This window comes from Lacerta agilis, chromosome 3 (assembly GCF_009819535.1).
Source record: "Lacerta agilis isolate rLacAgi1 chromosome 3, rLacAgi1.pri, whole genome shotgun sequence".
Classification (NCBI taxonomy): domain Eukaryota; kingdom Metazoa; phylum Chordata; class Lepidosauria; order Squamata; family Lacertidae; genus Lacerta; species Lacerta agilis.
Genome location: NC_046314.1, coordinates 74,226,556 through 74,370,734, shown reverse-complemented (window position 1 = coordinate 74,370,734; position 144,179 = coordinate 74,226,556). Strand labels below are relative to the sequence as shown.

The window sequence follows — 144,179 nt, the reverse complement described above, 5'->3', positions numbered from 1 at the left end:
AGAAAATCAAACCATCCTAAGGATTTATTTTCATATATTTTCCATTATTACCAAAATAGTTTGTATTACATGAATTAGAGGCAAGTGATTCTGGGAAATATTGTTTTGTTTTATGAAACACCATAACTAGTTTGACAACTTGAACTTTGTGTTTGTACCTTAGAAAAGGTTGAATGCTGATCTCACTATAATTAACAGAGTTTTCTATTGAGCTGACAGCAATATCAGCACCTGAAACTGTTCCCAGCTAATTAGTATAAAGCTCTGCTGAGTTTCAGTCTTGGGCATAATGCAATTATATAGCAATTTAAACAGTTGCGTGATTGAAGAGTTATTAAAAATATTCTAGTCATTTGTCATAAAGGCACTCTAGAGCTTTCACTTGGAAAAAGCACCAAATCCTTTATAACAGAAATATATCAACCCTCATCCTATCCTCCACATTTGATTGCAATGCAATTCAGAGCCAAATATATTTTAAAAAATCCACATGGGAGAGCTCCTGAAATTGTACCACTTGATTCTTGGTGCACAATTATTCAGTCTGACTAATATTTACTGACTAGCAGCACAATCCTGTGCATACTGTTGTGAGTTTTTGCAGGGAGAGGTAGGAGGCTATATGCCTGAGTCCCTTCTAAATCCTGGATCCAACAAGAATTCCTTTGCTGGAACAGCCAGGCAAGTTTCTTGGTAATGGCCAAGAATAGGTTGTTAAGGTAACAAAGGAAGAGGCCAAATGGGTGGTCCCCTCCCTCCCTCAACTATCAGGTAGGTAGTTAGAAATACAAAGTTGAGCTAGAAACTGAAAGCAGGCTGGGCAGCTGAGAGACAGAGTCATGCTTGATTTCTACTCAAATCCAAACAAAATAGGAAATTCTTTCCAGTAGCACCTTAGAGACCAACTGAGTTAGTTCTTGGTATGAGCTTTCGTGTGCATGCACACTTCTTCAGATACTCAAATCCAAGGCTGCGACTATGGGAGTAACAATACCTTTTTGGGGTGTTAATGCCATGAGCCCCTCTATTGTAGGCTCAGGTTGTAGATATGTGTCATTAAACCATATATCATAAAGACACCACAGTCTCCACTGTCTTTCATTCTGAGGAAGCAAACCCTGAGTAAGCAGCTGGATTCTTGCACCGCTCAGATTGGGGTGGCATGCAGCAGTATATATATACAGAAGGCACTTCAGTAGGGTTCCACAGCAAGAGCTACAAGAAGATTCAGCAACTGTCAGACTCCAAGCATACACAGAGACTGCACAATACAAAGGAAAGGGAGGGCAGATATTTCAATATAGCACCTAAAGAGAAGACCAGTGAACATGGATTCAAGATTACCCCAGATAAGGAAAGAGAAGAACTAGGACAGGCAATAAGGGAAACCACATATAACTTCTTACAGGAGCACCTAGACACAGCGTTAGGAAACAGGAGGTCAGTTTAAGCCCCACCACGGGAAATAACAAGGCACAACTTGCTTATTGTAAGATAAGGATGGTTAAGTCTAGTCAAAGGCGACTATAGGGTGTAGCGCTCATCTCGCTTTTCAGGTGGGGAGGCGGCGTTTGTCCACAGACAGCTTTCCGGGTCATGTGGCTAGCATGACTAAACTGCTTCTGGCGCAGCAGGACACCATGACAAGTACCAGAGTACTTGGAAATGCCGTTTACCTTCTTGCCGCAGCGGTCCCTACTTATCTACTTGCACTGGTATGCTTTCGAACTGTTAGGTTGGCAGAAGCTGGGACAGAGCAACAGGAGCTCACCCTGTCACACAGATTCAAACTGCCAGCCTTCCAATCAGCAAGCCCAAGAGGCTCAGTGGTTCAGACCACAGAGCCACCCATGTCCCCTACAACTTGCTTTTTGTATGCCTAGAGAAAGCAATAATCATACCAAGGCAAAAGAGAGTGCTGTAATGGCACAAATCTACACTGTATGTTCCACATAGTAGCTCACTACACAGCTAACCAATCATTTTAAATTATTGTAATTTAATCAGATTTTTTTAAAAAATAAAGCTTTATAATATTTCTTCAGTATTTCATATCTGTAAGTCAGAAATAGTGGTTTAGCCTCACACGTCTATGATGTTTTAGATCTAAACTCTCAAAGGGCTTAAACAAACAGTCATTATTTGGGCCACACCTGTGAAGTGTGTAATTGAGATTGTCCTATAGTTATAGAAGTAACACAGGGAAGGAACATTGAATAAAACTGCATACTTGAGGGAATTTTCAATGTAATGAGTTAGGCATCAGGGACTGCAACTGTTTTGGATAACAAGGAGATGCAGATAACTGAAGCTTATATACAGATGGTATACCAGAATATACTGCTTCATAATGAAAGCTTCAGGTCCAGAGCAACTGACCACCACTATAAATATTTAGAGAAAGAATGTAGTACAGTGGTACCTCAGGTTAAGAACTTAATTTGTTCTGGAGGTCCGTTCTTAACCTGAAAATGTTCTTAACCTGAAGCACCACTTTAGCTAATGGGACCTCCCGCTGCGCCGCCAGAGCACAATTTCTGTTCTTATCCTGAAGCAAAGTTCTTAACCTGAAGCATTATTTCTGGGTTAGTGGAGTTTGTAACCTGAAGCGTATGTAACCTGATGTACCACTGTATTGCAAACAGGTAAGGATCAGTCCCATCACCAGTCCCAGACCCTTACAGACTCATCACAGGAAAACATCCAAGTCTGAACAAAACTATAATTTCCCCCAGATCTTTAATCTGTTAGAATAATTATCATAACATACCCACAAATGTGGCATTTATGGAACCTTAACATTCTTTTTCAGTTTTGCAACTATTGGACTCCTATGCCATTTAGATGAAGCTACAGGTGCATGCCTGCATGCCTTGCCTTTCTGCCATGTAGGCACCAGAATCAGAAATGGGCAAAAACCACAGAACTGGAACACGACCACAAATAGAGAAACACAGCAGTATTTTTTATTTCTTCCTGCTGTGTAAAAATGAAGGAACAACATATTACTAATTTGGACAGTACAATGGAGACGTGTGCATTTTTGTATGGCTGCAAAATGAGGTATTCCATCATAAAGTTAATCTTTAGAAGAAGGAAACATAGTGACCTATCAGTTCAAGCAGCACAAAAGCTACAATTTCTATTTGCTTCAGGCAAAGTTAAGAAAGGTTTCTAAACAGATCAGAGTCACAGTTTGTTTCATTCTTGTCAGCCTTTAGCAAAACACTAAAATTAAGTATATGATCCCATTTTTCTCTGTGACAGATGATCCATCATCATCAACAATTTCAGCATGTTTTACTGCAAATAAATTTTGAATCCTCTTGCTGTAAGTTGAATCTTGAAATAAACTTGCATTTTGGCTCCCGGTGATCTATAGGGCACATCTCTATATACATCAGTATTCACTGAGAGCTTTCTAGGAGCCTTATGATAAATGGCTTGGACTTACAAGGTGAAAAACATCATACCTAAAGTGCCTGGTTATGCCTTTGTGAAGATTTTAGTAATAACTATTATGCTTTCCCAGTAGGGCTTGCTGATCAGAAGGTCGGCAGTTCAAATCCCTGCGATGGGGTGAGCTCCCGTTGCTCGGTCCCAGCTCCTACCCACCTAGCAGTTTGAAAGCATGTCAAAGTGCAGCTGGAAGGTAAACGACATTTCCGTGCGCTGCTCTGGTTCGCCAGAAGCGGCTTTGTTATGCTGGCCACATGACCCGGAAGCTGTACGCTGGCTCCCTCGGCCAGTAACGCGAGATGAGCACTGCAACCCCAGAGTCGGACACAACTGGACCTAATGGTCAGGGGTTTTACCTTTACCCAGCAGATGTAACTTCTATCCTTTCCCAGTCTCCTCCTGATAAAAAGGAACATTACTGAAAGAACCTACTGTTGTGTATTAAGCAATAACACAGTCTAGATGTTAGCATAATGTATTGTGTTGTATTACAGTCTTTATTTGAATGTACTAGTTACAGCGGGAACAGCAACCATTTGCTGAGGCAGGGAGCAGAATTTGGATCCTCTGTTGGATTGGTTCCCACAGGAGGGAAGCCATGCCATTGGCTCCCGCCAAAATGTATCGCTCTCCACTAGATAACTGTTTCTATATAAACCCCAGTTTTCCCCATTCCCCTGAGTTCTTCCAGCACCTGAAATAAAGAAATGTTGTACCTACTTCTTGCCTCCAGTCATTGACGACACCACATTCTGGCGACGAGGATGGGATCCGGCTTGCCGTAAATGGAGGACAGTGATCGGCATCCGGAGTCAGCAGAAGAGGAGGAAGAAGTCGTAAACGCTCCTGATCACGCCATGACAGGAAGTAAGATAATTGAGCCGTTCAAACCGGGAGCCGCGGAGGCTTGGGATTCCTATCTCCAACGTTTTGGTTTTGCTGCTGCCGCGCAAGGAATCACCAACAGCGACAGGAAGAAGGCTGTTTTTCTGAGTTGCTGCGGTGCCGAAGTTTTCGAGTTGGCCCGAGGGTTGGTGGCTCCTCTCACGCTAGAAACAGCGACGCTGGCGCAGATAACAGACCAACTTACGAGGCACCTGGCCCCAGCAGCAACTAAGACAACACGCCGCATAGAGTTCCATAATAGGAGGCAGAAGGATGGCGAATCGGTCTCCATGTTCCTTGCTGAGCTGAAGGTCCTGGCGAGGCAATGTCAGTTCGTGGCTCTTGAGGAGGCGCTGCTTGACCAGTTCATTGGCGGCCTGAGCAGTAGTAAGGCCCGCCGTCGAATCGCTGCAAAGGAAGAGGTGGATCTAGCAACGGCAGTGCGCGAGGCCTTAGCCACGGAGACCGCAGAGGGGGAAAAGCAGAAAACCCCACAACGAAGCACCAGGCCGGCAGCAGAAACAGCCCACGCTATGTGCAGCCAGGAGTCCAGCCCGTCCCAGAGTCCATCCCGCGCCGTTGGATCCCTGGGGGCTGGTTCATCGGGAACAAAGGGAAGAAAACTAGAATGCCCCGGTTGTGGGGGTGCGCACGAACGTCGGAAGTGCCGGTTCCGGAATGCCACGTGCCGCATTTGCGGAAAAATGGGCCACATTGCTCGGGTATGCAGGTCGGCTACCGGGGGAACATCAGGATCCCCGCGATCGTCCCGGCGACAGGAAAACTCATCGGCACACGTTGTGGACGACTGCAACTACCTCACCGAGATTGAGGGCAAGACTGTTCAGTTTCCTGCTCAGGGGAAGGCATGAATCCAGGTCAGCATTGAGGGCCACCCTTGCCAGATGGAGGTAGATTCTGGGTCAGGATTCACAATTGTCTCCGACAAAACAGCGAGGTCGTTTTTTTTAGGGGGTAAGCTTCCTCCATTGGAGCCATTCCCCGCCACATTACAATCGTACTCGGCCTGCCGGATACACATCCTTGGAATGTGTTCCGTCAATGTAAGTTTTAAAAACAAAAGGGCTGTGCTTAAGCTGGTGATTGCCAAGGGAAAGCGCACTAGCCTATTGGGAACAGACTGGTTTCCTGCTTTAGGGCTGGGCATATCTGGGTTGAACGCCATAACAATAGCCCCAAACACATTCGAGAAGCTTTATGAGGAGTTCACACCATTATTTGATGGCAGTCTGGGGTGCTATAAAGGGCCCCCCATTAATTTTGAGTTGGACCAAGGGGTGACTCCAGTCCGCCTTAAACCAAGACGAGTACCATTTGCCTTGCAGCCCAAGATAGAGGCAGAACTCGACAAACTAGTCCAGCAAAAGGTATTGGAACCAGTTGACTCAGCGCGGTGGGAAACCCCAATAGTGACCCCGCTAAAGGCAAACGGGGAAGTGCGTATCTGCGCAGACTATAAATGCACAATAAATAAGGCAATTCGGGGAAATTCCTACCCCATTCCAGTGGTGTCGCAACTGCTAGCAAAGTTGGCGGGAGGCAAGGTATTTGCAAAAATTGATCTTGCCCAGGCGTACCAGCAGTTACCTGTAACACCACAGACCGCAGAGGCTCAGACTATTGTAACCCACAAAGGAACATTTAAGGTAAACCGATTGCAATTTGGAGTAAGTGTAGCTCCGGGAATATTCCAGGGCATTATGGAAAGGTTATTAAGGGAAGTACCGGGCACACTCGTGTATTTTGATGATGTCCTAATATCGGGAAGGAACCCCCACGAGCTGGAAAGCCGCATCAGACAGGTGCTTTACAAGTTCCAGGAAGCTGGACTCCATCTAAAAAAGGAGAAATGTATTTTTGGAGTTCCTACGGTGGATTTCCTCGGTTACACCATTGATGCTGAGGGAGTGCACCCCATGGAAAGCAAGGTTAGGGCCATCGCTAATGCACCCAAACCCAGCAACAAAACGGAACTCCAATCATTTTTGGGTCTGATAAACTTTTACCATGCGTTTTTACCGCACAAAGCAGCGGTGGCAGAGCCCTTGCACAGGCTTCTGCAGAAGAAGAGCGTCTGGCATTGGGGAAAGCCGCAGCAAAAGGCTTTCGAAACCATAAGGGGAATGTTGTCTGCTGAGAGCGTTTTGGCACATTATGACGAAACGAAGCCCCTCGTACTTGCTTGTGATGCATCGCAATATGGGTTGGGAGCTGTGCTCAGCCACAGAGAGGCGGATGGGTCAGACAGACCCATCTCATTCTATTCAAGGACTCTTACTTCCACCGAGAGGAACTACGCGCAGATTGACAGAGAGGCATTGGCTGTGGTAGCGGGGGTTAAGAAATTCTATGACTATGTGTATGGGCGATCGTTCCTAATCGAAACGGACCACAAGCCATTACTAGGCCTGTTTAACCCCAACAAACAAACTCCTCAAATCCTGTCTCCTAGAATGCTCAGGTGCTCAATCTTTTTAAATGGGTTCCAATATAAAATATGTCATGTGAAAGGGAAATTGCTCTGTCACGCAGACGCCCTCAGCCGGCTGCCACTCCAGGGAACTGGTGATTGTGATCCAGCACCAGCGGAACAGGTCACGATGTTGGAAACTCTGCCAGGCGCTCCTGTGACCGCGGAAGAAGTGGCGGCCAGGACGCGAAAGGACCCCACACTCTCCCGAGTCCTCGCCTGGGTAGGGAGGGGGTGGCCCAGTGGGGGCCAAGAAGAAAAATTCCGCCCATTCGTAATGCGGCAGCATGAGTTGTCACTTCATAAGGGGTGCATACTGTGGGGGGACAGGGTGGTCATTCCGAACCCACTGAGGAATCGCATTCTAGAGACCTTGCACATGGGGCACCCGGGAATGGTCAGAATGAAATCCCTGGCACGTTGTTATGTGTGGTGGCCAGGGATGGATAAGGAAATAGAAATGTGGGTAAACACGTGCAAAACATGCCAAGAGGTTCGACCTGAGGTTCCCGGGGCACCTATTCATTGGTGGGAACAGTCAAAGGCGCCATGGAACCGTCTTCACATAGATTTCGCGGGCCCCTTTCAAGGGAAAACATTTTTGGTTGTGGTCGACGCATACTCGAAATGGTTGGAGGTAGCCTTAGTTTCCAGTCCCACATCAGCAGCCGTTATCAAAGTTTTAAGGCGCTTGTTTGCCACGCATGGTCTGCCAGGAACAGTGGTGTCAGACAATGGGGCAGCATTCGTGTCAAATGAGTTCAGAGGGTTCCTTGCTGACAATTTCATACGAGGAGTAACCTCTGCCCCTTTTCACCCCTCCTCTAATGGTCAAGCAGAACGAATGGTGCGAACCGCAAAAGGGGCTATTTCACGTCTAATGGAGGGTGACTGGGCAGCCCGAATAGCTCGTATGCTATTCTTGCAGCACGCCACACCCTGCACAGCCACTGGAAAATCACCAGCTGAGCTGCTGTTAGGCCGAAGGTTGGTGACAGTCCTGGACTTTGTGCATCCAGATAGGATGCCCTCGCGTCCAGCACGGGAGCCACCCCCACCTGAAGGGGATAGAACGAGACACTTTAATCCGGAGGATCTCGTGTGGGTGAGAAATTATGCCAGAGGTCCGATTTGGGTTCCGGGAGTCATTTCACGGGCCACCGGTCCCGTGTCATATCATGTCACGTTATCACAAGGTCAGGTCTGGCGCAGGCATGTGGATCAGCTGAGACGCAGGATACCCAGCCGGAGTGATGCCGAGGAACCTAACGCCTCTGCATTAAATGGGGAGTCGCCATCCCCGAGCCAGGTAGAGACACCTGCACTGGTTAATGCCCCGCCAGGGCAGACAGTCGGTGCACTACCCGCTGAAAACACAGAGTTGGCGGAAGAAAATGAGCTGGGGGAACCATTAGCAGGGACAGGGGTAGCCAATACACCCGAGGAGATCCCTCAGCCGCCAATGCCTCAGGTCACAACACCAGAGGTGAGACGATCGGGTAGAGATCGCAGGAAGCCACAGTTCCTGAAAGACTACGTGTGTCATTCCCGCTAAGCGTGGGGGGGTGTTGTGTATTAAGCAATAACACAGTCTAGATGTTAGCATAATGTATTGTGTTGTATTACAGTCTTTATTTGAATGTACTAGTTACAGCGGGAACAGCAACCATTTGCTGAGGCAGGGAGCAGAATTTGGATCCTCTGTTGGATTGGTTCCCACAGGAGGGAAGCCATGCCATTGGCTCCCGCCAAAATGTATCGCTCTCCACTAGATAACTGTTTCTATATAAACCCCAGTTTTCCCCATTCCCCTGAGTTCTTCCAGCACCTGAAATAAAGAAATGTTGTACCTACTTCTTGCCTCCAGTCATTGACGACACCACACCTACTGCAGACAAATGGGTTAAAATTAAACACACACACACACAAGCTGCCATCTGCTCTGTGATAAAGCATTTAGCCTGGTTACATGAGTAGAGCCAATAATCTCCACATAGCAATATATTATTTATCAAGTGCACACATGGCAAATTCCTCTGAAATATAATATGGCAGGTGAACTTTTTCCCAGACGTGAGGCCCTATTACCTATTCAGGGAGGCAAAACTGAGAAACTGATTCCTAAGTAGCTCATTTATTTGGGAGAGCAGTCACTCACATACCTTCTCTCATATGGAACCCTGCACAAGTCACCTCCACTTGGATGCCATAAATTAATTCATCGAAGGCCAAATTACATATACTTCTGATACCAGTGCTGTGTACCAGCATTCAAGTCCAGCTTGCAGGCATCCCATAGACATTGCTTCCCATGGGCCACTGGGAGAACAGGATGCTGGACTAAGTGGGACTTTGGTCTGATCCAGCAAGACTCTTATTAGGAGAGCTATATGCAATTCTGGTTGATCTGAGTGCTAAGGTGCATAACTGCCCCTGTCACTGTGTAGAAATCCAATTTTAAAAGCAAAGGGGTGAGTTGATGAAGCTTGCAGAGCAACTTACTTCACTGCAATCGGTGGGCACTGGTTTCAGAAATTTGGCTGAGAAAATGGCTTGAGCTTCCATGGGTCTCTCTCACACACAAACACATACAATGCAAGGCAGCAAGGAAGATTAATGATATATTGTGATTGGAAGGGTTTCCTTAAGCGCAATGAGGAAGGAAACAGGAACACCCTTGTCATGGCCCTCACAAAAACCTGAACATTGCCTTTGCAAGAAATGTACTGATTTCATTACATTCCTTCCGAGAGAAATTCAGTTTCCTAACAAAACTGTGGCGTCCCCTTTCTTTTTGGAGTGCTACAATTTCCTTTAATTATCTAATAAAAATATTCCTCTTCCCCAACATGACACATCAGCTCATTGTCAAAGGGCCTGGGTTCTTAAAGCTACAAAGTGAAAGAAATCCCTCCTCCCGCTTTTTCAGGAGGCGCATGTGCATACACACAGAGACAAAAATTACATAAAATGCTGCTTCAGGGAATTTGAGCGTGACGGGGGTTTGCAAAGCAGGAGGGGGCAAGCAACACACCTCTACATATTAACGCTAAGTGCAGCTGTGGGAGCAAAATGGAGTTGTGAGGCCATTGCTCCCTCCCACCCTTTTTTTTAACGCCTTGCCCCTTTCTCCCCTCGCTGCACGCGGGCGCCACACAGCAGCCCCTCGAGCGCCAACCCCCGCCCCGCGGGACCTTCCCCTCCTCGTGACAGTTACAAACTGCCTCCTCTTGTTTTGAAGGGGCGCGTGGTCCTTCTTTATTGGCTGCGGCTTTCGTCCCTCCCCTTTCGCCGCCCGCGTCTGAGGCGAGAGAAATGCAGCAGGCGAAGGGTGACGGCGTCGTACTACACTTCCCGAAACCCTTTGCGCGGCAGCCGAGAGGGCAGGCTCCGCTGTCGCTCCTTCTCCTGCTGTGGTAAAAGGAAAAGTGTCTAGCTGGGGCGTGCGCTCTCCCTCCCTCCCTCCTTTCCCGTGCACAACAAGAGCGGCGTGTGGGCTGCGAGGAATAGGAGAAGGAAGAGCAGCAGCGCCAGAAGAGCGAGCGTTGAGGAGGCTGAGCGTTGAGGTGCCCGCCCGGCACGCTCCTCTTTCCCGGCGCCGGTGGCAACCTCGGGGAGGAGGGAGGCATCCCTCGGTGATTCCGGCGCCCGCCCGGTGCTCCGGGCTGCCCTGAGGCGGCGGTGGTGAGGGGCGCCCTCCGCCCCGGGGCGAGCGGGGAGAGGGTTCTGCAGCATGAGCATCAGCAGAGTTGCCCGGAGAACTGCAGCGGAGGCGGCGGCGCAGCTCCTGCTGGCGGCGGCCACCGTGGGCTGCCTCTGGTGCGCGGCAGAGGCCCAGGTGAGAAGGGCTGGCATCATGGCAGGGGTGCGAGAGGCGGCGACGGATGGGAGGGTGGGCTTGTCAGCTAACGCCTTCCGTGCCTCTACAGCAGGGGTTGCCAACGTGTTGCCCTCCAGATGTGGCCGGACTACAACTCCCACCGTCCCTCCTGACGGTTGGCCATGCTGGCTAGAGCCGACGGAGGGCACACATTCGGAGGGCACCATGTTGGCTACCCCTGATCGACCGCATCTGGGACGGCAGAGCTGAAGGGATGCTCTCTCTGGCCCCGAAACCTAGGGCCACTCGAGGGCTGCACCTCATCCCCACCTCTCAGGAAGATTGCCAGGGCAAGGGGGAGGTCAGCTTGGCCCAATCCTTAGGTTTTCCAGGGCTTGCTTTTTTCTTCCCTCCTTCCTGTTGTCTAATAGACTGTGACCCTGGAGGCAAGGTTTGTGCTCTTTTTACAGCGCTGAGAAAATTTCGGGTGCTTTATGAAGCGTTTATTAATATGTCCAACTCTCTGGACGGCCTTCCAGCAGGTGTGGGCCTGATCCTTCCTGTTCAGTGGCTCCTCTTTTTAGCTGTGAGAGTAGAGATGCAAGCAGCTTTAGTGAATCGGAGACAACAGCAGCATGTTTAATAAGGGTTTCCAAATCCTTCCTTTCCTCAGTAAGATATAGTTGAGGTCTTCCTTGGGGAGATGCGATTAGTTGTGTTTGCTCTGCCTTGGCTTGGCAGATGTTTGATGCTAATTTGTAATTGAGCCAAGAGTGTGTCAAATGGGATTATATTATATCAGGGGAAAGAACATGTGTATAGAGATATTTTTGTTAGCAGGAAGAAGCTATGTGGTCTTTATAGTGTATTTCAAGGTAAGTAAGATGGAAAATTTGCCTAGCATGAGAAGGAATGATTTGCATACCCGGCATCTTTTTATCCTTACTGTTAAGAGTTACATGCAAGCTCTAGGTTGATTTGTCATGGGAAACAATATTTCAGTTTGGTTTTCTTTGAAATTATACAAAAGGGTGAATGGTATCAATTGTGTAGAGTATACCTGCACTAGAAGATCAGAAGCAAACAACTGTTAAAAAATTGTGCATTTGGTCTACTCTTCAGATTTGGGTATGAAAGTAATACTTGCTTCTTGCTGATTATGATGTTTGCTGTTATTACAACTTTTGATGTTTCATAACCATGTTGTTGTTGTTTAGTCGTGTCCGACTCTTCGTGACCCCATGGACCAGAGCACGCCAGGCATAACCATACTCTGTAGTATTTCAGACCGCAACGTTTAACTTAAATGTTTTCAACCCATTTTCTCTCCACCCCCTCCCTGTAAAACATCATTCTATAGCTGAAGTGTCCTTTTGCTTTTCCTTGTAATAGTTAAGTGCCACTTAGTGTTTTGAAGATGTGCACTGCTCCTTTTTATCGGTTGCCCTTCTAGATGATCCTTAAATTGTACCTCAGATTGTCCACAAAATGAGCAGGTCTGGGAAAAAGAAATATTCCAGGAGCCAATTTTAAGTTATGTGCTGCCTGTTCACAAAGTGGCATGGATTTGAAGTTCTTGGGCAGCGACACGTACTCCTAACTTCTAGATGTCCAGTCATTCAGGTTCCTGATACGGATCCCAAAGGAAGTTGCACTGGAAATGGAAAACTTTTATTATAGAACATAGTCTCACTTTCCCCCCAAACATTATTCATGTGGTTAGTGGAGATGATGATAATTCTTTTTCAGTGTTCTCATGGGAGATACTATTTTCGTGTAACTTGCTCACGTCCTGGGATTTCCAAATAACTATTGTACTGAATATTTTGCATGCCTAAGTACAAGAGCAGGATAATTTTTCCACATGACTTTCTTTGTTATTTTGCTGTTTACCTGATATAACATTTGATTGAATTATTTTATTATACTTTGTATTATAATATTACTAATAAGGATCACCAGTGTTAGGTCACCAGTATTTTAAATGAGCTTGATTAATTTTTTAAAAAAATACAAGACTTAAAACTGGACTTCATTCCATGCATCTCTAATATAGTTCTTTGAGGGGGAAAAGTAAAGTGGATTTTTAATGTATAATTTAAAAAAGAAAGTTCTATTTTGAAATACTTATTCTCATCTTAAAAGCATTATAAAAAGCATGAATAATGGTTGACTTCCTTATAGAATCCTCTTTTATAGATTTAAGCTTTATAGGCTAGGACGGGGGTCTGCAACCCGCGGCTCCGGAGCCGCATGCGGCTCTTTTGCAACTTTGCCGCGGCTCCGGGCAGGGCCAGTGCGTTTAGCGCCGAAATGTAGGGGGTGCTGCGCCGCGCTGCTGGCCCGCCTGCGCCCACCCACTTCTCTACCTTGCCAGTGGCTGTGCTGCTCATGCATGCCTCGTTTCGTGCCAGCGCAGGCGCAGCAGCAGACCGCAGCAGCTTCCCTCCTTGGCGCCTGTCCCGGCGCTTGTGTTTGGCTGCTGCTGGTGGAGCTGCTGGCTGCTGCGACTCGACGAGGTAAGGAGGCAGCTGCGGGCTGGGCCAGGGGCAGCAGGCGAGGGGGAAGCCCTCTTTTAAAAAAATGGAAGGGCCCGGCTCCAGGACACGTGGCAGTCTGGGAAGGAAAAGGAAGCCCGGCTGTACAGCTAAGGGCGGCCCAACGGGATGAGATGGGAGCGGGAAAAAGCTCAGGGGACGACCGGTCCCGGGCTCTGTTTCGGGGGCACGCAGGAGACTACCCTTAAGCAGCGTGGCGAAAGGGGCCCGAGCATGGGCGTACCGACGGGGGGGGGCAGGAGGGGGCAGCGCCCCCCCAGAAGCCCCCTGCCCCCCAGAAGCGGGAGTCCCATGGACTGAAAGAAGGGTTTTATCCATTCTGAAGGAATGTTTTCCCGCGCCTGCAGGGGGAACGTGATCAGCCCCCTGCTTCAGCCCCTCTTAGCTGCCTTGCCCAGCCCCTCTGCTGGCCAATAGTGATTGGGGCAGTGTGCATGCTGTGTGCTTTTGCATAAGTTTACTAAACTTTTAGGGTTGCATTTGTGCTGTTCATGGGGCGGTTGGATTTCCCCTTCTAGATTTGCCCCTGCAGCGTCAGGCGTTCGGACGGTTCCTTTAATACAGTGCTTGTTGTTTGGCTGGGGGGGGGAGCGTTTCGTGATATTTTGCCATTTTGCCTTCATTTCCTGCTCTTCATTACCTGTCTAAATTGAGCTATGAGCTTCTGGGTGTTTATATTTTTGTGGGCCGCAATGGTTTTGCGGCTCCCAGTTTTTTCTCTCTCTTCAGAAACGGGTCCAAGTGGCTCTTTTTGTCTTAAAGGTTGCAGACCCCTGGGCTAGGAGTTAAATGAGACTTAATTGTAAGTGTATATGTGTTTGTAGTCTACAAGTCGCAATATATACTGTTCTGACCTTGAAAAATGCACTGCTGCTTTTTAGTATTGGCAGCTATAGAAATAAAATGAATAGTTCTAAAGCTTAGACTGAAATTATGAATATAAATGTATCCTTCAGATTTAATGAAAAGAATTCCCAAAGTGAATATAATTCAAGCACACTTCCCGTCTCAGGAGTCTTATATGATGGGAGGAAACTACTTTCAGTTTCACAATGCTTTGAAATTTTTCACTTTCATAATAAATAAATATTGCAGGGTTTTGGTTGCCCTCTAAGGAAATGCAGTGCATTCTTAAAATATAGTGTTGAATACTGACAATGATAACCTGTTTATATGGAATGAACGCAGAGGGAAGCAACTTCTGTGAGTGATCGTCTGTTCTGCTTTCCTTTAAAAAAAAAATTGGATCAACACCGGGTCGGGAAGCTCTGGCGATAGTGCAAATTGAGCGTGGAAGGCAGAAGCCAAATACAGAGAAGGGAAAGAGCAGTTTTACAGGCCTGCAGGTTTTAAAGAATGTAGAGGAGAGACACCTCCTGCCCCCCCCCAGACAACCCTGCCTAAAACCCTATGAGCTCCTAGCAAGCCGAAAGATAACTGTATCAAATTTCCCCAGTCGCTAATTACCTGACAAAAGCGGACTTACCTGGGCTCTGAAAACAGGCGACTGACTACAGAACCTTCCATCTTTTGCCCCACTGCCCCACTTCTAACATGGTCCTAACAAGAAAGAACTGTAAAGACCTGGGCATTACGCCAAGCCCGCCTTATAGTTTAAAGGAGCCGCGAAGGAGGCAAAGCAAAAATACCAAATACTTTACTCATAAAGAGGTGAAGAAGAGTGACCAGAGCGACATTATCCCCGATGAGGCCATCCCTAGTGTGATGGACTGGTCGATTCAACTCAAAGAACTATGAAAGAACCTGTTTATACAATGACCTGGTTTTCATATAACCTAAGCCAAACTATGGGTAATTGCAAATTTTCAGGTGTCCAGAGAAGCCTGGCTGCTTTTCTGCTCCAGTCCTGTTGCTGTGAGCTAAAATGTGAGACGTAAGCCATAGAACAAACATTGACTGCAGCTCATGGTTTGCCTAAACTAGAGCATGATGATAAACCATAAGCTTGGGTTCATACACAACACGACACAACATGCCAAACCATCACATGGCTCACAGCAGCAGCAGGACCAAAGCAGCAATTTTCTTATCTTGGAACTTGCATGTTTGCTCCCATAGTTTGACTTGGTATTATGTGCAAACTGGGCAAGTGAAAACGATTGCTGAATTCCAATGGCACACTGCAAACAAAACATAGGGATGTGTTTATTGTCTAATTTAGCATTCTGCCAAAGAGTGATAAAGGATTCCCTGCGCAGAATTTAATTAAAATCTAAGTTAATAAAAGCAAATTCTATCAATATTTTAGATAGATTAAGGAAGGATGGTAAATGTACTCTGCATACTATTAATAAGTCTGCTAGCTTTGTCCCATTCCATTCAAGAATAAGCTACTGAAGACTTACCCCACACACCACCCCATTACTACACAGGTGGCAATTCCACATAGAGAGTCACATAAAATGTGCGTAGATTGTGTATCACAAATGCAAATGCTTTTTTTTGCTATAAGTTAAAAAAGTGTTACATTGCCCATATGTGTGTGGGTTTCATGTAAATTCTTGCAACCAAATGCCTTTTGCGTTGCTCTTTATGATGATTTCTCTCTAATTGTCTTCTTGCTCAATCAAAAACTTTTTGCTATAAGTGATATTGCCATTTAGTCTTTTTGTTTTGTTTTTCTAGTTAACAGGAGTGCTTGATGACTGCTTATGCGACATAGAAAGCATTGATGACTTCAACAATGTTAAGATCTTCCCCCAAATACAGAAACTGCTAGAACGGGACTATTTCAGATACTACAAGGTAGAGTAAAAAACTGCATATTACTATGTAGTTTAGTGCAGACATTCTCAGACTCTCTGCTCCTTGGTCCATGTGAGTGTGCTGAAAACTACTGAGGCCCATCATTTACAAACTGGTGATGATATTTTCTGTTGATACCTAACCTCTTTTTGGAAAATAAATACTAAATTCTATGCCATAGTAGTTTTCTTGTGGAAAGGAGTTCCATCATTCAGACTTTTATCTGGGGGTTATTTGCCAATAAAAGACTCTAAATGGAGAAGGCTTTTTATTTTATATTCACCCTGGCATTTCTCTTTAATGTATGTTTACTCTTATCTGCTGTCACTTTTTCTCTTTTCCTTCTTAACCTAGCCCAAAAGTGTTAGTTTATTTCATCCCTGCTCTTTTACTTCTCCCTCCGTTAACAACTTTCTTCTTGTAACTCTTTCCGCTCTCTTACCACTTTGTTCTGTTTTTTAAAAATAATGTTTTACCTCTTTTTAAATTCCTATGGGACGCAAGACCTCTCATCTCTCTCTCTTTCTCTTTCTCTTTCCCTCCTTCTGCTCCCAGCTTCTGTCCCACAATCACCTTTACCCAGTATGCAGGGAGTTGGCATCCATCCAACCAAAAGGCTACAGTATGATCGGGGATGGGGTGGGCAAGGGAGGATGCACTGCATTGGCAGTGGAAAGAAGATTAAGTCCTACTGGTGGTCCTGGCTTATAGCTTGAGAAACACTGGCTTATTGAAATCGATTTTTCTTTCTCTGTTCTCCTATGAAGTAAAAGAAATACAGGGGTTATAGTAAAACTGTACTAAAAATGAAACCTACTTCAAAGCTTCAAATTAGTGTGAAAAGGAAATGCACTGTGGGTTGGCAGAGTAGTACTCTGAAACACTATATACCGTTGTTAGATTTCTTACCTGCACTTCACTATAAGGTCCCAGAATAGGTCACAACAATATAACAATACAAAATTGAAATTAGTTAAAACCTTTTACAATCACAAAACATAAACTCAATATGTTCTGGTAGTTTTTTTTGGGGGGGGGGAACCCTCATTTTGATGTAACTGCTGTCTTTAGAACCTGGAATTGGCTTCAGATAAGTTGGTTAGCCTTTTCTTTCTTAATGGAATTGGTTAAAAACAGTGCCCAAAGAATTAAATGAAAACCTTATCAGTTACAGGTACTTGAGCAAACAGTGATAACCAAATATAGCTAACGTCCTTCAGCATTGCTTGATCCAAGATGTACCATAGTGAAAATAAACTAATGTTAGATAAAAGCTGTCTTCTGTGAATGTGAAGCAGATATAGACTACACCTGTTGGTTTTGGAATTTGCTCTTGATAAGCTGTATAACTGAAGGTTATAACATTTAATGTGGCCATTTCTGTTTGATACAGTGCAGTATCAAAATAGTTGTAAGTTTATCATCCACCCTCTCCCCTCTAATCTCTTCCCCTACTTCCGGATACCATATTGTCTTACATTGAATGTAACCAAATGACTTTATAATCTGAACAACAACTACAAACAACAACAACAACAACAAACGATATTGCACATTATTTTGTAGTTCATGAAAATCTGTAATATTTTTTTTTAAAATTGTTACACATTGTAAAGTATTCTGTAGTCCAGCTACCAACTTCATTGGCAATTGTGCTAGAAACATTATTAACACATAGGATTTTCTGTTTTATTGTTCACTGCATCTTCATATATAATCTTTTGTTCCACCTGTCCTCTTCCCACTCACAGAATGACTTAAAGATAACCATTTTTATTTATTTTATTTTTGCAACCATGTTTTGATCCTAAGGTGTTTTAAAAAGGGCCTCCCTCTTGTGCAGGGCAAGTTCCCTGAATTCCCTGTCCATCTTTCACCATCCCTTGTAGGCCTCTTGAGTCCCATCTCATTTTATTACAAGGATGGTTGGTGGAATCCAGAAAGCCCTAGCACACAAGTAGGGGTCATGCCTCTCTGGATCCAACCCTGTGTTTTTAATAGAAGCTGTGTAGTCATTATGAACAATTGGCTTAGTTAGGATGTGCCTGTTAGAAAATGTAATGTTTCTCCCCAGTTGCCTGTTGCTAAAAACAATTACCTCTTTGACCCCATCCCACCCCCAAAAGTGTGCTATGTATTACTTTGATTGGACTAAAAAGATTTTAACTTCATTATCTTGCTTATGACATTTTTAGTATCCAGCAGCATTTGATAAAAATGTTGCATAAGCCAAATGAGTCATTTGCTGGTTTCCTGTGTGAATTCTACACATTTAAAAGTAGTTTAGATTTAATTGGGAAGGATTTGTCCTAATTAAAAATTTGAATCAATATTCTAAATTTTCTGAACTTGCATGTGGGATATGTGCACTGTAGCAGCTGTAGCTAACTTTTTGCAAAATATTAAAGGAAACTGAAAGTTTTCAGATTATCAAAGTGTGGAATAGAAATGAACTATTTTAAATGTAAGATGCCAACATACCAAGTTTGATTTAAGTAATGCTGCAATCTTTTAAAGAATAAGTGGTGCATATCAGCTGTGACTGCAGTTATATGTTAGATAAGTCTTTATGCTATGGTTGAAAGAGGATTAAGAATATTTGATCTTGGAAACTCTTCCTTTGCACTGATACCATTAATACTGTTGATGTAACTTGAAGTGGGGGCTTGCATTTTAAAGCTTAAGCTTCCTGGAAGACGTGTGATTCCTGTTTAATCTGGATGTGCTGGATCTGTTTGATTGCAAACAACACTTGTGAGGTTATTCTGTGGAAATCTTTGGCAGAATCTTTTTTTATATTAAATACATTACAATAAAATTGCACAAACAAATCTCTTGCACACCAATTAAAAAAACCACAAGCAATAATAAACATTTTCAACATAGGTTCATGCAACTATAGTCACTGCAAGACATCAACATTTGACAAGTAAATTTTCATTAGCCTGAAAATTTTAGAAGATTTAGCAGTGTTAAAAAGTATAATATTTGTTCTTAGCAATAGGTACATAAGAATTTTCAAAAGACAATGGATAGGATTGTTTTGTTCTTTCAGCCCATTTTATTTAACTGTTTGTAAGGCTTTATTGGCACATCACTGCATCTTCCCACTTCCCCCTTTGATGAATTGAGTAACTTGCAGAATTCAGGTTCAGCAACTTCTCTCATCAAGCATTTTTACAAAATAGGTCAAGTAACATCAATCACACATTGTACTGATCATTCATGTGAGGCCAGAGGAGAAGGCACAAAAAAGCACTGGACTGTATTTTGTGCTGTGGTATTGAGATGTTGTTAATGCAATAAAAACAAATCAAATTCAAATTATTCCCAGAAGAAAGCTTCAGAAATTGCTTGTGCGTGCACCCCCACCCCATGCTTGTAGCTGGCTCGTATTTTTAAAAGCCAGCCGAATAAATGAAAACTCCAGATATTTGTTTGCTCAGCCCTAATCTTTCACTTTTTATAAGAAGCTTATTCTATTGAAGGGAAGTTTCCCTGTTTAGTTCAAAATTGACTGACAGCATGTATACTTTTCTTGGTTTTAAGGTTAATCTGAAGAGACCATGTCCTTTTTGGGCTGATGATGGCCATTGTTCTATCAGAGATTGCCATGTAGAGCCTTGTCCTGAGGTATGTTTGCAAATAAAGGAGGAAACCAGAATAGCATTGCCTTTGTTGAATAGAATAATATAGGACTTTACTTACTGCCATTTTTGCAAGAGTTTGCATAACACTGATATGATTCTGTGTTGATAGGAGTGGAGGTTAATGTACTTTTAGTGTTGCAGGAAGTTTGACAGCTTTTATTGGCACTGCATTGACTGCTGTTGGAAAGCTACTTTGCTAGTGAAATTTTTAGTTTTGTGTAAAGATAGGCAACTGTAGTTCAGTTTAAATAGCAGATAAGATAACTTCATTACTCAAAGGGTACTATCTTTCAGTGCTATTAATGTCAGAAATATGATGGGCTTAAAGAGTGTATAGGTTTTTGGCCATCATTTTATGAAAGTTCTGCTTTAGATGCTAACCCATCCTAAGCATTTCATAGAGAAGGTCCACTGAACTTTTTTCAGTGGACTTGCTTACTAGTAAATGTGCATAGGGTACCCATAGCAAAAATGGTCAAATCATAAATGAAATTGAACTGTATCCCAGCTCAAACAATTTCTTGCTGGCGTGGCTCAGTGTTAGTTATTCAGTGTTGAGAATGAGTGGGTTGTGAATGAAAAGGTTGAATAATCATGTAACTTGTTTGCTTCTTCTAGAGTAAAGTACCAGTTGGAATTAAAGCTGGGAGCGCTAACAAAGTGAGTAAGCTCTTCTGAGATAATAAATCTGGACTTTTCTCCCCCACTGCACTAGGAAAACATCTGACTGGCATGTTGCATTTGTCTCAGATGCAAGAGATAGATATCCACTCCTGCTACTTTAGCAGCTAACATAGCATTGTTATGTTTACCCAGTGGTGAAGCATGATGGTGCATTCTATGTGCTGTTTGTATAGGAGGGTGTTTTCCCCCCTCCTATGAGAGAGTTGAAGCTGGCAGCAGTGCCAGGAAGTCCCACTGTGTTTTCTTGCCATGGATACAGTTGATGAGGCTCTCTGGGCTCCCCCCCCCACCTTGTTTTCCAAGGTGAGCAGAAGCTAAGTGGACAATACTGGTAGCATGTGCAGCTGGTCAGGAGGCTTTTATAATGTAGCTTCCTCCTAAACGATCACTTGTAAAATTGCCTCTAGGGGAAAACATTAAGCAAACACTGAAAATACTTCTCCTTAATGCATACTTAAATCTCAGATACCGGTAATCATATATAAATAAAAATTAGTGACAGTAGAATTTATGGCCTGCAGTACCATAAATGTGCATAAGAATAGAAGCTTCTGTCTCTGGTCCAGAGAATGGCAATACTTGGAAATATTAAGTGCATTTAACGCTTGTGAGGTGTTGCCTCACTTGAGTAAGTGACAGGCAAATGCCCTAAAGATTTAAAACAAAAAAAATATTCGTTGGTGATATTAAATATCATATACTCTGCCTTGCAGTATTCAAAGAAAGCAAATAATACCAAAGAACTTGAAGACTGTGAACAAGCTAACAAACTAGGAGCAATTAATAGTACATTAAGGTAAGCCCTTTTTTCAATGTTAACTGGAGTGGCAAGGCTTGATATATATAGCTCTTTTTGGACATTTCTCCATACATACTATTCTTGTAAGTTCTGTGGTAAAGAGAACATGCCAGTGTTAGATTTCACTTACACAAAACATATTTATTTGTAGCTGTTGGTCCAAACATACTTTTATCAGTTGAACTAAAAACACTAACGTGATGAATACAAATGGAGGAAGCAAGGTCTTCCAGATATTGACGCCTAGTTTTCAGAACTGTTTCTCTGCTGGTAGTACTGTATGTAGGCATTAATTTTGAAACTCACTTGCAAACTGTGCTAAACTTTTCCTCTGCTTTCCTTCAACCAAGTTCTGTGTGCTAGTGTTGGATAAGGAGTAAGGATTAAAAAGTGATACAGCAGCATAGTGAGGACAATAAACAAGTTTGTTAGCATGATGGTCTCAAGGATAGCTATCTAAACATACTAGTGCAATGTATCTGGGCTGAATATATAATTCTAGTGTTAATTATAAACTAGTGCTGTATGAAAGCTTGGCAGTTGATTACTTGCCGCGTTACTTTATGAGAAATTAGTTGCACTTTATGCTCTTAAGACAGTTTCATATAGTCAATGTTGGTTTCATAAGATTACTTTTATCTTTTTAAAAAACCTATTCGCTTTTATGAGCTTCCTTGAAGGTCCTTTTCGGACTGTCTCGGTAGCAATCTCTGTTTTTAAAAGTGATGGGAAAACATAAAAATGAGACTATATTATGTCCATTTACCCCTAGTCTATTTTTTCTCCTTTTCACAGCAACCAAAGTAAAGAGGCTTTCATTGACTGGGCTAGATATGATGATTCACAGGACCATTTTTGTGAACTGGATGGTAAATTTGTTCATTCTTTTGAACTATATTTTATAAGGCAATGTGTAGCTAAGTAAATTAAAAATCATCTTCATGTACTTCACAAAAGAGAAAGCGTGCCAAAATATTTATACTTTGCTCTTAGAAAACAGGCTCAATTCTGATCTTCCAAACAGAAAGGAACCATGGGTTCAAGCAATCCCCATCTTAGTTTTAGCACTAAACATAGTTTGCTGCGAAGAGTAAACCTATTAAAGGTCAACACCTCCAATTGTGGATCCTGATATAGCCAAGACAGTACCACCTGTGAACAAGAGGAAGGATATCAGTAGGATCAAAAGAACCCAACTCTTTTCAGACACAGAAATATTTCCGAGAGAAGAAAAAACAAAAAATAGTCCATTGAGTACTGAACAGATTTGGTGGCAATGAAATGCTGACTTAAGGGTGGTGGAAATGATGACACAGAAATCCAGATGTGAGGGACAAACATATGGAGTATCCTTGAAGATGGCTGGCTGGGCTGGAATCCTGAATAGGCATCCTCTACATTGCCACAGTGGTTGCAGGTCCCACTTGTACAGTCCAAATCTTCAAATACTGTTAATAATTTTAAACCAGAATAGGCTTAATTTAAATTATAAACCTTTAAGCCAGGATAAGAATCCCTCTTCAAGCCATGACTTTTGATTGTGATTTGGAACGCAAACGCTGATCAATATTTGTCAATTTGGACATAATTGAAAGTCACTGTGAACATTAAATGGGAAACGGAGACTGGGGCACTTATTCAATAAAATTTTCTAAAAGTGAAAGAGAGGTGAATCTCTTCTTGTTCATAATCCACCAACCTATGATTTGCAAGATCATCTGACCTGTACCCTAGTATTGTGCTTGGAAAGTGTTGGCTCTGCTAGTGTTCAAAGGCCTCAAGTTGCAAAAACAAAGCAAAAGCCTTAACAAAATGTTGCATTCAAAGTCAGAGAGGAGAGAGGATGAAGGACACTCAACATTAAAAGTGCTGAAAACAGTTCCTACAATAAATATTCATTCTAGAACCAGTTATAAGTCCATGTATGCAGCTGACATGTCTTCTATATCTGATTTCCCCCTTTTTATGTGGTTATAATATTAGATATACAAGGTAAATTAAGAAAGTTAAAAAATGTGTTAGTTTAGCCCCAAATTGGAAATTAGGCTTCTTAAATAAAATACTCCCATGTGTAATTGTGAATGTTTGTAGTGTAAGTAATGAGTAACTTGCAGTGGCAGAGCTTCATTCTTCGGCACCAGGGGCGTGGTGTGCGTTCTGGGGGCGGAGTGTGCCGCCTGCGGGGCGTGGCGCTCAGCGTGGGCGGGGGGAGGCAGCTGCGACGGAACCCCACCGGGATCACACCAATGGGGGCGGTGTGATCCCATCGCCCCCCCCTTCCTCTGCCCCTGGTAACTTGGTACTACTATCCTATCTAGTTTCCCAGCATTTTGCAAATAATGAAGAGGGAAGTAGCAGTAGGCTACCTGCTGAAGCATTTTACTTTGTCTAAATAAGTCTGTTCTAAGTGTAAATTATAAAGGGCAAGATGTAAATAAGGTGGGGCAATTTCTCATCTGTACATGCATCTGTACATGACTTTTTACATTAGCCAAACTGTTTTGTCTTCCTGTGTGTGTGTGTGTGTGTGTATAAATGCACACACAATTATACAATTAATGCATAATTAACATCTCTGTTTTTTCTTTAGATGAGAGATCCCCTGATGCTCAGTATGTGGATTTGCTTCTGAATCCCGAACGTTACACTGGATACAAAGGGCCCTCTGCATGGAGAGTATGGAACAGTATCTATGAAGAAAATTGCTTCAAGTAACTGGGAAGGGCGGGCATAATTTATTTTGAAACATTTGACAATCTTTGAATTGCAAAAACATATTTCTAATCTCTTTTCCTTTAGGCCACGATCAGTGTATCGTCCACTAAACCCTCTGGCACCCAGCAAGGGTGGGTCACTAAATACTTTGTAATTATAAGAATGGTTTTGAAGGTTCAATACAGCCATGCCATTTAGGAAACCAGCAAGGATTTAATGAATGGAGATGGCCCACTTAATTAGACTTGCTAATGTTCCTTTTTTTCTTTTTCTAAGCTTTAGTGTTTGTTTATATATTCATAAGATACATATCTTGCATTTTGATAAGTGCCCTCAAGGTGGCTTGCAAAACAAATCATCATCATCATCATTAATGCTACTTTCACTAGTTAAATGTATTAGTTGTCTATAGCCACTGCCTCTAGGCTACATACAATAAAATGTTAATGGGCCAATACTCAATACAACTATTACTCCACTATTACTAATATAGCTATTACTCTCCTGACTGGATTGAGCTGCCTGTTCATTGGCTCTCATCCAGTCCACTAATGCTTCTAGACACTGATTAAGCACACCCACTGCCCCTCCTGCTTGAGTGGACAAGGGAAAATAGAGTTGTGTGTCATCTGCATATTTGTAATGCCCTCCAAAATGTTGAAATATACCAAATTAATACACCAGCAAAAAATACAAAAGGTAAAATAACATGTAAGCAACAAGAGAAAAACAGTGACTAAAGACTCAATGCCATTCAGAGCCTTTGACAACAGGACAGACTTACCTGCTGTCTAAAAGATAGCAGTGAAAACAACAGGCCAGATGTCTGTGCCGAGAGTTCCCTGGTTTGGATGACACAATCTCTCTGGCAGCCTAATATATGCAGGTGAGGGGGAGCACAGAAGGACTAAAGAAGTAAATTCAGCACTTTGAATTGGGCCCTGAAACATTGCAGCAATATAGTTATAGAATTCTATACCAGTTAACAATCTGACCACTTCATTCTGCATCACATGAAGTTACCAGGACTGACATACAACTCATAAAAGTAAATTAGCCTTGATGATACCACAGCATTGATAATTACGGCTATCTCTCCAAGACAAGATGTTGCTGGCACCCTAACTATATTTTGCAAAAGGCACCATGAGCTATGTATGCCACTTGTGCATCAGCAGTGCTAGTTCCAAAAAATAATTTGTTTTGGTTGTAATTACATTTCCCCTTAAATAACTGATCAAATGCAACTTACGTTTTATTTGAAACTATTTGCTAGGAATAAGAAAGCAAAGCTACAATTTGGGGGGGGGAAGGTGTATGAAACAGAGATCCCTGTACAACTCAGAAATGCAGAATTGCTTTTCAAAATATCAGTAAAATGAGCAAATGCTGCAACATCATTTGAGTTTGTAGATTCTCTATATCAGTGTTTTTCAACCACTGTTCCGTGGCACACTAGTGTGCCGCGAGATGTTGCCTGGTGTGCCGTGGGGAAAATTCAAAAATTCAAGAGAATTACTTTATATATAGTCAATATAGGCACAGAGTTAAAATTTTTAACATTTTCTAATGGTGGTGTGCCTCGTGATTTTTTTCATGAAACAAGTGTGCCTTTGCCCAAAAAAGGTTGAAAAAATGTTTATCCGTGTTGTACAGTATAAGACCATTATTTTAGTACATAGATATTTGTGCCTGAATTAAATAACTGATGGGGTTAATCACAAATCAAAAAGTTTATATATTTTAAAAATAACAGATGTGTGGTTGATTTTCGGTAGAGACATAAGAGGGGAATAAATTGTTCTCATCTTCTGCAACTTTCTTTTTTTTCAGGAGAGGATGATGGTGAGTCTTCATAATATTCTTTACAAGTTCACTTTTACCCTTAATGCTTAGGTCAACTAAATATAATACATATAATACAGTATAATCAACTAAATACAGTATAATCAACTAAATATAATACAGTATGCTAGATATACTGTACATCTATAAAATACTGTACCTCAATACGTAATACTGTTGCTGAATTACAACAGAGGGTGAGGGAGCAAGAAGGGGACGGGGAAGGAGAAAGAGAATAAAAACATACAGAACAAGACTTAGTTAGGATCTGGAACACAAATACTTGTCCATCCTTTTTGTGGGGGGGGGGGACTTGCAAAAATGATGCAACTCTGATGTATGATGTTGAAACTTCCCGCTTAAAATAGAAAAATAAATGCTTCACAATTTAAATTGTGTGAAGGTGACAGATCAAATCTTTAACAGATTCAGGTTTTCCTTAAATCATATGCCCTGTGTTTTGGTTTCTGTCTAGTGTATTTTAAAAATCTGTAATTTTGTTGAAGCTACTAATGTGAATTTATTTCTGTGCTTGCAGGAGAATCTTTCTATACATGGCTAGAAGGTGAGCAATGTACCTTGTTCATTAGCATTTCTATACTTCCAAAATAGAGGATAGCTATGTTAGTCCAGCTATGCAGCTAGAGAGTCCTGTAGTACCTTTGGAGACTAATGAACTTCCTGTGAATTGAACTTTCATAGGCTAGAGATAAAAATGCTGTAGCCCATGAAAGTTCATGCTACAGTTAGCTTGTTAATCTGTAAGGTTCCACATTACCTTCCGATTTTTACCTCCAAATAGATTGTAATTCATCTATTCAGCTAACACTGCAGGGTAAAATAAAAATAAAAAATTCTTTCCAGTAGCACCTTACAGACCAACTTAAGTTTGTTCTTGGTATGAGCTTTTGTGTGCATGCACACTTCTTCAGATACCTGCAGGGTCACTTTAACTGGAGGTAGGAACTGTGCTCTTACACCTTTTGGAAACTGTAAGAGCTCAGATTGAATAGGTCTCATTAAAATAAAAGTATTCTGAACATATAATTTCCCCAAGCTTACCTCTCATCCCATAATATGCTCAAATATGCTATCCATTAGTGCCTTTCACCAATTTCTCCTTTCCCACACCCTCCATGCCACTTCTGTTTGTGCACATTCAGATCCAACCTAGTTCAGACACAGTGAGAAATTGTGGGTTTCTACTACACAAATGAATCACAATGAGCCTCAAGTTTGGCTTCTCCCCTCTTCCTCTGGTACACAGTGAAAAGGAGAGAACCACTTCCTATTTTAAACAAATCACACTTTGATGTCCAAACTTGTAGGCCTGGTTATTGAGGAATAGTTGAGTTTGGAAATCACGCCTTTATTATGGTCATAGGCAACTGTGGTTTGTTTACAATCCAACCCGAAAGCTTCAGATTTCCTTATGAGCTTGAAGAGTGGGGGAAGTTAGCCTAAGGCTCACTGTAGCCCATTACTTAGCAGAAATGCAGGCCTGTGAGTCACGCTTTCATTAGTTTGCTTTTTAACAATGCTTATTCTACCTAGGTCTCTGTCTTGAGAAACGTGTATTCTATAAGCTCATTTCTGGACTTCATGCTAGTATCAACATACATCTTTGTGCAAATTATCTACTTGAAGGTATTTTATATTTTTAATACTGTGATCATCTCTGTTATTGTGGGAAGTTAATTATCTCTTTGCAAGCATAATTCAGTTTGCCTAAAATTGTTTTTCTCCGATTAGAAACTTGGGGGAGGCCTCGTTGGGGATCCAATGTCAAAGAATTTATCCATCGCTTTGACTCCAGTGAAACAAAAAGTGAAGGTCCAAGAAGGCTAAAAAATTTATATTTCTTATATTTGGTGGAACTACGTGCACTGTCAAAAGTCGCAGCGTACTTCGAGCGTTCAATTGTAGATCTTTACACTGGAAATTCCCAAGAGGATACAGAGACAAAGTCCCTCTTGTTAGAAATCTTCAGAGACACAAAGTAAGTGTGCCTTCCCATCCCCAAATTTAATGTGCAACTAGATACAGCTGCTTGAACAATATTGGATTAAAAGAAACTACAAGAAATTGCATTAAAGGGATATCTGGAGTCTAAAATATAACAGGAACATTTCTTAACCTTTCCGAAAAGAAAAGCAAGCACTGGAAAATGGAAAAAAAACTTCCTCCACCTTGCTTTTGTCAGTTATTTTGGACAAGATGAATTTTTCTGTTTCCCTTTTGTGTACAAAATGGGGGGGGGGAGAGCATGTAGCCTTTTGAATTTGGCCTATTTCCTTTCCCACTTCTTCCCTCAGTCTCTTAGCCAATAATTTTGGACTCGTGAGATCTAAGCAGACGGACTTCCTTGCAGAATGGCTGGAACATTAGTCACCTATTATGTATAAAGTTATTTAATTTTCTGAAACATTAACCAATAACAAAAATAAAGGGTCTCATGTTTGTCAATTATTCCAGTGCCTTTGTATCCATTGACCCAACACTGGAAGACGTGAGCAAGTTTACTGCATAGTGAACAATTGAATAGAATCCTGCCCATACCCATCTTTTATAGCTCTACAAGTAAAAGCTTGAAAATTCAGGAAGGAAACCAGGACTATGGCAGGAATTGGGGCAGAGAGGTCTTTGCCAAGGCTGCCTTTGGATGTATCCTTGTCTCCCCCTGCTGTTTCTGTTTGTGTTTTTTCTTTAATACTCTTGTCAGTTGGCACTCCCTGATTCCCTTGCTGCAAGTTTTCTGCTCTCTCAAAGCACCTCCTTTCCCAGACCACACTCTTCACCAGTCTTGTTCCATGCCCTCAAGTGCTTTTGCTTGGCTGGAATGTGTTTTTGAACTGTGCTGAAATGTATTTTGCCTGGATAGAGGGAGATTTGTATGTAGAAAGGCCTGACTTTAGTCTGTGTAAGAGTCATATGCATTTCCATGACCCCTGGGAGGTTCTCCATGAGGGAATGTGCCTTTCAGGCTCCTCACCCCTGCTGTGGAGGGTGTGTAAAGGAAGATCTGACTCAGTGTCAAATCACATGGAGAGTGCCTTAACACTGTCTTCTGACTAAGTCAAGGGTTCTGCCATCCTGTGCTGTGACTTATGATTTGCCACTGAGATATTATTGAGAAATAGTACAACGTAGATCCCTTTCACTTCATTCTAAGCAGTAGATTTGAGAGTTTTTGGATTATTTTTGATCATTGACATATTTCATTTACTTAGATCGTTCCCTATGCACTTTGATGAAAAATCCATGTTTGCTGGAGACAAAAAAGGGGCAAAATCTTTAAAGGTAAATACAATAATGCCAGTGAAACCTTTACAGAAGCTATGCAAACAAGGCAAAAAGTCTTACTTAAAAACTAGGTGTTAAATCTTTTTTGGGGGGCGGGGGAGTCTATAGGTGTTTTGGGGACAGGATGAAACTGGTTTGGTTAGAATATGATTCAGAATAGAGAACTGCTTAGTCTTGACTGTGGCTTCAGCATAAGGACTTCTCCAATTTCATTTGAGTAAGACTCCTCACCAAACCATAACCTGCTTCTAAATTCTCACACATTTATACTGCACTGACCATAAAACTCTGGTACATTGTTGCTAATGGACTGCATCATTGAACGTGCCCTGTTGGTTTTTTGTTTTAGACTAGTCATGGTATTCACTTGCCTAATTTTAGCATCATCACATTACATTTGGAGGTCACATACAATGGTTCTTTCATTTACCTTAATATGTTGCTGTTTTGCAAAACAGTATTAAACACTTTATTATTAAAGCAAATCCGAATATTTCCTATAATAACTGGTATGGTTATAGTTACAGGTAGGTAGCAGTGTTGGTCTGCCATAGTCAAAACAAAATAATAATAATAATAATAATAATAATAATAATAATAATAATAATAATAGTAATAATAATATCTTTCCAGTAGCACCTTAGAGACCAACTAAGTTTGTTCTTGGTATGAGCTTTCGTGTGCATGCACGATACCTGAAGTGTGCATGCACACGAAAGCTCATATCAAGAACAAACTTAGTTGGTCTCTAAGGTGCTACTGGAAGGAATTGTTTTATTTTTTTATGTTGTTTTGGTATGGTTATGTAATGCTGCCCTATTCCAGCCATGATTACAGGGTTTGGAGTTCCCAGCTGGCTTTATAGCCTAACCTTTCATGTGCGAATTCCCCTTTTCCTTTTCAGAGCTGACAGTGGTTAGTGTAGAAAGTACAGTAAGCAGTTTGCAGGCCTTGGTTAGAAGGGGGTTTGTAAACTGCAGTTTGAGCTAGTGAGAGCGCCGGTGCAGATTTAACACCACCTGGTGGTTAGTACTGAAAAGAGAAGATGAATTCATACACATGGATGGGGGTTGAGGGGCGAATCCACACTTTTTATTGTATCTTTAAAAATTATGTTTTGTTTTTATTGGTAGGAAGAATTCAGGTTACATTTCAAGAACATATCCCGCATAATGGACTGTGTTGGATGTGATAAGTGCAGGTTATGGGGCAAATTGCAGGTATGTGATTTTTTTTCTGAGTTAACATGCTCTGAGGCTGTGAAATGGTCTCTCATGCAAAACCTTCTACAGTAGCACATTCTTCTAATGCCAGGAGTTTGGGGATCTTGCCTTGCAACAGGCCCAGAACCCTGGGGTTGGGACTCTGCCTTTTGTGGCTGGTTCATATCAGCACAGCAGTGCCTGTCACTACAAAGCCCATATTTATTAGCCTTAGTATGCACCCACATAATTTCAGTCTTGTTTCTACAAAGACTTGTGCCTTGAATTCCAGCTGCATAAACATGTTCTTTGTTGTTGCTTTGAGTATAGTACATAGTCTTACAATGATAGGAATATTTTTAGTAATTATAAAATATAAATCATACCTTGTCGAGACTTGTATTCTTCGTATTGCAGTTATATATTCATTGAATAATAAAAAGCTGGAAAATTGGGTTTTATTATTTTATTGAAAATGAGTTTATTAATATGAACTGAAAATAAAATAGTGAAGGACTGGGAGACTGCATGTATTACTTTGTGTGAGGTTGGTGGCAGAAAGGCTTTAATTGCTGCATGATAATCATCTGTCCAAGCTGTATAAAACCTTTCTGTTATCAGTTGGGGGTTTGGGACTAGGGGGTTCTGTAGTCTTGCTGTTTTACTGTGTTCTTTTAGACTCAAGGTTTAGGAACTGCTTTGAAGATCTTATTCTCGGAAAAGGAAATAAAAAACCTTCCTGAGAACAGCCCATCAAAAGGTTTTCAACTTACACGACAAGAAATAGTTGCTCTTCTAAATGCATTTGGAAGGCAAGTTATATTTTTACACTTAATTCTTTTATAGCTATGTAGTTATTGGCTATGTATTTTAATTCTTCTGCACCATTTCCCCCCCCCCCATATCAATCTGCTATTGGGATCCAACAGAAACACTTAAAATCCTAGCTTAAAATAAAGCTGTAACTTGATTTCAGAATAACTCCAGTTTGACATTAAATATTGGGCTTATAACAGAAGAGAAAACATTAACAAATGAAACATCTCGGTGAAATATTAGGCTCATAGTAAATGATGGAAGGAGTCTAATGTATTCCAATAGCTGAATGTGCCCGGGGCGGGGGGGTGTTCTCTTTACCAAAGGACATTACAAATGAGATATCAGTGTTGCAAGTTTACATTGTGAAAGTGTCAACATAAAGATAATTTGGAGCAGAATTAACCCCCTAAAGTCAAATTACTCCTGGGGTCCAGTGGACCTCTTCAGTGCTTTGTAACTATGTTTTTTTTCTACACAAAGGAATGTAAGGGTGGAGTTATAAAAAAACACCAGTGCTCTAAGTGCTACAACCTAAAAAAACAAGCAAAAAATATGTGATACAGGCCAGATACTAATGATGTTGCGCAACATTTAAGCAAGCAGAATTCTTCCTTCCCTTCCTAAACCAGCTAAAGCATATTTGGGGGACAACAGGAACCACTGTTGCACAAGCAGAAGTCCACTCTGATTGCAGAGGAGTATATTTGAATATTGCCCTCATCTTTTCTTCCCTATTTAGAGCAGTTGCTGGGACCCCAATTATAGTGGGGTCATAATTTCACTTTCCCATTCATTTTAATAGTAGTAAATTTGACTCCTGATAGCTTCATTAAGTTACATGAAGCATCACATGTTGATGGTTAACCCGATGATTGCTGAAGTGTACATGGAATAGGAAATGTTTCAGGTTTTCTTTTAAAAAAATTACAAATATTTCAAACAGCTGCTAGGGTTGAATCCACACCAACCACACTGTTACAAAGGTCTCTCCTAATACGTTTTCAAAAGGAACATTTGTATTTTGATCAAGATACTAAATATATTAGCCACGTACATGAGACCTGCAGTTTCCGCACTGAGAATAATAGAAGTTAGTTTTCTGGATTTCATCTTCAGTTGCACAGGACACTAATCCTGTTTTATATCAAAGTATTGATTCACACAAACATTTCAGGTGAAAAAGTAATACAATGGTACCTCAGGTTACATACTCCGCTAACCCAGAAATAATGCTTCAGGTTAAGAACTTTGCTTCAGGATAAGAACAGAAATCATGCTCTGGCGGCGTAGCCATTAGCTAAAGTGGTGCTTCAGGTTAAGAACAGTTTCAGGTTAAGAACAGACCTCCGGAACGAATTAGGTACGTAACCAGAGGTACCACTGTACAGTCATACCTCGGGTTGCGCTCGTTGCGGGTTGCACGTTTTCGGGTTACAGACGTGCCGAACCCGGAATTAGCGGAATGGGTTACTTCTGGGTTTCGGCACTCGTGCATGTGCAAAAGCACTAAATTGCACTTTGCGCATGCACAGAAGCGCTGAATCGCAACGCGCACGTGCGCAGACGTGGCACACCCTGAGCATCCACTGTAATGAAGTTACTTTTTTCTTCAGCTTTTTTTGGCAAAATGAACCTTTTTGAAAAAACACTGTGAGGTAATATTGCCAGTCACTGTGTCGTGAAAAAGGTACTGGACTGTGAGGAATGAATTAATTTCCAGTGCCCTCAAGGCAGAGACTCTCAAAATAGGGAGTTTAGTGTTTCTAACTTGAGATTGATTACAATGTGCAATCTTTTTAATCTCAATCTTTTTTTCTGCTGCATCACAGGCTTTCCACAAGTATACGAGAACTGCAGAATTTCAAAGCTTTATTACAACAGAGAAGTTAACGAAGGCTTTTCTACTTAGTGGTGGAAGCAACCATTCATTTGACATTGGGAAAAACAAAATCTTTATACAAACTGTTCTAAGGGGGGATATAATACCAACTTGAATATTTAAGGTAGGAAAGGTTAGTCATTGGACAAAATATTTAAGTATGAAGTACCTAACTTTAAACATGTAAATTATGTTCATCCTTCCACTGTTCAGTGTGTTTATCTTTGTACATCTCTTGAACCATCATTTGTTATGAACTTTTATTATTTCGTCTATTCAGAGACTCTTGATTTAGATAAAACTGCACTTATTAAGTCAGGTGATATGGAAAACCTTGCAGTGTTGCTCAGAAATAGCTGGTGGTCATATTTTTAACGTTTATATGTATGTATCTGAAGGACCAGGTGCTGTTAAAAGATTTTCTGTGTTTTAATGTCAGTTAACAGTAGCTGAAATGGCCAGTAAATTTTTACTAAAATAAGTCCCTTGGCACCCAGGGGAGACCAGCATTCTTCAATCACATTTTGTTTTATTTTTGTACTTGCTTCCTTTCTCCCTCCTTATTTTTCTGTTTCTCCATATCACCGTTGCCTTCTCTGTGAGGAGACAATACTGGGTTAACTGTACTCCAGAGTCCCTCTATTCCTGTTATGCGTGTCCACTGAAGGGGCCTTTAGAGTGAAGTGCTGCTAGCTTGAAATGCTTTGCTCAAGCCTGCCGTTGGCTCTTTACCATGTAGCCAAACCTTCTCTCTCAATTTCTAGAGAGCTAAGAAAATTTTAATTATACCACTTGCAATCTTTCAAGATTGACACCCATTGTCCCTGCTCTGGTAAGCCCTGTAATATTTTTGTGAGACTAAAAGCAAAAAATTCCTAAACAAACACTTTAAAAATAGTGTCAGTTCTCGGAATTCAGTACTGCATATCCTGCCTATGCAATCTCCCATTTGTACCTTACAAAAAGATACACAATGTCTGTACTAAAACGGGTATGCTCTGCAGAAATTTGATTCTCGATCATTACTTACAACAGGGACTTTCATTTAGTCACTGCAGAACAATAGCAGAAAACAAGAAATTTTTAAAATTTTAAATACGAAGGAAGTTCTGTAACGTGCGATGGAGCAGCTGACTTAGAAGCTGTCTGTAATGTAATATTTGTATTTAGTGCGGGATGTTTGAGTACAGCACGAATGTCAATGTTGGTACAGTATATAGATTTGTACATAAGTTTTGCTTTGATAAGTAAAACAATATGAATTAAAATGAATTAAAAGTGCTCTTAAACACTTCTAATCTAAGTAATCTTTACTGTGGTTTGCATTTATACAGTTATGTTGCTAGCTTTGTGTTATACCACTCCATAACTTTGCAGTTGAAAATGTGGGAAGGAACATGAGAGTGGGTGGTTATGGCACTATTTTTACTCAAAACATTTATATTTTGCTTATAATGAAAGTGCTTTCACAGGAGGCTTTTAATATATAATTGCTGTGCCTCATTCATGCATTTTATAGAGGCCCAGACAATGTCACAAGCCAGTGGTAATCCTCCCGTATTTTCCCATTGCTTTATCCATCTTTTTCTTCTTATAGTGGAAAATCCCTATACCCACAGGTCTCAGGACTTTTCACAGAATAAAATCAGAATATAAAACCACAAAATATATAATGAAAAGAAAAGCAACAACAACCCAATGAACACCACCCCTCCAAAAAAAGCCCCATACATTTTAAAATGGCATAGGAGGTCAAAGGCCTGGTTAAAAAGGAACGTTTTAACACGACTATCAAGCAGAGTAGGTCACACCAGCAAGTTTTCTAGCCAGGTTGTGAAACTGACCCAATCACCTTGCCTGATTAGATCTGGTTGTAGACATGTGTGTAGTTTGAGGTTTCCCCCCTAGCTTTTGAAGCAGCACAACGCCAAAATCAAAAGTAAACTCAAAGGAAAGTGAGTTTCAAATCTTCAGGATTGTAGAAGAATCTTGAAAATGTAGTGCAAACCAGTAGTGAGGCTTCATTTTTCTGGTTAAGACTAGTGAAATATTTACCTGCTGGTAATAAGGTTTGCTACATTTTGTTTGAGGTGCACCAAGCATCACCCAGAAATTCTGAAACCAACCTACAAGTTGCATAATTTCTGCATCCTGATTTACAGTGTTACTGTGCTATCATGGAATACATGCTGGTCTGCCCATAATCCTTGTATCTTCAGCTCTTTCTTGGTGCATGTTTGTTGGAACCTAACTTAACATGGGCATGAAAATGCTCAAATGTTTGTTTGCAAACAGTTCCTTGCAAAACAAGGTCAAATAAAATGGTGCTCTGTTGGTAGGAGTGGCTTAAATAGACAAGGGTCAAATGTAAGTTCTCCAAATTCAAGTTCAAATAAATGTCACTTCTTCCCACTTATGCTACTTTGACTGTGGAAAAAGTTGGGGGGTTACATCAGGTAATTTCTTGTCTTATTGCAAGGAGGTATAATGCTGAATCCAAAAAAATATTGTAGTCCTTACAAGGCTGAATTGGAAAGTCACGTACTGTACAGCTAAGATCACAAAGGCTTCTACTGGATTAACTGGTGGTGAACATAGGAAGTATGAGTAGTGAACAGGTTTAAAGGTCATGTAGGGAGAAGAGATGTGCTGATGGAACAATTTGCTTAGTACTACGTTGAACACTGCCCCATTGTCTGCCATCCAAAATTGGGAGTGGATATAGAATCAGTTGGGTGCAGATAAGCAATTGCTGAATGAAGGTTACACAGCTGCATCAATACAAGTTGTTGGGCCCCAAAGAGCTAAGGCACATGTTAATATTTTCATTGCAAGCTTGTAATGTGACAAGCTGGCAAAAATAGGACCTGAGGACACTGTGCTGTCTGACACACAAATTTCACTTTGCATATGTAATCACCCAGAAAGGTTTTTAATATCTGCACAGGCATAGCAGAGATGCAAAACTGACAAGTGCCTTTGGTGCAGTTGCATAAAATAAACAAATATATTCTGTGAGAGATAATTTTAAGCTGTGTGAATCTTAAATAAAAAAAAACATTGAAAAATAGCTGTTGCGCTGCAACCCTAAGAGGGAGAATCTGAAAACTGTTTTAACTGCATGAGCAGGACAAAAACAAAGTCTGAGGAGTACTCTGACCCTCCTTGGTCTGTTTTAAATTGTTGAGAACAGTGGGGGGGGGGGAACAGGAGAAATTTTAGACTGGCTCATAAACTAGTCTAAATCTCTCCCTGGTTTGGGAGCATGTCAGAGTCCCGGAATAGCTTTGGATCCAAGCCATTTCCCAGTCTTTCTGTAGCATTCTCCCCATCACATTTAGCCCTACTAATGCTATCGATCTAACATCAGTTTGGCCATTGTATCATAATGGTCAGGTGGGGAATTCAACCTCAGTTCTCCCCCTCCAGTGTCAGAGTTCTACCTTTAGGCTGGAGAGGGAGAAATGATTTAGGCTTTGTACACATTACAGACTTAACTGCAGGTAGGTTATTCTTTGTCTCAATTCTGATCAAATTTACTTTGGTGGGAAATGCAGCATTTCATAAGAAATGACAGGATAGATCTGGCTTGAGGCTTATGTGATGGGAACCAGTGTTGGAAATGCACTGGATGCAGTCTCAATGGGAGTGTGTACACAGCCTTCTATGTGCCCCTGGGACTGCTTTTCTAGGGCCATAGGATTACAGTCTTGATTTACTGAACATGAGGGGAAGAAAAGGCTGTTTGTAACAAAAACACTATCAAATTTAAGTTTGTGGTTTTTATTTGTAGGGCAAATGAGAAGTTTATACCAAACTTGTATGACACACTTGATTGATAAATGCAATGAGAGTTAGACCTTTATAGCTTCTAGCCCAGAAAGGCCTCTAAGCTTCCTAGTTTTACCATCTGCCTTGTGGGCTATCATCAGTGACTTCTGGCACCATGTATGTTTGCGTGTTACAAGTCCTGCAGGCATGGTCTAGATGGAGGCGAAGGCGAAGTGAGAGAACAGGCACTTCATGTGATTGTTCTGAGTGGGCTGCAAACACACTGTTCTTTCTTTGCTAATGAATGTCTCAAGTAATTGACTTCAAAAATGAAGTTCCAAATATATGTGGGCAGCAATTCGATGCACACTTAACTGGAAAATAAACTCATTAAATAGTAGCTAGGTTTGGAAACTCAGTAAACACCAGATTCTGCCAGATATACCCCAGTCTACCTGGTTTGGTTCTGGTCCTATTGTGGGGCCCCGTGTGACTGAAATCAGAACTTGACAATCCTACTGGGCTAAAGCAGGTCTTTCAATTTGTGGGTATAGTTCATGACTCTGTCTGAAGCAAAATGAATTCTGCAAAAAGAGCAAATTTGTATAATTTAGATAATAAGAATCATCTTTCCTTGGCGCAGCTTTTTTTGTATGTGAGGATAGCATAGCTATAACCTTGATATTCTTATGGCTGGCCAAAAGCAGGCTCCTATATTGCACCTATTGAGCTTAGTCAACTAAGCCATTTTCACCCACTCACTTCATTTTTTTCAGTTGCTGTGGCATACAGGCTACCTATTTGGTCTGCATTCTATTCACTAGATCAAATAAGTAATACTTGAAGTAGATATTAATGAAGCACGTAGTAACATTTTCTTTAAGACTGCATCCTGCTAGGAACAATAATTCCCTTGTTTATGCATCTGTTTACTCGTTTACAAAACGTTCTCCCAAATGGGGGACAAAGATTACCCCACCCCATTTGCCCTCTCTTCTCAAAAATTGGCCTCGCACTTTTCATATGCTGTCTAAAAGTGTCATTGTACAGATATACAATGTAGTTTCCAAATATGTACCTATAACTTGGAACAGAAAATGTAAATGAAGCCTGGATTACCAATAAAATGCAAAGAACTGAATTGGGCACCTGATCTTTAGATAATCACTTGGTGTTTAGCAGACTCATTAAAAATATTGGCAGAGCCACAGCTAGTAATTGGAAATGACATAAACACAAACAATAATTACTGTTGGACAGGTATCTTATACTGGTAAAAAATTGACTCTGGACTATTATCCAGTGATAAATACTAATAAAACTTTCAGTTTTCTATTAAGACTTGGACAGTGTTTATTCTTAAGCTTACATACAGATTTGTTGTTTGCTTATATCAAATGATGAACTCCTATCAAACGTTGAGCTCATAGGTATCGCGGAAGCTTTTTATTTTATGTCTATTCTTTCCTCATGGTAGGATCCCATGAAACTGAATATAAAATTAGCAGTTTCTCATTAGTCACAATTGGCAATACTTGCTTGTCATCCATTCCATACATGCACCAAGTAATACTAGACTTTTTACAATGAATGTTTTGTTGGAACTAGGAGTATTTTAAAAATGTGTTTATATCAATATTGCCAAAACACTTTATATGATGGTCACAACTCATCATCATCATCATCATCATCATATCCTACTGAATACATTACAACATGAGACACAAAACTATTTCTGTACATATAAACAGTGACAATATAAGAAAAGGTCTATAAATTTATAGCAGTAGTTTTCCAACATAAAAATAGATAATACAGAATACAAATATTTTCTCTTAGGCTGCAGTCTTGTAATAACACCTCTGTATTTTGTCTTCATTATAAAAGGACACACAGTGACTTCAGTAGGAGTGCTCCTATGTATAGGTAAAGTACATGTGCAAATCTTTGCAAGATCACATCCTAAGCAAGGCACATTGGAATGAAAATATAACTATGGTAAACCTGTATGGTTTAAGTAAACCTATAGCTTGTTTTTACTCCTATGTTTTTCCATGGGCCATGCTATGCCCCTGTGCTACATTGGGCTTGGTCGTTCTATCTCTGTTGTATAATCCTGCTGCAAGGATCCAATGTGAGGTATAAAGCTGTTGGTTTGATGTCCCCAGTCATAGTAATCAGGGGAGAAACTAGAAAACAAAATTAAAGAGAAATTAACTTGGTAAAATATAGGTGATAAAAAACAATACTTCAGGTCATGTGTTCCTGTGAAGTTCTAAGCAGGCACTAGACAGCCTTTGGTTCAAGGTATTGTGCAGACATGTTTGCTGCAATCCTGTGGTTCCTGGAATGAATTCCTGCTGCAGCTGGAAAGGAATTCGCTAGAGGGGCATACAAGAACATAACACTGGCTTGGCTTAAATTTTATACTTAGCTGTTAATCCAGGTCATCAAGAGTTCTATGCTAACAATCCCCAATTGTACTTGGAAACTAAATCTGAGTACAACTTTCATTTACACGCAACATATTTTGATGAGACACATTAATAAAGATTCCAACAATAACTTATCTGCATGTTTGTGGCGTTTATAACCTGTTTAGCTAGTTGTCTTCCCAGCTTTGTGTAGAATAATGAATTGTAAGAAGTAATTCCTGTTTTTCTGGTGTCTCCCAGTCCTGTACAATTTAATAATGTGGGGCATTGGGGAATGAAACTCAAATTTCCATGGAGTATACAGAAAGAGGTTGGAATCACACATAAACCTGAGTGATAGAAGCTAGGCATCACAGAAGCATGTCAGAATACTGTAAAGAATAAATTGTTATTGTGGCAAAATACTGGACATAATACAGCCAAATCAATAGGTCCCCCTTGAAATTAATGGGTGTTGTACAATTGTGTCCCTTTGCTGACAGAAGGCTCTTTAAAGTAGTCTAGGCTAATTACTCCTTCCCTCTGCAAGCCCTTGTGCCCATCCACTCTACTCGAGGAGGACCCTAGGAGGGACTGCAGGAGAAGGGGAAATTCTGAAAATTACCTCTGCTCCAGTCACAGAAGCTACCAAAGCTAGAATTCTGCCACAACCGGACAGAATTCCCTTTGGCTCTGCTCATCAGTTTGCCTCACCTGCCATGTATACTGTGCGGTGATATACTCCACGCCAGATCATCATCACTGTCGTATCTGCGAGGATTGTCAAAGAAATAAGATCTTGGACTGAACGCATGAGTTGGTACAATCCCTGGGTTTGTCTAGGGATGAAAGAGAAGTTATTTTGCATTGCACCCATTTCCCGTTGCAGAGTTTTGTGATTTGGCATCTGTCTTTAAAGAGAAATTGAGAGATTTATGATCACTTTTCTCCTATCTCACATTTCTGTGCACTCATTTACATGCTGGCCTTCTGGTAAACGTATCTGAATATAGCCTCTGTTCCTTCTTTTGCTTGGAGGGAAATGATGGGAGTGAACAGGAACAGACAATATAAAGTTAAGTCTTGCAAAGTTTCCAAAGCATAATGAGAGTATCATTAGTAAGCAAATGATATGGCTTATCTGTTCTAATTTACACTCTGATTTAACAAGCCACCCATTTTACATTGAGACATACCCAAATTATCTCATCTTTTGTTATCGGATTTGACATTGAATCTTTGCAATTTCTTTTTGAACTCTAATGTCCCAAACTAAATACAGGGGCCCAAATTAATAGAATCATAGAATTGTAGGGTTGGAAGAGACCACAGGAGTCATCCAGTCCAACCACCTGAAATGCAGGAATCTTTTTCTCAATGTTGCACAATCCCAAGATTAACAGTTTCATGCTCTACTAACTGAGCTATCTTCTAGTCAACAGCTATTAGGTTGCTTACAATACCAGTATGGTCATTTTTAATTTTTTTAAAGCATACTAAAATGGCCAAATTATATTTGCTCACTGTTATCATGAAGAAACTGGCTTAGCTTGGCAATATTTTGTCATCTTAGATTTGAGAGGAAATATGCATCTCTTTCTACCTTTTTTCACCCAGTGTCTCGCATTGTGAAACGTATAGTGTCATGAGAGAAAAAATTAAATTATAAGGATCATCTTTAAATAAGGAGATATAAAGTAATACAAACTTAGTCAAAGGATTGCAATTTAAACTGTCATTTAATGCCCTGTTAACAAAGCTCTGCTATGTACTTGCTTATATAAACTTCCAGTCACATATATAGTATATTACTATTTTATTTGGCTATTACTCCCACCTAGTGGTTAATTTCCAGAATATCCAATTCCAAAATCCATATTTGGGAGATACTTTTTGGGCCAACCACAGTATGCAAGCTTCAGAATTCTCCATAATGCTTTGTCAGGCTCAATGATAAACCAAGCAAGGGGTACATATTGTAAGAGCCTTAAGGTGGGAGGAGGTAGCTGGCATTCTAATACGGTTATGCAGGCTAATCTTTAGGATTTTAATTGAAGATGAGAAAAAAAATTCAGTTTTATCTTAAATTTTAAAGAACCTTTGATTTTAAAGACAAATGTTTTTGTGTATTTCTCTAATTTTGCAGCCTGGGGAAATACCAAAAAAATAAAAATAAAATGCTACATCAGTTACATACAAAGATTTTGGAACACAAGTATGCAAAACAAGAATCTTGTTTAAATAAAGTGAAGCTCTATACACTGATCTGTCCCCTCTCCTTTGTAACATTTTGCAAACTTCTGCTTTAAATGTAACTTTAAAATCTGAAGAAGTGTGCATGCACACGAAAGCTCATACCAAGAACAAACACAGTTGGTCTCTAAGGTGCTACTGAAAAGAATTTTCTATTTTGTTTCGACTATGGCAGACCAACACGGCTACCCACCTGTAATTTAAAAGCTGAATTCTTAAATGATGTCATAGTGAGTCACAATAAATCCAGAATGAGGCAAGCAAATCCTTCCTTATCATAAATATTTGCAATCCAGATATTTTGAGCCAACAACCCTGTGCCACCTTCCCCCAAAGCTGAGAGTCCCTAACATCAGGAGATAAATGCCTTTAACAACTCTAGAGCAGAATGGGCCAAGCAGAAGAATAATTATGCAAAAACAAAGGGTGGTGTCTGTATTGTTCAATAAATGTGTGCGTTCAGATTTTAGAAGGGACATGTGACATTGCTATGACACGAGAGGCATTTTTAAAAATGGAATATCAAGAAGTGGGCATATGTTAAATGTGGGGAAAATATAACTTACTAGGTCTTTTGTAGGGTTTCGGACACGGAAGAAGAACACCACTAAGGATGTGGGCAGTAGTTCCCATACAAACAGGATTACTCCAAATACAACATATCCAGCATCACCCAACTGACATTTCAAATCTGCCTGTTGCAAAATTAAAGTTAAATATGTATTAGATGTACAACTAAATTCAGCATTTGCTAGCAACCACACAACCGCCATCTATTGCAGAATGCACATGGAAAACACTTCTGCGTTCAGAAATGCAACTCTTTCACCACTCTTTGTGAAAATCAACTGCATAAAAATACATCTCCGAGCATCAGAGATTGCCAAGATGCATCTACAATTATTTTGGCCTAAATAAACAAAGAACCAGCATCTATCCAGGCAGGCAGGTTTCACAGGGATTTTCTGACCAGCAGATCCTACTAGTCAAGATGCCATGACCAGTGGGCACTTTAAGCATACTGAACTAAGTAGATGGACTCTTCCACAAGCTGTTTTGGGGATGTACTTATAACATGAGAGACACATTGTGCAATTTTGGCCTAGTTCTTAGTCACGCTGGAAGGGTTATACCCATGAGTCACTCGTGGATAAACTGACCTGGTTCTGGATTTCTCAGAATGAATCACAATTGGGGCTAAACTACATGTGATACTAAATGTGTCACTTGAAAGTATGCCAGTTGTTTTGTTTAAAAAAAAAGTGCAATGGGCAGACAAGCACAGCTCTTCCTTTTCTGCCTATGAGCAAAATTAACCTTGCACCATGCCACTGCTACTACTTGGTTCGGCATCCTGTGGTGCTTTAATCACAAGAGTAGCTCCAGTGAAATCTGTAAAATCAAAAGCCAAATTGGACTTAAGACTTGTTGACAAATAGAGCTTCTTATAGCCTAAAATGAATGCTTTCTTAAGGCTTTTCCATGGGTTGTTTTTTTATGAAGTCATCATGCCAAAACCAGGCAGATGCACATGGTAGGTTTCCTCAAGATAAGTTAATTATTTTTCTGCAGGACAAAGTGGTTATACTGCCTTACTCTCTTCCTTATATCACATTCCTGGACTACAAAATGCATATAAATGAGTCCTACAACTCTCCAGCTAAGCTGCTGTAGCCTCTTTTTTTTAAGGCTAGAAAACCTTGGTATCTAAAAGCTTACATATACCGGTAGTTCTGCACAAAAAGTTCTTACCTTGCAGACTGAGCACAGCCTGAATTGAGCAGAACCCTTTGTGGCAAATTATTATTAATTGCAATGCATGTCGGATAAATGGGTGGAGAGGGGCGATCCTTTTATGCAATCAATATCAGTGCAAGAATGATTTAATATTGATATCACAGGAAAGTACTATACTTGCCTGATCAGATACATTGTACCAATCGTAATCAAAAGAATTCTTGCTTTGAGAAAATGATAAAATGAACAGGTTGTAACAGGCTCTTGATGTATAAAGCAGTATAACAATCACTCCTACAGTAGTTAACTGGCATACGGATGAACCCTAAAGGAGAGATTAAAAACACACATCTTAGTATACTTGAATTTGGGCTTGGAAAGTGAGTACTGAAATGATATGATTCTAGGAGAATAGCATAGCTGGACATCAAGTTATTTACGACCATCCCAGATGTTGTTTTGTTTAAATCTACAGTTTCTTTTAGTACTGTCAGATGAACAGTGCTCATACTTAACCACATTCTACAGCTGAGTTCTCGTAATATTTCAGTGCCATACTATGCATTGTTATTAAGTAAGAAGTCCTATCATGTTCAATGGAATTCAGTCCCAAGAAAGTGTGCACAGGATCACAGACTCTCTTATAGGCCAACTTTTGTTTGTTTATATGTTGGGTTGGATCCAAGATGAAGCTCCTGGATATTCCCATCTAGTCTAATTTCCAAGATTTAAGCATATTAGTTTAAAAAAGCTGTCTGTCTGAACCAAGAACATTTAAATAAGCACGTGACACTTTGCTGACCCAAGGGCTTGTGGCATTATTAAAGGAACTGAAATCAAGAAGTGTAGGGAAAAGGACCACAAAAGCTGTGGTGGGACAATTTACACACAGCAGAAGACACTTAAAAGAGGAAACCATTGCTATGTACATCTTTGCATTAGAGATAAAATGTTGCTATGGTAGTCAGGGAAGAACAAGCTGAAAGAAACTTCCCATCCTATTACAACCAAGTCTAAAAATGGAACTATATAGCTGGCGTTTTCAGTATGGTATTTCTCCAAATTAACCAACTGACACAGAGCAGTTTTATGTGGCCCTTTACACTGCAGTTTCTCTAACATAATAAACACCCAGGCTTCCTAAGATCTTATATAGATTTAGATTTGAGTCCTTGTTCGTCTCATGAAGCTCTCTGTACAGCTGTGGCCCAGATAGACATGCACAGCCTTACCTACCTCACTTACAATGTTGTTGGGAAGGGTGTAGCCCTCATCCATTAACCCAACCCTAAGCCCCATGGAGGAAAGGTGTATGTGTCAGTCCCTGTGCAGCTAGTTAATTGATTGCTGTAGATTTCTGTGTCATGATTGAAGGAATAAAACCAAACAAAAATCCTGCAAAAAAGGATCATTGTTCTGCTGTTCCTTTGCTGATGTAATATCCAAAATATCACTTTCCAAATTGCATGTGTGCAAGAGCGAACACTGTATGTTCCATATATCCGACAGATTTACCACTTGTGGTGCTATGACCCCAAATCCCTGATTTGTTACTTTTTGTGCTGAAATGCATTGATGTGATACCAGGACATTTGAGTATGGTGGTGGATTCTTTTAACCAGCTGCAGTGCCGCTCTGGATTATTTATACAGGAGTGCTGACACATAATATGTATGCAAAATAGAATCCAATAAAACTGTGAACCTATTTAAATGTGGCAGTAATTGTTTAAATAAAAGATATACATTGTAACATCACTAAACATGGATTTCTTATCCTTAACTACCCAACCATAATTCAGTCAGGCTAAGGGTAGGCAAACTAAGGTTTGGGGGCTGGATCCGGCCCTATTGTCTTCTAAATCCGGCCTGTGGACAGTCCGGAAATCAGTGCGTTTTTACATGAGTAGAATGTGTCCTTTTATTTAAAATGCATCTCTGGGTTATTTGTGGGACATAGGAATTTGTTCATTTCCCCCAAAAAATATAGTCCGGCCCCCCACAAGGTCTGAGGGACAGTGGACCGGTCCCCTGCTGAAAAAGTTTGCTGACCCCTGGTCTAAGGTTTTTGGAAGAGGAAATTAGCTATGTGCAGGCCTTATGCACCTCAAAACATGTCCTGGGACCGTACTGTTTGTCCTTATAGAAATAGGCACAAGCAACGAGAGGGGGAAATGGAAATGTGCATTGGAAAAGAGTGTGCTGTGCCCAAGTCACCACAGTTTCATGAGGTAATTCATTTTCACAGACAAGCCCCACCCTTATTTCCCAGAAGTCATAGCAAAGCAGTAACAGCTATGCTGAAGATTTGCAATCCAGCGCACACTTTCCTAGGAAAAAATTGATAGTACTTATTCCTGAGCAAACATGTACCAGCAGAGGATTGCACTGTAGCAAGCAATGTTTACTTGGGAGGAAGCCCCACTGTGTACAATAGGGGTTATTAAAGGGAGACTAAGCACATTAAATAATTATATAAAATTCTTTAAAATAGCCAAATTACCATAGGAAACTAAATCGGCATGAAGGACTAGCACCAACATAGAACAAGAAGTCAGCCTGTGGCATTTGTCTGGCGGAACAAGAGACATTTTTCTAAAAGTTCCCAAATATGAGTCTTGGTGGGTCTTGATCAGGAAGGAAAGAAGGTATGCTCATCAGACTATTAAATACCCATGGGATGGAAGGCCGACATCTGAATAAAAAGAGACAAGTGGGAACATTGAAAGAAGAGAATAGAAGAGAAGGAAGGGAGACAGCAAATGTGTTTGCCCATAACCTTTGGCTACTGCAATGAACCAAGAATTATATTATGAATTCTGTTTTTCTGAATCCCCATAACTTTCCCCAACTAATGGGGGAAAGGGTGAGGATTGAGGTAAAAACATAAGCACTCAAGGACAAGGTTGTTTCTGAGCCTAATTCCACTGTCGCAGAAGGGAAAGCAAGTAGCCTTCTTCCACCATTAGGCAATAAGGGGCATGGCATCAGAGAGATGGCACTTACTCCATGGTATGTGTGCAAAGGACTGCAGCCCAAAGCTAATAAAATGGACATAAATTCATATTGACTTAATAGAAAAAAACAGTGGGTGGGCCACCTTTCTCTCTCATGAGTCACATACTGTGGGGACAGAACTAGAGATACTTCCTTCGGGAAAACCATGTCTGTTTGAAGTAATATGATACTGCTTTAACTGTATGGGGCCTTGCTCTTCAACATATACCACTCACTTTTCCTCACAAAGATACAATTCCCCCAGAAGTTGTACAAATGTCTGAAGTTGTACTTTACCTTGGATTCCAAGTAAATATTTGCTAAAGACATCTTGGAAATCTTGTAGAGACAAATGGAGAGTGAGATGGCACATAGCACGAACAATGAGTCGTTTATAGCAACCCGGATCAATACAATGATCTTCCTTTCTGAATTCTCTATTCTCACAAGTATGGCACACGTTAGATTCACCAACAGGAAAAGTAGACTGACAATAAATGACACGAGATAAAGAGGCAACCTAAATGGGGAGAAGGAAACCATTGCTTTTTAAATGTTCACCTTTTTAGCAAGTGTTAATAAAATGCACAGGGTTATCAAATAATATATACCCTCCACTACAATTTCTAGAGTAGCCCCCGTGTTAGTTTGTTGCACATAATCAAAGAAGAGTTTTATGGCACCTAACAAATGTCCTTTTATAGGATTGGGGTGGTGGTGGTATAGATGGCACCTGGGACAGGGTCTCCTCAGTGGTGGTTCCTCATTTATACAATGCTGTCCCTTGTAAGGTGAGAAAGGTGCATCTCTCTCATTGACTTTCAGGGGTTGTTTGTTTGTTTGTTTAGTATACCACCCTGTATACTTAAATACATTCCTGTTTACCCAGGCATTTGATAGCTAAGTAAAACTGGCCATAGCAAGCTTGAAATTAGTAACTGGGAGTTATGTTCTAAATGATTTTACATGTTTTTTGATGGTTTTTCATTAAAAAAAAAATTAATTGTATTTTAGTTTAAATTGCATTGTTTTAACTTTTTGATGTTTGCTGCCCTGGGTTTTTTGAGGGGGGCAGGACAGACATAATAATAAATAATATTTGGGTCCTCACCAAGCCTCTGGTTCTATATCTGTAAGATGTGATTCTGTAGAAGTGGTCAAGCCAGTTTCTTTGTTAATGGCCACAGGAAAGTCTGCTAAGCATCTTTTTTGCTCGACTAAAAAGAGTCAGCCAAATACATGTGTGCTGCCATAGAAATGACTAAGTATGGTGTTTCTAAAAGTAGGGAACAGGCCTCCCACCCTCACTTGGCAGGTGGCGATATACTATATAGGCACATGGCTTGGTGGGATGGGGATTGTAAACAATGAGGTCAGAAGGAAGTTAAATGCAGAAAGTACAGGTGGTGATAGTTGTGTTATTAACAGCTACCAGTGACAAAGCAATTGTTAAAAACACAGACATCCTGGCATTGGTAAACTAATTAACTCATGCTGTGTGATTTTCTTTTTTTAAAGGCTTTGAACAGATTCAGGCCACAAGTGATAGCAATGAATCTCTTGGTAGATTCATTGTAATTCAGTGGTTTCATGATGAAATCTTCCTTTGAAGCTTCTTTTTTCAGCTATTAATTTCCTTCTGATCTTACAATCTGCAACTCTCCCCTTCTCCACCTCACCCCCCCCGCCCCCATGTATAGCCCTGTAAATCAAGATAAAACTTGTCACGACTGGTGAAGGGAACTGGAGACCTGAAAGCTATGCCATAAATAGATTTGCTGGTCTTTAAGGTGCTATGAAACTTTTCATTGTTTCTCCGTAACAAAATAGTTCCTCAGCTTAAGGCACACACCATATCTTTGAAGCCCACTCTTTCTCACAAATAATTCTGGGCACTGTAGCTTACTGCTCACAGAGTTACAATTCTCAGCAACCCTTAACAAGCTACAATACTCAGAATTATTTGAGGAGGCAAATGTGCTTTAAAGGTGTGTATACAACTTGGTTTAATACATTTTGCTGCCTGAGGCAAAGGAGAAGATAGCCCGCCCACCCACCCCCTGCAAAAACACACAATTCCATGTACAGAAGCCAACCAAAGTGGCAGTGGAATCCCACTGCAACACTGGTGATGGGACCAAGTTCTCCATTTCACCTGAGGACAGCAGGCTAGCAGTACAGGCCACGTGGCACACAGGACTCTTGAGTGTTCAACATCTCACTGTCATTCACCCACCAACTCTGCCAGGTGCCTGCTCATTCCCTACTGCAAATGCTGCCATGTGTGCAGTACATGATCATCCATTATTAAAGTTTCTGCACAACGACGTTTGGTAAAGAAGTAGTATTTAGCAACCGACATTATTGCCGTTTATAAATGTCACTTGATCACCACAGATTCAAATTACCCACAGAGAACCAAAGGTTACCTTGAAGGCAATCCAGTCCAACACCCTACAGAGCCAGTGTGGTGTAGTGGTTATAGCAGTGCCAAATTTAGGGTGTTGCAAGCGGTTTCCCCGCACAGGATGCTGATGTAGTAGTAGTAGTAGTAGTAGTAATAATAACAACAACTAATCAAAGTACTCAAAGTAATTATTGTGAAAATAATAAATATTTGGAGTGGGGCGCACCAAATTTTGACCTCACTCAGGGTGCCATATTACCAAAGTCCACCCCTGGTTAGTGTGTTGGAATAGGACCCAGGAGACAAGGGTTCGAAGCTCCACTCAGCCATGAAGCTCATGAATCACAAGCCTATCATGAGCCTAAAACAGCAATCTGTTTTAAATGTACTAAAAAAGTGGCATCCCTTGCTAAAACTGATCCCACACAGACTGCAACATTTGTACTTCGGAACTAAGTAGTTAAATGGTTGCACAGTAACCACAGCCTGTGAACTTGTTCCATGGAAATCTGATTAAGCATTGCACACTTTCAAAACTCTGGCAGGGAGAGGCAGAGTACAACAACATGCCGGTATGTGTTTGTGAACACATCCAAACAATATGCTTAAGCCATGGAATTAAAAACACTCCTGTCAAATACGGAAACGGAAGTTTTTCTTACTTTACCATTTTTGCTCAGAGAAATAGAACCGCAGTTGCCTGTCATGAAGGAAACTCAAGGCAACCTCTACCCATGGATATTTTCAAGTTGGAAAACACTTTACACCTTTCATGTTTCATACCTATATAACGTATGTTTAACAAATGGTGATAAATGCACGCATATCTATTTTGCTACATGCATGCATTGTAGTCCAACAACAAATGAAGGGCTACAGGTACCCCCCACCCCACCTCCAAGCAACTTCTTGGTTCTCTCCTGTCTTTCTTGAGTCTTAATAACTGCATATGACCAGGTGTTGTGTGTAAAAGCTCTCCTCAGGCTCTCAGCTTCTACTAGGATCCTCCCTAATGAATCCTGGCACAGGGTGAGAAAACTGGCATGACATGGAAAAGCAAGGCATCCTGATTCTGAGGCAAGGCTCGTGGTAGCCTAAAAATTCCTCATGTGGGCATTTCAGGGCTTTCAAGATTTAACTCCAGTCCTCTCATGTTCATTGCTGCTGCTTGTACATACTATGCATAAAGAAAACCACAACACTTATTTCAAAGCACGGTAGACTAAAGTGTGACTTGCTGCCTTGCAGGACCCCTTCGGGAGAAGAGAAGGCTAAGAAATAAACCCTACACAATTCAGGAGTGGAGTCCCTAAGATGGTGGGCTGGTGTCTTGCACAGCTCCTTCCAGCAACTCCTGCAGCTAAGCTGGCACCAAATGTATTGCTCTGCTTTCCTTTGGACCACATCAGCGAGGCCTAGATGGAGGTCTTGTCATCTGGGCAGCCCAGGACCTCCATACACACTCCATACAGGCTTGTGCTACTTTGGTGCTACTAACACAGCAAAAACAGTGCAGGAGATAGCAGTTACAAGTTACCAGTCTCTGGAGTCACAACAGGCACTGTGATTCTAGTGGTTTAACTTCATCCCCAGAGGTGCACTCCATGGTCTCTCGAGACAGATGAAGGCCAACAATAAACAGACTAAAGTGTGCTTCAGAATCACTAAAACTCTCAAGAAAATGTTGCAATGTGATTATTACTTCTTTCAGTAGGTGAATACAGTTCCTATGGAGATGTATTACAATATGGCCCAGCCAGCAATGAACGGTTGTTTTTCCTTTTATTCATTACAGGAAAGGTGTTTCTTACCTGTATTTAAGTAGTTCTGGTGAGTATTTTGATTTAGCTTTGAAAATCACCTGCAATAAAAATGAAAGTGCATATTATACTTACACAATTAAAGGTTCAAATATTGTTAGCACTCTCTTGTCCCTTTAATAGAGATGGGCCTTTGCTGCGCAGGCTTGGCTTATTCATTGAAGTTTGCTGAGCTGTGGGACTGAGAACACTGTCGTTTAATGTGGATACTACTATAAGCTTCCTGTGTCTCCATTGTCTATATCATGTTCTCCAAATCATTGCTTTCCCACACTTTCCAGTCCCTTTGTCTGGTTTTTCCAATACCCGAGATTCTCCAAAAAGGAGAACAAAGAGCAGAATATCATATGGACAACAAAGAATTAATGAAAACCTGGTATGGCTCCCCTTCATCACACACACAACCTAACAAAACAACGACAAAAATCTACCGACAGCATACAAATCAATATGGCTAACCTGATCAAAAACACTCACCCACTCCACTCACACGGGAAACCAAAGACCACCACAGCCAACTACAAATGATTAATCACACCCTACGCCAACCCCGACCTCTCTCACACCACCAAAGGAGCATAAGTGAACAACAGAGAACCTGCACAAACAACGCTGACACCAAACCCTACATATATTAAGTAAAATAGAAACATAGTCACCCCACCCCACCCACCTCTTTCCCCCTTTTCTTCCTAATGTCTCAACAAAGGAAATTGACTTGTAAAAATGTTACATGGAAAAAAATATGAGAGAGACATTGCACTACCTTTGTAAATCAAGAAAATCTTTAATAAAAATAAAATAAAATAAAATAAAATAAAAATAATTAATGGAAGCACATGAAGCTTACATGACACATTAAATGATGGTATGGATGAGCCCTCTGTCACATCCCAAGTACCGGTAAGTTGATTTCCCATTGCTCAGCTGCTTTTACAGAACATGGGTATTTCCTAATGAGCAATTTCAGCCTCCTTGGCTGAAACCCAATTGCTTATAGTCCTTTTTCTAGGCTGTTTTACACATAAAAGTAGAAAAAGCAAGTGCCTGTTATATATTTAGCATGTACCCACTTTTGCACTATAACAAGTGAAATGACTAAACATTATTTTTGTTAACTTTGTGTAAACTGCAGAAATGAAGAAGCAGCTGAGATCACTGTCTGTGTCTCCACACCAGGTGGACACATGGTGGAAAATAGTGGAGTCAGGGTTAAAGTAGGTACCTACTAAATACTTAACAGCAGGAGTAGCCAATGTGGTATCCATCAGGCAATGGTTTGGACTGATGGGGACGGGAGTCAAACAACTGTATTGGAACTATATAGTCCAGATCTATCCTCTTCTATTGTAATGTGTGAACATCCCTAAGGAGCCCTAGTAGAAAAACACTTAATATTAACCAGGAGTGGGGAACCTCCAGATGTTGTTGGATCCCATCACCCATCAGTCCCAGCCACCATAGTCCAATGATCAGAGATTATGGAAGCTGCAGCCCAGCAGATTAAAGGGTCACAGGTTCCCTTCCACTGTTCGAAATAGAAGCCTTTAACAGTGCAGTTCTATGCAAGTCAGAAGCAAGTCCCAGCTTATTCACTGAGGCTTACTCCCTAGAAAGTGTGTTTAAAGACCTGGATGCATAAAGACCTGAGAACTGGGACATTCCCCATTTTTTCTGATCTAAATATATTCTGTGCCACTTCCTCTTAACCTTTTCCACATGCTTCAAACTTGCTAATATGTTCCACACTTGTTACTCATATTCACCACTATCCTCTAATTCATCTCCATTTTGTTTCCATCCTTGTAAAAATGTGGTGCTCACAGCTAATCTCAATACAGTCCAAGCCTAAGCACGGCTGCAAAAAGAGCGCGGCTCTCCAATGTTAAACAGGGAGGCAGGAAGTAGAATAAGCAAACACTTGGAAAAAGCACGTATGTCTTCTCTTGCACTCATTTGGTGATGTAAACACCAAATAATGGTGCTTATAACTGCCCCATCTTGTGTAGATGCACAATATGCTATTTGCTTAGGCTGCAAAACTTAAAGGGTGTCTTTCCCCTGTGAGGTAGGCCAGGCTGAGAAATAGTGGGTGGCCCATGGTTACCCCAGTATGGTGCAAGCCTGATGTGAAAGACAAGATGGTGGTTCCTCTATTCCACATATAAAAGCTGACCAGACTGACAGCTGAATCTGATTTTAAAACACTGGTGACAGGATAGCACCCTCCACCATATCCTAGGGCAGCAAACTAGCCTTCAGTTTCTTCACACCAAAATGAAATGCAGGGGTTACAATCCCATAGTAAAGGTAAAGGTACCCCTGACCGTTAGGGGTCCAGTTGCGGACGACTCTGGCGTGGCGGCGCTCGTCTCGCTCTATAGGCTGAGGGAGCCGGCGTTTGTCCGCAGACAGCTTCTGGGTCATGTATCCAGCATGACTAAGCCGCTTCTGACGAACCAGAGCAGCGCACGGAAACGGCGTTTACCTTCCCGCCGGAGAGGTACCTATTTTATCTACTTGCACTTTGACATGCTTTAGAACTGCTAGGTGGGCAGGAGCTGGGACCGAGCAACAGGAGCTCACCCCATCGCAGGGATTCGAACCGCCGACATTCTGATCGGCAAGCCCTAGGCTCTGTGATTTAGACCACAGCGCCACCCGTGTCCCTTGCAATCCCATAAAGTAGCTTAAATATGGCTGGCACAAACAATCAAATTGTTTAAAGTTGTAAAGATTTCAGCTCCGTCTGGTAGATTACATCTTAACGATGAGTCTTTTCAGCATCAAATACGTGTTGGCCATGGTATAGGAATACTTACAAGAAAGAATTTCCCTGAACCGATTTGCATTCTTATTTCTAATTTCTAGGCATGTCTTTGAAATACCTTCGCTAACTTTTCTTTGAGGATAAGCATTGAAAAGTCAAAGATGTGATTACCCTGATGGAATCATCATAATTCCAAGAGTTGCGAACACAACTGATAAGAATGCACAGATTGCTTGTTTACTTTATTCAACGTTATTTTCTTTTCCCCTGTGAAGAACACTGAACTAATCAGGATGTGGAAACAACACTTCACATACCTATGTCACAAGAACCCAAGTGGCAATAAAATGAAAGTGATCAGTGAATGCAAACATGTGCAAGGAAGAATGCAACTGAAGCATTACTGCATGCACCCAGCGTTGCATTTAAACTGGGCTCTGACCCATTAGCGTGGCAGCATGGATAGGACCTGCCTACACTACAGATTCCCTCCTGTGCATGTGTAATGGGTGAGGAGAAGCAGATTAAAATGAATTGCCTGGCATGTGCTGCACCACATAGGTAAGTTTCTCCTGTCCAGGTGTATAATATTTAAATCAGGCCTAGTTGTGGAAATTCTGGATATCACAAAGATAGGTTAACCAGAGACCAGAACAAATACACAAGCTCTCTCTCTCTGTGTGTGAGACAGGCAGACAATTTCCTTAGGCTAGTAGACCAAAACGGAGGCATGGGGGGGGGGGTGAGTCAAATGGCCTCCATATGCCCCATACTGAAAACGACAAGCGTCTTTGCTCCTTCATCTTAGACTCTTTAAGAGTAAAATCCTTAGACAGGTTATGCAATTTTGTTCTCAATTAGAAAGATGTATTATATGCAGTGAATCTCACCCAATGGGTCAAGATAACTGTTTCCTTTGAGAATAAATCCTGTGTTTTGTATGGGAGTGACTTGCTGAAGCACTCTGACTCAGAGTGGAAAGGCATATTACGCAGCAAAAATGAAGTTCCATTCCATGTGTAAACCTAAAATGGGGGGTGAAACAGGGAATTTACAGGAGAGAAGTGGCAGGCAGGAGTGAGTGTTCATCTCTTCCAGCTTTTCTTCCCCCCCAGCACCCCCCCAAGCTATTACCCCAGCCCAATGGCTCCAAAACTATAAATATATTTGGGGAGGGGGAGTCATGGAGGCTGGGGTTGCAAGGAAAAATGAGGACAGAAAGTTCCAAACCCTCCCTACCAACAAAGACACATATTTTGAAAACATCTGGTTCCATCCTGAAAAGTAAGCAAGAAGGGACTCTGAAGGATTTGCACTAGAGCAGTGTTTCCCAGCTTGTGGATCCACAAGTAAAGTAAAACCAAAGTAATTATTGCCGGTACTTTTAATCCTTAAGTGGTATGATGAATTCATCTTATAACTTTTTGTTGGCATATTACTGTTGTATGCCACCCTGATCTCTGAGCAGTGCAAGATTCCAGGGGTTTGAGGCACTTAAGCAGGGTCTGTGTTTCCTTTTGGAAATGAGGCACAGTGGAGACTGTGGTGTCTTTATAGAATCACAGAGTTGGAAGGGATGCGGAGGGTCATCTAGTCTAACTCTCAGCAATGCTGGAATGTCAGCTAGATCATACAAAACAGGTGTACATTCAACCTCTGCTTTAAAACCTCCAGGGAAGGAGAGTCTACCACCTCTCGTGGGAGCACCTCCAATTCCTCCTGCTGCACCCCTTCTTCCCCCTTGCCTTAAGCCAAGGTTCCTCAAATTTGGCCTCCAGATGTTTTGAGACTACAACTCCCATCATCCCTGACCACTGGTCCTGCTAGCTAGGGATCATGGGAGTTGTAGGCCAAAAACATCTGGAGGGCCGAGTTTGAAGAAGCCTGCCTTAAGCTATTGACTGCTTACAGTCCTGCCCATCCACACTCTGGATCTCTTCGGCCACCCCTTCCATCTGTGTGCCTTGCAGCTGGGCTCCTGGGTCACTTTCAACCACATGCAGAGTCTCAACTGGCAGGGCCCTCACCTTGCATGGAATCACACTTTCCTTTCCACAGAGACTTCTTGCCCACTCTGCTTGCCGCTGCCCCATTCTGGTCTTGCTGCTGGATCATTTGCTCAAGCTGCTGACTCTGCTGCTCCCCCTGTTGCTAGATTTTATGCTGGAGCATCAACCTGAACAGCTCCAGGAATGCTGTTGTTCCTCCATCCATCTTGACTCAAGACACACCTTGCTCACAAGCTCTCTTCCAGAAAACATGTATCCCAACTTTTGACACCAGTGCTGCACGCCACCCCAACCTCTGAATGTTGCAAGATTCCAGGGGCTCCAAGCACTCACCCAGGGTTCATGTTTCCTTTTGGAAATGAAGCACAGTAGATACTTTGTGATATATGGTTCATTTACACATATATACAACCTGAGCCTACGGTGGAGGGGTCCACAGCATTAACACCCAAAAAGGCTATTATTTCTCCCATAGCCACAGCTTTGGATTACAGCAGAAATCAGGCATGGCTCTCTTTCTCTGCTTGCTTGCTTGCTTCTGGTCCACATCACTGCTAACTCTCAACTCTGACTTTGGTCCTTCCCACTATCTGTGATTGTTAGGAGAGCCTTAGTCCTCTCTCAGGGTTTCCTGTTAAACCACTCTGGGAACTGTTGCTCTGCAAGGGACACAGGGGTCTCGTAATAACTCTCAATGCCCTTAACAAGCTGCACACTTACGTAATCATATGTGTTCAGAATGATTTTTTTATAGCTTGTGAAGCAATATCCTTTAATCAGATGGTTGTTATTCTTACATTCCCATAAGCACAATGGTGAATACCTCTGTAGGCACTATAAACATTCTAACAAATCCCACATTAATAGGGATTTATGGTAAAATTCTTATTGGGTGGCTTAAGTAATGGTTATGAAATCGGCAAACTTTAAAATGCACAAAACCAATGGCTGCCAGAAACCTACGGTCCAAAATTCATGTGGTAATAAATCTATGGCTAATCATACCAAGTAAATTTGGACTAGTGGGCTGCTGCACCAAACAGGCTGGGTACCACTGCACTAGAGTTCCTCTTTCTTTCCCCCTGCTCAATGGTATTGTACTAAAGGAGCTCATAATTACAACCCCCATAACAGAGCCACACCCACAAGAGAGCCCCAAAATGTAGGCAAGTATGCCAATCCATTCTTTTTATTGCAATGTCTCAAAGAGCAGAAATATCCATTGGATTAGAATCCTATGAAGAAGAAGAGGAGGAGGAGGAGTTTGGATTTGACATCCCGCTTTATCACTACCTGAAGGAGTCTCAAAGCGGCTAAGATTCTCCTTTCTCTTCCTCCCCCACAACAAACACTCTGTGAGGTGAGTGGGGCTGAGAGACTTCAAAGAAGTGTGACTAGCCCAAGGTCACCCAGCAGCTGCATGTGGAGGAGCAGGGAATCGAACCCGGTTCACCAGATTACGAGTCTACCGCTCTTAACTACTACATCACACTGGCTCTCTATGAACATGAGAAGCCCTGTTGGATCACACCAAAGATGTAATTTGTCCAGCATCCCTTTTTCACAGTGGCCAAACAGATGCCTCTGGAAGCCTTGAGCACAACAATACTAGCCCCACCTATGATTTCCCAGCGCCTGCTGTTAGGAGGCATACTGCTCCAACATACCATAGAAGATAGTATGTAGCTTTTCTGGCTAGTAGCCGCTGACATCCTTAACCCTCCATGAAATTGTCTAAACTCTTTAAAAAATCACCCTAGATGATGCCCACTATTACGTCTTGTGGCATCAAATTCCATAGTTGGACTCTGGCTGGAGAGACCTTGGTTCAAGTCCATAAATTTAACCAGGTGACCTTGGGCCAGTCACTGTTTGAACCCAGCCCAGCTATCCAAGCAATTATGTGACAGACCAGACTTGACCTCCAATTCCAAGTTTACAATGCTGGCAAATACTGATAAAACAGATGGTACCATCTCTCCTACTTTGAAAAAAGCACCAAAAAATTGGGGGAGGTTTCCAGTTTAGCTCCTCTGCTTATGGTTGCTGCTAACATTGCTGCTAACATGCCAACCTGGTGCCCTCCACCTGTTGTGGACATTTGCCACCAGCCCCGGCCAGCCTTGATGGGAGTTGTAGCCCAAAGAACTGGCGGACTGGCAAAAGCTGTACTATGAGGTCCAAGACAACTTCTTGTTTTGCCCATCCTTTGTACATGTTAGTTTACTGGCATAATTTCAACCGATTACCTAATGTATTTCTCCTGCTCGGCCATCCTAATTAATATTATGGGCTTTCTCTTTACAACATGTCCAACTATAAACTTATATTTTTTGCTAATATTTAGTAACTTCCCTTCACACCCAAGAGGCTGGGTGTTACGCATGGTGAGGCATAACCAATCTGAAGCCTTTCTTATTTTTTATTTGGGTGAAAGTTGCCTCTGGACAGAGTGATCTCCTCTCCTCCCTTTCCACACTTGTCCTTGCTTGTCTTCTGTGACAACGTAGGTGTGATTTTTAACAGGGCACCCTTTGACAACATGCTGAATTACAAGCCAAACTTGCCACCTCCTGTATAGAATCTGAAGCATCCACTCAAGTAGGGTATTATTTCCTCAGAATCAACCCCTGTTGTATTTAGTGGAGATTACTTTTAAGTAAGTGTGTGCACAAGATTGCAGCCTGTGTGTGATTTATTATCATGGATCTTGCAATTCTTTTATGTACTTCTCCTTCAAAGGTTGATATTTTTTCTCAACTCTTCTTTTATTGGTATTATTGGAGGCTTTTCTGTACAAGCAAAACCTGCCACAAATTTATTGTTGTGATATTGGGGTGCTAAGCCAGACTCCTCAGATTCCTGCATCTAGCAAGTGTTAAAAGCTAATCAAACAGTCTAAATTCTGGAGATAGCAAAGCTAGCTTCCTGGTGAGCTGATGGGAGATTAAGGGGTTCAGACTGCAAATGGGCCCCTCCCTCAACAGGCAAAGGCAGAGTTATGGTAGAGTGTTGCAGAAGAAAAGCAACAAGTTGGAGAAAGAGCCATGCCTGATTTCTGCTAGAATCCAAGTCTGTGGCTATGGCAGAAACAATACTCTTTCAGGGCGTTAATGCTGTGAACCCCTACACCATAGGCTCAGGTTGTATATATGTCTTATACACCACAGTCTCCACTGTACTTCATTCCTAAAGGAAACACAAACCATTGATAAACGCTTGGAACCCCTGGAAACTCGTACTGCTCAGAGATTGGGGGTGGTGTGCAACAGTATTTTAGCTTTTGTGTGCTAGTTCTTTAAGTCCATCAGTATAATATCTCATCTGCATTTAACAAAAGACTTGCAGGCTTATTCTGTTTTTCTAAAACGTAACTTTATGTTACTTATAATCTGCTTTGGAAGGTTTTGCATCCTGGAAGGAGGTATAAATAACTGCAATTTAAAAAATAATAATGTTACATTATATTATACATAACATTACATATAATATAAAGTTTTGATCCTATGCACATATGTTGGAAATAAGCTCCACTGAAGTCAGTGGGGTTTTGTTCATAGCTGTCAACTTTTTCCTTTTTTTAAGGGAAATTCCCTTATTCTGAAAAGGGTTTCTCGCAAGAAAAGGGAAAAGTTTTGTTCCAAGTGAGCATGCAAAGGAACACTGCACAAGCCATTCAGGGAGTTCCCGAATGAGTTGAGCTGTTGAGATTTCAACGCCTGTAGAAACTTCGCATTGTATGGCATTTTAAATAAAATACTGCAATTGCTTTGCCCAGCTTCTTTAAAAGGCTGATAATATTATATTTCCTGCTTGTGTTTGTATATAAAGCAAAAAGGAAAAGGAAAGTAAAATATTATTTAGTACTAAATATTTGGTCCGAATGATCAAATTGCTCAATGGTATTAAGTAATAATGCTTAGCATTAGTGCATTTCAAGTATTTAAAGCTCACTTCACATGCATTTCTTTCACTAGCCCTAAACAACAGTCCTGCAAAATAGGCCAGAAGGTGAACTGAGGTTGAGAAAACAGTGAGAGGTTTGCCTAAGGCCATCTAGCAAGTTCCTGGCAGAGGTAAAAAAAAAAAAGAGTAGGCTCATTGCTTCTATTCTTAACCCTTGCGCCACACCAGTTTTCATAAAGAATTTTCTTGCACATACTTTTGCATAAGTTTTTGCTTGACAGGACTGAAATCAAAACAGAAATAAGTCTTGCAATCAAAATAAATGGCCAGAGAGATTTGGATCTCTTGATAAGTAGCTTTAGTGAAACTAACCCATCTCTATGGCAATGAGATCACAGAGCTGAGATCCAGACGCTTTGCTGAACAGACAACATGTGTGAGTTGCAAAACCTTACTTTGTTTTGTTGGTAAAAATCAGGTGACCTGCTTAGTTTGATGATGAAGCAGTTTCCCTCCCTGAGCTCCCTCCTTTTTTGTTTCCTTATCAGTATCTATTTGAGGATCAGCCTAAGCATTTCATGTTGGGGTTTTTTTTTAAAGTACCCCCCACATATCCAATACAAGGACAACTTCTACTGACTACTACAAGTGTGCAACAAAGGTTTGTGTAAAAGTAACATGGCTCTAGGTGTATGGAAAATCATGATGAGTTGCACTATAGTTTACTAACTGAACAAGGATGTCTTATGGTATTTCATTCAATGCTAAGCTCCTATGTGTGAGGAATGCTATCTTTGCTTCTCCTCCTCCCTGAGATTCAGAGACAACAGAGAAACTCTCTTTTTGTGCTCTGGTGGGATTCGACTACCTTTTACTCACAGTAGGCCCACTTAAATTAATATCTTTAATTAATATGGTATCTGAAGAAGTGTGCGTGCACACGAAAGCTCATACCAATAACAAACTTCAGTTGGTCTCTAAGGTGCTACTGGAAGGATTTTATTATTATTATTATTATTTTGTTTAAAATAATAACTTGGTCATGTTCATCCATTTCAAAGCTAAGACTTTCTGAATGATTTCTGCATATACAACTTAGCTGAATGCCACTCTCAAAACAAACAAACACCAACAACAACAATCCTGGCACAATCCAGACATGGCCATTTCCTTACCTGAGTGAAGTAAAGATTCATCAGTGTCAGTGTAAAAAACTGGAGGCACACCGGGAAGCAGTAAAGCAGCCAGAAGGCGAAAGGGCTGAGAGAATTGGCCGTGACAAAGTCTCTGAAGTAAAAGGAAAAGAGCACCGTCCGAAGCGACGCCCAGAGCAGGCAGAGGAACAGAAAGACCGTCTGGTAGCTGAGCCTCTTGTGCCGGTAGTGAAGGACCAGCCAGAGCTGGATGTAGATGAAGACGAACAGGAGGGAATAAAAGACCGTGTAGGCAATGGTCAGCCCAAGCTTCACATAGGGAGGCACCGCGGGGCTCAGGGTGGAGGGGAAGGTGTCGTTACCCAGGGAGCTCCTCCACTCGAGGGCCTCCATCCCCGGCTAACTTGGCCTCCTGCTTCGGCTGCCTCCCTCTCCTCCTCCTCCTCCTCCTCTCATCTTCCTACAGCAGAGGAACTCCGAGAAAGAAAACAAGCCGCACTTCCTCTTTGGCGGCTCACCGAGGGCTTGCAGCACATGATCACAATCCGGAGTGATTCATGAGGACTGCCTCTGTCAGCATTTGACAAGCAGCCACTCAGAAAAGCCGATCTCTGCGTGCCCTCAATTGAAACCGCCTCCTGCTCGTTCGCCGGTGTTGCGCCCGGAGTTGCTCTTCAACGACGCTATCCCTTTAAAAAAATAAAGAAACAAATGCTTAAAACAACGCGTGCTCTAAATTTTGAATTGTGCAATTCCCCGCTCCCCTCCCTAGTTTTTTTTGTTTTTTGTTTGGTACAGCGCGGGTGTCGCTGTGGTCTAAACCACAGAGCCTAGGGCTTGACCAGCAGAAGGTCGGCGGTTCGAATCCCCGCGACAGAGTAAGCTCCTGCTGTTCGGTCCCAGCTCCTGCCCACCTAGCAGTTCGAAAGCACCTAGATAAATAGGGACCGCTCCGGCGGGAAGGTAAACAGTGTTTCCATGCTGGCCACATGACCTGGAAGCTGTCTGCGGACAAACGCCGGCTCCCTCAGCCTATAGAGCGAGATGAGCAAGCAACCCCAGAGTCCTCCGCAACTGTACCTAATGGTCAGGGGTACGGGACTACGGGTACCTTTACCTTTACCTTTTACTGAAGTTACAGGCATCTGTGCTGTCTTGCTGGTTTGGCTCAAGCTAAGTTAGGGAAAGCTGGGAATTTTAGCATCCTTAAAAGTAAAGGTAAAGGGACCCCTGACCATTAGGTCCAGTCGCGGACGACTCTGGGGTTGCTCATCTCGCTTTATTGGCCGAGGGAGCCAGCATACAGCTTCCAGGTCATGTGGCCAGCATGACTAAGCCGCTTCTGGCGAACTAGAGCAGTGCATAGAAACACCATTTACCTTCCCGCCAGAGCGGTACCTATTTATCTACTTGCACTTTGAGGTGCTTTCGAACTGCTAGGATGGCAAGAGCAGGGACTGAGCAACGGGAGCTCACCCCGTCGCGGGGATTCGAACCGCCGACCTTCTGATCAGCAAGCCCTAGGCTCTGTGGTTTAACCCAGGCAAAAAGGAGAGTTTCTGGGGTGGCAGTACGCAGGGCAAATCAGCAGTCTGCCTTCTAGTTCCGTCAACAATTGGGGTTCCTCAAAGAGTAATCTGATCCTTATGGCAGCTGCCTGGATGATCATACTCCCCCTGTGACCAACTTGGTTGCAATTGCTGGCCATGACAACTGGAAGCTATGTAAATGCATTCCAATATATTCAGTATATATCTTAAGTATTTGCACACAGAATGGGAAAATAATGCGATCTGGTGCTGACATTTCCTAAGTGTTAAAGTCTAAAAGTCTAATGCATGGCTGTTTAGAAGTAATCATATGAAATATAAAAATACACTCTTTCATTCTTCAATTTATGACTGGTTTTCAGCTCCTCTGGTGGTCTACAGGGAGCACCACACCAAAATTGAGGATGTGGGGAGTGCTTCAAAGAGCAGCTAACAGGTTGGGATGTTGGGAGAAAACTCAAAGATTGCTTCATATACAACTCAATATAACATGGTTTAGAGGCAATTGGGAGGGTTATGCTGCAAAATTACAGGGTTAGGGTGTACGAGATGCACATTTCAGGGTGCTAACTCAGCCTATTCTACCTCACAGGGTTGATGCAACAATAACATGAGACAGGGAGCAGGTAGGCTGCCCTGATTTTCCTGGAACAAGATTGGGACAAAAATATAAATAAAATCAAGTTTTTGGACAACTTGTAGTAGCCCTGTTGGGTGAGTATTGTATTCACTTAACATTTTCATACCATAGTCCATGACACTTTATTATCCTTCTTTGGCTACCTTAATTCAAGTTTATTACTGAAAGCAACAAAACTATGAGGGACTCGGAGCCCATGGCTGCTTCTCACGTTAGAATGCAGTATGAAAAAACAACCTTATTCCAACCACTGTATTCATTCCCACTTTTCCTCCCCCAATTTTGGGTGCCTTTTTGTTGTATCATTGTAGTTGCAGGAATATTTTTTCTCTTGGTTTTTTGGTGTCTATAAAAGCTTACAGATAAACATTCAGAAGTGCCCGTGAGGTTAGGTTGCGTATGTCTTTGCATTTTGTTTGTGCATGCTTAAGTAGAAGAGAGATGAAAAGTGAAACCTAATAGCGGTTTTAACCTCAACTATGAAGGCTGCAAAACTGTTTTCATATCTCCATTTCCTGTGTAAATCCAAGTCACAGAAGACACACTGTGGACACTTATGAGAACTACAAAGCTGACAGCTAATGTGCTCTGTGGGATTTCTTTCCTATTGTAACACGAAGATTCGATAAACATGTCCCCCAAATAACATGGCTATATATATTTGAACATGGCTATCATATCACCCCTCAACCTTATCTTCTCCAGGCTAAACATACCCAGCTCCCTAAGCCATTCCTCATAAGGCATCGTTTGCAGGCCTTTGACCATTTTGGTTGCCCTCCTCTGGACACGTTCCAGCTTGTCAGTATCCTACATTAAACATTAAAAAAAAAACTTCCCTATACAGGATTGCCTTCAGACGGCTCTGAGGTTGAATAACTCCATACCCTCCAACATTTCTCCAATGAAAATAAGGACATCCTACCATACCCTCCAACATTTCTCCAATGAAAATAGGGACATCCTAAGAAAAAGTGGGACATTCTGGGATCAAATTAGAAACCAGGATGGCTTCTGTAAATCAGAGACGTCCATGGAAAATAGGGACAATTGGTGGGTCTGCACTAATGCAGTCATTCACTGGTCTAGCACCCCCATTACTTCAACTGATTTAGTTAAAAAGAACGGTGATATAGGTTACGCTGGGTGTAAGCTTCTAGGGTCCTGATGTCACACTCAGACCTTTGTTGCTTTAGATTTTCTCCAGTTTCCCCGGATTGCAGCTGTGGCGTGTATAAAACTCTGCCATTCCATAGGTTACACATTTCTCTGACCCTGCTATTAAGTACAGTACTCTATCTTACAGTTGTAAATAAAACAGATTGTTGGTTGAGCTTTTTAAAAGAAGTTCTTGTGAAGCTTTGGAATGGATAATAGCACAATGGTGCAATTTTCTTTGTTCTTGTTTCCCACATGGCCCCACAGAGCTTTGTCAGAGAGGCTGTAGTCTCGCACTTCTACTGCTTTGTTGTGGAGGCAGATAAGAGTGACAGTTACCGTACTCCGTGTGGACCTCTGATTCCTTCTTATCAGCAACTGTTGCAGCCATGCACCCTCTGCTGGGCCCTTGTGGTGCAGAGACAGAAGCTCCTTAAGTCTTTACAGCCTTGGATTTGTTTAAAATGGGCATACCATATACAAGGTTGACAGAATGGAAAAAAACCTCACTCCAATTGTTATCCATAGTATGGCAGAGACAGCTTTCACTCTAAATTATATAACACCCAGGAAGGCAACAGAGGAAGAAGGTCATAGCTGTCAACCTTCCCTTTTTTGCGGGAAATTCCCCTATCAGTACTATAGTCTATAGTATAGTACTGATAGGGGAATTTCCCGCAAAAAAGGGAAGGTTGACAGCTATGAAAAAGGTGGAGAAAAAAGAAAGCAAAAGATGACTGTACAAAGTTTCATTAAGCTTGGGTGAAGATGGAAAAACTGTGGCCAAATCTTGAGGCTGTATTAGGACCATGGACTCACTAATCAAGTTACTATTTCAATACCTAATTGTGGCTACCAGTGTTAGAAACTGAGATATTAAAGCTAGGAGCTAAATGACACCTTAAACCTAGGTTACGGGCTCCGCAACAGAGTGTCTACGTGCACTTTTTATATAACAAGTATACAAAGCTGAAAATGAATGAATTGCAGCTAAAATCTTTTTCCACATGGTCTAGTCCTTCCCCTGCCCCCCCCTCCAATATTCTTAAGAGGGTCCCTTCTCCAGTCTTCAGAGAGTGGCTGGAAGTGGGGAGGCAGAAAAAGGCCCCCCTTTCCTTCCAGCAGTGGCAGTTTTAATCTGAAATCTTAGGCACAGTACTTCACCCAGAGCTCAGAAACCGCTAGCATTGATGAAATTCCCTGTCGCAAAACTTGCCTAGAACAATGGGAGTTTCAAATGTTGGTGGCTATTTACACACCATACATCTGAAGCACCAAAGGGGAAAAAAGGAATCATGGGAACTATAGTTTGTCACCCACAGGGCTATAATTTCTAGCAACCTTCACACATTACAGTTCCCAGGATTATTGGAGGATGAGTGGGGGTAACTGTGCTTTATTTATTTATTTATTATGCATATCCCGGTTTCTATTTAGATATCATATATTTTTCATCATACATTGTTTCTGTACAGACTTCCCAACCCACCACTCCATGGCATTCTAAGTATACCTTGTTTTGCTGCATATCCGTTAGTTTTCCCATCCTACTTTCCTTCCATCAGTTCCCTTGTTATGTTAACTGTTGCTCAAAGTATTACCCCTACTTGCAGAATAGTTTTAGTGTCATATGTTTTTAAGTACTCTCCGAAATATTCCCACTCACCACTTTTTTTCTTTCTCATCCTGATTCCTTATTTGATGATTTCTTTTAACCGCCCAGGGTGGCTGGGGAGACCCAGCCAGATGGGCGGGGTACAAATAAATTATTTTTATTTTTATTTTTATTATTTTGGCTGTCATATTTGCTAGTTCTGCAAAGGGGGTAACTGTACTTTAAATGTATGATGTGTATGCAGCAACAGACTCTGTTTAAACTGCTGCATTCGTTGCCCCTGTGAATTTTATTAAATTTTTGTCTCTGTTGCATTTTTTATTCCTGTCAAGTCAGCTCAAAGAATATCTGGGCCCTGCCCTGAAGGTGCTTTTACACTTTACACAACATTTCCTAAATTAATCATACCATCTTCACTCAAGATTAACCCTCTGCATGCAAAGCGTAATGCTGGTGGTAAACAAAAAGGGTTTAAAGACTTTCTCAGTGCAAATCTAAAAAAATGTAGTATAAACACCGACAATTGGGAAACACTGGCCTGCGACCACTCCAGCTGGAGAACAGTCATGGACTTTGAAGATGCTCGAATTCAGGACAAAAGGGAGAAACGTGCTAAGAGGAAGGCACGTTTGGCAAACCCTCACCTTGATCAACTCCCACCCGGAAACCTATGTCCCCACTGTGGAAGGACGTGTGGATCCAGAATTGGCCTCCACAGTCACTTACGGACTCACTGTTAAGACTGTGTTCATGGAGTCAATCGTACTACGCTACGAGTGATCAAAGAAGAAGGAGAAGGAGAAGAACATTGACCAGTAGATGTCACCATAGTTTCTTCTTCTGCACTGAAACATGGGGGAGGAAAATTCCTCATGTTTAGAGACATTGTGCATTTGCAATAAATAGTTTTTATGCTGAACAGAAATTAACATGAATTAAATGAATTGCATTTCTTTCCTGAAAACTCTTTTAAAAGTTGCTAACCCTGGAAAAAATTGTGCAGGGATAGCACAATTAAGTTGATGCAGCAAGTCTCAGTGAAGCACCAGATGTTAGGTAAAGGTAAAGGGGACCCCTGACCATTAGATCCAGTCGCAGACGACTCTGGGGTTGTGGTGCTCATCTCGCTTTATTGGCCGAGGGAGTCGGTGTACAGCTTCCGGGTCATGTGGCCAGTATCTGGCGAACCAGAGCAGCGCACGGAAATGCCATTACCTAGCTGCTAAATAACAGGATGATTCCATGTTCCCTAACAACATGCCATCTTGGAAATCCACAAGCTTATGAGTCCTTGATAATACTAATTCAAATGTATACTACAGTGTAGTAATTACACAGTTGGTCAGCAAAAGTGAAAATGTGGGAACCTTTTAGTAAACATGTTTTTCCTCAATGAAATACGGTACAACAGATTAAACTGTTATTGTTGGAAAAAGGGATTTAATTGGTTTCCTTGTCTCAAGGTATACATGCTGAATTTGATGAGTTTGTCCCTGTTCTCCAGTCTGTGGCAATCTGATCTACAATAGGACTCATTCTGATAATCAGTTGACCCTGCTTTTGACTTACCTAACAGCCCAGCAGCTGGAACACGAATAAGGAACTTGTGGCCCTTTAAATGTTGTTGGACTCCAACTCCCATCAACTGCAGCTACTGTGGCCAATTGTCAGGGAACTGTAGTCTTGTAATTTGAAGCCATTGGCTTGAGTCCTGCCCACCAGAGCAGGACAAAACAAGCTTGTTCCATCTTCCATATGACAGCCCTTAAGATATTTGAAGATGGCTATCATCTCCTCTCAGTCTTCTCTTTTCCAGGCTAAACATACCCAGCTCCTTCAACTGTTCCTCATAAGGCTTGGTTTCCAGACCTTGATCATCTTGGTTGCCCTCCTCTGCACACATTCCAGCTTGTCAACAGCCTTCTTAAAATTGTGGTGCCCAGAATTTGACACAGTATTCCAGGCATGGCCTGACAAAGGCAGAACAGAGTGGAAGTATTACCGGTACATCCCTGGACACAATACTTCTGTTGATGCAGCCTACAACAGCATTAGCTTTTTTTGCTGCTGCATCACACTGTTGACTCGTGTTAAGCTTATGGTCCACTAAGACCCCTAGATTCTTTTCACATGTATTATTAGCAAGCCAGGTGTCTCCCTTCTTATATTTGTGGAGCTGGTTCTTCCTGCCTAAGTGCAGAACCTTACATTTGTCCCTATTGAATTTCATTTTGTTAGTGTGGGCCCAGTTCTCCAATCTGTTAAGGTCATATTGAATCCCAGTTCTGTCAGTTTGGTGAGCACCCTCTCAATTCCTTCATCCAAGCTATTTATAAAGACATTGAACAACAGCGAGCCCAGGACAAAACCCTGTGGCACCTTACTTGTTACTTTTTTCTCAGGACGACAAAGAGCATTAATGAGTACTCTTTGGGTTCAGTCAGTCAACCAGCTACAAATCCATCTAACAGTTGCCTTTTTCAACCCCCATTTTAACAGCTTTGTCGCAAGAATATCATGGCAGACTTTGCAAGAACATTTAAGTGGGAATTAACTATGATTGTTCCTCTTTGCTCTGCCCCCCATGTGGAGCAGAAACATTTTGGCTGTTCAGTATTCCTTTGTATTGAGTTAGAAAGTATGGAAGATGCTTTCTTGACAAGACTATACAACCAAGTGGTTTCTGCTTGGAAAGGGGAGACAGAAGCAAATATTATCTACTCTGCAAATGTCCAATGGGAACTTTCTCCTCCTAAGCCTCATAGTTACATAGAATGTGTGTGTGGGTGGGTGGGGGTTGTCTGGATCACAACCTGCCCCCTCCTTCTGCTTCAAACAGTCACAGTTGAAATTGGAGGTCCTATTGTCTGCAAAAAGCCACAATAAATACCGGTACATCCCTTCTGCTCACTGCATATTTCGTGCAAGTGTAGATTGGCCCTTAAAAGCTTGTGTTTTGCAAAGTTTTCATTTTGCCTCCATTTCAGCTTCTCTCGTCATTCAGATAAGGAACAGAAAACATAAGGGACATTGTAGTGTCAGAGTCACTCGCTGCAAAACCTTGTGTTTCCTAGGAGTTGATTACTGAGTATCTGTTGTATGGAGCTGGCAGATTTTCATGTTTGACTATTGCCTTATGACAAATGCACAGTGTGTATAGTCTATGGGAGAATGCTAATCCAAATTTTGGAAGACATGCGTGGGTGTTTATGTTGATTTGTGGCTTCTAAAAGGAATGAACTGCTTTATATCTAAGAAGAAGACTGGGGTCAGGAAGGATAAATAGATGTCATTCATGGAATTATTGGCTCATTTTTAGTTCTGGACAACATCATGCTAAAGGAAATGTCACAAGCTTTTTTTTTTTTAAAGCAAGCTGTAATTGAAGGGCCATTGTTAAAATCAGTGTAGTCGACTAAATCGTATATGTCTGATGGCCATCCAATCTCTGCTTAAAAACCTCCATGACCTGTAAACACTCTAGGCAGGAATTATGCTTCTTCTGTTATGTATACCATCTAACATATTACAATAATTATATTATTATAAATTAATAGCAGATGTAGCAGAAGGCACTGTTGTTGTTGTTCAGTCGTTCAGTCGTGTCCGACTCTTCGTGACCCCATGGACCAGAGCACGCCAGGCACGTCTATCCTTCACTGCCTCTCGTAGTTTGGCCAAACTCATGTTAGTAGCTTTGAGAACACTGCCCAACCATCTCATCCTCTGTCGTCCCCTTCTCCTTGTGCCCTCCATCTTTCCCAACACCAGGGTCTTTTCCAGGGAGTCTTCTTTTCTCATGAGGTGGCCAAAGTACTGGAGCCTCAACTTCAGGATCTGTCCTTCTAGTGAGCACTCAGGGCTGATTTCTTTGAGAATGGATAGGTTTGATCTTCTTGCAGTCCATGGGACTCTCAAGAGTCTCCTCCAGCACCATAATTCAAAAGCATCAATTCTTCGGCGATCAGCCTTCTTGATGGTCCAGCTCTCACTTCCGTACATTACTACTGGGAAAACCATAGCTTTAACTATATGGACCTTTGTCGGCAAGGTGATGTCTTTGCTTTTTAAGATGCTGTCTAGGTGTGTCATTGCTTTTCTCCCAAGAAGCAGGCGTCTTCTAATTTCATGACTGCTGTCACCATCTGCAGTGATCATGGAACCCAAGAAAGTGAAATCTCTCACTGCAGAAGGCACTACTGAATAACTAACATGGGAGGTTCAGACCATGGCCACAAATCTAGCTTTATATATATTTGGCAATAATTATATCATTGTCAATCTGTACTGTGCATCCTTGAAATGAAAACAGCATCTTTCCCAAGTTCCAAACCTGATTCCAGACCTGATGTTATGTCTCATCTGGACGGTTCCTCATCAGAAGGTGACCTGGAGCCCCTGGTACTTAGTGAAGCCTGTGAGCTATGTAGATCTAGGGGCACAGGTGAATCAGGACAAGGCTGCCAGAGGACTGCCCACACAGCAGAAGAGTGTGACCTTGGAGGCCAATACCGAACACACCCTGAGCCTGCAGGACTGATCACACCTTAAACATCTTTTCGACAACAGCCAGTGGGATTCAGTTGTATCTTGGATGTGGTTCCAGCAGCTCCAACCTTCCAAACCAGGCCAGGAGACCTGCTGGAAGAGAACAATACCTTCCCATACCTGTGATAGCTGTGATATCTGGAAGTTCTCTGTGACCCAGGGCCCAGGAGGGACAGGAAAGCTTACCTGCTTCCATTATTAAATCAATTCACTCTTTGCTGGTGCCGGCCATATGCTACATTCCTTCAAGGGGAGTGTTTTTTTCCCTCTTACTTCATCACCACCCATTACGGAAAACTGTGAGTAATCAAGATTATCCCCCCTTTTCCTTCTCCATTTGATACTTCCTTGTGCAAACAGTAGAGTTAGTTTACCACAAATGAAATGCTTGTCAGAGGGAACCTGGGACTCTGGAGGCAAAATCCAAACAAGTTAATGGTAAAGCTATCTAGACCAGAGATCAACATGAGGCGTACGGATAACCATACTGCAAGAGATCATTACTACTCTTAGCCTTCTCAACAATCACAAACAGGTGTTCCACAAATTGATGTTTGCTCCAATTAAGCTTTAAAGAGTGGGTTTTGTGGGGAAAGCTCTGGAGCAGGGTTCAGCAAACTTTTTCAGCAGGGGGCCAGTCCACTGTCCCTTAGACCTTGTGGGGGGCCGGACTATATTTTTTTTGGGGGGAAATATGAACGAATTCCTATGCCCCACAAATAACCCAGAGATGCATTTTAAATAAAAGCACACATTCTACTCATGTAAAAACACACCGATGCCCAGACTGTCCGCGGGCCAGATCGAGAAGGCTATTGGGCCGCATCCGGCCCCCGGGCCTTAGTTTGGGGACCCCTGTTTTATTGAAAGAAGTCACATTTAACCCACAGTTTGAAGTTGGCCTGTTTTGACAAAGCAGAAATCAGATTAATCACAGTTTGCTAGGTCTGGATGATCTGGGAATCTGTGGTTAATCTAAAACAGAAGCAACTCCTGTGTCAGAGGAGAAGGAGGCTCCAAGGCTCACCTTATCTTGTTCTCATTCACCCCTTGCTTTTAGCCATTTCACCCCTTGCTTTTTCCTGTAAGACCAATTGCAGTCGTTAACAGTCGTCAACAGGTTTTCCACACCTATCAGCCAATCACCCATTCCCACCACCCTTCTGAGTAATACCCCTCCCCACTCTCTCACTATATATGAGGGTCTGGTGACTTCTGTTTCAGTGTATCTGAAGAAGTGTGCATGTACACGAAAGCTCATACCAAAAACAAACAAAAGTTGGTCTCTAAGGTGCTACTGGAAGGATTTTTTTTATTTTGTTTTGACTATGGCAGACCAACATGGATACCTACCTGTAACTCATAGTACTATGGTTTAGTATTACATCCAATCAGTCCAGTGTATTCATTATTAATCTGACTCTAGATAACATGATAATCTGATGATAGCACCATTCCAGTGGACATATCCAGTAGCACATAATTAATATTATGCCTGTGCTTGAGAGCTTTGTTGAATCATGTTAAAAAGAATTATGCCAGTATATACCGTATAACAGAATTATGTACTGCAGCTGACCTGCGTAATTTGTGACTTACCAAGCAGAATGCAGCTTGAGAAGTTGGAACTAGATGGCCCAAAGGAGCGTCCGAGTGGGATATGGGAGGTGAAATCAGGACCCCAATAAGTGTCTTGTTTTTTAACCCCAGTCAGGGGGTTTATCCAGCCCTTCAATGAGCTGCTGTATGCAGTTAGTTGGTAGGTTGCACTCAGCTTGGTCAACAAATTGTGCCTCTTTTCAAAATCCGGCAGTCAAGCACATTACTTAAAAAAAAACCTGCCAATGTCTATATCTTTTACTTTAAATCGAATGGCTTCTTTATATTTATGCAAAAAAGTTTTAAGTGTTGAGTTGATGCATACTTCAAATAACAAATGTAACCAGTCCAAGAAACAGCAGGAAACACATGTATCCTCTTGGTCTTGTAATCTTTTTGAGTGTAGCCAACACTCAGGTGCAGGAGACCCAGCCAAACAAGCTGCAGAAAAGACCTCTTCCCCACCTTCCACTATAGAACATACTGTTAGATGTATATTTTTCTGTTGATACAAGCTGATATTTGTTTTCAGTTCTACATACTCAAAACATCATTGCAGATTCCAATAAAATCTAAACCTAATTTCCATTTATAGGTTAAATCCTGTCTGGGTTAAATTCCAGAACCTTTCTGGAAACCATATACGGGTATATTTATTGGGATTGGTGATGGAGACAGATGGAATCAATTGTGAAGCACTTAATTCGGTGCCCGAATACATTATCGGTTCTGTTTCATAACTAATTCAGAAAAGAATATGGACTTCAGATTAATTACAAATGCCTTCTAATGCATGCTGATGATGTCATTGGAATAGCCCAGCAAGTGAAGGACAAGATGGGGCCTCATTGCATTCCATGTACAGAAGCAAACCAGCCTGGTAGTTGAATCTTACTTCAACACTGGTGATGTGACAGGATTCTCTACTGTACTCGGGGACCGTCTCCTGATTTGCAGATCTGTCCCCGGACAAATTCTGTCCCCGGAATGTCCCCATATTTGCAAATCTGTCCCTGGGAAACGTGGCAGTGGCAGCCTCAGCAGCCCAGAGCCAGCCTGGCAGTGCAGTTGGCTCTGGCTGGCTTCAGGAGCTGCTCACTGCTCACTGCCATGGTGCCCACCATTTCTCCTCTCCGGAAGTCCCCATATGATGTGTCTTGTGCAGAACACATCATATGGGGACTTCCGGAGAGGAGAAATGGCAGGCACCATGGCAGCGAGCAGCTCCTGAAGCCAGACAGAGCCAACTGCGCTTCCAGGCTGGCTCTGGGCTGCTGAGGCTGCCGCTGCCACCACTGCCGAAGGGGAACCAGGGACATCTGGCAGTACAGATCTCCTGCCCCCTTTCCGCTTTGTTTTGACTGATTGGGGGAGGCTCGGGAGTCGCAGGCGGGTGGCCATTGCCCAGTTTTTTTAAAAACTCTGCGCATTTATGTTTCACAGGGTGGGAAAGAAGGGCTTTGCACCTTGCCTGTGCACCTTGTGCCCCTCCTGGGCAACGCCTGCCCGTGACTCCCAAGCCTCCCCCAATCTGTCAAAACAAAGGGGAGAGGGGGCAGGAGATTGGGGAAGGCTAGGGAGCCACGAGTGGGCAGCGCACCGTTGCCCAGTTTTTAAAAAACTCAGCGTAAAAAAACACATGTGTGCTTGGGCCCAGGGTCTTTTGCCTCACTATCCCCACTACTGGCTCCCTGTTGCTACTAAGCTTCCAAAAAAAAAAAAAAAAAGTGTCCCCAGATTCATTGGGAAAAAAAATCTGGTAACCATACTCTAGGACAGCAGGCTAGCTTTCAGGAGAGAGCAGGGCAGGTTGCATGATGGCACACATATCTTTGCCTGCTCACTACCCCTCAGTATCTATTGCCTGCGGTGTCTGGCACATTTTGCCTAATAGTAGAGCTGGTTCTGTACCAGAGACCTTTTTTGATGGAATCAGAGGAGCGGTCTGCATTTATGAAGTGGTTTGATTTGTGTCTTCAGTGTCAAAAGGGGGCTGTAGAAGTAGTTACAAAGTCTGGGTGAGATCAGGAGAATATCTAATCCTGGGTAGTCTCAGCATCCACACAAATCCCAGATTCCCAGGATAAAATATTCAGACTATAAAGAAGTGAAATAGAATTTGTTGTTCTCTGGCTACACTTGTGTTTTATTTTTTTTAAACAATTGGCTTGCTCATAAACTCCCCAGAAAACCATGCAGTAGTAGAGTGGGAGCAGTTTCCAAAGGAATTTACCATCCTAAAGGAATGTTGTCCCAAGAGACCTGCAGTTTTTCCCCATTCCACTCAGTTTTTCCAGTAAACAGTTACTGGATATATTTGCAAACAAAAATTAGCATGTAATAGTGTGCTTCTCCCCACCCCTATCTACACAGAGGAGGAAACTATCAAATGATAAGAGGTCATTAATCTGAGGCTTCCATATACATGCAGGTGTGAGCTTCTCAGGTCTTGGTCTTCTAGCCATGCCTCCTTAATGGTTTCCTGCTTGGAATATGGTCCAGGCTTGTAACCACTGAATTCATAAGAGTGAATGGAATGCTCCCATTGTTCCTGTAGCTGTCTGTTATGAGCAGCAAGATCCTTGCATCAAATCACCAGTCAGCTGGTGCCCAGTTGGTCACAGGGGCTCTTTATAGTTGGCAAAGCAGCCACATTTTATTCAAGTAAATTAGAGCCAAGGCCCATTTTTTTTCTGTAACAAGATACATTTTTGTAGCATTTCTTACATACTTTCAACCGGCTCAGAAATAAGTGCATTTCTATCCTCAGAATAACTGTAAATAATAAAGCTTCCGTTGTTGAGCACCAGAGACCACTTGATGAGAATTGCAGATGTACTTAGCCATTCTTAAGTGATATAGTATAGTCCGGTTGTTTGTTCTTTTTAAAACAAATTGTTCCTTTAAAAAGAGAGAGCAAAAATTACAAATTTTACTTGAAAAGATCTCCCACCAATGTAGGAGGCAGATTAAAGGTAGGATAACCCAGAAGCAGTGTCATTTATTCAGAGCAGCTTTTAAAAAGAAAACTCCACTACAAAGTTAGAGAGCTGTGTGTAGGGAGGGAGGGAGGGAGGGTCATCCGGCTAAATTTAAAAGTAGTTAGGAGACAGAATCCTTTCCTAACCACCCACCACAGAATTCCCAGAATTTCCCTCTGGTTATCTGATAAAGAGGAAACTGGAGTCAAAGGAGAATACAAAAGTAAGTAGATAAGAATTAACCCTTAACTGGAAGAGCATATTTGGATCCAAAATCTCCCAGATCAAAGTTACATCCAATGATGTAATCAGTGACAAAACTGTGTGTATATACCCATATACCCTATTCACTATAGAATTAACATTGGATTTTAGTCTTATAATGCACTATTTATTTATTACAGCGAATGTACAAGGGGTGTCTCTGCTCTCGGCATTTCTCCTGAAGCTGCCACAGTGAGAAAATAATGTAAACTGTTGACCTCTGAGCTCTAAAGCCATGTCAGTGAGTAACTGTAATCTGTTAGGAACAACAGGCGCAAAGGCTTTCTCCACAGTACTGAGCAGGGAGATTCCACAGTAGTTGTTACAGTCATGGCAATCACCTAAGTTCTTGTAGGGGGTCATAATGCTGTAGTTGTGCATGTCTTGTGGTATGAGGCAGGACAGGGTCTCAAACAAAACTGGGTGCTCCCAAGCCCACAAGCCCAGCATGTTCACACCATGTCCCAGTGACTTCTATGCTAGCTTGGTCATGTCCACAGAATGGAAGATGGCAGGATCCCCAAGGATGTGCTCTACAGGGAGCTGGCTTCAGCCACTAGACCCATCGGCAGACTAATTCTACATTACAAAGATCTCTGCAAATGTGACATGAAGGCTGGCACCATTAACTCAGCAGTATGGGAATCTATTGCAGATGATCACAGTGCCTGGAGACAAACAGCCCGGTTGTGTGTCCACAGCAGTGACCAGAGGAGGAATGGCTGCTGTTGTTGTTGTTGTTCAGTCGTTCAGTCGTGTCCGACTCTTCGTGACCCCATGGACCAGAGCACGCCAGGCACGCCTATCCCTCACTGCCTCTCGCAGTTTGGCCAAACTCATGTTAGTAGCTTCGAGAACACTGTCCAATGGCTGCTGGGAGGAGAAGAAATGCCCCAGTTGCACTCCTGCATTGTCTACTGAGACAGACAGATGCCAACAATATGTCACCTTTTCCTCCAAGAAGTTCAAGGTGATGTGCATGGTTCTCCGCTTCCTATTTTATCCTCACAACCTTGTCAGGCAGGTTAGGCTGAGATACACATGACTGCAAGAAGTATAGTTAAAGCTATGGTTTTCCCAGTAGTAATGTACGGAAGTGAGAGCTGGACCATCAAGAAGGCTGATCGCCGAAGAATCGATGCTTTTGAATTATGGTGCTGGAGGAGACTCTTGAGAGTCCCATGGACTGCAAGAAGATCAAACCTATCCATTCTCAAGGAAATCGGCCCTGAGTGCTCACTAGAAGGACAGATCCTGAAGTTGAGGCTCCAGTACTTTGGCCACCTCATGAGAAGAGAAGACTCCCTGGAAAAGACCCTGATGTTGGGAAAGATGGAGGGCACAAGGAGAAGGGGATGACAGAGGATGAGATGGTTGGACAGTGTTCTTGAAGCTACTAACATGAGTTTGGCCAAACTGTGGGAGGCAAAATAGAAAATTCTTTCCAGTAGCACCTTAAAGACCAACTGAGTTTGAAGGATAGGCATGCCTGGCGTGCTCTGGTCCATGGGGTCACGAAGAGTCGGACACGACTGAACTACTGAATAACAACACACATGACTGGTCACCCAGTGAGCTTCATGCTCAAGTGGGGATTTTAACCCTGGCCTCCAATTACTTTAACCAGGGCACCACACACTTAACTCTCTAGTCTGTGTAGCTAAAGGGGTGTATCAGTGAATACTCCCCCCCCATCACCACTTTACTGGGGATCTTTTCTATATTTGTACATGCAAACGTTAATGAGTATGAGGGGAGTAGAACCAAGCTTTCACAGAGAGCAATTGTGGGTAACTGTACTGCGAAGGGCGGGAAACGCCTCTGGCTCCTGGTGGCTTGAGATTGGGTAAGCAAAGCTCAAGTTTTCTCTGCTGGGATTTTTGGATGGCTTTGCAAAGGATGCAAAAGGAGGGAGGGGGGCAGAAGCCCGTCCTCTGATGGTGATTGGGCGTCTTTCTTTGAACTCTCCGCGGATTGGTTGGCCTCAAACCCTCTCCTCGCTTTCCCTCGGCCTCCCCCTCCCCTCTTTTCCACCGCAGCCCCGGCGGGGTTTAAAACTTGAGGGCTCGCCGCTCCGAGGTTCGCCTGCGCCGTCCGGACGTCGACGAGGAGCTTCTCCGAAAGGGTCGGCGAGGAGAGAGAGCATGGCCAGCCTGCGGGGCTTGTTCTTGTGGGCGCTGCTGGCGGCGCTGGCGACGCCCGGGAGTGGCTTCCCTCACGGGGGGCTCCTCTTCCCCTTCGGCTCGGAGCGAGGCGACGCCGAGCTGGAGGCTGGGGACGACGCGCATTCCCCGCCTCTGGAGCTCAGCACCGCGCTGCGCTTCTACGGCTCCAGCGTCGACTCCCTCTATGTGAGTGCGGGTGGGGAGGGGGCAGCGGGCGGAGGGGACCCCCGGGGGAGGGCGAGCGAGTGAGTCCGGGGGAGAGGGGGCAGTGGCCTGGGAAAGGGCTGAGGAGGGGGTCCCGTGGGGTGCTCCCCCCCCTCAGTGCAGCGCTGAAGGCTGAGGCGGGGTTGCTGTCACTGCTGTGGGGCAATGGCGGGGGCGGAGGGTCTGCTGCCCAGGCCTTCGGCCAAGTGGGGCCAAAAGCGGGGTAAAGGGCTTCCTGTGGCGGGAGGTTGCTTAATTCCTAAGAGGGAGAATTGCTGGGTCTGAAGGCTGTTTGGAGGGACACGTGCCCTTGGAGCCCTTTCCTCTCCTTTCCAAATGTGGCTACTGTGTCCTCCCCGACAAGAGGGACGCCTTCTGCCTATGCTCAGATGCGCCGCCGTCCCTCCGCGTGACTCCTTTGTAATTCAGACCTCTCATGACTGCAAAAGCGACGCCAGGGGAATAGACCAAGCGCAAATTAAGCCGTGGCATGTAGGTTTTCCCATAAAAGTTCTTAAGACAAAAGGCATTTCCCCCCACTCACGCCTGTAAATTCTCTTGCAGCGGGGTGCTTTTTAAGTCCAGAAATTCCCCGCGTGGTGCTGCCGCCGGAGGGATGTTGTGCCATTAAGAGATCGATCTCAGCCGAGTTGAGCCCCAATTGAAAACGGGGCAGCTGGCAACTGCTGACAAACGGCTTATTTCAGGAGGAGGAGAAGCAGTTGTGCAGGAGCAGGTCAAGGAGAGGGTTGCTGGGTGGGAAGGGGAGGAACTGTCCAGAACCATTTTGGCAACTGGACTAGATTTTTGCTAATTCCAAACAAAATAGAAAGCAGATGGGATTTGTCCATTCCAGGACTTGCCGTCCCTGCTCAATAAGGGGTTGTTGCCTCATTTTAGCAGTTTATTCCACTGAACTATAGGTCATGCAAATAAAATTGTGGCCCTATAGTTGAGTACAAAGGGTCAGATTCTGTTCTAAGTAAATTGCCATTCTTCTTTTGGCAGTGTATCTGTCAGCCAAGGATTTAGTGCAGTGTTTTTCAACCACTGTTCCGCGGCACACTAGTGTGCCGCGAGATGTTGCCTGGTGTGCCGTGGGAAAAATTGAAAAATTCAGGAGAATTACTTTATATATAGTCAATATAGGCACAGAGTTAATTTTTTTAACATTTTCTAATGGTGGTGTGCCTCGTGATTTTTTTCATGAAACAAGTGTGCCTTTGCCCAAAAAAGGTTGAAAAACACTGATTTAGTGCATGGTGGTTCTGTTCTGCTGAATTCTGAAATGGTTTATTTTCTTAGTCCTAACTTTACTCTTTTTCAGTACAGTAGGGGTTGCTATCCTTATATTTTCCAGAACGGTGAGGTATTTCAGTATGTTTTCATCTTAATTTGGCTTATTTAAAAGGCCAAACACACTGAAATGCTTTGAATAGTGTGGCTGTGGTGAAATACAATGCCAAGCCATAGTTGATACAAGAACAGTTTGGCACAAATTTTCTCCTCTTACATGTAACTGTTCTGTTCGGTCCAGTCGCAGACGACTCTGGGGTTGTGGCGCTCATCTCGCTTTATTGGCCGAGGGAGCCGGCATACAACTTCTGGGTCATGTGGCCAGCATGACTAAGCCGCTTCTGGTGATCCAGAGCAGCGCACGGAAACACTGTTTACCTTCCCACCGGAGTGGTACCTATTTATCTACTTGCACTGCATGCTTTTTGAACTGCTAGGTTGACAGGAGCATGTAGCAGATAGTAAATTCTGGTCCTTGTTTGCTAGTTAGTCTGAACAGGCAAACTATTATATGTGTTTGCCTGCAAATCAGACTGACTGTAATTGAGTTTGCTGGAAAGTGCAAGCCATAGTTTTTTGCCTGGTCTGACAAACTCTCAATATATCCTTTGTTGAGAATAAGATCTGACACTGTGCAAGGGAAGAAGGTGGGGAAAGTAGAAATGCGTGAGAATACAATTCATGTCTGCACGTACTTTAAATGCTGTGCCATCTGAATACACATTATTTTTTATTGGTACACTATAGGCTGGTGCTTACCTTTTAAAGCTTTGTGTGGTTTAGGATCCAGGTATTTGAAAGACCATCTTCCCCATATCAACATGCCTGATATTAAGGTCAGTGTCACAGGTCCTTCTCTGAGTCTGGATATCCCTGCCAAGTTAAGTGAGCCAGTTGTGACTGGACCCAGGACTTTTTGGGGGGGCTGTGTCACCCTGCTTGAGGAATTTCCACCCCAAGGTGGCTTGCCTAGCACCTGCACTGCTATTACATCACAGCTCTAAAAGTTTAATGGTGCCCTTAGGCATTGCTTTATTATTCATTATTTTATTCATTATTGTGTACAGATGCAATTTTGTGAACTGCCCTGAAAAATCCAAATTGTAGGGCAGTATATCAGTCTATTAAATAAAGAAGAATTGGCACTGGAATACAAAATCACACTATGCTGCACAATGCCAGTATAGCTACCAATATTTCTATCATAGTAGCAAGCAGCTTTGGAAATAACCACATAAATGTTATTAGCCTGTTTTTTTTTTTACTCATGAGACGCATTGGTGTAGGAAGGATCGGGGCAGGCCCACCCATGAAGTGGAGTGAAGCAGCGGCCACCACCTCCACCACTGGTGGAGAAGCAGTGCCATCATTGGCACCAGTTTGAGGTCTTGCAGAGTTTGGGGTCAGCAGAGCTGGGTGGTGCAGAGTTGGAGGCAGCATGGCAGAGCGGGGTGGCATATTCCATTTTGCCTCAAGCCACGAAATGGGACTGGGAGGAATGACATGTTCCATCCCTCTTTTGCCACCCCTTCCTATAAGTAAGAACCAAAGTGGTCTGGCAGAGGAGAAACAGAACAGTTGGTGTCCCCCTCTGGCAGCCTGTTCACTTTGCTGGATGCAGTTCCTTGTTGCTTGTGGTGACCAGGCAAGAGTTTAACAGCAAGGATGCTATCAGATATAATACATAGCAGTATATGGGAGAATAATATTTAGTATGACTTTCTGCTAGTTTCAGTGAAATTAACTCTGCACCAATCTGATTCGAGAAGATGGCTTGTGAAACATGTTCTTCTCCTCAGGCTATCTTATTTTAAAAAATGGTTTCAAGGAAATTGTAATCTGCTCTGTGCTTTTGGGATTGGGTGGGACAGAATAAAAATCCAAGCAAATGAACACAAACTATAATTTTATTTACTTATTTATTAAGCATTTATATATACCGTCCTCTTGCAAAACTTCAGGGCCGTGTACTACAATGTTAAAACATTTAAAAGCAACAGAGTGTAATCATTAAAATGACAAGTTACTCCAGGGGCATTTTAAACAACTGTCGTTGTCTTCTTCTTTGGCGATCACTCGTAGCTGAGTAAGATTGTCTTTCATGAATATGGTGTTAACAGTGTGTCCATAAGTGACTGTGGAGGCCAATTCTGGATCTGCACATCCATTCACAGTGGGAACATAGGTTTCTGGGTGGGAGTTGATCATGGTGAGGATTTGCCAAACATGCCTTTCATTTAGCTTATTTCTTCCTTTCGTCCTGAGTTCGTGCTTCTTCAAAGTCTACAACACCTTTGGTAAAGCCTGTTCTTCAATTGGAGTCCCATACTACATTTTTAAAGACTTTCCTTGAGAGCATCTTTAAACCTCTTTTGTTGTCCACCAGCACTGCACTTTCAATTGATAAGTTGGGAATAGAGTAGTTGTTTGGAAGATGATAATCAGGCTTCCGAATGACATGACCAGTCCAGCGAAGTTGATTTTGAAGAATCATTGCTTCAACAATGATCTTTGCTTCTTCCAGTACACAGACATTTGTTCACCAGTCTTCCCAAGTGATATTATTATTATTATTATTATTATTATTATTATTATTATTATTATTATTAGTAAAAAGTTTCGGAGACACCCTTGGTGGAATCTTTTGAGGAGTTGGTGTTCATAAGTGGTGGTCCATGTTGGCATTTTAAAAAAAGGTATTCAAGAGGCACTTGAAAGTCGAATGTGAGCATGCCTGCTGAATCTCTGTTGGAAGAGTGTTCCACAGCATGGGACTAGGGATACTATATGCTCGACATAATATGATGCCATGTATGCCTCATACAGTATGAGGCTATTTGAGGCCAGTCCGATCTCAATTAAAATGAATTGTCAGGGTACGGAAAATTCCTATTAAATTAAAAATCATTTGCCTAGCTTTGTCAATAGTACTGATTCTCAATGATATTTCGTAAGGTGGGGACAGTAATGACATTTAAATGCCTCTTTAAAATGTATATGCTTACCCAAGCTTTCTTGGACTCTTGACTCTTAATTTTTAACTTTGTTTTGCACACTGTTCTGTTTTATTTGTGATTTACAATTCTGTTTTGTCATAATATTGTTCTTTGTAAAATTTATTGAATAAGGTTGTATTTTTATGTAAATAGCTTAGAGATTTCTGTGATATTGAGCCAGTGTGGTGTAGTGGTTAAGAGTGGTAGACTTGTAATCTGGGGAACCGGGTTGGTGTCTCCACTCCTCCACACGCAGCTGCTGGGTGACCTTTGAAGTCTCTCAGCCCCACTCACCTCACAGAGTGTTTGTTGTGGGGGAGGAAGGGAAAAGGAGAATGTTAGCCGCTTTGAGACTCCTTCGGGTAGTGAAAAGTGGGATATCAAATCCAAACTCCTCCTCCTCTTCTTCTTCTTTTTCTTCTTCTATGGCCTCCAGGTATTAATTACATGCAGCTCAAGCATGCATTAGTTAATCATAGAATTATAGAATTGGAAGGGATCTGGAGGCTATTCCTATCCCCTGAAATGCAGGAATCTCAACACGTGGTTCCTCATCCAATTTGAAACCATACCAAACCTTACTTAGCTTTGCAAATGTGATTGTGGTTTTATTGCTGAGCCACTATGTGAAGTGACAAGAATTCTCAACGCTGAACTGCTTTGTCTCAAACCCCAGAATTGTTTAGCCGTGTTCCCTTCCTTCCTGTTTCCTGCTCCTCCTCCTGTCTTTCATAAATTTCCTTAGCTGATAGAGGCAGAACTATGTATAAAGTGTGTGGCATGTTTTCTTAACATCCCATAAATGTAACTTAGCCATCTATGCAATTCAGAAGTACTGAATCCTAAAAATATATCACAAGGTTGTGTGTCCTGTCAGATTAAATGCAGTAATACCTTAAAAGGAAATGGTGCATTCTACAGCTGTTATTGTCTCCAGACAATTAGTGCTGTTCAGTTTCCCCCTTCATATAAATATGCCTCTCTAATAATATGCAGTCTGACTATAATGTGAATATCTAGGTTTGGGCTGGCAGTTTTATTTGTATTTAAATTCATGTTCACTCATACTACTTGAAAAGATACATGCATACTTAACCAGACCTTAAATTCATTTCCTTACTTGGGTTCAGCTGGTAGAGTAATTATTCTTACCCTACTGGGGTGCTTTTAGATGCGAGTTTATTATGGAATTAGTGCTGCTCATGCAAACAAGCCCTCCACCAGTAGCCATATAATGTTATCGCCATCAAAATACCAGCCAATGCTTGTTTTACATTTAATCTGTATTTTCCTTTACTGTGGGAAATCTGATAACTAAAAGTAATCCATTATACATTTGCAGAACTGCTGGTGTGGAAGCTTGCTAGTGCATTTATTTCCCCTTTTTTTGGTGAGCAGTTTGTCACATGCGTGGTGACGTGGTGGTGGGTGGTTTCTGTTAGTAAACCAACCAAATCACCACAAACTGGCTGAAAAATGTAAAAAGGAATTTACTAGAATAATAACTGAAAGAGGATTGACTAATGACCATCCAAACAAGCAAAAACGTATTACAATGCCATGTGCAGATCAGTACTAGTTCTGCCAAAAACATGGAATGAATTATATGCACGGTAAATGTTCCAATGTCTGAATAACAGAACCATTCAACAAGTGGCTGAACATTAAACAGTGTCCTGATGCCAACAGAAGGTTCAAAAAAGTTTGTTGAAGATGGAATAATTAGAAAATTCTTCAGTAGGTTTAAAGTTGACACCACCCTGATGAAATGAATGTGGGTGGATGAAGTATTCTTCAAGTGGGTCTTATATAGCCACCACCAAGGCGGAGTAAACACAGGTGGCCAAATGGAAGAAGACCTGTCCTCCGGATTTACAACAGGTTTCGCCACAAAGCTTCATCAGTTCGAGGCTGTATGATGTAAACAATACTCAAATTACAATGCATATTAATACAAAAATTATACAACATAAGTAACATGTTGTACCTTACCTAATCAGACAAAACAATTAGCACAACATAGGAAACTATTCACAGGCACAGCTTGATGAAGGGTGGTTTATGTTGCCATATTCCCCACTTCCATTTGCCTCACCTGGACACAAGACATTCTGTTTGTGGCAGCTTCCTTTGTTGGCACCTGTCTACCTACAGAGACAATGGAGTGCGCCTCCAGGGGTGAACTCAAACCTCTGAGTTAGCAGCACTGAAATGACTTCCCTGGGGCGCAAACCTGGGAAGTGTGTATGGAGCTCCTGGACTGCTCAGATGCAAAGACCCCACCATCTCTGCCTCATTGATGTGGCCCAAAGGAAAGCAGAGCAGTATGTTGCTGGAAGGAGGTATACAAAGTGCCATCCAACTGTCTTAGGGATTTGTGCAGTGTTTACCCACAAGGTAGCGGAGGTTTAGGGTCTGAGTGTTCCTTCTCCTAGATGGGCTACCTTCCCAGGTTGATGAGTCCCATCTGCCCCTTGCTTCCCTCTTCAGCACATCCAGAAACTGCCTTCTTAACAGTTGGACCCACTATTGGTCTCATTTGCTCAATCCACTGCAGCCTGTCTTCACATGAAGAGGAAATCCCTTACACACCAAGAGTTTGAGACCCAGTTCAGTTCAAAACTAAAGCAGCCCAGCTATGGCAAGGGGAGATGCCTAATGTTCTTTTTACATGCTTCCCTCCTGGATTCTTTCATATTGAGCACGGGTAGATGGCCTTGTTGCACCTGGGTTTTGTTTGCTTACCTTTTGGTTGATGCTGCTGTTATGTGCTAATGACATTGACCTGAAAGCAATTCTCTGTATTCCAGGGGTGCCAACTTGAATAAAATATTGGGTGGGGGCCAGGTAAGCCCCGCATAATCGATCACATGATGCGATGCACACACACCATTTGAATAGCAATGCCCATCAACTTTGGGGGGGCCCAGTCCCCTCGGCCCCTAGGAGGTGGCTGCTATTCTGTATTCTGCCCAACATCACATTGGTAGACTTATAAGAAGTGTAAAAAACAAAGATTCCCTCATGGTTGAACTGTATATTCATTTATTAGAATAAGAAAGGAGTTTTAATATTTCCTGTTCCTTAGAATGCTAAAAGGAAATAGGTCTCCAAGAGAGCAGCTACTTTATGTTTTAGTCTGGATGCATGTCATCTGTACCCAAGATTTCATAAATTGTACGAAACAATTGTTTATTTTACAAATATAATTTACAATAAGACAATTCTAATTCTATTCACTAAATGAATGTATACCTTTTCATTTACGTCGCAAAAAGAAGTTCAGCTTACTGGTTATTTTCTTCCTTGGGCTTGTTCCTCACAGCACAATCATAGCCATGTCTACTCAAAAGTAAGCCGTGCTAAATTCAATGGTGCTTACTCCTAGGTAGGTAAGTGTGGTTAGGCTTATAGCTGTAGCCAGTCATGATTCTAGTGTCCCATTGTTTCAAAACAAAGTCCTTTTTGGCAGGCTCTTTCACTCATTCTCAGAACATATTGAAATATTCTAATAGAACCAATCCTGTTGAAAATTTAACTTACTTATTTCATTTATATCCCATTGATCCTCCCATGCGCTTGGCATCATACATGAGGGTTATCCCATTATATTCTCACAATAAGTTAGGCTAAGAAAGATTTATTGGTTTATTTTGATCAAATAACATCTTAAAGCGGTTTGAAAAAGATTATAGCAAAACAATACAATATGTGGGCATTCCCTGCTCAAGCCATTGAAGTGGGTGAATAAATGGTTAGTGGTTTGAAATAAGGTTTCAGCATTCTTCCTAGACCTTCCTGTGACTAGCAAAGCCAAAAGAAGTTGTATAAATATAGAAAAATGCAGAACACGTAATGCAAACAAAAGAAATTTTGTGAATTTGCTTGATTTTGCATTTTTAAAAATAGTTTTTATAAAAGATTTGCTTGGGTTGCATATGTATACAATTTGTGGCACATAATTTGCATTGCTGCTTCAGTGCCACTTGAAACTGATTTTTAGTCAAACACACAGCCCGGGTCAGATGCTAGTGTAACTTGAATTTGTAACAGTTCTGACAGTATGGAGCCCATTTCAGACCACTGACTGTGCCAGCTCCTTGCAAATGCAGCTGCCTGCCTCCCTCTGCCCCATGCTGGGTGCCATGCATATAACGTAGATGCAGCAGTGTCCCTGCTGCTCCATAAAGCTTCAGCCAGGCTTGCGGAAGAGTATTAGGATGACTCTCTTAGACAACTTTACAGTTGTACCTTGGTTTTCTAACAGAATGCGTTCTGGAAGTCCGAGTTCTGAAACATTCAGAAACCAATGCACAGCTTCCAATTGGCCGCAGGACCATCCTGTAGCCAATTGGAAGCTGCGGAAGCTGCCCCAGATGTTTGGCTTCCGAGGCAAAGTTTGCAGACTGCAACACCTACTTCTGGGTTTGCGACATTCGAATTCTAGTTGTTCGTGAACTAAGCTGTTCGAAAACCAAGGTAAAGGTAAAGGGACCCCTGACCATTAGGTCCAGTCGCAAACGACTTTGGGGTTGCGGCACTCATCTCGCTTTACTGGCCGAGGGAGCCAGCATACAGCTTCCGGTTCATGTGGCCAGCATGACTAAGCTGCTTCTGGCGGACCAGAGCAGTGCACGGAAAAGCCGTTTACCTTCCCACTAGAGTGGTACCTATTTATCTACTTTCACTTTGGCATGCTTTCAAACTGCTAGGTTGGCTGGAGCAGGGACAGAGCAACGGGCGCCCAACCCATCACAGGGATTCGAACCGCCGACCTTCTGATGGACTGTATTAGGTATCATGAAAGGGTTCATTTAAAACTAGGAGACAATAATAGGAATTCAAATGGTGTGTTTGTGTATGCACACCCACACCCACCCCATTTTAATTCCTATTATTGTCAACTCTAACCTTAACTTACAAACTATACTCTAGAGTAGGTTCTGAATATTCAGTGTTCCCAAAATGTATGAAAATTGTATTTGGAGGCATGGTGCTCTGTTGAACTGTAAATGGCTGAGGCAGCTACCCCAAGGCTGGAAGAATTTGCTGTGTGTCACATCTCCTGTCTGTACTAGGAAAGTCATGACCAATGCTCTGTATCTTACGTACGAGTCATTTCCTATCACAGATTTACATGCCAGCTACCTGCAATGCCAGATACTCCTATTTGCCAAAGTTGTCCACTCATTGATACAAAAGTTTCCTATGCCAATTTTGCAAATGTCTTTGCATCAGAGCTTTGGGCAGCTTGGAATTTTTAGTAATGTTTATCTCACCAGAAAGTGTGTCTGTTGTATCTGTCCTTTTGGCATCCTGTAGGTATTCTGGAGAACAGCACAGCTGTCTCTGTTTGAGAAGAGTCTGGAATGACTGCACTGGTGATCTTATTTTGATAAGGAAATGCCGAGGATGCAATAATGTAATCAGCGCAAGAGGCAAAGTATAGAGTTTTTTCCTCTTGACATCTTAAGTGTTCTGTGTCACATTGCAACATAGCAGAGATCACAGGCCGTGGCAGATAAGGAGGCTCTGTAACCTGGTCTAAACGTGAAACAGGAAGTTGCTGCTGGTAGGAATCGGGGCTAAATTAGGTTTGGTTAACATTTTAAATACAAAACCACCTAGTTCCCGCTTCCTGAAACAATGCACAAATAGAAAAGCACTTGAAGTCTGCACTTCCCTGAATTTTGTGATGCACTTCTCCAACCCAAAATGCTGTGTTTGTGAAAATTGAATGTGTTATGGTAGAGGAAATTGCTAGCAAAAACGCATATGAGAAACATACACTAAAATGTTGACAAATTGTTGTGTGGACTTTAAAAAAAATGTTTGAAAACTGATGGGAAATGTGAAGAACTGAGCTGAAATCTGGAAAAGAAATGAGGTGAAAGAAACCAAATAGACAGATTTATCCATCCATCCCTGCCTGCCTCCCTATTTCTAGCATGTATTCACTGCTTGTAACATTTTCCTAATTATTTTTCTAGGTTCTTACTAATGGCATCATTGCAGTAAGTGAGCCATCAAGGGACGAAGATAACCCTGGTCAGCTCCCAGTCAGTTTTGGAGGTATCGCTCCCTTTTATGCTGATTTGGATACTACAGGCGGACATGGGAAAGTGTACTACAGGGAAGATTCATCACCAGATGTCCTCCAGCTTGCTGCTCAGTATATTAAAAGGGGCTTTCCAGAGTCTGCCTTTGACCCAAGCAGTGTTGTCATTGTTACCTGGGATTCTGTGGCTCCTTATGCAGGACCTGGAGAAGATGTCGCTCTACAAGTGAAGGTGAGCTTGTGACAGCATAGCAACGGACAAATGAGAAGTACCAGGACGATATGCAAACTGAGTGAAACTGCAATCCTATGTATCTTTGCTTGGAGCTTACCCCCTAGTAAATGGATATAGCTTGCAGCCTAGGAATGGCAAAGGCTTTTTGGAAGAGAGAGGTGCAGGTTGTAAATTTATCTTAGTTATGCAGATTCAGAACTTCAGATTTGATATGTCAAATGAGTGCTTTGAATCTGCAGTAGGACATTGTATGAATTACAAAGTTCTGTGATGTTTAGTGTTCAAAACAATATCCGTTTTTGGAAGAATAGTTTTGAGGATACTCCTAAAGATAATAAATCCTTGAGTCCATATTCTGTAATCACTGAATCAACTCAGCTTGCATTTAAAGGGCTTGTCCACATTTGAGTCCACATATTTAGCTTTTAACCAACTTTCTTCCCCATTTAAATTAGATCAAAGTAGTCCACACCCAGACTTTGAATCTTTATTTGTATATTAAGAGCAAATGTGGTCTTTCCCCCTCATACCAGTAGGTGTTCACATTTGTTTTTGTCCCTGCCTTCTTTTGTTCTAATGTGTCAATTAAGTACTGACACGACATGCACACAGCTGTCTGTATGCACAAACTTTGTTAAAAATAAAAAACCCTGCCCAGGAAGTGTGCAAAAGCACACAGTGAAGCAATTATAAATTTTTAATGTGGTTTGCTCGTGCAGTTTTCTGGCTTTGTGCAAATCTGAAGGATCAAATGTATACAAATGTATATATAGCTATGTTACGAGCATAGCTGAAGAAGAAATGGAAGCGACAAGAAAGTAGGGAACATGGGATGGGGAGCAGCACAAAATGATAACCGACCCACCCAAAAACAATAAAACCAATTTTCTATGACCCCAAGAGGAGCAGTTTGGAGCCTAATTTCCACCAATTTACTGGATTATCCCTGTATCAGGTAAACTTGAATTTACAAAGGGAAAGCATTACGATTGGTGTTGGGTGATGTCATGTGTTCTATGCAGATTAAATGGGAATGCAAACAGCTGAAAGCACACAGTAAACTCCAGTGTGCACAAACCCAGAGTCTCGTCTTTTATGTGTAATCTTGCAAACTTCTTCCACAAATAAATAAAATTTAAATCTTCTCCACAGAGAAACACATTCCAGGCTGTTTTAGCGTCTTCTGATTCGAGTTCCTATGCTGTTTTCCTTTATCCAGAGGATGGTTTGCAGTTCCACAGTACACATACTAAAAATAATAAGGAAATTATCCCTGCTGTTGTTGGCTTCAGTCAACCCTCTACAAATTACTTCTTATGGGTAAAACCTGGAATATACAATATAATTGCTAATGAAGAAGAGTTCATTGGAAATCTGCACAAGTATGCTTTTTAATTTTTTACAAAACTGTATTTCCTATAAGACTTTTTGATATGTAAATGATGTTAGTAACCTTCTGTATCACAGAATGCAATGAATCTTCGTAAACTTGAAAAGGGCTTTTTGATATTCATTTCTAAATCAGCATTCTTGTTTTATTTGAGGATAAGGGATCAGAAATGATAAAAAATTTCTCCACCTGCGTACCTGTTATAGTCACTGATGAAGCACCATCGGTGTGCATGTCACTTTACATTTTCATATTCTAAAAGTCAGTTTCAAGTTAGACATTCTGAATAGACAACAAAGATCTAAAATGCAATTTGGCCCTAAAATCAAACAAATTTTGAAACAAATATACTCTGAAGCTTCCATCACAGTAAGAATAAACAATATAAATTCATCCCTGGTGGGGATTTGATGGGGAACAAAGCAAGGCTGTCCACACTCTCCTTTTTTGTTCTTTAGTGGGAATGTGATTTTGGTGATAAACTCGACCCAAGTCAGTGGAATAGACTTTGGTAAAAAATACCTTTCAAGTCTATTTGGCAATCAACAGAGAATTAACCCTAAAACTGACCTATAGATGGTACCTAACTGCTAGGAAGCTGGCAGTGATCCACCCTGGTGCCTCACCACATTAATGGAGGGGCTGCCCCATATTGGTATATATCTCCACATGTGCTGGGAATGTACAAAAATCCAAGCTTTCTGAAATTCAGTATTCCAAGAAATAAAATAACAAAACAACAATTGCAAGTAAGACCAGAATTAGCTTTATTAAATACATTCCAAGACAAAAATCTGGATTTACATAATAAAGAATTAATAAGCCATTTATTAGAAGCAGTGAGAGGCAACATAACCAGATATGTACTGGAAAGACCTTTCTAACACAATCATATACAATTAGCACAAAACAGTTTGGGAAACAGCCCTCCTTGAGAGATTAACAAATAAACTACAAATGACATGTGGACAAATCAAGAAAAATGTCTTTATCCCAGTGTGGTTAATTTCATAGCATATGCCAGTATTTCAGAAATTGAGTACACCCCCCCCATCAGCATTTGGCTCCATCGGCTTGATCTAAATTTAAATTTAAACAAAAAACTTTGAACCCCTCTCCCACATTCATCAATATACCAACACTTTATATTGTTTCATTGAGCAGAAATGGCCATTACTCATACTTAATCTAAACACAACCACAAGGGCTCCCGATTAGGCATTTAGCTATGCAATATTGAATGTTATCTGTTAACTCTGTTCTATCCTGTTTCCTCTTTGTTTTTGTTTAAACCAGTTCATGAACTAAGAACTTATACATTAACCACTAAAAATGAAACGTATGTTGCAGATAATACTGCAAATCTATTATGCTATTTTTGTGATAGACAAATTACATGAGACTTGGTCTATTTATTTGTGTGATTTTTTTATTCCTGTGATCCTTGTTTATGGAACCCAATAAAACCTTCTTACAAATAAATAAAAATAAATCGACAACAAAGGAAGAAGGTGGTGGTGGTGGAAGAGCCATTACAGTGTGAATATTTGTTCATGATAGGCTGAACAAATGAGTTGCTCACACATTAAGGCCCAATTAAGGAAGCTGCTGAAAAATCAATACAATATGGGTACCAATTCCCTTGGGAAGTGGTTTGCATGGAGTGGTGTGCAACTTAAGTCTGATTTTGAGCAAATGTGTTAGCATCGTGGTTGTGGCAATCAAATCATAGATAAAATTAACTTTAAAAAAATATAAAATGTAGAGTTCTTGCTTTAATATACAGTTAGAGATTTCTTATATTTTAGGAGCAGCAATCTGGGAAAACAAGGAGTCTGGGCATTTGAGATTGGTGGCTCAGATAGTATCCTGCCAGCCAAAGTCCCTGAGAATGTTACCGGTGCAGAGTACAGTGACTATGACCAGTTCCAGGAAGTGGCTACAGAACCGTCCATATCAGTGCAAAGTTCCATTGAAATAAATCAGCCGGAAGTATCCGAAGATATTTCTAGCAGAGGAGATCAGCTGCACATTAGCTACAACTTACCTCAGCCAGCAGAAGCAGATGGCTTTCAGCCTCCTTATCAAGCTTTAACAGAGCATCCTCCAGCTGCGAATCCGTTCCCAACAGGGAAAAGCCCACCTCTCCAGTTTCCAAACCAGCAATTTCCCAGGCACCACACTCAGATTATTGATGTAGAAGAAGATGATGAAACTGGAATTGGTAAGGTCATTCAGTATTTGAATGGTCATTTCAGGAACCATAGAATTGACTAGCATCATGATCAAAACCCAGTAGCCTGTTTGAATAATATGTATGTATACAATCTACGAGTCCTGTTTCTCTTCCCCAGAGAGACCCAAGAAGATGGGTGGGGCTAAAAATAATAAAATGTTATTGTTGTTTTTCTCTGCAGCCAATATTCACTGGCGTCATGAGAACAGTGTGTGTGCAGCCCTCAAATTTGGCCAGTTGGGAGGGGTTAACAGGATTTTCCTGCATGCCCTGGGAGTCCCTGCTAGGCTGTAAAAAAATATTATCACTCCTCAGATGTGATATCTCCTGCAGCAGGAATGGGGTCTCCTGTTATCTCCCAGTGGTGGTATATTTTGTTGTCCTGCCAGATGGCTATTTATTTCACAGCTGCCAAGCAAAGTGACAGGGAAAATAAAACTCACCATGTGTGGATTAAGCTTTATGGCTAGGACAGGGGCAACATTTCTGATCGCTCTCTGAAATGCATTATGCTGAGAACTTTCCTTTTTTACTCTCTGCAGTGTTTCGTTACAGTACAGATGTCCAGCAAAGCTGTGCAAACAACCGTCATCAGTGTTCAGTTCATGCTGTTTGCACAGACTATCCAAATGGCTTTTGTTGCAGTTGTAGTGCTGGCTACAAAGGAAATGGCAAGCAGTGCGTAGCAGAAGGTAATTTAAAAATTGTTTCAAAACTCATGACTCTAATATATACCACACACATGCATTTTAATGATCAATTTTTTTCCTACTGAATGCAATTTTTCCCTATCATATCTCCAGCAATGCAAAACATAGGGATTGAACTTGCTGCAGTGATAAAAGGAAGGTGCTGTCACCTACCACCCTTTTAGATTAATACTGAGAGATTAACCAAACGTTTGAGACTTGGTTAACCAAACTGATAAATGGGTTAACATTTTATGCTTGTATTTAAACCTCTTACTGAAGAAAGGTTCAGGAAAACTAGAGATCTGCTACACTAGAGGAACTTGGTTTGTGAAACTCATTAAATTGTCAGAAGAAACTACATTATGTAATACTACAATGGATGATCAAATTATGCAGTTCATTGACAGACTAATATCTTTTGATTGAACTTTAGAAGCAAATAAACAAGATAGTGCACTTTTTATTCCAAATTAGGAAACTAGTTGAAATTACAACTGATTCTCAGCATATAAAGGAATTCAGCAGTTTACAAATACAGTAGAGATTAAAGATGTATGGGTAAACATAGCAAATATATCCTATGTAAATATCAACATATATACGTAAGTGGTTCATATGTCTAAAGTGAATAAGGCAGTGCCTAGTTTCTGATTATTGTGATCTGTTATTCTTTTACATTGTAATAAACATACAAAGTTTACAACACAGACCAGTGTTTTTAAGTAGCTTTTAATATATAATTATTTATCAATCTGGATTAGAAATTTTAACTTTATTATGTTGAAAGGGCTGTGCTATAACCTGGCTACTTTGGTTTTGTTTTATAAGGTTCTCCTCAGCGAGTCAATGGAAAAGTTAAAGGACGGATCTTTGTAGGGAACAATCCAGTCCCAATTGTATTTGAGAACACTGACCTCCACTCTTACGTCGTGATGAACCATGGACGGGCGTACACTGCCATCAGCACAATTCCAGAAGCTTTGGGTTTCTCCTTGCTTCCTCTTGCCTCTATCGGAGGTGTCATTGGGTGGATGTTTGCTGTGGAGCAACAAGGATATAAAAATGGATTCAGCATTACTGGTAAATTTTTACCTTTGCTTTTTAAAAGTTGCATGCACCTGTTCTGTAGACAATTCACAGGGACTCTGTTGTAAAATAAAGAAGTTCGTTGTTGCCAATCTCTGCTTCAAAATACGTGCTTTAGAAACATACCATATTCCTCCACAGACCATTTTTGCAACGTTACGCCAACCCTTTCTTAATCCCTGTAAGACAGGGACACTTAGAAACAAGTGACAGCAAAGAGTCACTGGGCACAGGTATAAAAGTCAATATTGTTTGCTGCCCATCCCAGTATTGACCTTACTTCTGGGCTGCTAGCAAGTGGTGAGAGGTAAAGCATTGGTGATTTTGTCCAGGGTGTTGCAGACTGCCTAGACCAAGGAAAAGAAATTAGATGGAGGGAGAGTTGGGTCACAGAAGAAGCTAGTAACAAGAGGAGCCATCTGCAGCAATACATATTTTTTATTGTAGTTTTGGATTTTATTAGTTATTGTGTTGTTGTTAAAAATTCTATGCTGTCCTTCATCTGAAGATCACAGGATGGTTTATAATAGAAAAACACAAAAATACATACCACAAACAAAATCAATAACACCCTCTCAAATACACACACCGTGTAGCCCCAGTTTTCCTACAGTGAAACCAGAGAAAAATCAGAAGCTTCAACGACAACTAATCAGAGAGGAGCGAGAAGGGTGTTCAGTATGTGGTTTTGATACTTACGGAGAGAAACAAAAAGGACAGTTGCGGGGAAAGCTTGAATACTGGGACAGTAATAACCCAGACTGCAGAGAAGAGGGGGATACAGATGTATTGGTTTTCTGAGCTGCCCTGTGATCTTAAGTTACTGGGTGGCTGTAAAAAATTAGTAAGTAAATAACTAATAAAATTAATGGCACTGCAGTTTGTGCAGGTGGAAAAGGTGCTGTAAACCGAGCTCCCACTGAAATCTCTTCCCTCTGACTGGTTGAGTAATAAATGTAGGCAAAGGACATTCATCAGGGCACAACCACCAGTTCATCATACTACCTGCCTATGGGGGAGTGAAAACAACCCCCTTTCCCTTTTATGTAGTTTTGGTATTGCACCAAAGCTAAAAGTGATCAGTAGAAAGCAAGCAGACAGGAAACTCTCTTGAGCAAAGGGCAACTTCAGGCTTTTCTTGCATTTCATTGTTTACATTTTTTGGTTCAAAACAGCTGCTCCCCACTGATATTACTTCAAATACTTGTTTTGTTTGAAAGGTCACAGGGGAGAAAGTTCTCTCGTTTCAAAAATTACAACATTTGAAAATGACACATACATTGACAATTCCATCTCAAATTTTGCTGGTATCAGTTCTGGAAACTCCATCACATAGGGATGCCATTTTTAGATTAGGCTGTGGTCAAGTTGTGTCCAGGAAATGGAGAGAAGTTGAGTTTACACACTACCACCAAATGAATCACAAGCCAGTCTGCAAGCCAGGTGAGAATAATGCTTTGTCAGTCCACATCTGAAAAGACTGTCCCACATTCTCCTCAAGGTTTTTCAAATTCTGTAAAGGATGATTCCAAAAACCTAGATAGATTTGAGACAAATACTGGCATATTAATCCATTACTTATCAGAAGTAATGATGGAGAACCCTTCATTCATTTCAGTCTTTGGTAAGGTATACATTTCTCTTTAATGAAGGGTCATCAGTTATAACCAGATCCCATAGTGTAGGTTTGGCAGCACATTCAGTTTAAGGAGACTGCGGCCTCAACTATATGTGTTTCAGCATATTGTGAATATTTATTTAAAAACAGAAATAAAAAAGTTTCATTAATCTTCTAGGTGGTGAGTTTACAAGACAAGCTGAAGTTACATTCCTCAACAACAATGAAAGGGTGACCATTAAACAAAAATTCAGTGGAATTGATGAACATGGGCATCTTACAATCAGCACAGAACTTGAAGGCAAAGTGCCTGAGATCCCATTTGGTTCTTCTGTTCATATAGAGCCTTACACTGAGCTCTATCACTCTTCTAGCTCAGGTGAGTTGAATAGTTGTGAAACCTTGCTACTTCCATTTCATTTTAACAAGTTGTCTAAGCCTGTGACAAGAATCAGCACTGCAAGAGAAATCTTCTGTTTTGTCTTAAATTTGTCAAGAAGATTATCACTGTAACATTTGAAGAGCTTTTAGACTAATCTTTTCATCGAATTTAGTTCCTATACAAATTTTCAATACAGTGGTACCTCGGGTTACATACGCTTCAGGTTACATACTCCGCTAACCCAGAAATAACGCTTCAGGTTAAGAACTTTGCTTCAGGATAAGAACAGATATCGTGCTCTGGTGGTGCAGTGGGAGGTCCCATTAGCTAAAGTGGTGCTTCAGGTTAAGAACAGTTTCAGGTTAAGAACGGACCTACAGAACGAATTAAGTACGTAACCAGAGGTACTACCATACACAAATTAAAATTTCTAGCTTTATATAAAGTAACAATCATAACTTTGGTGTTTTTTTTAATACACTTGTGAGTACAAAAGATTGAATGAATTTACTCAATTCTTTCCTTGTTTCAGTTATCACATCGTCATCTACTAGAGAGTATACAGTGACAGAACCAGAAAGGGATGGGGTGTCTCCATCTTACACAGTTCCATACCAATGGCGGCAGACAATCACATTTGAGGAGTGCATTCACGATGACTCTCACCATCCAGTTTCAGCGACTCAGCAGCTATCAGTGGACAGTGTCTTTGTCTTGTATAACAGAGATGAACAAATTTTACGATATGCCATGAGCAATTCGATTGGTCCGATTGGTATGTTCAGCGAAAATTTTTCTGGTTTGTTTCCATTGCACTGTTTTAAGGTTCATTAGATTCCTGTCTCTTTAACCCTGTGGGCTGTCAAACGGAAGAGATTATTTGTAAGAATGGTCCCAAGGGATCTGACTAAAGGTACATCTATTCCAACTCTTGCTTCTCACAGAAGCCAACCAGGTATCTCTGAGAAGTGCACAAATAGAGGTTGCCCACCTTTGCTCCCCATTGATTGGCATACAGCTTGCAGAAGAGTGCACAAAAGTATATGAAATGTTCCACATTCATAGTAGATGCAAAGCCACAGCCATTATTCTGGGGCATGTGGCATGTGATGCACTTTTTGTGTTGTAATTCAGGAATGGGGAACCATGCAGGGGCGATTTTTTTCTTGGGGCACCCTCTTTTTGGCTTTGCTCCTACCCACAGCCCTGGCCAACCCCAGTATATGACTCCTGAGAAACTACCAAAGAGGGAATGCACCCCTCAAACATAGAAATTGTTCCCTTCCTCTTCCTTAAAGACAAAGGTAAAGATGTTGTTGTTGTTGTTCAGTCGTTCAGTCGTGTCCGACTCTTCGTGACCCCATGGACCAGAGTACGCCAGGCACGCCTATCCTTCACTGCCTCTCGCAGTTTGGCCAAACTCATGTTAGTAGCTTCAAGAACACTGTCCAACCATCTCATCCTCTGTCGTCCCCTTCTCCTTGTGCCCTCCATCTTTCCCAACATCAGGGTCTTTTCTAGGGATTCTTCTCTTCTCATGAGGTGGCCAAAGTACTGGAGCCTCAACTTCAGGATCTGTCCTTCTAGTGAGTACTCAGGGCTGATTTCTTTGAGAATGGATAGGTTTGATCTTCTTGCAGTCCACGGGACTCTCAAGAGTCTCCTCCAGCACCATAATTCAAAAGCATCAATTCTACGGCGATCAGCCTTCTTTATGGTCCAGCTCTCACTTCCGTACATTACTACTGGGAAAACCATAGCTTTAACTATACGGACTTTGGTCGGCAAGGTGATGTCTTTGCTTTTTAAGATGCTGTCTAGGTTTGTCATTGCTTTTCTCCCAAGAAGGTAAAGATACCCCTGACCATTAGATCCAGTCGTGGACGACTCTGGGGTTGCAGTGCTCATCTCGCTCTATAGGCTGAGGGAGGTGGCGTTTGTCCACAGACAGCTTCCGGGTCATGTGGCCAGCATGACTAAGCCGCTTCTGGCGAACTAGAGCAGTGCATGGAAATGCTGTTTACCTTTATCTACTTGCACTTCCTGCTTTTGAACTGCTAGGTTGGCAGGAGCTGGGACCAAACAATGGGAGCTCACCCCGTTGTGGGGATTCGAACTGCCAACCTTTTGATCGGCAAGCCCTAGGCTCCTTGGTTTAGACCACAGCGCCACCCACGTCTTCTACTACTAATTGAGAGTTCCTCTCTGTATATAATGAATAAACTTAGAAATGTTTATGATAATGGCTTTGGACTATTAGTGATACATCTTTAGCATTCATTACTGTTATAGCCATGGTATTTGAAGGTTTTGTTTGTTTGTTTGTTTGTTTGTTTGTTTGTTTGTTTGCTTGCTTGCTGGTTGGTTGGTTGGTTGGTTGGTTTGTGTGTTTGTTTGTTTAAAGGAATCAGTTCTAGTATTAAACTAGATAAGTGTGTTTGAAAGCAATTGACCATGGAGAGTCTAAGCTTTATGAAAAATGTTCTACCAAGCCATGTATTACGTGTCTGAAGGCCAGTCCTTGTAAATGTATAGTAGTATAGCAGTAGCAGTATTGAGATCATTACATGCATTCTCATTTTAGTATCTTCTGTGGCTTCTTGACAGATGGTACAGGTGATAAAAGCCGCAATCCATGCTACACAGGGACCCACCAATGTGACACAAATGCAGTTTGTCGTCCAGGAACAGGCAATCAGTTCACCTGTGAATGCTCTGTGGGCTTCCGAGGAAATGGACGTTCATGTTATGGTATGAAAATATATCTCTTTAGGAAAAAATAAACTGACTTCCATAGAGTTTTCAAACAGCTGAACTCAAAGATGCTACAAGTGAATTCAGTTGGATATTTTCTTGGAACTTTCAGTTCAGCTGCTTGATACCAACATCACTATGGATCCACTAAAACATATCCATAGGACATCTTCCTAAGTGACTTATTATCTTCCCCTGAAACAGTGTCTAGCATAGAGCTTTCCTAACTGTGTGTCGCGACACGTTAGTGTGTCAGCTGCAGTGTGTAGGTGTGTCTCATGAACACTCCCTGCACTCTTCCTGGGGCTGGAAAGGGGTTAGTTTAACCTCTGATTTGCTAGTAAAACTGAACTATTGTGTTGCAAAAAGATGCATGTCCCAAAAGTCACCAACTTGAAAAGTTTGGAAAGCTCTAGTCTAGCAGAAAGACACACAAATTAATGAGGGCACCTGAGCCCCACTTCAACAGACTTAAAGGAGGACCTGCCCACCTTTGAGGGAAAGGGAGGTGGGAGTGGTTTTGAGCAGCAAAATAGCTGGAGAAGAAATAAGAAGTTAAAGGTACCCCTGACTGTTAGGTATAGTCAAGGACAACTCTGGGGTTGTGCGCCCATCTCGCTCTATAGGCTGAGGGAGCCGACGTTTGTCCGCAGACAGCTTCCAGGTCATGTGGCAAGCATGACTCGCCGCTTCTGGCGATCCAGAGCAGTGCACAGAAACACCATTTACCTTCCCGCCAGAGTGGTACCTATTTATCTACTTGCACTTGACATGCTTTTGAACTGCTAGGTGCGCAGGAGCTGGGACCAAACAATGGGAGCTCACCCCCTCATGGGGATTCGAACCGCCAACCTTCCGATCGGCAAGCCCTAGGCTCTGTGGTTTAGACCACATCGCCACCCGCGTCCCTCAATAAAGTAGCCTAATTCCTCCACAGTTCCTCCCCTCAAGTTCACAGCATCCTGAGGCTACTTTATTAGAAATCTAATCAAATCAGGGGAATTTTTATCTACAACTGTGCATTGAATCTAGGTTGGACCATGTTGTTTCAATTCTAAATTAGTGTAACAAGTTCTTAGAAATCAGGCAGGTACAAATGAATCAACACACCAAAATGGCAGAGTAAGGCACTGTGCACTTTATCACTTGTGCCTTGACATGTTACTTGGCAAATACTTTGAACCCTGCAATCGAGGAGATTCATTTATTTTTATTTAGGCATTGGACTGCAGTCACATACAATAGCTTAGTTTAAACAGGCTTTCAATATATAACTTTACTTCAGCTAAAATAGATGCCTTAAGTTATACATATGTCATAGCCTGCCCTTCAGGAATTATATTAGTGACCTCCGTATAATAACATTGCCTCTTTTTGTAGATATAGATGAATGCCAGGAGCAACCAAAAGTGTGCGGTGACAATGCAGACTGTAATAATCAGCCAGGGACCTTCCGATGTGAGTGTCTAGAGGGATATCAATTTTCAGCTGATGGGCGAACGTGTGTGGGTGAGTTTTAATTTTGGAAACTTTCTGTTATTGTTACTAGGAAACTGAGATCTGATGGAGAACATATCAAGCAAAGGTTATTTTTTAATACCTCCCTTAATTTGTTGGTTGTTTTTGTAAAAAGAAGAAGAAGTTTGTTGTTTTAATCGAAAAATATCAGAAATGTAAAGAATGCTTTTCCTTGATTTGGGGGAAGGCAATATTTAGGTTTTGTAAAGGATTATTATTGGATAGGCACTGCAGGCTTGGTCTGCTTTGGACATCATCCAAAGCATGCATCTGGTTTAAGCTAAGCCAGGGCCCTTTCTAACTCATGCAAAGTAATTGTTCTCCCCCTCAGTAGGGATGCCAGGTCCTGACCTAAATACTGCATGCTGTTCCAGGTCAGAAACTTAGCATCCTGGAATGGGCTCTCCCACTTTTGATCTGCATCACTGCAACAGTCCCTTCTCTCATCTGCAACTTGCTATGGGTCAGAGATGTATCCTGCTTGCAGTAGCAAACTGTAGAGGAGGCTGGGATGATTAGGCTCTAGTTATACAGGAATTGAAGATATCATTCCTAAATGCTTTTTCTGAATGTTATCCAGAAGCAAGAGTCAGCAGACTAGAGTCAGGAGCTGGCTACCCCACTCCGCCCTTGAATCACCAGGCAACTTTTTAAAAGTGAGCTATAAAGTATATATAAACAAAACAAAACAACCCCCCACATGTGTGACATCACTTATTGTCAGGGCCGTCTTACCTGTCAGTCGGAGTGCCGCAGCGGGCTCTTCTGCTGCAGGTAGCTCTGTGCCATGAGTTCGGGGGCGACCAAGCCAGCGAGACACTGAGGCGGCCGGCTGGCTCCGCCCTCCTCTGGGACTGGGCAACCTGGGGTGTGTGTGTGCGCTGGGCGGATCTTTGCATCCCAGTGCCGCATATGCTTAAGACATCCCTGCTTATTGTTCACATTTGATTACTGTGTTCTTTGCCAGTGTTTTTCAACCTTTTTGGGCAAAGTCACACTTGTTTCATGGAAAAAATCACGAGGCACACCACCATTAGAAAATGTTAAAAAAATTAACTCTGTGCCTATATTGACTATATATAAAGTAATTCTCTTGAATTTTTCAATTTTTCCCACGGCACACCAGGCAACATCTCGCGGCACACTAGTGTGCCACGGAACAGTGGTTGAAAAACACTGTTCTTTGCAACTGAGATTTCAGACATACATATTTATGTATATGTATGTTCATTTAAATGCAAAACCTGATTAAATCAATACCATTAAGTTTTTTGTTTTTACTTTTGGGCTGAGGGGAATAAGTTCTACAAGCCTGAGATAGCTATGCTGTCTTTTCCATTAATAGCATCCATTAATAGCATCCTATGTAAATAATTTTGGTAAGGAGTACTGAGGGGAAGATGAAAGACTTGTAAGTGCAGCTGATCCAATAATAAGTGTCTTTAATATATGAAGACTGATGAAATACATGGCAAAGTTATGTAACATGAGAGGATTTGTGGAAGCTTTACACAGACAGCTTTGTAGGATTTGCCAAACAACTGTATTAAATCTTTCCTTTCTTGCATTTAGTTGTTTAAACATCTGTTCGAAGGAAATTTGAGCTTGAGACTACAGCAAAGCATTTCCTGAACGGTTTACTTTCTTTCTCTTTCCCCCAGAAGTAATTGGTTAGCTCACTCTTTTGCCAAAGATAGTGGATAACCATCTAATAGTCTGATTCTGTGCATGCTCATTTGGAAGAAAATTCAGTTCTGCCTCTATGGTTAGGCAAAGTGAGGTGAGTGCCTCAGGCGGCAGATGTTGGGGGCAGAAGTAGCAAAATCCCTGCCTGTTCCCCCTAAGCCCCATGACCATTTATCTCTTTTGGAGGACAGAGCTATGCATGCGACATGGCCCCCTCTTAAACTAGCCTGCAGCTTTAGGTGTGGTGGGGAGGACAATTACTTCAACTTTAGTGTTAAAGTAAGATTTAGCTGCCAGTTCTAGGACTGGCTCTACTATTAGACAGAGTGAAGCAGCTGCCTTGAGCAGCACATAAAGTAAGGTGCAGAGCAGCAGTGATGTGTTGTAAAACAGAGCTGTGTGTGCCCTAAAGGCAGAGGGTTTAGTCCTCAGAAGAACAGCTTTCATGGTAGAAACAGTGAGGACAGGCTATGTGTTCTGTAGGATTCTCTATAGCGCAAGCTGTGAAGGCTGTTTTTGACATTTTTTTGCAAATTTTTAAAAATCAAAATCAAACAAGGCTCCCCTTTTCAGTAAAATATAAAAAATTAATTAAAAAATTAAATGATTTTTTGATTTAAGAATGGTAGAAATATTTTTATTTCAGACATGTTTTGAATACAAAGTATCTCTAGAATTATCTTAAATCCCAGATGTCAAAACCTAGCGGTGACTTGTTCAGTTTGGTATTGTTTTTGTATTTGTTTAGAACTCATTCATCTGCCAATGTTTTTATATCTTACTGAGCTCCTGATGCGACTGCCAAATTACAAGCTTTGGTCATCTTTGGCTTAGTTTTTAGTAAGATAGTAAATCATTCTCTGTGTAAGCAGCAGATAATTCAACCAGCATTTGCGAGAGGCCTCCAGTGTTTGATTCTCCCTGCAAATGTTGTCATTGTAGATCATTTCATTTCACAGCACCAGCCTTGGTTTGAGGAGAGGGGAGGAAGGGAAGTGCTGATATTAAGGTATTCAAACCTCTTGATTAGATACTTTGCCAGCCTGCCAGCCAGAATGAGGAGATGACAGTGCTTATCCCAGTAGCTTTTGAGATCACCAACCTTCTGGCTGTTCCATCGGGATTTAGAGGAATTGTGTTGCAGTGACTTCAGTCTTTCCTGGAGGTTCAGGTTCAGATGGTAGTGCTTGGTCGTTTGTTTCATCCCTTAGCCATTGGCCTATGGGGTGCCTTAGAGTATTATCATGTCCCCCATGCTGTTAAACTGGGGGGGAGGACAGGTTTCATTTAAATTGCTCCCTGGTCCTTAAATGTATTGACGCGGGTGGCACAGTGGTCTAAACCACAGAGCCTAGGGCTTGCTGATCAGAAGGTCGGCGGTTTGAATCCTCGCGGCGGGGTGAGCTCCCGTTGTTCGGTCCTAGCTCCTGCCCACCTAGCAGTTCGAAAGCATGTCAAAGTGCAAGTAGATAAATAGGTACCGTTCCGGCAGGAAGGTAAACGCCGTTTCCGTGCACTGCTCTGGTTCACCAGAAGCGGCTTAGTCATGCTGGCTACATGACCCGGAAGCTGTCTGCGGACAAACGCCGGCTCCCTTGGCCTATAGAGCAAGATGAGCGCCACAACCCCAGAGTCGTCCGCGACTGGACCTAATGGTCAGGGGTACCTTTAGCTTTAGAGGAAGGCTTGGCAGGCTCTGACTTTCCACATTCTACTCAGGGTGGCCACAGTAAGAAAGGTAGCCCTGCCCAGAATCTTTTTTCTCTTTCAGGTCCTTCCCCTTTCAGTTTTGTGTAATATCCTTACCTCTTGGTAATGCCTTCTTAATAGGTTTATTTTTTGCTCCAAACGGCCCAGGTTAACCTCCTTGTAATATAAATCCATCTTGGAAGACTGAGGAGTCCCTCACTTACCGACATATTTTGATGCCTTTCAGCTTCAGCAAATGCCAGTAGGCTCTTCTGGGTTGCATGAGGCTAAACAATCTGAAGCTTAATCCAGATAAGATGGAAGTACTGTGGATAGGGAAACCCAACAAGCTTGGATAGTAGAATTCAACCGATGGGGAGGTCAGACCTTACTATGGTCATTCAGGCATTAACAACTTCCAAAAGTGAATACTGCGATGTGCTCTCTTTGGGTTGCCTTTGAAGGCAGCTCAGAAACCACAGTTGGTGCAGAATAAATCTGGCTTGCTTTTGGCCTGGCCAATTAGATTATATCACGCTGATACTTCACCAGTTGCACTGGTTGCCAGTACAATTCAAAGACAAGTTAAAGTACTAGTGAAAACATTTAAAACTCTAAATGGTTTGGGATCAGGTTAGAGTCCACTTGCACCCATACCAGCCCTACTCATATCCTAAGACCTATGAAAGAGGGCATGTTGATCTCATGCCCTACAGTAAAAGCTATTTGGCTGGTGGGCATAAGGAACAGGACCTTTTCTGCAGAGGCCTCCCATTTGTAAAACTCAGTTCCACAAGAAATCAGGAAGGCCCCCATCACTGAACTCTTTTTTTAAGAAAGAGCTCTAAAGACATACTTCTTTAGAATGGTCTTTGGGAATGAAGATGTCAAGTTGGCACCTCAATTAGACTGGCTGGACCAGGTGTACAATGCTGGCTTTATGATACTTTAGTCTATGTTTGTAATCAGTCTGTTATTGTATTCAAAATCAGTAGTCTTATCAGTAGTCTTATCAGTAGTCTTATCTATTCCATATGGTTCAGTAGAAAAAATTATCTAGAAAAGACCCTGATGTTGGGAAAGATGGAGGGCACAAGGAGAAGGGGACGACAGAGGATGAGATGGTCGGACAGTGTTCTCGAAGCAACTAACATGAGTTTGGCCAAACTGCGAGAGGCAGTGAAGGATAGGCGTGCCTGGCGTGCTCTGGTCCATGGGGTCACGAAGAGTCGGACACAACTGAACGACTGAACAACAACAACAACAGTCTTATTACTGTATTTTAATTATCGTTGTTGATGTATTTTAGTGATTGTAAAATGCTTTGTGAGATGATGGTCATTTTAATAAAGTCATTTTAATAAAATCAATTGCCCACCCTGGGCCCCTTTGGGAGAAAACATGAGATATATATTAAATTAATTAATTAAAAATAATAATAGCCACTATAACAGTAATAATAATACAGTATTGCAATATGAAAATGTATGATAATTTTTTCTACTGAACCATATGGAATAGATTAAACTTCCAGAATCTAAATTTTGCACACAATGGGCAATACTTGTAGTATTCATTTTCTTCCTGAGAAATTCTGAAGCATTGTTGTCTAGTTCAAACAATGGAAGGAAGTAAAGGAAACTAATAAGGGTTTGAAGAATTGGGGTTGGTGGGGGGATTGTGGGGAAAAATTGACTCGAGAGAAAGCACAATGGAAGAAAACACAGATTTAATAATGAGAATGGTTAGTTGATAAGCTCATGTAGAGTGAGGGGGGGAAAATGAATAAGGGGAGCTGAGTGAAGAGATCAGCTGAAGAACAGGACTTGCATCTTGAAGGTTGTGTAATTAACTAACTGAAGGGGCTATGGAGAAGAAAGACCAGCAATTAGAAGTTTATTTTTGTCCTCATACACCAAGGAAAGTGCAAATTTTGTTGCCACTGAAGAGCAAAAAAACAAGAGAAAGGAATAATCTTCCCTGTCTCCTAGGCATGTAGTTTGGGGAACAGGCCATTTCCTTTGTATATAATGGTCTATTCCTCACCGCATGCCCAGGAAACACGGAGGATAACTTGTACAGTTAACAAGAATGGATGGAAGAGAGCTGTTAGGTGAAAATAATAATATTTATGACTTTGCAACAGAGGTATTAGTGGAGAAGACATTAAGGAGGAATGATTATATATAGGATAGCACAGAAGTGTAACCTCACGTAGAATTGTGAGCAAGCCTCATAAAAAGGTGGTCATTGAACAGCTGCATGTGACTGAACACACTAAAAGAAAGTTTGAGAAATCTATGCCTTAAAGGGAATGAAAGAAATGACAAGGAAAAGTAACTGGCGGAGTAGGACCTCCAGATGACCAACAAACCCAAAGACCCAAGTGGGAAAGCGTTGAAACTGTAATAGATTTGAAGGACAAAATACAATTTAACTACTGGTGGCAATAGGATTGTCTCGGAATACCCCAAACAGCTTTCAAGTAATGCTTGGGCTGTTCACAATTGGTGCGATTTCCACCCCCAAATTTTCTGTGTGCTGTGCTGTAAAATGTTATATATTCTTAGCATAGTATTAGTTTTTATGCTAGAACTAACTGAAAATAATAGTTCTAGTTTTATTTGTTTCATTCGCATTTCCCTCTGTTCAAAAAAATATTAAAGTGAGTGTTCCTACCTTGTAGCTGTTGAACGTGTCGTTAATCATTGTGTGACGGGAACACACACTTGTGACATCCCTCAGCGTGCCCGCTGCATATACTCCGGTGGTTCTTCTTATATCTGTGCATGTCTACCAGGCTTCTCTGGGGACGGACGTTCCTGCGAAGGTAAGTGGCATCATGTACCCTCCCCCCTCCCCCCGTCTTGTCCTTGGAGGCCATTGTACAGCTTGGTTATCTGATCCTCAATAATTTGTTTTCGCTTTTTTGCTTTCTGTAACAATTTTTTGAGTTGGGAATCTAAAACCAGAATAAAGCAGAGTTTCCACACTGCCTTCACTACACACATTTTCTCCACCTTTTAATCTTTTCTAAAAGCCTCTTTTTACTAGTGTTGTTTGCTGGCATTCATATGGAAATGTTGCTATTCCCAAATGCATGTGACTATCCTAAATTGCAGAAATAAACACATCGATAGTCATAATATCCATGTTTACGAGATGCATCTTAACTTGCTAGCGTCCTCATTTGCATATCAACAGTTAAAAGATTTCTGATATTTTGTGTACCATTTATAAAGGTCATCTGACTGCACATATCATAAAGTAATTTTTTAGTGGAAATGCACCTCAATACACAGTGTTGTTTTCCCAAGCTACCTACAGTAGTCCTTTCCTCTCCTAACATGGTATGCTGTGTCCAATAGATTATCTCCTTGTCTTTTTGGCAGTCTGGTTGGCTTGCTGTGATTCTATGCTTTGGAACCAACTGCCCAACCTACAGTCTGTTCATGTATAAAAAACATTGCTTATGAAACTCAAAACATCAGTTATTTGAATGGTGAGTCAATGGACACTTAAACTCATTATATCATTAAACTTTGACCAGTGCACGTGGTCATAGCTGCCCAACATCTTGGCTGAATGAGATGTTTGTCTCATGGTAGCATATGAAAAAGGATACAGGTCCAGGTCCTTGTAACACAGGACCTATGGCTGGCCTACATGCATATTTTTCAGTTCCTTAAAAGGAGTGCATCTTATAATATGGTCTTTCTTTTCTTTTCTTTTATAGATGAAGATGAATGTAAGCTGAGCCGCTGTCATCCAGATGCTTACTGCTATAACACACCAGGGTCATTCAGTTGCCAGTGTAAAGCAGGTTATCATGGGGATGGTTTCCAGTGTGTGACAGGAGGTAAATGTTATTTTCTAAAAATCCTGTTGATAGACAACTTAGGTGGGAATGCCATTAAATGAACAGAAGTTGTTTAACAACCATGTACTCTGATTTTTAAAAAGCTGAATTCTTTGATCAAGCAGCGATTATTTGATATGGCGCTTTCCAGAGTTTTATCAAGGTTCCCTTTTTACTTTAATACTTTTTACAGTTAAATCCTTTACATGTCAACTTGGAAATAAGGCCTATTGAATTTAATGAGATTTATTCTGAAATGAGTATAGGATTTCAGTTGGGAATCACATGTTTTTGAAAATTAAGCCTTGCATAAATTCTGGCTTGTTTTTTGCGTTAAATATCTCCTTTGTCAGCTTACGATTTTAGCTAATGCATACTGAAATTTTGTGTAAGAAGCACTAAGAGCTACGAAAGTGCATATATCTCTAATCTGATCAGTTGGTGCAATAGAAAATATTCCCTGCTATTTATAAGACTATCACATTCACTCCAGAAAGATGAGTGATCTCTCTTCCATTTTGCTATTTGTTTCGCTGAAAAATGCTATCTTTCCTCTACTGTGAACTTGTTTGGAAGTAATGCTGTAATTTTGCTTTGCATTGTTTTGCTAATTATGTTAGATTTCCTTTTGGGTTGTAACTTCATTATTTTGAATTAAGATTGTGTTATCATATGGATTTCCTTCTCTGAATGAGGAGCTATGGGCATAAATCAGAATAGGGCATTAGGTTTTGGTTTTGTTTGCATTGTGCTGTGCATATTTATAATTGGTCTGCAAATAAATCAGTCAATAAATACAGCACATCACTGCTCAAAGGATCATGCCTGGAACTTGGGGTGCTGGATGTTGAATTTTGGAGAAAGAGACAAAGCCCCTTCCGCCCATAGAAAGGAGGGGGGGTTGCAGGCATCACGAGCCCTTCACGTGCACAGGGGATGGCGCCATCCCCTGACGCCATTGGCTGAGCCCTGGGTGTGGTGCCTGGCTGGCCAACCAACCGGTGTGGCCAACAGGCGTGGCTTGTTGCATTTAAACAAGCGCACGGCCAGGGCTCAGCCTCTTGCTTCCTGCTCCCAGCTGACACGTTTTCCCCACCCACCCTCCCTTTAATAATATTAATAATAATTTATTATTTGTACCCCACCCATCTGGCTAGGTCTCTCCAGCCACTCTGGGCGGCTTCCAGAAAATGTTACAATACAATACAAAATCACTGATTAAAAACTTCCCTAAACAGGGCTCCCTTTAGGCAGCGTGTCTTTCTGACCTTGCTATGGACCACGGTTGGTCGCCGTTGAGGGGCCTGGTAGGAATTTTCCCACTTGGCAAATTGGCTTTGGCCTAGTGGTTTTCACCTACCTCGTAGCAATTTGTCACAACTTTGGTCTTGGCGGTTAGGCATTGGATTATCTCGGGAAGGCTGAAGGTGGGGGGGGGGAGGTTGGGCCATCACCTCCCCCAAATGCTGAAGGGTACTTCGTTAAATGAGTCTGGGGGGCGTGCCCCTGTCCAAAGCCGTGGTAGGTGAGGGCCAAAGGCCCGCCCCATATTGGTGACCACAGGTGCAGCAGCAGGGTTCTCCCATCGGTGGTTAACCCTTCCCAGACTGCCAGCACGACGTACTGGAGTCAGATATAGTCGGTTAGTTCCAATCCCTAAGCCAATACCGCTCAACATCCGTAACCAATAAAGTTGTGGCCATTTCATGCCCATTAACCTTACTTGTTGAGTCCTGTGTCTTTATTTCACAATGGGAGGGGTCGGGATATTGACATGCAATGTCATTTTTCATGGGAGAGGTAAGTATAGATAGAAAGGAAGGAGGTGATTTCAAGGGAAGAGAGAAGATGCTTTCCCCCCTAATTCCTATCCCTTTCCGACAGATGAAAGTTGTGATATGTAGTGGTAGACAAATAGCCTGCAGCATGTGTATAATAATAATAATCTAGCAGAGCAATCCATACAACCATAATAGGTATGTTATTTCTTGGTCCAATATAAGGATACAAAACAAAGTTGGCCATAAGTAATTAGGTTTGAGGGTTACAGGTGGGTAGCCGTGTTGGTCTGCCATAGTCAAAACAAAATCGAAAATTCTTTCTAGTAGCACCTTAGAGACCAACTGAGTTTGTTCCTGGTATGAGCTTTCGTGTGCATGCACACTTCTTCAGGGATTCAGCTAAAATTAGGTTCTGTTCTTCATTATGCAAATTTTCACTTCTTCGGAATGTCAAGAGCAGTCTTATAAACAGACAGTCCTATACTAGAGTACCTAGGATCAGATATAAGTTGATTTCTGCAGGGGGAATGCAACAGCTGGTGTGGTGCCAGTGCCCAAATTAAGCTTGAACATGGCACTGTCACAGAATCAGTCCTATGGAGTACTCTATTGGTAAGAATTTCTGTCAGCTGCTCATTGATGTTCTGGATGCTGAGGATGGGAAAGAAAGAAAACCTGTTCCTGTCTCTTTCAACATGTTTGGTTTTTTTGTAGTTAAGGAATAAAACGTAGTGTTTTGTCTGGGAAGAGCCATCCAGCTTCGCCTTACTAACTATATACTATTTTGCTGCAGTCATAAATATCACTGAAGCTATTGTGGGCCTATGAGACTATATGTTCTACAGCGTCTGTGTTGTCAACACACACACACACACACACACACACACACACACACACTATACATACACTTCATATATTCAGGTACCACTTTCAGCATCTCTAAATTTAAGCTAGGGAATTTTATTTTGCAAATACAGTACTGTAATAGTTTTTACACAATAAATCTGCTCCTTGAAGTAGCTGCGGACGTTTCCTGCAATTTTACATACGTTCATCACATAGCTGGCTTGTGAGCAATAGAGTTTCTGGTGTAAGCAGCTGCATTCCAGCAGCTATGAAGAATGCCTGTACTTCATTATTTCCTCACGCTCCGTTGTTTCATTACAAAAAGAAACAGATGTCCAAAATTTGTCACCTCTTCATCTACCGAAGATTGTGTTTACCAAACAGAAACAAACCCAGACTCTCTGGCTAGGGACTATGACCAATAAAAATCATTCACTGAAATTGTTAATGTGGGCAATCTAGTTCACATGGGAAACGCATTGGTGGCAAAAGTCTGTATCCTGTTTGTAGCACTCCATGACCGAAGCAATGGATTGCACTAACAGCCTCCTGATGGTGAGGTGTTAATCTGCCTTTCTTTGAAACCACATAGGAGCATCACCTAAAACACAAAATACTTTTTGGGGTAGCCTTCAGCTACCTGATCACAGATGGTGGTGGGGAATAGACTGGATCAGTACACATATTACGGACATTGTGTGTAGCATATGGTGGCTGAACTTGGCAGTTGTGCCCATACCATAGCAAAATATAAACAGTAAAAATCCCGTGGTAGCATTAAGTTGTCCTGTATACATGGCAAGTCACTTCACAGAACCTGCTCACCATGTGATGACGGCTAGAGAACGGAGTGTTTTTTTAAGTGCCATCTGTGTAGTGGCTGTTCCATGTCCCTGTCCCACTGTTCGTTTAAAACATTTGCTGCAACCTTAGTAAATGCATTGTGGCTTAGATTTTGGCTTGCCTAAACAATGGAATTAATCCTGCCCCTGCCCCTGCCCCTCCAGCAGCTTCTAAGATCAGTCCTCTGACGTTTTCCATTCTAGCACCATTTCAACTGCTACTCATTATTCAATAACAAAGCTGGAGCTTTTCCAGTTCACAAGGCCTGCAATAACCCAAGAAACCACATTAATGGATACTGTATATTTTAGGAGCCCTTTCTACAGCTCTGAAGTGCTTCTGGTCTGCCCTTGTGCTTGCTTTAACATTCTACAGAGGGTCACATGTGGCTCTTCTGCCTCACGCCAGCCTCATTTCTGCTAAACCATTGGTGGTACAAAGGACAAGAATTGAAAATGTCATTGGGTGTGCAACTATCTTACTGACATTTAGGATTAGACGCAAGGGGACAGAGAGGGTATCCTAATGCAACCTGTATGAGCTTCACTCCACCTTGTAGAACTCAGGGGCAGCAAATTTGGCTAATATATGTTGGCTAGAATCACTTGTATGTAGAACACCATAGAAATGAGATGTAAAATTCACCTTTTTTTCTTGTCTCTTATTTACAGAACTAGAAAAGACAAAATGTCAGCGTGAACAAGAACAAAGTTTGGCTTTTGGTCCAAGAGGACCCAGGCCAGTTGGCTTGTTTGTTCCTCAGTGTGATGTCTATGGGAATTATTTGCCAACTCAATGCCACTCCAGCAGTGGATATTGCTGGTGTGTAGACAGAGATGGGAATGAGATTGATGGTACCAGAAGTGGTCCAGGGATTCGACCTCCATGTAAGTTAAGTAGCACCTAAGCCATTAAGCTACTGCAACAATTTTCCTCATTTAGATGCTGTTTTATTGGGCTCATAGTTCAGACATATGCCTCTCATACAGTGCTGTTCCATTGTTTCATATGTACTTCACGCTGATATGCTGTTCTTGTTATTAAGCTATGTTCAAAGTGGTGACATAATGAATCAAGCAATAGCTATTATAGCCTTCTAAATAAATCAAAGTATGACTCTGTTTGTCATGTGGGTTCCCCCCCGCCCCCCCTAAAGGGCAACAAGCCAGAGCTATTGGCAGTGACTTGCAAATTACATGGTGATATTCATAAGTAGAAAGGATGTTTATACAATTAATAATGTGGCATTCCTGTAATAGAGTGCCCAAACTACAGCTGATCCACAGTACAGCTACTAGGTGTTGATTGTTGTAGGATGCACGAAGCACATAATGCCAGTTGTACAATATCGTTGCTGGCTTCCAGGCCCAGTGGCCTGTCCTTTCTGGTTTTATTAATATGTAAGTTAGAGCCATGGACAATAAGGGAAATAACTTCAGTATTTGGTGGTGTAACATGAGCAGCAGGAATGAGAAGCAGCCCTGAAGTAAAGAAATATAGAAGGCTCTGCCTTACAATTGGTTGTTCTTTATACCCATAAAATGTGATCCTAGTGACGCTAAGCACTTTTAAAACCTCATTAGTTTCATTGAAAGAGACATGCAGTATAATTCTGTGCACCTTTATTCATAAGCAAGTGCACAGATGTCAGTGCGTTCCAGGGCTGGCCCAATACATTTTGGCACCTGAGGCAAACCATAAAATGACACCTCCCCACAAGTGATGCATTCCTTGGAGGCCAGATCTGATGCCCTTTTGGATCCTGCAGCCTGAGGCAGCAGCCTTATCTTGCCTCATGAGTGGGCTGGCCCTGGTGAGTCCTAAGCAATGTTGCATAGGATTGCTGTCTCAAGCATGTGCTTAACATCATTTGAAATATGTAGCACTTAAATGCGCTAAGCGGTGGCTGGATTGTATCCAGTTTATATTAGAGTAATCTTGCCTTGCAGATGCAGTTTGACCTTATTGTGTTTGTGCAATCTTGACTGCGTGTGTTTTCTATCATTTGTCAACAAGGTCTGGGCACAGTTGCTCCTCCTGTTACAGTTGGACCCTCTGTAAAACCAGATGCCATTCCTCTGCCTCCAGGAACACACTTACTCATTGCTCAGAGTGGAAAGATTGACCATGTCCCCCTGGATGGGAATGACATGAGGAAATCAGATGCAAAAGCTTTGCTGTATGTGCCAGTAAGTATCCCCTGCACTTGATGTAGTAATTTGCATTAGTGAAAACTGATGCAACTTTTTTTAGCTGAAGACTTATACTACAGGGGGAAAAAACACTTCAAATCAATATCAGGAACAGTCACGTGACTTGATATCCTTTGGGTTTTGCTGCTGATTTCCCTTTTTTACTGATGCTTCATTTTTATTTTTTTATTTTCGATGAGGCTGCAGCTGCTGAGAAAGGTGGGGGGGAATAAAGATTCTGAAATCTTGAAGCTGGGGTCACAATTCTTTTCGTATTAACAAAGAGAGGTCCCCAAAGAAATGTGTGTTCCTGTTGCACAATATTTTTACAGTCTTCCCCGCTTCAGTGATAGCGTCTCAGGACTATTATAAACAAACTTGTACTGTATTTATAGCAAATTTTATTGGCTTTCTAAGCAAGTCAAAACTCCCATCAAACTTTCCAGTGTTTTAAACATTGTTTGACATTCTTAAATTTTAGTTGCTCATGCTGGCTGGCTATAATAGTTTATGTGGGTTTTAAACATTCTCCACTGAGCTCCCCCTTTATCTTCCTCTCCTTGATGTTCTCTTCTTCCTTCTGCTGTAAATTTTATAATATGTCCTGATAACTTCCTGTGCTCTGGTCAGGCTTCTATACTCTTCCATGTGTTTCTTTTCCAGCTGTTTCCTTATGCCTGACACCAGTGGGCAAGTAAGTCTGTTTCCCACTTTCCACCTTCTCTTACTGTTGAATGAAGCCTTTTGCTATACAATGTCTCTCTAATTTTGCCACTTGTCTTTTGATTCTTACACTTTTTTATCCATAGTGATTTCACACTGCACACGTCCCCTGTTCATTCTTAGTATTTTAATTAGATATTCTAGTTGTTAATAATAATAATAATAATAATAATAATAATAATAATATTTATTTATACCCCGCCCTTCCCGATTTAAAAACCAGACTTAGGGCGGCTAGCAACAAATATAAAACATTGATTGAAAATGACTTAAAATCAGCATAAAGTACAACATAAATGTAGCATCGCCAGGGCTAACTGGCCAAGTTAGTCCTGCAAGGGCCAGCAAGGAGACCAGGGAAGAGTTTAAATGTGGGGTCCCAGAAGGGTTTCTTCATAGAAAAAGGGAAGGGAAGAAGGAATGAAGGATCAGGCTAAATTGAAGGCCAGGCGGAATAGCTCTGTCTTACAGGCCCTGCGGAAGGAGATTGAGTCCTGCAGGGCCCTAGTCCCCCATCCTGTTGTGGGAGTTGCATATGAGAGTAGCCAAAAGATCCAAAGAAACTTAGTGGAGGTTAGTGTGGTTGAATGATGCAAAGTTGTAACAGTGACAAGTTTGGATATGTAAAAGCAGGAAATGACAACTGTAACCACAATGAAATCAGGGGAGGGGGGGATCTCTATAATATTAGAATTCCTACAAGTAAAATTGAGGATAGTGAAACTAAAATAAGTTTATGCCAATATAAACATGTGCACATGATTCTGATTGACATGTTTGTGGATCCTTTAAAAGTAAACCTGCCAGTGTCTGCCTACTGCTTGTAATTTGTGCTTATAGAACACTCAAGGCATTGACCCATCTATCCCTTATGGCAGTGGTTTTCAACCATCAACTTGAATGATGGTCAGGGGTGCTGTGGGCAACACTGGTCCCTCTTTCCTTCCCTCCTTCCTCTGATGCCCTCTCGTGTCTCTGCTTCCCAAAGGCTTGGACAGCTGTTCATTGCAACAGCCCTGGCTACAAGCTCCCCAAGCAAATGATGTCTCTGGGGCTGGCCAAGGGGTGCTTCCTAGGCCCCTGTGGGGCAGTGTAAGGAGGCACCTCTCTTTGGGGCAAGGGTGGCAGCTGAAGCTGCCCAGAAGACTCTCAAGGAGAGGGAAGAGAAGAGGAGGCTGAGGGAACACTCCACAAGGGAAGGTGTTTGAAAAAGAGTGAGAGGCTGCCAGCTCTGCAAGCAAGGGGTAACATAACTGGGCTCCTGAGCCCCACAGGGGTGCTGCAGAAAGAATGTACAGTCGTACCTCTGGTTACAATTGCTTCAGGTTGCATTTGTCACGGAATACGAACGCGCCAAACCTGGAAGTCCCGGAACGGGTTACTTCCGGGTTCGGCAATTTGTGCATGTGCCGAATTGCGTCACGCACATGCACAGATGTGGCGCTTCAGGTTGCAGACCTTTCAGGTTGCGAATGGGGCTCCGGAACGGATCCCGTTCGCAACCAGAGGTACCACTGTAGTTGGTCAAGGGAGCCGTAGACTCAAAAAGTTTGAAAACCTCTACCTTATGGTATACTCTTAAACAGCAGCTGCTCTTGAAAGTCTCATTCAGAGGCAACTTTCCCATTCCTGTGACCTGTGATCCTTTTTTAACTAGAGACTGAACCATGAAAAGCATGCATTCTGTCACTGAATCACAGTCCTTCCTGTACCACTGAAAAAATACCAATATTCATAACATGCTAGATGAACACACATTTTGGATCCAAAGTATAGAGCTTGATCCAAGGAACTGAGTAGAAGGGGAATAAACTCTAGTGCTGTTCTGCAGATGCTTGCAAGAGATTTCACCCAGTGCTATAATAGGCTAGTTCTTTACCAATTCTCTTGTTTCTGCTTGTATAAGACCTTGCACAAGTTGTGGCATAAACCTTCCAATGTCTTTGGATTTAGCTTCCCTTTTCCAGTGCAGCACCCTGGTGCAGCAGCAGCAGCTAACTTGGGACCATGGACATGCTGTTGGACTCAAACTCTCAACCAGAATGGCCAATGGTCACAGATGTTGGGGAGTTGTAGTCCAACGTCTGGAGGGTCGCAGATTGTTCATCACTGCTGTGCTGCGTCCATGAGCAGAAGGCTACACTTGGCTCCAGTACACTGATTATTAGCTGAAGCAATCATTCTCTGCTGCTGCTGCTTCAGATTATTTTCTGCCTGCACTGAAGGTGGGCCTGAACCATTAAATGAGATGCCCCCCCTTTCCATCTGCTATGATGCTGTTAGCTTTTGCTGCTAGCTGATACCTTCTTATACTGTACCTTGAGTTTTGCCAACTTATGTTGGATCCTTTAGGTTTGTTTTATCACTAGGCTTTAACATGCACCCTTTCCCTAAATACAATGTGCTATAATCTAGGTGTTTTGACTGATCTAATGCCTAACCATTTCTTATAAAGAATTGGAAACATGATATATTTTGAGACTTGTAATAGTTTCACCAACTTGCAGGATAAAGTTGTTATTGGAGTCGCTTACGACTGCTTGGAGAAGATGGTTTATTGGACAGACATAAGCAGCCCATCTATCAGCAGAGCAAGCCTGGGTGGAGGGGAGCCAGTATCCATTATAAAAACAGGTAGGAGGACTGTATAGATTTCTTCTTCACAATATTTTTTTTCCCCAGCGGCAGGGCTCCCACAGAGAATCTCCATGGCCATACTTTCTATTGCTCTCAAGTGTTGAAAGGTATATGGGGGGGGAGGTGTCTTGAGAGTGGAGTCCTAACCCTCCCTGTTGTTGAGGCACATTTAGGATGGTTCACAGATTCCTCCCCACCAATGCAGAGGAGCTTTGCGGGTGAGGTTTTGCCATGGCGGAGGCAGTGAACTCATGCTGGTCGTAGGGCATGGGAATTTCCAAAGTGCCAGCGTGTGGACAGGTGACCAATGCCTGTGCCTCTCTCATCTATGTCATCACAAAAATAATGAAAAGATTCCTCCATACAGTTTCTGCATTGAGCAGCATAAGGCAGTCCTACAGCTGTGCATTGACTGTAGTTGTGGATCCGCTGCTCTGCTTAAAAACAAAAACCACTGCCACTTCATTTCTCATATAAGCAACCAAACCCAGGAAGTATCTTGTGCCTAGGAGCTTGCCTAGGTCTGAAACTTTAGTTGGCAAGTTGGAATTACAACTCTGTTAGCTGAGCTTATGGACTCTTCTTCGCCCTTGCAAGTGAATTGTTCATTACTTACTCATTAATTTTGCTTACTTAAGCAGAGCATAATAATAGCACAGGCACTGATTATTCTATTAACATTGTCTCAGAAACAATGCCCCTTACACTGCAGTTCTGTATATGTCTGCTTAAATATAAATCCCATTGAATTTAAAAGGACTTACTTTCAGGTATGTACCGGTATAGGGTCTGTAGGATTGCAGTCTCAATGATAAAACTGCCCCTAATGTCTGTTGGTAGGTTCGATAGGTAACTTGTTTGGTACGTTACTTAAAAATAATAATCTAAAGTATGTTTCCTTTAATGATGGGTTATTACAAGCAAGTATGTAATATATATAGCAAAAATTCATGAACCAAATTGTTTTTTCGGCACAACAGGCACTGAAACGTTAAGCTACATTTTCTTCTTTGTTGCTACAATTTGTGGTGTGCTTGTGCTGATGATTATATTTTTAATGTTGAAAGTTCTGATAGTTCATTGTTGGATTGTTCTGCAAGACCTTGTTTTGTCTTATGGCTCTTCCAGCTCTCATTTGCCTCTCCAGCTGCGTTGCCTGTTGAATTGTAGGACCTTTCCAAGCCCCACAGCTGCACAGACTACTCCACAGGGGGAAATGCTCCTCCATCCTGCAACAAAATAAATTGGATCTGTGTATCCCAATTCCTCTCAGGCAGGCTTGTGTAATAATAATCAATTGCAGAAAATTAGTGTTGAGCTGGGAGAAGGGATGCTAACAGCCAGTCATATAAATTCCATATGCACATAATGTAGATTAGGTGTACTTGTGGCTGATTTTCTTCCCAGGCTGGTTGACATTTTACTCTAGGCCACACAGTGACTTTAAATCTCTTAGCAGACAGTCATTTTTATTCACAACCTTTAGTACACTGTTCGATAGATAAGACAGATAGAACAGAGTTTGTGTAGTATTCACCTCAAATGTAATTATATTCACCATTTTGGCCTCAGTCTGTTATTTAAAATAGAAAGAGAAAGCTTTGATCTTTTGAATGCATCAGAGCACTTTCCCCCCAAAGCAGAAGAAACCATAACATGCATTTTGAACCTATATGGTTTAATCGTTCATTCATCAATCTGTGTTGTAGCTTAGCAGCCCCTGGGGCCAGGATAGTAGATCATTATCTGCTATTTCCTGTTGCTTTAGACCTGGTCACTGTCCAAGGAAAACTATGCACTTACATTTCTCAGAATTGTTCCAAACTTAAATCTACTCTCCAACATTATTAGCCACTCAAAGTCCAAATTTCTTTTTTCTGTTAGCTAAGATCAGCTGTAAGTTTTTAAAGTGTGATTACTTTTAAAAAAAAGTTTTCTTTTGACAGATCTACAGTTTAACTCTTTTTTCCCTTTTTTTTGCCTTAGTAAACCTTTCTTTTCATAAACTTGGGTGGTTTCATTTTATTTTAAACACCCTCATGCCAAGAAGCCCTAAAACTGTGTTACAATTCTATGGTTCTCCCTTGAGAGGCATTAGGAGATCCAAGGAAGGTTAGTGGATAGAGAAGCCTGGAGTACAATATTTTGTGGCTGGATCTCCCAATGCAGCACAGGACAAACACAGAGCTTTGTATATAACATTTGTGAGCAGTTTTTGTGGCACCTTCTTGCTAAATTTTGACCTAACATAAGAATAGAGTAGTGCAGAAAAATGAAATGAAATGTAGCTGTTTTTATAAAATAGAGATGCCTGGAAGATGGGCTTTTTCATGGGAATGGGCACTGAGTGTTACAGATTCAGCTAAATAATAACAGGCGGAGGACGAAGCATTACAAAACTGTTTCGTTGGCATTTTTGTTATTTTTATACTTCCATACTGCAAGAATGGCTGTTCCCATCATCCTTAGAGCATCTCACTCCCATCACCTCAAGATTTTCGCAAGATGACACCATGAGAGCTTTAAGCCCCTAGTATTTATCCTCCTTCTGCTGCTGCTGAGCTCCAACTTCTTTGCTCCATTTCCACTGTCTCGTCTGCTTTCCTGTCACCATCTTTGCACATTACAAAATGTCATAATGTCTTGACTCAGGACAGAGCAGTGCTTGGAGTTGTCATTGCATAATGGCATTACTGTAAGCGGCATCTTTTTTTGCAAGTAATAATCATAAAGAAAAAAATGAAAGCAGGATCACAGTAGATTTTTGTTTTAGCAAGGTTCCTATCCAGCTCACCAAATGTAGAATTTCTCCTGAGTTTTAAATCTTTAAAACTTTTAGATTTTTATAACAATTAGATATCTGTCATCCATCTCCTTCGGGTAATAAAGCGGGATATCAATTCCAAACTCTTCTTCTTCATCTATCTATCTATCTATCTATCTATCTATCTATCTATCTATCTATCATCTATCTATCTATCATCTATGGACTTTGCATCCATGAGCTATTTTTATGCAATTTGTCCTTGTCCTCGGTGGACAGTTTTCCGCTAGTTACGAAGAACTTTAGAACAGAACACTGTTGCTTTTCTGTATTAACAGAGCAATCTGAAAGTGTATTTTTTAAATTAGAAAATTATTTTCAGCTTGAAAACTGTGACCCATTGTTTTAGGAAAGCAAGCTTAATCAAAGGAAACCGCACAATAAGTGCCTTATTGGCTGGTCTCCATACTCTAAATTAGCATCCATTTGTTTTTACAAATTTAGGATGGCCATGCATGATATATTGTGAGACATTTTTAACTTCCCACTGCGCTGACCTATTGATAGAATCAATATTTTATAGGGTATTTAAGGATTAGGGTACTTGGCGCTACTTTACTTTCTAAGAAAGGTGCTCAGTCCTTATATTATTTATATGACTCTTTCTAAACTTACAGCATAAAAATAATGGTAGTGTACATTAAAATAAAACATCATAAAATCATAAGTTGCCGAATAAGTTACCAGCAAATTGCAGAACAGATTACCAAGCACAGAACAAATTACAATCACATTAACTGTCTAAAAATGCTTGATGAAACAAACTTTTTCAGCAGTTGATGAAATGTAAAAACAATGTAGGTGCTTGTCTGATTTCAGTAGGAAAAGTGAAAACACTGGTCCCACTGAATGCCATGATCTGCATAGAAACTAAATGTATATGTGAAAGCTGTGAGACAATCAGCATAGCTGTCAACTTTCCCCTTTTTAAAAGGGAAATTCCCTTATTCCAAATAGGATTCCTTGCAAGAAAAGGGAAAAGTTGACAGCTATGACAATCAGTCCTTTGCAGATGATAATAGTGATCTGCCTGGTGTATAAAGGGCAATATGGCCCTTAGGTGACTTGGCCTTAGGCTGTTTGGGGATATATAGACTAACAGTAATTCTCTGAACTTATCTCAGTAAATGTACTGGCAACCAGTTCAGAGCTTTCAGGACCAGTATAAGATTGCAGGGGGTTGGACTAGGTGAACCTTGTGGTTCCTTCCAACCCCACAATTCTATGCTGATACAGAGCTACTCCAGCCAAAAGCCAGGCTGCAGCATTCTGCAATAGCTGCAGTTTCTGAATCAGTTTCAAGGGTAAACCCACATAGAGCACTTCACAATAGTTCAGTGTAGAGGTTACCAAGGCCTGCACAACTATGGGCAAAGTTATTTCTCTCCAGGAACAGCCACAGCTGGTGCACCTGCCCAAGCTAAACTTTAATTGGGAATTGGCTGAAACAGCATAACTTGTAGTGGTGCATGGGGTGCTGACATGGGGCAGGGCCTTCTGGACAGAGATGTGGTTGTTTTATTCAGGCCTTTGGCTAGAGAAGGGGAGTTTTACAGACCCACCCTCTGGCTGGTTGCTGCATTGCATTTTATTGCCATATTGTTGTTGTTGTTATTTGTTGAATTTGACAATTGTTTCAGTTATTCTTAGCCGCCCTGGGCTCCTGTTGGAGAAAAGGCAGTTGGGTGAGGGTGGTAATAATAACTTTGATGTGGTAATAATAACTTTGATGGTAGATTTGTTTCCACAAATGAGAACAGTGATTGAGATGTTTTAGATGAATTGCAGTATATTTCAGGATTTCATTTTGTCTTTTGCCCTTTCACCCAGATTTGGAAAGCCCTGAAGGAATAGCACTGGATCACCTTGGGCGCACCATCTTCTGGACAGATTCTCAGCTCGATAGGATAGAGGTAGCAAAGTTAGATGGTAGCCAGCGCCGAGTACTGTTTGACACTGACCTTGTGAACCCCAGAGCCATCGTAGCGGATCCTATGAGAGGGTAGGTAAACTGCTGATGTTCTTAGAACATACTTGCTTGATAGCTCAGTTAATTTCAGTGGCCTTTGTCCAATTCTTTCCACATGCTGCTATTAAAATAATTTCCTGGGGAGAAATGCCCATCTAAAGTGGCTTACAATAAAAAACAAGAAAAGTTGGAGAAGAAACCAACGAAATTTAAAACTTAAAACTGCAGCTCAGTAACTTTCAAATTCTTTCTTTCTTTTTTAACAGAACTGCCTTGCACAATTTACTTATACATCCCCCCCCCCCCGTTAACCAGGGTGCTTCTTTTTCTTGACACCCTACTTGCATCAGTGGTATGATTATTTTTATTTGTATATGCAGAAATCTTTATTGGACAGACTGGAACAGAGAGGCTCCGAAAATCGAAGCCTCATACATGGATGGCACAAACAGAAGGATTCTTGTTAAAGAAGATTTGGGGCTACCAAATGGGCTGACATTTGACACTTACTCTTCATTGCTGTGCTGGGTTGATGCAGGTAAAGGCTTATCCATAATGCACTATGAACTATAAATTTTTCAACCACTGACTCTCAAATCATCTTCTAACAGATGCATACAAAAGGAATGCATAATTTATTCCAATTTCTGTTAGTCACGTGCATCAAAATGGTTGTTGTTGTTGTTGTTGCAGTTGCAAATTGTCCTTCTGGAGACCATAGACATATTGAGTAGGAAGGATGGCAGTAAGAACTTTGTTGGGTTAAGTAAACACATTGTAGAGCACATGCTTTGAAGGCACGTGACAAAACTGAGCTACATGACCAACAATCTGATTCTGTATAAGGAAGTCTTCTTTGTAGTGAAGAATGTATTAGGCTACTTTTCGCATCAAGCATGAGGAGGGTGCGATTGAGACAGAACCAAGATTTTTATTGTGGACCTTGTGTGACCCATATCAAATACCAGTAAAGGGGAAGAAAGACTATTCTTAACCCAAATGATTGCTAGGAAGAGATGTCAACAAATTCTTGGATAGATGAGCTTAGAAGGAACCATAATTCTGAACATACTGGTTTTCTTGCATCATTGTGCTTTTTCTCTTACAAAAGGACTATTTGTCACAGACAAAGACCAAATTGTTTTGTTGTATGCAGGCACCAAAAGGGTTGAATGTATGGATCCCAATCAACTCGGTCGGCGAAAAATCCTTGAAGGAATCCAGTATCCATTCAGCATTACAAGCTATGGGAAGAATTTGTTTTACACAGACTGGAGAAGGTATGATGGTCCTGTGTGAAAATTATTCACTTGTATTTTATATTCCACACACACATACGCCCACTTTGGCCTCACAGAAACTGTATTTGTCATTTGGGCAATCTGTGAGTTTTTTCTCCAGGCGAACAACTGAAACAGGTTTTCTAAGGAGCATGCTTTTGTGTCAAGTGTTTATTCTGAACATGGTGAATGGGAGTTGGAAGGTAATGTTCCTGCCTTATGGCAGTACTTTCTCTAATATGTAAAGCAGAAGCTGGTTATTTGAAGCCTTTTTCCTCCCTGCTCAAAATATGCAGATGTTGAAACTTAATATAAAGCTTCTAAATATGAGCTATGGTATGTGGAAGGTTGAAGATTTAGATCTTTGAGGGTCAGTCTGGGCAAAAACATATTTGAAAACAAAAGCTGGGAGTGAACACTTCCAAACTTTAGCAAGAGATTGGCTTCAATGCAGCAGTGTGTGTGTGTAGTAGTAGTAGTAGCATCTGTGCAAGTGTTCACCCTAAGGCTGAAAGTCTCAGGAGCTAGGCGTGTGTGGGAGCAGCCCCAGTCAGAATTGTTGGCAATAGCACCCGTCATCTGTGTGCAGGGAGAGAGGGAAGCAGAAGGCTGGACCGAGCCCTACCTTGTACTCTTCAAAACAGATTATTGAACTTTTCACCTTGGGAAAATTCATGCACGTAGCACCTGTTTGTGTGCAGGATCTTGCTTGGGATACTTTCATGTGCACACGTCCATGACTTGATTAGGATAACAGTCCACTTGTTTTTCACAGTGTTGAGAATAATCCAGAGGATCCTTTAGTTCAGAGGATCTGGTGCCTGCTATAAGTCCAGGGATCCCATACTCTCCCATATTGCCAAGGGTGTGCTTTTACATTAGGAGACATTTAATATAGCCATGCAAACATAGATGTGGATCCAAATACTTCTTTCATGAATTGAAACTCCTATGCACAGAATAGAACCCTTGGATCTCAGCTCCTCAAAACTAACATGGTTACAGGTGTCCCCCCCCCAATGGAGAATGTTAAATCAATGTTGGAACATTATGCTGTGGTCATGCCCCATGAATAGTACCTGTAGGATCTAGCACATATATCAACACATTTCATTCTTCCCCTCTCTCCTCCCAGCCCTGATACTAAAATACCTTATGCTACTTACTATTCTGCAGTAGAGTTCCCAAGAACTTCCTAATGCACAGAGCTCTGGTGAGAAAGTTAAAACTATTGGTAATGGTTGGCCTTTCCGCTCCTATAGTTTTTTTGTTTTTTTGTTTGTTTGTTTTATCCCATTCCCCTTCTCTGGTGCCTTTGTCAGGTGGCTGGCAAAGGTTAGTGTAAGTAAAAAATTGAAATAATAAGAATAATAAGAATAAATTCACAGCAGTATTTCAAAAAAAAAAAACTTTACACTAAAATGACCTAAAAGCAGAAACAGTTCTCAAAAGTGCCAAGAGAGAGCAGAAAGTTTCCTAAACAGGGGGGGTGGGGCAGAGAAAGTAGAAACTTAAGGGCTTTAATGCTCTGTATCCGAAGGCTCCCCCCCCCTTTTTTTGGCTGCGGAGCTTTCACTGTAAAAACCCCACTCTTTAGCACTCAGTCAAAGCAAACAGCAATTTGGGTTTTCTGTAGTTTTGCTTTAAAGATTCAGCTTTTAAAGTGTGGGGTTTTTTTCTGGAGAAAGCTTCAGAGCAACAAAAAAGGACACCCTGACACGGAGCTTTAAAGCGCAGACCATATCTAGAAGGAGTGGAGGAAAGGTGAGTGTGGACAAGCCCTAACCCAGGCATAGGCAAACTCGGCCCTCCAGATGTTTTGGGACTACAATTCCCATCATCCTTAGCTAACAGGACCATTGGTCAGGGGTGATGGGTGTTGTAGTCCCAAAGCATCTGGAGGGCCGAGTTTGCCTATGCCTGCCCTAACCCTTGATGGTAACAACAGTTTCTTCCTTGCAGCTTCATCATTTCTTCCCACTATTTAAAAAATTGTTTCACTTTTTCCTGTTCCTTAGAGATGCTGTGGTAGCAGTTGACCGTACCACCTCCCAGGAGACTGACAACTTCCAGCCTCATAAACGCACTCGTCTTTATGGAATAACTACAGCCTTGGCTCAGTGTCCGCAAGGTAATTGCAGGATCATTATTTTTTTCATTTATAAGTTACTATGGATCGCTTCTCGGCCTTTTGGCTAAGATCAAGTGTAGTATCTGATCTTATCAGTTTAATATCTGATATGTCCTCTATTTGAGGACTATATATTAAATGGATTTTTGGAGCTGGGAGATGGAATAGGGGCTTGCTCCATCCACTCCATGCATCAACCTGGCATTGCAGTACCTCCAGGAACGGTGCACCAAAAAAGAAAAAAGAAAAAAATATATAAGTTACTATGGAATCTGAATAGAATATTCCAATAAAATATTAAGCTGATCAAGCATATTTTCAATCAGAGATCAAGGGATTACTTTTGCCTCCCCCTTCCTTTGATTGAATAATTTAGAAAAGCTTAATACCAGCAGAGCTCTATTTGTTTCCTTGACACTAGAATTTGCAGCAAAGGAGAGTGAAGTATCCCTTGTATTAAGATGCTTTTCCTGTACAAAAACATTTTAATTGTTATTGACTGTATTAGTTAGGCTTTGTTCTGTAATCGGATCTTGAGAAACACTCTGACTGTCTCCAGTTGCCCATCTTGTCGTTTCGCTTGTTTAACTAAGATGTTAGAATTTTTTTTCCAGATCCATGTGCAAAGCTTTCAGTTAAATAAACAAACAGTTGCATGTCCCAAATGTGCTCTGTAGAGCTGAAAAACATTGCAGTGATGGTATTTTTGTTCAAAGGAAAACTCCTGGCTTTGCTAGGTTCACAAGCATATTGTGTTCAGGAGCGGAGTCCTAGCTGCTTAGTTTATTGTTTCTGGACAAGCAGAATTGGTTAGTGCTTGAAGTTAAGTTTCAAGCTTTGTGCCAAGTGTAGAATTTTAAGATGCAAAGTGGAACTGACACCTTTCTAAGAAAATGCAGCCTGTGCATAACATCATAGGATCATCAAAGGGCTAATCTCTAGCTTTGGGCATACTTCATGGAGATGCATCATAAGCATTTTATTATTTTCTCCCTTTGTTTTTTAGGGTGGGGGAATACTTAAGTGTTTTGCACAAACAATTTTGTCTGTTTTCACTGCCCTTGATATTTCTGTCCCTTCTGCTACTTTGCTGATTTCCTTTCTTCCTGGGCTACACTTCAGAGATTTATTATCCAAGACCAGTTGTTGTGTAATCAGTTTTTTTATTTTTGCAAAACAACCTTGAAATTGTTGATGACATGCAGTATATAAGTGTTTTAAACAAATATTAAGCAAATTCAGCTCTGTTACAGTGATGCCACTTCACTGCTAACAGTCTAAAAGTGAACATAGTTATGGCAGCTATGGTTTGTTGAGAAGAATTCTTGGACACTGTAAAAGTTGAGAGATCCCCAATGTCTGTGAGGAAGAGTCCAAGGTGTACATGTTTTCTAATCTCGCTTTAGTGAAAAGTTTGACCTGGAATATTTATCATGTTTAAAGGATGTTCAGCACAGATGCTAATCAGCAGCCAATGAACTGAAACAGAAAAGTAGAGCTATGTCATCTTTAATACAATGGGCTAGTTTGCATGTTATGCTAAACCATAGTTTAGTATTGTATGCATGAACTGTGCCAAACTTGGGTTTCTGTGTTGCCCTGTCCCTCTCTTTGCAAACCTGAGGAGGGAATCAGAATTCCGCTCTGTTTCCGAGCACAATTCAAAGTGTTGGTGCTGACCTTTAAAGCCCTAAACAGCCTCAGCCCAATATACCTGAAGGAGTGTCTCCACCCTCATCGTTCAAACTGGACACTGAGGTCCAGCTCTGAGGGCCTTCTGGCAGTTCCCTCACTGTGAGAAGTGAAACTACAGGGAACCAGGCAGAGGGCCTTCTTGGTAGTGGTTCCCACCCTGTGGAACGCCTTCCCATCAGATGTCAAGGAAATAAACAACTATCTGACTTTTAGAAGACATCTGAAGGCAGCCCTGTTTAGGGAAGCTTTTAATGTTTGATATTTTATCGCTATGATGATGATGATGATGATGATGATGTGAGCCGCCAAGAGTGGCTGGGGAAACACAGCTAGATGGGAGGGGTATAAATAAATAAATATTATTTTATCCAACTTTAGGATTTCTGGATACTTCAAACTCTTAGTTAGTTCAAAAAATCCAAGATCAAAAAAATAGTATTTGATCCTGGCTTTTTCTCTGGTATACACCAAGGCAACGGTGGTGGTGGGGGGCAGAAACATAAGGCTTTTCGCAGTTTGCGGATATTAACTAGCTCATAGCTGATGGTGTCCAAACCTGGTCAGTGTTTGCTTTCCTCTAATGCTATTTTCTTCCGCTGTGTTTTTATTCCTTTGCTATAGGACATAACTATTGTTCGGTGAACAATGGCGGTTGTACTCATTTATGCCTGGCTACTCCCGGGGGCCGTTCTTGCCGGTGTCCAGACAATACCATTGGAGTGGATTGCATAGAAAGAAACTGAGAGATGCAGCCTGAAATGCATCGAGGCAGCCGCCACCTTTTGGAAATATGCTGTCAACAACTAGTTAAAAGGCCAGTTACATTCAAGTAAAGATCCTAAAGATACGATCTCCATGCTGCTTGCAGCCAGAAACTACAAAGCACACATGTTATAACAACAGTGGCTACATTATGGAATGCTGGCATATCTTTGCAAACCCTCCCCCCCTTTTTTTTAAAGACAAGCCTAGTGATCAGCACTTGTTAGGTAGAATCTCTTAGTCATGTTGTTGTAAAGCTGTAGTATGGGGTGTTCAAAAGCACAAGAGGTCAGGATCTCAAACACCCATGATCACTTGGCGTGTAAGAGTATTCTGACCATATATTTACAAATTAGCTTTCAATAGGTTGCCCTTAGTGCAGCTAAGACTTGTAAGCACCTAAATATTGGGGCAGAAAAGCCCAGGAACGAGTAGGTTGAAGTGGTTGAAATAAGGGAGATATTTGCAATAAGAACCAACAACTTAAGTGAAGGGGACCCCATATTAAGTAGGCTCTTATTCCTCCTCCCCTCCTACTGATTTTAAGCACTGTCAGTACAGTGTGCGGGATTCACCTAATGCCTCCCCATCAGTAGAAGCCCTGCACAAGGGCTTCTGCATGTGCAACAGGGCCCCGCCCCCTTTCCTCTGTGAACACCACACATGTCCCTGAAATAGGCTTTTTGAGGGATTTGGGAGAACCCCAGTAACAACACCCTGAGGGAGGGAAGGATGGGTTGTACAGATGAAACGCTTGCTATGCAACATTGAATTCCACCCAGTATTATCATTATGCTTCACAAAATAGAAACAAAGCAATTTAGTACTAGAAATTGTTTGCTAGTCTGTCTCGATATCACTTTAGTGGTTATTCAGCTTATCACTGTATATGTGACTTATTGACCACTTATACTGGCCATGTTCCTCTGATTTTAAGAGGACAACATTAGGGTAAAATGCCACTGAATGCATCTGCCCTTTTTGAATGGGCTTGTACAAAACAGCATGAGTTTAAACTAAGGAATGTGATGTTTCAGATAGATCCTGTCAAATATTTTTCATTTGCCTTTTAAAAAAAACAACTCCATTTCTTTTGACACTTCCTTATTTCATAAGTCTGATAGTGGTCCATTTCCAAATGTTTTTGTTATAGTTTTAGATGTACCTTACTTTAACACATGTCACGAGCAATGAGGGTGGCAAAACAAGCAGATAGCCAAAATATTGTCAGTAATATTGACTTTCCTGGCTATACAGGGAAACAATAGGGCCAAGGTACATGTTTGTTGCTTGCAAGCAAAATCATTAGCAATGGAATTTGCAAAGCAGGGTGTAGGCTAAAGGCTGATAAACATTTCCTAATTCTTCTGCTAAGGCATTTTTCAGAAGCCTTGTTTTTGCTGGTAAAGACATCCGCAGTACATCCAACAAACAAAATGCATAGTGATCACAACTTGCTTCTAAATATCTGTCTTTAGAATGCTGCAATTCAATTTTTAAAAAGAATCTTTAGATCCCAGATGACTTTACTTGCCAGGCTACACCATTATTAAAGCAGAACTAATTTTCAGCCTTCAGCTCTGTGACAACTTTTTTCATTTTATATTTATCATTAAAATATCAAATGCTACATTAATTTTTTTTTTAATTGTATAACTCTTGTATATCTATAATGTGTTTAATTCTAACCTCTATTAGACATGTCTGCAAACTGTAAATACCAAAAATTGAGCTCAACCAAACCAAAGGTGCTGTTAATAACTTTTCTTCCAGAGTTATTTCATTTTCAGGTGACAACGGAAAAAGTTTACATGCTGTACAGCTAATCACATCACTGCCAATAAAAAAGTATGGTTTTTTTTGTAAAAAAAAAAAAAAGTTTTTATCCTTCCAGTATAACACAGTGCTTTAATATTTTTATATAAAAAGTTTTTAGACATACTTTGCCACCCTATCTGTATCTGTGTTTGCATGCAGATTTGCTTTCTGGCTTAATAATACTTTTATTACACAGCAGACACAAGGAAGTTCCATACATTACTACCAGTCTAGCAAATTATTTATATGCAGAGCTCCTGGAAAAGTCCATGAGCTGCTTATTGAGCATGCAGAAGCTATTCACATAAAATATTTGTCTGTGTATGTGAGCAGAAGAACTATTTGCAGCAGTCTCTGGGTCTGATCAGGGACGCGGGTGGTGCTGTGGTCTAAACCACTGAGCTTCTTGGGCTTGCCGATCAGAAGGTCGGCGGTTCGAATCCCCACAATGGGGTGAGCTCCCGTTGCTCGGTCCCAGCTCCTGTCAACCTAGCAGTTTGAAAGCATGCCAGTGCAAGTAGATAAATAGGTACCACTCTGGCAGGAAGGTAAATGGCGTTTCTGTGTGCTGCTCTGGTTTCAGTGTTCCGTTGCGCCAGAAGTGGTTTAGTCATGCTGGCCACATGACCCGGAAAGCTGTCCGGACAAACGCCGGCTCCCTCGGCCTGTAAAGCGAGATGAGTGCCACAACCCCAGAGTGCCACAACCCCAGATGAGTGCCACAACCCCAGAGTCGTCTGCAACTGGACTTAACTGTCATTAACTGGACTTAATAGGGTCCTTTACCTATTTTTTTTTTTTAACCTGGGTCTTTTCAAGGTAATGTACATGCTATGTCAAAGAGAATTCTGTATCATCCTAATTCTGCAATGGACTATAAAATTATGGAACCCCCTATAGAAACTAAGTTGTTGAGATCCATGTGCCAGTCCTGACAAAAGCTTCTCCTTATTAGATGACAGCTGAGAGAGAGATTTCTAAGAGAGGGAGGGAGCAGAAAAGGTGATGCTGTCGTGAAGGCACAATAGATGGTTACAAATGTTGTTTACCTAGTACTAGTTCCAGCTTAGTGTCTTTTTAAAGAGCATCAAGGAAGAGAAAATTCCTGTGCCATTTGTGGACTCTGTAGACCTTCATACACGATTGTGCTCTGTACAATCTTGAGGTCCTGTGTCTGCTGTCCCTTGGGTATAAATCCATTAGGTAAGTCACTGCCGTCTAATGGTGATCCCAACACTTGATCTATTTTATAAGCCTTGTGGAAGGTAGAGTACACTTGACTTGCAGTGTAGTTTGCAAAGACTAGTTGCTCGTATTAAAAACATAACAAAGAAGCCTCATGAGATAAGAGGTCATAGACCTCAATCACTAATGTGATAGAGAAGGGTGGTTAATTACTACCATGTCTTAGGGGATCATTCTAAGTGAGGAGTGACTTATGCCTGGTGGTTTATGTTACTGTAGTGGTGTAGAAACAATTTACACTAGAAACATTCAATATTCTAGCAAGGTCTAAGAAGGAACCATGGGAGTGGACCAAATAAATGACATGCCATTGGTGCTGGACACCAGGATAGGTACAGTGCTGGAACTGTGACATTTGGGTAATTCATGTACTGTTTTATAGACTTACAGAAATGACACAGGTGTTGTAACGCTTGCATTCTTTGATGATGTATGAATTAGGCCTAAGAGCCTTAGACAGGTGTTCAGCACAGCTCACAGTTTTACACTTCTAAGTCCCAGCAATCTAGGGCTTGAGCACTTTCTGAAAAGCCTCCTTCCAGGCCAGTTCCTCCTTGCTTACACAGATCGGCAGGATAGATGTTGGCCTGCCCTTAACAGCTGTGAAGAATATGAAGTCACGGGTGTGTACCTTTCCTGCACAAGCATCAATATCTATGCTTACAATATCAGCTGTTGTTTCCAAAATTAATCAAAGCTTAGCTGTTCAGGAAAGTGAAGGTAATTAGATTTGAGCTTTTGCCATTTGCTGTTGTCTATGAGAATATTCTTCTGCCTGTATTTCATGTGTATTTACATTTAAAAACAAACAAACCAACCACAACCTTTTTTGCCATTTTTTATACTTTGTTTTTAATATGTTGCATTATGCTTAATCTATCACTTAGGCAACTGAGAGTGCAGCATAGAACTGTATGAATAAATAAATGCTGGCATTTGTGCAGCCTGCTACAGGCAACTATGGCATTGCAAATGCTTAGCACCAAAGCCTCCTCAAATCCCACAAGCAAAGCAAATGATACCCTGCAGTAAGTAAGCTCCATGTTGGTATTTGGTATGCCTCGGATTTCATAATGATTGAAAATTGCCCCCAGAAGAAACGGAATAATCTAAATTGCTGTGAAACTGTTTGGACTGGCACTCTCCCATTCACTGGGGAAATACTAAGCAATAAATGTTAACAGTGCTGTATTAGGTTTTTCGGCCTGTAATTTATTATCTTCGTGGAATGCATTCCTTGGATACTGCTGCCAGATCAAGGGAGTCTGGAAAGTCACAACATCCTCTAGGGGAGTATTCCAAGTTGGAAAGCTGCTTGTTCGACATTTCTCTGATTACACAATTTTGTCACAATACATTGAATGTTAAGTCAGTGGAATATAATTAAGAATGACAGGAGATTATTAAAGGATAAGAGGATAAATGGCCCCTCAATGACAGTGTCACACTTCATTAATTTGATCTAGGGTCCGACATGGCCTAATTCTGAGTGCAGCACTTCATGGTATATTGCTCTGGCCTAGATCTTGTAGCAGTAGAGAAACATGTCAACTGCTTAAAGAGGAGCTCGCTAAATTCCAGGCTTATAATGCAGTAATGATGACATTGCCACTTTATATGGGTATACCCATTTGAACTAATACTTTACTGCTCCCAATCAAATAACTCGGGCCATGCCAAAACAACAACATCTAAAGCCAGTTTTAAGCAGGGCTGTCTGTTGTGGGCTGGCTTTCTCAGTGGATTCTGCAAGTTGTGGTTTCCTAGAATCTTAGGAGTTCGTGTGTTTTGGAGTGGGTTTGGTGGTGATTATTAGTTACTTAAGAATTTCAGTTCTGAACCATTAAGCTAGCTTATTTGTGTAAAGTCATGTGCTGCCTTGTACTGTAATTAAAGCTGCAATACAGTAGTACCTTGGGTTACATACGCTTCAGGTTAAGAACTTTGCTTCAGGATAAGAAGAGAAATCGTGATCTGGTGGCGCAGCGGCAGTGGGAGGCCCCATTAGCTAAAGTGGTGCTTCAGGTTAAGAACAGTTTCAGGTTAAGAACGGACCTCTGGAACGAATTAAGTACTTAACCAGAGGTACCACTGTACTATGCTAGAGATGGGGTACTAGTGGTCATCCAGCTGCTGTTAAACTAAAAGTCCCAGCATTCCTCACCAGGCCCCTGCAGAGGGCAGGGGCCTTGGTGGGGATGGCTAAGCTGGCCAGGGGGCCATCCAAGAACGGGGGACTTAATGGGCAAAATAATCATGGGTGAAATGCCCTTGTCTGTCCATATGCACTACTAGGCTTCGATAGTAAAATCTGGACCTGTGTTACTGTGTGCTAGCATGTAGCACCAAATCAGATTAGGAGCTGGCACTTCTCATGGACAAAACTCCCACCCCGGGCCTCAGACCATCTCTGCATGGGACTGTTCCCCATCATTGGCCATGCTAGTTGAGGCTGGTGGGAGTTGGAGTCCAATAACACTTGACAGATCCCCCTCCCTGGTTTGCCCAGTTCTCCATCCCTGCACTACACAGTTACCTAGAAGTAAGCCCTATTGGACCCATCAGGGTTTTCGTCTGAGTAGACATGCAGGCTTGTACTTTAACTTGATCACTCTTATGTCTATGACTCCAGTGCAAGGTTTTGGGGTGAACTTTGATATTCAGATCATTTAGTCTCTGCAAGCTGATATTCATATGAAATAGAAACATCGTTTAAGTACAATTTAAGCAAAAAAATTTTTTTAAACAAATTAGCCAGAATTTGCTTTATTGCTTTGTGTTACAATTTTCCATTTGAGTCCTTTCCAACTTGAATGCTAGAGGCTGGTAGCAATGCATTAGAAATAGATTTAAAATAAGCTGTAACCCATTAAAGCCAATTAAATATCTACTGCACTTCTGCTTTTCTGCTCACTCTCCCTCAAGGGCCCCTCGAGGCTGGTTTTCTCCCCCAGTGGGTGCATTCTGCAGCATGCCATTGATGCAATGATACTGTATTAGTGGTGTGTTTATACTGGAACGTTCACCCATTCCACTTCATTAATTCTGTGATGTCTCCCCAATGTTGCCACATTATTGCTATCTGGATTTCGGTAGGAAGCCACAGGACAGGCAATGATTGGAAACAAAGCAGTATGTCTGCCCCAAACCCTTTGTAGGCACATACAGTACTGAAAGTAGGAATGCATATGTTGTGCTGCTGCTAGGGATCAAAAGCTCCTCTTCTGCCTCCTTGAATCATACGCCTGGCCATATTGGTTGGGACTGATAGGAGTTTTAATCAAAAACATCTGGAGGGGTCCAGGCTGGTGATGGCTGCTTGACTTTATCACCCAGACATTTCATTTAGGTAATGTTGTGGCTTGAAGCTGGGGTAGCAACCTGGCAGGTAAGAAGACCCAGTTCCCAAGGCAAATTGGATCTGGCCTCTTATGACACCACCAGAGTTTATAGTTAAAAGGTTGCCCACAATTTCATTGGTAAAGGTGGGGGCAGGGGCGTCGCTAGGGGGGTGCGGTGGGGGCGGTACGCCCCCGGGCGACAGGCGCGACAAGCGGCGGGTGGGGGCGACAAGCGGCGGGTGGGGGTGACAAGCAGCGCCCCTCCCGCCACTCCCCAGGCAACGCCGGTCACCCTGGGAGCAGCAGTGCTGCACAGACGGGGTGCTCCCTCGGCCGTGCGCTGTTGCTCCCGGGGCGACGGAGCGAGCGGCAGCGCGTGGGGGTGACAAGCGGCAGCCCCTCCCGCCATTCCCAAGCACTGCCGCTCCCTCCGTCACCCAAGGAGCAACAGCGCACGGCCAAGCAAGCACCCCGTCCGTGCAGCGCTGCTGCTCCCGAGGTGACCGGCAGCGTGGGGAGTGGCAGGAGGGGCCATCGCTTGTCACCCCCACGCGCCACCACTTGCTCCGTCCCCCCGGGAGCAGCAGCGCACGGTGTGTGCGGTGCTGCTGCTCCTGGGGCAACGGAGCGAACGGCGGCACGTGGGGGTGACAAGAGGCAGCCCCTCCCACCATTCCCACGCGCTGCCGCTCCATCCGTCACCCTGGGAGTGGCAGCGCACGGCCCAACGACGGAGTGCGCCTGCACGCGCAGGCGCACTCTGTCATCGGATCGCCGCTTCCACAGCCTCCTTTTGAGCCGGAGAGCTTAAAAGCGAGCTCTTCGGCTTAAAAGAGGGCTGCAGAAGCGGCGCCGGCACTCCCGGAAACGCCCTGGGGGCGGAGCGTCATGACGTCACAATGTGATGTCACGACGCCCCGCCCCCGGGGCGTTTCCTTTGCTGCCCCGGGTACCGCGGAGCCTTACTCCGCCACTGGGTGGGGGAGCTATTTTCCAATTGTAAGATCTAGAAATATTTTGCACTTTAATGCTATCTGTTTTGGATTCTGCAGGCAACATGTAGGTAATATGATGACTGAGCATGAGGTGCATAATAATGGAAGATGTCACCAATACTGCTAGATGTCACCAGTTTTATGATGGGTCCTGGCTAGTCATGATTATGTGTGACAAGATAAACTCTGGCCCTCAGATCACTGTCCAGAGAATAAAATAGCTGCCTAAACTGCAAAACTCGGTGACCAGACATTTCAGCATGGTGTTTCTAATTCTGTTTCTTAAATGGGATCTACTTTAGCATGATTGGTGAACTAGGCTTTTCAGATTTCAGTTGTTTAGTTACCTGAAATTATGTGCCACAGGGCCTCAGGACTGAGAAATTCTGAAAATGAAAAAGTAAGTGCGTATATTCTGTTCTGGTGCATTTCTGCAACCATGTTATCTATTTGACCCATGGCATTTACTGTTACCTGAAAATTATTAGCCGGGTGTTTTTTGTTTTTGTTTTTTGCAGGGGGCAAGGAGGATGGTTGTTATTCTAAAATTCCTCACACCCTTCTGTAAGAAAGCCAACATCAAAGTGACTTGAATTCCCCTGTAAACTAGTAGAAGGATCAAACACAGTACTTCAAAGGCTGCAGCTCTCTTGGATGAGAGTGAAAGGGGTGGGAAGGAGGAAAGGAAGGAAGAAAGGAATAAAAGGTAGCAAATTAGCCCCCCAATGATTCACAATGTGACAAATGAAGATTTCCAAAGCAAAAGGAGGAAGACAGTAGTGACACTTCCTCAAGCCCTCATGCTTTTCAGGGTAGTCGGCCATTGAAATAATTAAACAATCACATGTCTGACATTTAACAAATAATAAATAATAAATTTTTAGTTGTACCCCGGCAGGAGCTGGGCTCAGGGCAGCTGACATCATGAAACTAAGATGGTATACAAAGAACATGAGAACATAAAAACAGGCACTCAGTTAGTTAAAATACATCTTAAAACTAGTTCAGAGCAAATTAAAATCTGGACAGATGGCAGTCCATGGGTAAAATTGAGAGTGGTTAATATTCTCCAGGGCCAACTGTTACCAGTGGTCTTATAAAGGACTTGTGAGCAGGCTAGGAGGCCTCTTTAATGCTTGTTCTTATACAGAAAGAAAAGAATCAGACTGGACCCGAACCAAAGGCCTGGCTGGCGGAACAGCTCCGTCTTGCTGGCCCTGCGGAAATATGTCAAATCCTGCAGGGCCCTAGTCTCTTGTGAGAGAGCATTCCACCAGACCTACTAAAGTAATGAACAGGGGGGGCGGGGGGCCCCGGGCAGCGCCCCTGCTGGGGGTGACACATCGGGGGGGGCGCCCCGCCCACTGGGCTTTTTTTCTACAATTTTTAAAAATTCTTTTTAGGCTATTTTCGGCACTGCCGGGGTGGAGCCGCAGGGGCCGCCAGCAAGTCGGGGTGTCACCCCCCTCGCTGGCCGCCCCTGCGGCTCTGCCCCGGCAGCGCCGAAAATAGCCCCCGCCCTCCAGCGGCTTTTTGCGGGCTGCAGAGGCTCCAAAAGCCCCCGCCCGGCATCCCCCGGGGCGGGGCGTCGCCATGTGTGCGTGCGTCGTGACGCACATGTGGTGACGCCCCGCCCCTAGGATGCCGGGCGGGGGCTTGGGGAGCCTTTTTGGGCTGCAAAGAGTCCCAAAGCCGCTGCTGTAGCACCCCCTTTGTGCTACAGCAAAGGCTTTGGGACTCTTTGCAGCCCAAAAAGGCTCCAAAAGCCCCCGCCCGGCATTCCCCGGGGGCGGGGCGTCGCCACGTGTGCGTGCGTCATGATGTCATGGCACACGCACATGCTGCGACGCCCCGCCCCCGGGGGTGCCTCTTGGCTTCCCGCCCCGGGCAGCCAAGGGGCTAGGAACGCCCCTGATAATGAATCCATGTTAAACAGACTTACATGCTTTAAAACATCGTAACAATATCTTTTGGAAGCCATGTTAAATGTTATATGGAAAAGCAAGATATAAATAAGAAGAAGAAAAATTAAACTGAAGTATCTTGAGGGAAATGAGCCACTTCACTTAACTGTACTGTAAACTATTTTTGCATATGAATGAACAAAAGCAAACAAGTCACTGTTGGAAGGAAGGACTCTCCATCAGAAAACATGAAGTATCCTAAGTTATGGTAACACACCAGAGTCAAAATGGCTTCAAAAACTATAGAAGTTCAAGAGCAATTAGTATTGTGGATGCTATAATGATGTTCATTTTCCGATTAGCCATATCACAGTTACGTCTTTGCCATTCTTCATGTCGGAAAGCAACCTGTGTGCTAGCTTTGAATATAAATTGCGCAAAAGTCAAAAATATTTTGGATTTTGAGTATATGCCAATTTAGCCAGGGTATGAAAGAGAACTATGTTTATTTTTTATGTCTACGTTTTGCAGCAAAAGGGTTGCATAAGTGAGGGGGATCTGATAGCCACCACCCTCCCTGCCAACTTCCCCATTCTCTGAAGCTGCAAGCACTTCTTCAATATAAAATCTGCTATGTGCTGAGATAAAAGTGCTTGAAGCCCTGAAACACAGAGAGACAATGGCATCGCCCTTTCAATGCTAAAACCTTACCCTTTGCTTTATACATGAATAGAGTTGACAGCATTCTGGGACTTCATGGACCCCCAGCATGGAGACTGGTGGGAGAAAGGCCTAGGATCCGGTATGTGTCAAAAAAACTGGGTCTAGGGACAGGGTCTGGTGGTAAAAGGATGGAGTGCCATGCCCCTGGGGGCAAAGGCCACAGCGAAGGGTGGTTCCCCATGGGTAAAGAAGTACAGTCCATGGGAATGATCTCATCATCTAAGGTGGGCCAGTATTTCATGTGCTTAGAAGCCCCTGCCATATAATAATAATAATAATAATAATAATAATAATAATAATAATAATAATAATAATAATAATTTTATTTATACTCCGCCCTTCCCAGCCAAAAACTGGGCTCAGGGCAACCCAAAGCCACCAAAAATCATCTCAAGAAAACTTGGGCTACCATTACGTTACCCTCCCTGCTCTCTTGCCTGGAAAGGAAGCTGCCAGAATCACAAAGCCAGCTAAGTTACAGGTAGGTAGCCGTGTTGGTCTGCTGTAGTCAAACAAAATAAAAAATAAAAAAAATTCCTTCAAGTAGCACCTTAGAGACCAACTAAGTTTGTTCTTGGTATGAGCTTTTGTGTGCATGCACACCTCTTCAGATACCTGAAGAAGTACGTATCTGAATAAGTGTGCATGCACACGAAAGCTCAAACTTGGTTGGTCTCTAACAAACTTAGTTGGTCTCTAAGGTGCTACTGGAAGGAATTTTTTTATTTTTTATTTTGTTTTGAAAGCCAGCTAAGCCACCAGTATATTTAACATACGGATTGGACAGTTAGAATGGTGACGGCGGGAATGATTGTAACATGAACAGCCACTAGAGGGAAGGTTATATTCTGAAGACACAGGAATGGGGGTTCTGAAGATCAAGAGTGAGTGTGACAACGGGTGCAGATGCAGCCTTGTATGCTTTTATCTCTGGATGGTGAATAATGCTTCCTTTGTTGTTACAAACCCAATCGCTGTCATTTCTGAGGAGATAATCTGGCTGGCTGGTGCATGCATCTGGCCTCGGGACTAAAGAGCACTGTTATTACTTTGATAAGGGACAATCAGTGCCAGGAAATGCTGTTAGTATAGACAACTCATCCTTTCCCCGTCCCCTCAGTCCAGACTGCGCAAATAAGCTTGCACAGGAGTTCCCGTTTCCCCCTACATTACTATTTCCCCTAAAAGTTAGTAAACAGAGCCCTCCTCAGGTCTCCGATTTCCCTTCAAATCTGTCTTTTTTAAATTATTGTGAATAAATAAGTGCTGTAGTACCTAAAGAACTACATCTTCTTAAGGTGTGGGTTGGAGATGCTGTTTTTCACTGGTTCTGCTCCTACCCCCAGGACCATTTCCAGGAAATCAGTTATGAGGTACCACCATGGGAGTTGACCTGTGGAGCCCCACAGGGTTCCATTTTGTCCGTTGTGCTATTTAACATCTATCTGAACCTCTGGGAGCTGCCACCTGGTTTCTAGACCTTTGATCATGTTCCAGGTTGTCAATAGCTTTCTATTTCTGACCAAGGTACAATAGAATGGTATTAATAGTTCCTTTGCCTGGGACACTATACTTCTGTTGATACTGCCTAAAGTAACATTAGCTTCCTTTGCTGCTGCAGCATCACACAGTTGACTCAAGTTAAAACTTGTGGTCTACTAAGACCCCTAGATCCTTTTCTCATGTGCTACAGGCAAGCCAGGTGTCCCCCATCTTATATTTGTGCAGCTGGAAGGGGACTCTATAATCAGGTGGGGTCCTGCCGTGTCTCTCCACTAAATTCTGGGGGACACTAAAGCAAGGCCTCCCCCATCCCCACCAAATCTACATGATAAAGGGTGCAGTTTCCGCACCCTCAGCTGAGGCTCTCAGGCCACACTCCCAACCTGCTTCTAACTCTAGGGTCCTCCCCAAGAAATATCAAGCCTAATGATACATATTTGAAAAGAAGGAAGCCAACCAGCAACCCCCAACCCCAGTCAGCCCTACAATTGCGCTATCCTGCTGGTGCCTGCACGCAGATCGTCAGAGCCAGAGCTAGTCACCTTGAAATATTTTTACAGACATCAACCTAAAGGGAAGGTTATTTCATCTCTCCCCCCACCCCATATTTTCAATTAAGAAGAAAGCTAGAGAGATTTGCACCTGTAATTATTAGAGGGCCCTCAATAAAACCACAATATCCAATGAATATTCTCTTCCTTTGATCAAGGAGCTGTGGTGTGGTGTCATTGTAATAGGTGTAACAGGGATTATGATATGATGGAAACATCCTTCATAGAAAAATAGAATTGTAGAGTTGGAAGGGACTACAAGGGTAATCTAGTCCAACCTCCTGCAATGCAGGAAACCAACGCCCAACATGGGGTTGAAACCCACAACTGAGTTTCATACTCTACCAACTGAGCTATCCCAGCTTCCTTTCAGAGAATGTTATTACATGGTGTTATGTAAAACTGTTGTTGCTGACCCCCACATATTAAAAACCTCTTTGCTGTCCTAGTTGCTTCCTTAGGCCAAAGGTATTGCTGGTCTCTCATACTACACAGCTGTTCTTCCTTTTTTTAGTTAGCCTCTCTTTGTTGCTGTTGTTTAGTCATTTAGTCGTGTCCGACTCTTCGTGACTCCATGGACCAGAGCATGCCAGGCACTCCTGTCTTCCACTGCCTCCTGCAGTTTGGTCAGACTCATGTTGGTAGCTTCAAGAACACCGTCCACCCATCTCGTCCTCTGTCATCCCCTTCTCCTTGTGCCCTCAATCTTTCCCAACATCAGGGTCTTTTCCAGGGAGTCTTCTCATCTCACGAGGTGGCCAAAGTATTGGAGCCTCAGCTTCAGAATCTGTCCTTCCAGTGAGCACTCAGGGCTGATTTCTTTGAGAATGGATAGGTTTGATCTTCTTGCAGTCCATGGGACTCTCAAGAGTCTCCTCCAGCACCATAATTCAAAAGCATCAATTCTTCGGCGATCAGCCTTCTTTATGGTCCAGCTCTCACTTCCATACATCACTACTGTACTGCGAAAACCATAGCTTTAACTATACGGACCTTTGTTGGCAAGGTGATGTCTCTGCTTTTTTAAGATGCTGTCTAGGTTTGTCATCGCTTTTCTCCCAAGATGCAGGCGTCTTTTAATTTCGTGAAAGTAAAATCTCTCACTGTCTCCATTTCTTCCCCCTCTATTTGCCAGGAGGTGATGGGACCAGTGGCCATGATCTTAGTTTTTTTTATGTTGAGCTTCAGACCATATTTTGCACTCTCCTCTTTCACCCCTATTAAAAGGTTCCTTAATTCCTCCTCGCTTTCTGCCATCAAGGTTGTGTCATCAGCATATCTGAGGCTGTTGATATTTCTTCTCTTACTTTTGTCCTAATACTTGTCAATATTAATGTCTTCTTTCTTGCTTGGATGCATCTCGTTTAATTCTTGTCTAATTCATCATCTAGATAACTCTCTCCTCTGGCCTGTAGAAAACCTCCTTCCTAACATACAGTACTTAACACCATCAATTTACTGAATTCCTGGACAGCCCTCTATGTCTTCCACCATTAGAGGGCTCTCTGGTTCCACAAATTCAATTTCCCTCAACAATATGGCATTTTGAGGCACAGCGTTTTACATTTTTACTGCAATTTCACCTACTTCCGCAATAATCTCCAGAGAGTCAGTACTCTGTGCTGAAGAGCCAGATGGATGCATGAAGTTGGTTGCAGGGTCATAAGACATGATCCCAACCCCTTGTTCTGTGGGAAGATTATGTCCTGTTTTGATTGACTAAATAGGGCTGTTCTTCTCCAAACACAACAGCTACCTCAGTATCTCAGTGGTTCCAATCATGTGGAAAGGCTCCATGCTCATGGTTGCAAAAAAGTATATCAGGAATGTACTGTGAAAGGAAAATGTGTGTGCGTGTGTAAATTGCCATATAATAAAAGAATATAATAAAGACATCTAAAAATAGTTTTAAAAACAATACAAAAATTACTGGAGATATAATTAAAAACAATAGGAAACGAACATTTATGGCAGAGACCTTTTCATTCAGCTGGAAGAGCTTCAGTTGTTTCCAGAAAGTACAATTAGCGGGCACCTGCTGTGTCTCGGTATGTATGTATCTCAGATATGTGAGTACTTTATGCTTAAGAAATCATGAGCTTCTACCATCGTCTTCTTTTTCAAAGAAAAACACTTGCTGTTCAGCAGACTAAGAAAAAAATGAAACCCTTGTAGATATTACTGGTCCTGAGCTGTAGCAAAATGGCCATCACATAAAGGCTGGTTCTGCTGCATTTTCGTCCTCTTTCTTTATCTGACTTCCAGTCATTCCATTTATATCCCTGCCTGGAACCAATTCTAATGCCCTTTGTTTTGTTATTATTTTATTGCCATGTAAAAAAAAAAAATCAATGAAGTGTTAAAAGGAGAAGATAAAACCACCCAGATAATGAAACCCAGCTAAATAGGGCATCCTTTAAAAAGAAAAATGAAAAGAAAATAGGTATTGTGCCAGCCCATCTGTTATGCTGTCTTGCTCTGCTGAGTGAACACTGTCTCTGCGTGCGTCATTCGGAGGCTCCACTGCCCAAAGGAAAGCTGGAAGGGGAGTTTGCAAAGTACATTCTCTTGTGCATCTTCCCAGAATACTTGCATGCATATTGATGTTAATGCACTCACACAGCACGCACACACCATGTTCATTTAGAGGCAGTTCTGGAGAAATGCCTCTTCCCAGATCATATCAATTCCACATTACTTTTCCTTCCCTCCCCCACCCCAGTACATCTGAGATTATTCCATGCTGTTTGTCTAATTGATCTCAGCATGAATATGTGAGTAGTACTTTTGCTTTTATTCCATTAAGCTTTTTATTGATTTTATTGCAGACAACACCCCCCCCACCCCGATGGTGTTATATACCGGTAGCATATTCTTTAGTTCATCATTGTGTTGCCTTTAACATTTTATTGGAAGCCACCTTGTGAAAGATTGCCCTGAAAGGTGGAATAGAAATACGTAAAACTTCTTTTTATTCCAGTCAGTGCCAAATAAACGAGGACAGAGTGTTATGCAAAGTCTCCCCCTCTCTCCTCCCTGAATGTCTCAAGGAAGTTACACAGGAAATGTGAACCAATGATAATAATTTATTTCTGATGCTCAGGCTTTTGAGTGCTTTCATTTATGTAACCAAATGACACCACCCATGCACAAGAGCATTTGCGGCAGTACAAACAGAAGCCCTACCGGTAAATGGGGATGGAGTATGTACCTCCAAAATAACAACAGACCAATCAGGAACAAGCATACTCAGTGGCCACAGAATACTGACCGACTTTTCGGGGGGAGATAATGGGAACAAGGGGGATGGAATAGATTGTTAGGAATCCTCAACAGCAACACTCCCACCCCCACCCCCGCAACATTTCGTTGCGGGTCCCACTTGTTGGAATGGCTACCAATTCAGTTCAATTCATGAGTTAAGGATTGATGGAATATATTGGTTGTGATTCTACACCTTATAAGTCTTATTCCTTAGTCTCACATTTTCTTCAGTAATATAAACCTCTCCTGTGATAACGAAAGGAGGCCTGGTCTTGAATTTTTTATTTTATTTTGTTCCAGCACACTGGTTTGCCTCAGCAACACTTCCAGCGTTACTTTCTGAAGTTGCACAGACAAACATAATGCAACGAAAGTATTTGTGGTGGTGTTGGTATTCCTCAATTTCTCCATGAAGCTGAACCAAGCTGAATGTGGGTGGACTTAAACTTGAGCTTTGTGGATCCAAGCTGAACATTTTGGTTCTCTGGTTTTTGGTTTGCCTCCGGTGAACACTCTTTCTCATTTACCAATCCACTGCACTGACAAATACCCAAATGTCTGCCTCAGAGGGGCAGCCCTACCATTAGGCAGAGTGGATTGAAAGGATAGAAAAATATCAGTTCATAATTTGTTACCTCTGTGAGGTTCTCCTGACTCCTGGGGGGGCATGGGTGAGAAGAAGAGGGGGAAGCCCCATTGTGTAAGCAAGCATCCTTGCCTGGGCTGGTGGAGCTCATTAATTGAATCCAGCAATACATATTGTATATATAGACAGAGACAGATTCAGAGAGATGCTGGGAATTGGAACTCTGGGAAGGCTAAACTGCAGTACACATCTGAATGTGTTTCAAATGTGCTTTATAGGTAGTGTGTACATGATCTCATAATTCAGGACACCAACCAGGCCTTCTGGGACTGACCACTGCCTCATGTGAACAGAGCATATGCCAAACACATCCCTAGGCAAAACATTACACACAAAGGTGAAGGGTGCTAAGCAAGCTGTCTTTTAGGGAAGCCTATTAGCCATTTACTGATCTTCATAGTGAAGATCCTGTGATAAGTTTTCAGTCACCCCAGAACACAATATAAAGACCACTGCTCCCACACTGGTAGGGCAGATATCTTCTCCAATGAAGTTTCCTGGGGAAAGGGATCAATTACTAAACAATTCTAAGAATTGGAGCTCTGTGAGAGGAACAGGGGTCCCTATCAACTTAGATGAATGAATGAATGAATACATGTGTTGGAGAATATTCAGCAGAAATTCTGCAAAAGTGGCTTTCTTCCACCCACCCACCCTTTGAGAAATTTCAGCTAGGCTTTACAATAAGCATATATTTCTGCTCCCACATTCATGCACACTGATTTATGTGCTGTTCCGGTACATGTCAGTGCAGTGGAAATAAGAGCTATGCTTACTAGCTAGAACATTTCTGCTTTTTTTAAGGGGACTGGGGGAATGTACCGGTAAATCAAATAAAAGGTATCACTTAAGAAAGAGATGGGAACTTAGTATCTCTTATTCTTCTTTTGCTTTGGTGCAGCTGTTTCAGAGTTGCTGTCTGCAAAAGGAGGATGTCCTATTGGCTAGCAGTTTGTTCATTTAATCCTCGGCAATAAATCAAGCCCGCGTTATTCCCAGGAGTCTGATGCATTACATAGTTCGCACTGCTCCTTCAGACTCAACAGGTGAGTCACCAGCAGCCATTGTTTCTGTGAGCTCAATCCTTTTAACTATTGATGAGTAATTCCTTAGGGCAGCTAATGGAAGTTAAGTAGGTTTGTGGGAGAGCTCTATATGCGCGTGTTTGGCATGCGAAATTATACTGGCTGATCTTCCTGTCACAACATTCGGGCGTCGAGCCTAACATGGAATTTCCAGTTTCTCAGAAAACGATGTCTGTTTATTGACACTCTTAGGCCTAAGCTAGCTGAGCTGTCTTAATATGCCTAATTACTTTTATTACACCGCTTATAAAGAGTCTGTTTCTAATCTAGTGAAGGCTCCCAGAACTCTTCCAGTAACTTCAGTGGGGTTTAGGTAAGGCCAATATACGTGACATCCCCTGGGAATAAAGCAGATGGTTGACAAGCAAACAGATGGCATGGCTAAGCTCACTCTGACAGGCCTCACTTCACTGACAGTGATACGGATTTTGCTTGTGTTTGAATGTGACTGCATATCCGTATTTTACCTTCCCATAGTCTCATCTCCAGGCGGACAGGGCTTTTTTTCAGCCGGAACTCACCGATGTTCATGGTGAGTTCTTGCACCTCTTTTTCTAGGAAAATAGCACTGCAGACGGACATATTTTTTTTCCTACAGTTGAGCTCTGATACCAGAAGTGAGCTAGGCTTGGAGAAATGGGCTCAGAGGGTGAGGTGGTGTGAAAGTGTAGGCTCAGTTCTCTTTATCTGTGCACTCCTTTTGCTTTAAATGAGGTCCCTCCTCATCCCTCTTTATGTGTCATCAGGACAGACATAGTTCCCCCAAATGGGTCTGCTACCACCATCATACCCAGTTGTGTCTTTCTTCAGACAGTGCTTTTGATAAGCACATTGTAGATCCACTGTTTAAAAATCAGTTTGTATATGCATATGCATATTCATATGGTATGAAAGCAGGAGACAGGATAAGTTTCCATTCATGATCATGACATATGATCCCCCTCACTCCCAGATGATGGGAACAAGCAGAGCACCAAGGAAGCCAACTGGCCAATGGTTACCCTGATGCCACTTATTTCTGGTCATCCCCAACACCTCCAAATTGCCTCAGTAAAAGTGCTCGATTCCAAAAACAAGCTCCCTGCTCCCA

The 144,179-nt window shown here is 42.0% G+C and overlaps 4 protein-coding genes and 1 non-coding gene across 6 annotated transcripts; 4 read left to right on the top strand and 1 right to left on the bottom strand.

The window, feature by feature from the left end:
* The first annotated feature begins 5,249 nt into the window (after window positions 1-5,249).
* Window positions 5,250-8,390, top strand: LOC117044625 (uncharacterized protein K02A2.6-like). The gene has a single exon (XM_033145433.1). The coding sequence runs from the start codon at window positions 5,250-5,252 to the stop codon at window positions 8,388-8,390; it is 3,141 nt and encodes a 1,046-aa protein (XP_033001324.1).
* Window positions 8,391-10,473: 2,083 nt separating this feature from the next.
* On the top strand, window positions 10,474-34,173 carry ERO1B (endoplasmic reticulum oxidoreductase 1 beta). Its single transcript, XM_033144329.1, has 16 exons — window positions 10,474-10,673; window positions 15,860-15,979; window positions 19,529-19,612; window positions 20,248-20,289; window positions 21,027-21,109; window positions 21,908-21,981; window positions 23,703-23,823; window positions 23,912-23,958; window positions 25,661-25,672; window positions 26,211-26,237; window positions 27,227-27,319; window positions 27,425-27,671; window positions 28,903-28,972; window positions 30,109-30,195; window positions 30,856-30,989; window positions 32,826-34,173. Exons 1-16 carry the CDS (start codon window positions 10,569-10,571, stop codon window positions 32,884-32,886), a joined length of 1,407 nt encoding a protein of 468 aa, XP_033000220.1. The 5' UTR covers window positions 10,474-10,568; the 3' UTR covers window positions 32,887-34,173.
* Window positions 34,174-37,974: 3,801 nt separating this feature from the next.
* GPR137B (G protein-coupled receptor 137B) lies at window positions 37,975-60,652 on the bottom strand. Its single transcript, XM_033144328.1, has 7 exons — window positions 60,134-60,652; window positions 50,265-50,314; window positions 46,344-46,566; window positions 43,232-43,375; window positions 41,880-42,008; window positions 39,775-39,899; window positions 37,975-38,835 (listed from the first exon to the last, which is right to left on the bottom strand). The coding sequence occupies exons 1-7, from the start codon at window positions 60,503-60,505 to the stop codon at window positions 38,724-38,726; spliced, it is 1,155 nt and encodes a 384-aa protein (XP_033000219.1). The 5' UTR covers window positions 60,506-60,652; the 3' UTR covers window positions 37,975-38,723.
* A 15,933-nt stretch (window positions 60,653-76,585) lies between these two features.
* On the top strand, window positions 76,586-127,085 carry NID1 (nidogen 1). Of its 2 annotated transcripts, XM_033144326.1 has the most exons (20): window positions 76,586-76,818; window positions 87,119-87,418; window positions 88,574-88,803; window positions 90,620-91,035; window positions 91,590-91,739; window positions 92,568-92,819; window positions 94,622-94,822; window positions 95,358-95,600; window positions 97,433-97,576; window positions 98,960-99,088; window positions 105,159-105,302; window positions 106,209-106,331; window positions 110,473-110,688; window positions 111,818-111,990; window positions 115,224-115,350; window positions 120,008-120,179; window positions 120,527-120,684; window positions 121,303-121,426; window positions 123,445-123,557; window positions 125,874-127,085. In XM_033144326.1, exons 1-20 carry the CDS (start codon window positions 76,612-76,614, stop codon window positions 125,993-125,995), a joined length of 3,744 nt encoding a protein of 1,247 aa, XP_033000217.1. In that variant the 5' UTR covers window positions 76,586-76,611; the 3' UTR covers window positions 125,996-127,085. The 2 variants fall into 2 exon arrangements, with proteins under 2 accessions (XP_033000217.1, XP_033000218.1); XM_033144327.1 differs by lacking the exon at window positions 97,433-97,576.
* Window positions 123,602-123,792, top strand: LOC117044825. Its single transcript, XR_004426357.1, has one exon. It is a non-coding gene; the product is annotated as a U2 spliceosomal RNA (small nuclear RNA).
* Window positions 127,086-144,179: the final 17,094 nt, after the last annotated feature.

Excerpts from the sequence above, each read along its gene's own strand:
- ERO1B (XM_033144329.1), top strand. The coding sequence starts at position 10,569 with ATGAGCATCAGCAGAGTTGCCCGGAGAACTGCAGCGGAGGCGGCGGCG. Across the intron at positions 28,973-30,108 it reads AAGGGGCAAAATCTTTAAAG|GAAGAATTCAGGTTACATTT; the intron begins GTAAATACAATA and ends TTTTATTGGTAG. Across the intron at positions 30,990-32,825 it reads CTTCTAAATGCATTTGGAAG|GCTTTCCACAAGTATACGAG; the intron begins GCAAGTTATATT and ends GCTGCATCACAG.
- GPR137B (XM_033144328.1), bottom strand. The coding sequence starts at position 60,505 with ATGGAGGCCCTCGAGTGGAGGAGCTCCCTGGGTAACGACACCTTCCCC. Across the intron at positions 39,900-41,879 it reads GAAACCCTACAAAAGACCTA|ACAAACCCAGGGATTGTACC; the intron begins GTAAGTTATATT and ends TTTCATCCCTAG. Across the intron at positions 38,836-39,774 it reads CCGCACAGTATACATGGCAG|TTTCTCCCCTGATTACTATG; the intron begins GTGAGGCAAACT and ends TTTGTTTTCTAG.
- NID1 (XM_033144326.1), top strand. The coding sequence starts at position 76,612 with ATGGCCAGCCTGCGGGGCTTGTTCTTGTGGGCGCTGCTGGCGGCGCTG. Across the intron at positions 94,823-95,357 it reads CTATCACTCTTCTAGCTCAG|TTATCACATCGTCATCTACT; the intron begins GTGAGTTGAATA and ends TCCTTGTTTCAG. Across the intron at positions 111,991-115,223 it reads AAGCTTTGCTGTATGTGCCA|GATAAAGTTGTTATTGGAGT; the intron begins GTAAGTATCCCC and ends ACCAACTTGCAG.
- LOC117044625 (XM_033145433.1), top strand. The coding sequence starts at position 5,250 with ATGGAGGTAGATTCTGGGTCAGGATTCACAATTGTCTCCGACAAAACA.